This window comes from Scomber japonicus, chromosome 18 (assembly GCF_027409825.1).
Source record: "Scomber japonicus isolate fScoJap1 chromosome 18, fScoJap1.pri, whole genome shotgun sequence".
Taxonomy (NCBI): domain Eukaryota; kingdom Metazoa; phylum Chordata; class Actinopteri; order Scombriformes; family Scombridae; genus Scomber; species Scomber japonicus.
In genome coordinates this window covers 14,932,202-15,076,380 of record NC_070595.1, presented here as the reverse complement: position 1 = coordinate 15,076,380, position 144,179 = coordinate 14,932,202, and the positions used below count along the sequence as shown (strand labels likewise).

The window sequence follows — 144,179 nt, the reverse complement described above, 5'->3', positions numbered from 1 at the left end:
TCTCCTAAACACACAGGTTGTGTATGTTAAAGGCATTAGCTAAGATCAGTGCTTTGCTGTCTATGCAAGTAGTTTCATAACCGGGAGCGTACCTATGTTCCCCGGGTCCTATGTTTCCCGATCGCGGCTAACTCGGTTGCTAGCTCAGCGGCTAACTCCGCTGTTAGCTCGGCGGCTAACTCGGCTGCTAGCTCGACGGCTAACTCGGTTGCTAGCTCGGCGGCTAACTCATCTGCTAACTCGGCGGCTAACTCAGCTAACTGGCTAACTGTAGACGGGATCATCCCTATGTTCGCCGGTCACATACAAAGCGGGGAACATAGGACCCGGGGAACATAGGGATGATCCCTCATAACCTATCAGATGAAGCTACCATTCCATCCTACAGAGCCTACAAAACTGGTGCTCAGCTCTGCTGGAAAACTACAGGTAAGTACCCAACTTTACTTGCCCTGTGTCCATGCTTTGCTAACTTTCCAGCTTAGTGCCACCACCACTCATTGCAGGTGAATTGCTATCTATTTTGTGCTGTATTAGCTTGTGGGTTTTACACTCGACAGAGCAGTCTTGCCTTGTTACAACGGCTGTGTTGACAGGAACTGTAGTGGAGAGTGTTTGGCTCCACTCTTTGGCTGCTTACTTAATGCTGTTAATGGTAATTACAAGTTACACCTATCAGGGTGACCTGTGTGAATTGCTGGCAACAGTAGCACAGTCTGGAAGTGTAGCTGAGTGTTTCTTGCTTTTGTTCTACATCACTAGTCTTATGGCACTATAGGTGCTAGTTTATTTGGACTTATAGTCAGGTGTTTTTCATTCTACTACATCACTAGCCTTACGACAATATAGGTGCTGGATTCATTGAATTTGTAGCAAAGCGTTTTCCCACTCTACTGTGACATTGCTAGCCTTTTTTAAGCACATCCCAAAACCATCTGCCTTCAGTGTTCCACTCTCTGAGCCATACATTGATGATCTTCATCAGTGCTGGCCAGACATCAAGATGTTCCTCCACCTACTGAGCAACTGCAGGGCTTTGGCTGCCATGAAGGAGTCCACCCTATGTGGTCGATGAGATGATCGTATCTCCACATTAAATCCTTAGAACAGATGCCTGTTATCAATGCCCACAGTGTAGAATAACTGATGGCCTCCTTACCAGGAGCTCAGATGGAGTGTACTGGAAACTGGTTCTGGCTTTATTACAGACTCTCCAGAGTGCCAGAGTTGATGCTTGGCTTTCCCAGTCCCCCTTGTCAGAGGGATGGAGGAATACATTTTGCATGCTGCCTGTTATTCCAGGCCAGATGTTTGACTCCACAGCCTTTCCAACAACAAGGGATAGGGCACTTACTCATGGGGTCCCCTTCCAACTAACCCCTGAATCTCCCCAAAGATCATAGGAGTCGAGCCTGACTCCAAAACATCCAGGCACCAGCCATTTCTCACCAATACTTACAGATGTTGCTGGATAGGGTATTTTAGTGGGGTCTCATTCTCTGTTGTGCAATTTTCTGAAAGGTGCCCTCCATTTTGATCTGACAATTTAGTGTACAGATGCCTTCATGAGATTTCCCTGTGGTATTAGAATCTCTGTGTTCCCCTCCATTTTAGCCCCTGGAGAGGGCTGACCTCAAATGGCTGTCTGGTAAAACAGAGTCACCTAGGTCACACGTATGACTTTGTTGATATTGTGTCTCAACCACCTGCGCATGCTTGCAGTTCATATAAAGGTATTTCATACTGTCTGTGCTAGTCATCCAGAGTTCACAGAACCTCTCATTTTATGGTATTTATACCATTGACTGTATATACAAAGTACATGTCAAATAAATGTTTCTCAAAGACAGTTCAGGTTCTTATCATGCTGAAGATTGTCCAAGTGCTTATGTTTCTGACTAGTTTGTTTAAATTAGTTATTTGAAAATATAAAAAGGATGTGAGATCATAACTTCTGACATTATGTGACAGTTGCTCTCAAACCTCCCACAGGCAGCGGGATGGCTGAGGGGGCATGACTTGTGGGCCGTCATCCTGCTGCCCAACTTTAAGCCACAGATTCTGGCTCCAAATGACATCACACAAGATGGTAGCTCCCTGAAAGAAACTATTTTGGCTTCGCTTTTGCATAGCTGCAAGAAGTAGAGACATGTCATATCTATTTATATACAGTCAGTGATTTGTACTCTGACCTAACTCTGACCTTGATGCCAAAAACATTTGTAAATCAATAGTTTCCAATATTTCAGTTGAAACAAACAAGGCATGATAGAACATTTGTGTGTTTTGCATTGATCTACACATGCTACAACAGCCATGCTGCATGGTATATTTGACATCTCTTTACCTGTTACTTTACTTGGCTGTTTCAAAGAGAGATGTTCCTGCAGGATGTCAAAGAGTAAAACAACTGATAGAATATAAACTGGCCTTCAGGCCCAGCCTGTGTGAAGCCGCAGGGTATGGACATGTGAACGATGAATATATATTCTGTGCATTGGAAAATAACTTGCATACAACTTGAATACCAAATGTAACAATATTCTTTTTTTCATCCAGAACCAATTTGCTTCCTGGTTTTTACTCTGATTATTTAGATGTCTTGAGATGTTTTTTAAAATTTCTGCAGTGACTCAACACATCCATGTAAATGCAAACAGCCGCACAAATAACAGCAGGGATCCAGTAAATGTTGCATGTTGAATGAAATTAGTCTTACATTTATGTACACATTAACATATTAGTTTGCATAATATACAGAATATTCCTGCTGGGTGCTGCAGCAGATACTATAAAAGGCAAAAAAAATAATAACACCAAGCAATTCCTTCGCCACATTCCATGAAACCGTGAAGGCAGTTTAGTAAATTATATGAAGTTTTAACAATCCTTTGCAAATGTACAAATGTACACTTTCATCAATTCTAACTTTGCAATTTCATGTTGTCTCTTATTATTAATACTCAAATTGGAGTGTTCATGAACCAACAAGATACTCAAGCAGCATCCTGTTTGTTTATTTGTAGCCTCACCCTCTTGAAGTGCTACTAAAACACTCTTTGCACTCTGTTTCAAGGATGCAGTTGCAGCAAGGGGGCTCAAATATTGACAACGGTAGTCAATGATCTACTTGAGTGATCATTCTACCTCTTCTTTTTACTGCTATGAGAATGATCATAATAAGAATCATTTACTGACACTGTATCCTCTCCTTCTCACAGCTGCTCCATTTAATCTATTTCTTATGTCAGATTTCATTTAAACACCTGAAGGGAGTATTTCATAGTAATTTAATGTCTGCTTAAAATTTTAAACATCACCATCTCCTCATAACTGCAGTAGTGCATTAAAATGCCACAGTACTCTGAAGCAGCATCCAGTGTTGTAATGTTTTATCAAACTGTTAAGCAGTGATGATTATGCACTTAGTAATTCTCTTCACTCCTCAGACATTCTCCCACACACTTTTCCTCCCGGTAACCTGACACACATGCTGAATTCACAAAACACCTCTTCATTACAGAAACCGAAGCTGCTGTCCAATTACAGAGAGACAAAACAACAGCAAGTATTCAAATTAATTTAGACACACAGATGGATTGATAGACCGATCATTCCTTCCTTCGAGCATTTCACACAAGTACTCTCCACTCGTTTATAAGAATTAGGTCATGGTCTGCTGAATCTAGGCTGTACAAATTTAGAGCCTTTTGATACTATTGCATACAAAATATTGTATTGAATGACCAATATATCACACTTCATAAATCATTATGTTTTTTCTCCACTTGGTAGCTGAGCTTGTATATTCAGATCCTTCAGCAAAATGGCTATATGGGAAAACTGTTGGACACTGTGACATATCAGTTGCTATACCTTTATTGTGAGAATGGTGAGTAGTTACAAAGGAACGAGTGAGGAATCAATCACTAACAACTTGACACTTGATGAATTGTTAATCCTCAGTAACCCAGAAGTGAGCCCTTTATAATAGATAATGAACAGGCTGGGTAATAGTGAATGATTAAGTAATGAATACTTCATAAATATCTGTGAATCAACATGCGGCACAAAACACTCATTAATTACTGATTACTTAGCCATTAGTTTCTCTTTTTGTGCATCCTCAAGTTAAGTGGTGGCTGAGTAGTTACTGTGTTTTCAGTGGGGAGAAGAAAGCTCACCATCAGTATGTTAGTTCACAGATAATGACAGTATGAACCAATAACTGCATTATGTGTAATTCATGTATCTCCCAGATAAAGATGAGTTCAGCATCTCTTAATTAATTAACTACCCACAATTTTGTATACTGTATTTAAATTATTTAAAATTCTAGTAAGTATATAAGTTGTGGTAGGTATTTGTGCTTTTAGGTGCATCAGTATACTTTAAATATGCCTTTCAAATGATAATAAAACTGTCCATCATTTTGCATCAGTAGAGATTAGTTAATGTTGACATCTTGGGACAAGATACCAATTTGATTCTGGAGAGGCTCCATAAAGGCTCTACAGAAAATGTGATCTACTGTGGATTCCATGCCTTATGTGAATCATTGTGCTCTTTCCAGGGGGGTTATAAGCATAGGTTATAGAGGTTTGCAGAGTTGACGACATGCACACCTCCCACATAGCAACATGTTGTGTGGTCAAGCAAGCCTCTTCTTGTCAGGAGGAGGGTTCAAAACAGAGAAGGACATGTACAGTACCTGTAAACCATCACTGGCAGTCATATCTCAGTCATCATCAACAGGCATCAGAGAGGTCATTAATACGTTAATACTAAACAGACTACAAATCACACAAAAGTAATTAGATTACTTTAATTCTGTATGCTGCAGAAACAACTGCAGTTTAAAGTGCATGAAGTGCATAGACTCACTGCACATTCAGTTTTTATTAATGCTAGTTTGTGTGAGAAATGATGTATGCTTGTTTTTGTGTGTAAGCACAGTATATACCTCTGGCTTCCAATTAAACTTGAAATATTGAATGGTTTGCTTGTTCAGCTTAGTTTGTCTGCCTCCTTGTGTGTTTGACCCTGTGTTTGATTGTAATGCCAACTTGAAGTTTATGTGAGTAACCATATTGCAGCCTGTAAGGGATTATTTTATATATATAGCACAGAGCAGGTCAGATACCATATTCTTTATTTTCCAGAGTTCAAACATCCACCCATGAGCAGCACTTGGTTACAACAGCAAGGAAACATTTCCCTTTTATAGGAAGAAACTTCAAGCAGATCTGGGCTCTAGGTGGGAAGCCAACTGTCTTGACTGGTTGGGTTGAGAGAGAAAAAAGGAGAGGGACAGACATTTGAACATTGTCTTTGTTAAGTTGGTCATGGGACTAATACAGGAAGTTAAGTTTTGTTATTTTTTGTGTTTATTTTGGAACCCTTACTAAAAACTAAAAACTCTTTGAGGTCTACTTCCTGGTAGGCGTGTTTTCATGGGGTGCACACCTGAGAATGCAGCCACAGGGCTCCAGCTGCTGTCAGTTAATTGCTGTACTAAGAAATCAGAGGAGAGGGAGGGGAGCAGGGGAAGTTTGGTCTTTGTTTGTATTAGTTCAGTTTATTATGCTTGTAATTTAATCTGTATTCATCAGTCCTTTGTATTCCATGTATTATGTATTTTATTAAGGTTAATTTCCCAGGCCAGTAAGGGCGCTTAAATGCTAATAGAAGAGGGTGGAAGAGTAGTAGTAGTAGTTGTGTGTAAAAAGAGTGGTTAGGTTTTGTACCACCTCTGTTACAGAAACATGCTGAACCTGCAAGTCCATTTTTTTGTCCAGATCTTTGAAAAAATCCCTCCAACTGATTCCCCTAATTTTTCCACCATCTCAATACTGTTGGCTTTCGTCCTGTTTGTAAGGGTCCACCATCCGAAAAACCTTACACAGCCCCAGCAATTATAGTATAATATAGCAAGTAAATGAAAATATTCCACATAATGGACCTTTGGCACTAAAGTTCGCCGCTGTTATAAAACTGGAGAAGCACCATATTCTCTCCATCTTTTGAGGTTTTTGGATGCCATCCTCTGTGAGATTTCTGGAACCAATTTTCTTTGTTCTATAAAGAGGAAGCTGTTTTTGTGCCTTTTAAAAGATGGTTTGATAGCCTCCCCGAGAGCACAATACAAAAACACATTTATTTTTTATGGTTTTTTGCCAGTGCCAACTTTCTTACACTGCTGTGAGCCTTCCTCTAGACAGCACTTGAATCTGACACCGAGAGAGGGAAGGTTGGATGGCAAGGGGTGGATGGATGAGCTGATGGATGGATGTCTGTGATGTGTGGAGTGAAAGTATTTCCCCTGTATCCCTCTGACAGCTGCAGCTCGCTGTCAGCCTGCAGCGCAACGGCGAGGAGGTGATGAAACTCTACTAAGTCTTAATAAAAATCACCTCGCAGAACTTTTGTTTATGGGCAAAAAGTGACACTCTTATGTGTGACTCATACAGGACCATATATAAATATCCACTGAGTAAAATACAACTTTATAAAAACTGCAGTGCTGCTGTAGTTTAGTGTCTCCTTTGTCTTTTGTTCAATTTAGAGTTTTAAAAGACTCCCACTTAAGGTCCAATAGACTGATGCTTTGTGATATACAGCAGCAATAAAACTTCCCGATTCATTGCAGACCAACACTGAGCAATCATGTTGAAAGCAAGATGAGGTGTAAATGTGAATGAACATAGATTAAAGGTTCAAGATATCAATTTTTTGATTGAGGAAACTAAATCTTTTTTATTGGAAATCATACTCAATACTGCACTCGGGGGAAATAAAGAGGAATTAGCTTCAAGAGTTATTGTTTGCGCCCTATGTGGATGAAGATTATGGGCCAGTGGGATAGTGCCCCTGAGGTGAGTCTGGAGGTGGGATGTTGAGCTGGAAAAGAAGGAAGTAAACTGGGTCAGAGAACAAAGGCATGGAAGGTGTTGAGGTATTATGAAAGTTGCAAATGTGGCTCATCCGCTGCCAGGGTTGTACTGTAAGATATTGAAGATCTGCTATGTTCTGAAATCTTCTGTATTTAATATAACTCCAATTAGGACATAATCATTTGCTTGCATGGCTGGGGAGATACTTCACACAAAACCAGAAAACAACCCAGTTGCCATCACGTATAATTTTCCACCCTACGAATCATTTTTCAGTGTAATAGATCAATAGAGCTTGCACTGTATCTCAGCCTGTGCCCTATTTTCAGTCTTGTGCCTCAAGCCTGATATCCTAATGCTTGCTGTATCCAGATTGGAGATAACCAGGGACAACTCTCATCTGCACTACTCCAGCCTACTCACGATACATTAATCTCACTTTGTCCTGTTACAGCGTGCTTTGTTTCCAATCTGTTCATGATAGAATAAGTAAGTGCACAAGGAGGAGAGAGAGAGAGAGAGATAGCAAGAGAGAGAGAGAGCTGCAAAAGAACAAACAACCATATAAGACCAGATATGAAAAGTTCAGGTACAGTTTTAGAGTTTGTTCAGCACACTGCTGAGATTTATGAATAATTTACTGGGTGCTTAAATAGCTTCTTGCTTCAGGTACTGTGATTTGGGATGGCATACACTGCAAGGCTTGCTGATCGGGCACAGACAGAGGCACTCATGGAGAGAGAGTTGGGAGTTGGTTTAATTAGTTGAACGAGCTCAAATGAGATTATTCTACTTTTTAGATATTAATCTAAATCTATTACTTTCTCCCTTGTTTTTAATGTCAGTCATTTTTGGTTACTTTTTCTTTTTTATTATTGTTTTTTTCCTGCTTCTTTCTTGTTTTCTCTCATGCCATTGCTTTCTCCTACTTGCTCCTTCTTTTATTTTCTCCACGTTTCTTCCCTTAAGCTAGCCCTATCTGGTCTCTATGTGTATATTAATAATGCAATAAAGCTTGTATTCTTGGGAGCTAATTTTAAAGTGTTTATTTTTGCACAGACGTCCGAATTTCAAGCGCTCCTTAGGAGAGATTCTAGAATAATGTGCCACTGTTGATAGTACTTAACTGCAAAGACTACAACTTACCTTGAAGTTACCGTTAGCTTTGGGCTCTTCCTGTAATAACTCTAGTCTAACAGTTGAATTTAAAGGACGGCTTTTCTGCTTTAATGGCAAATGTATTTGGAAAATATTAGATGAGGAGCCTTGGGGTCTACCAGCTGCAGGCTTTTACTGTACAACTATTATTTACACAGAAAAGGGGAGGAGTGGATTTCAAATTTGCATGTGTGCATATTACATTGCAAGGTGTCACAAATGCATTTTTTTTAATAACATAGAAAGTGATGTCTAGACCAGGACCCACTTATTTAAGTTAATAACATCCTCAATATTCACTTGAAATCCACTTTTGATTATTCATGCAAAGCTTTCTCAGTACTAAATAATGAATATGCATAATTTGGCTGAGAAACCACTCGTTAAACTGGCCCATGGAAGACATTCCTGCTTTTTACCTGGTCATCACATATCATGTCATACTGACCTGGCAATGTAACCATGAAAACCTACTTTACAGCAGTCTTTGTATCAATGCTGTGATAATTGAACTGATGCCTGATATTCTTGCTTGGCTCTATTTATATGGGCAGTTTTAATAATTTCACAAATGAATGAAGCACTACCCGATTTAATCACCCACTGCGGTAACTGTTGACATAATAAAATAATGTGGAAAATGACTAGATTTGAATACAATGCATTAAAAAAACAGCAAAGATAAAGGAAAATCTAAAGGAACAACCAGGTAATATGAAGCTATGGAGCCCTCCAACAGGTAAAAGCTATGTAGAACTATGTGGGAAAATGAGTACACACTGCTTAAAAATGAATAAAATAAACATGTTATTGTACCAGAGGCAGTGTGCTACAGAGGTGCAAGCTTGTGGGTTTGTTTTTTAACTTAAAATAAATAAGTGTTTATCCATAGTTATGTAGTTAAAACAATAAAATTAATCATTTCAGTACCAGTTAATATAGCCACTGCTTCCAAACCCTGCATAACCAACTGCATTGTCACTTGGAAAAACTCAATATGACTGATGTATTTCAGCCATAATAGTAATACATGAGTCATTGTTAGTATTATTACAGTAGTAACACCTGTGCTTTTCCTACTGAGAAGTCAAAATGTCAATAAGTTCTCCATATTGGATGACGAAATGAGCTTTTCCTGATCTGATGTCTCTTTTGTTAGTTGTTAGCAGGAAAACTTAATTTGTCTGTTATTCAAAAATGTTACAACTCACTGTTGGATAATAAATACATTATGTTTGGTTAAGTGTAGCCACAAAAATGGCTTGGTTAGGCTGAAGGAAACATTGTGGTTTGGATTAAAATGACTACTTCTTTAAGATTAGGGGACCTTCATTGTCTTGGTTATTTATGTAAGAAGATTAGAGCCATGTGAAAAATGCATGTGAATTCTTTTATATCTGGCCCTCATCATTTTGTGTAGTTATTACAGGACCATGGTTACCACAAAAAACATTAACTCGATCCATTCATGTGCCACAAACATAATATTCTTGTGTTGCACTTGCTGAAACAATGATTCTGTTATTTTTCTGTCTCAATAATAGATGTGAAAAGGTCTGTCGCTATACTCTATCATACAGATGGATACAACAATTTACTTTCCAGTTTTACCCCTCCTTAAACTGTAAACTGTAAACAGTTTCAGGCAAAAGTCAATTTAACAACATAGTAACTACCTTAGTGTGAAACATTCATCCAGTAATGGTTTTTTAATTGTCTCTGAATCTTCTCTCTCTCCAGCCTCATTGCTGCATCCTCATGATAATCTATTGCAGGAGGCATCCTGTAAATCATCAGCTCTGTCTTTACTGCATCAGCAACATTTCACTTTTTTTTTTTTTTTACGACCCTCTCTGGACAGATGCGTTGTCCTTTACCTACCTGGTGGGTGGAGTTGGGTCACCAGAGAAATTGAGCTCACCTGGACTGACAGGCTTCTATATAACTGGCAGCCAGTGACTTGCACTGTCTCCTCTGGCTTCCACTACATTTGTGTTTTAATTTTATTTGTTTGTTTCATTTATCTTTTAGTTTTGTACAATAAATGTATTTTTAGTTACATCTCGTGTGGTCACCCCTCCTTTGTCAAGCCTTGACCTGGGATGTGACGTGGGCTTGTGTTAGTATACTGTCTACTGCAGTCACACAAAAACTGAAGATACCTTTGTACTTAAATTTTTACTAACTTTTATCTGTAAGGAAAAACTTTACAGTGAACTTTGCAGTTAAACTACTTACTTATCTCTACCTCAGGCTTCTGCCATGAGGGATTTGGGTTTTTTTCAGGTCTTGTGCACCTGTTCATTTGTGTTGGTATGAACTGTTTCTGTTTACATGAGTGGGAGGAGGTAACTGAATCTGTCTACTGGGTGCAAATGTGATTGTGGCAGCAGTTATGTATTCTCACTATGGTCATCTACTTCTCCTCCCTCTCTTATATCTGGTAGTAATATTGTGATTTCAATATTGAGATTTTCATGTGGGGACACAGATGGAGTTTAAGACATATTTTCAGATAGAAGCCTGACACAAATCTCAGTTGCTTTCAAAAGACAATCAGCTATAAATCTTTTCTCAAACTCACTTATTCTCTCTTGCACGCACACACAGTATGAGAGAGGGATAGAGCAGAGAGTGTCCTCTTAGATCATCCAAACATCAATGGCTTGTCATACAGCAGTCCCTCCTGTCAGCCCACAGTGGAGGGGGAGCCACAGAAGTCTTTCCAGCAGAAGTCGAAGACAATGATACCCATCCGTCCTCACAGAGAGCAAGAAGATCAAACACACATGTATGCACGTACACACGCTCAATACACACAAACACAGTGAATCAGTGTGTTAAGTTACAGATTTTACTTCACACACACACAAACAGAGCTAGGTGCAGAAGAAGGTCTCCCTTTAAGTTCACACGTCAAGCTACACGGTACACACCACGTTACCCAGTAAGGAATACAGGAATAACACACTGAAGAGCAAGTATGGGCCCACAGAGGAAACAGATATTGTTTTACATAAAGCGAAAGTAGCAGTGAGTTCCCAAAAAACTTCTCCATCCTCACAAGTATTTGATAACCTGATTTTTAGGATATATATATGCCTTATTTATATTCAAGGTTAACTTTATCCAAAACACTAAAACCCACAAAATCATGTACATGAATACTAAACAAAATAAGTTTTATACATTATATAAGAATTTGCCACAACACTGGACTATGGCAAACACAGAAAAATCTATATTCCATGAAGGAGGCATCCTATGAACATTTTGCATCAGGTGACTGACAGAGCATTTCCAATGATTGAATAGACATAAAATTATCTTGTTAAATGATTACTAGAAGCAATGAGCTTTGAAAATGCATGTTTCAATCATGTATCTTTCCTGTAGTATAATTAGTAAGACCAGTAATAAGGACAATATTGGGCAGATCTGGTATCCACATTAAATACAGTTTGACTGTGATACAAACATAGAATTTTAAATGACCACGAAGTCCACAGCAGTCCTTGGCTTTATTTAATTGTGTATGTAAATAGAGATACACAGACTTTATATTTGGTAAAAGAGAGCATGTATTGAATTGGAAGTTCAAATTGGCAGAAACTTTGAATTCATGTATGAAATCTGGAAAATTAAGATTAAAGCACTCCAAATATTCTCCCTAATTTTTATGTATGAAAACACTTTTAACATGAACATTCCAGAAACAAAGATAATTGCTTTGAGATCAAGTTATCTTGCCCCATAATAATCTCAGGCCACTGGCAAGAGATATTCTTGTTTAAACAACAACAAAATTGTCTGTGTGTTTTTACCTGTCTGACAGCAGTGACTCAGTGATTAGTACCGCTGCCTCACCACAAGAGATCATGTATTCCTTCCAGCAGCTTCACCATATGTGTCACTCAGGCTCCGTCACCCAGAAGAAAGTCTCATCATGGGGTTCAAACAGGTGTGAGTTATAAACAGACGAAACAAACCCGACAGTACTGTGTTTTGTGTGGTGAAAACGTGGTGAATGAAGAAGCAGTGACAGTTAGACTGTGTGAACTGCATGTACAACTGTGGGTAAAATTAGGAATTAGAGCAGGGTAGAGAGGAGAATGTCTGCAGTCAGTGTGGGTCAGTGCTCAGTGTGCAGCCTCCCTCCCCATTTCCCTCCGAGACTGCTATAAAAGAATATCTGATGTGGACACAGAGGGTGAGGAAGAGGCTGAAAGGACAAAAAGAATGCTATATCACTGTTGCCTTCAGAGCCACTGGGTTGTATTTTATGCCAGGCGCGTAGCAGTAATGGGCCTTGGCAGCACTGGCCCACCCACCTGACTCACTGGCCCACCCAGTTTAATCAAAATGCATTTTGTAACAACACACATTTCATGTATATATTAGGGTTATCAAAGTAAACACGTTAATAACGCGTTAATGCAAATTCATTTTAACTGCATTCATTTTTTAAATGTGCATTAAAACAGCAGAGTCTCAAAAACCATACATATAGCTGATACAGAGAGGCGTCGTCAAAGGTGTGTTTGTGAGCGTGCTGTGCTGTGCATGTCTGTTTGTGTGTGAGAGAGAGTGTGTGTATGTGTGTGTGTGTGTGTGTGTGTGTGTGTGTGTGTGTGAGTGAGTGAGTGAGTGAGTGAGTGAGAGAGAGAGAGAGAGAGAGAGAGAGAGAGAGAATGGGTGTGTTAATGGGTGAGTGAATGTAACTAATTGGTATCATACCTGACAGCAGATTTTTGGAGCATGCAGTATTTCATTGTTCTGGATTATTTCAATAATAATAAAAAAACATTTGCATAAAGCAAGCATATGTGTTCAAGCCACTGCTGCACATAAAGACAGTGGAGAAAAGAACCATGAAACATGTGGCTCACAGACCTGGATGACACATGTTCGTTAGAATTTTCTCCAGTATTCTGTCTACTAAAACCTGTGATTATCAATTTGACAGGACATAGGAAACTCTGCAGAGGAAACAGAATTAAACTTTTAGCTTCTGAAATAAATTTTTTAGACAATTCTGATGGAGCTCAGGATTTATCAGGAGGGCGGCTGCTTTATGCCAAACAATTTCACTGTATGAATCTGTACTGTTTGTGTGACCTTTTGGATGTGTAGAAGAACACAGAACATTAATTGCCATTAGATCCTGACTGATCCTGACCATGTATCGGGAGATTAAAATAATCAGTGGGGAGATGTTCTTTTCTGCTACAGTGAGATCACACAATATTTTTTTGGGAGGAGGTCACCACCACTGCAACCCCAACTGAAATCCTGTTGCTGTGGTTATTGGTTCACTTGCCAATTTATGAACCACATTCGCAACAAAATTTGTATGTATTTCCCTACACAGTCAGGAGTGGAAAATCAAGGTGCTTCTCACCCAAGAGGATAGTATGGACAGTTTTCATGATGGAACTGAGTGTAATGATGCAAGTTTCTGCAAAATGTGCAAATTTGGTTTTTCACAAGCTGAACCAATACATGACCGCAGGCTACAATACATGTATGAGAGATATGTTATATGTGAGATTTCTGTGTAAGTTAACACCTTCTCTGCTGTCTGGATTTACGTTTTATTTTGTGTACAATCTTTATAGTCTGATGCTCTGTTGGTTGAGCGTGTTGGATAGGCAGTGTTTTGTTATTGCCTTTGTGATGCAGAACGTTGCAAATTAAACTGGCCAATCCTTTTTCAGTTTCTCTTCCTTCTTCTAAAATTTCATAAGTCTGTTTTTCTGAGAAGAAATGGCCCAACCACTTTTATATTGACCGAAAATACAATTTCTGCCTAAGCAACTGCTTCATGCAAACAATTGCCAACAATATCACATACATGTACCTGCACATTCACAAGTGAGAGAGAGAAAGTCAAAAAGAGAAAGAGCAAGAAACATTTAACTTGTATAGGCAAAATGTGTTGTTTGTTCTGCAGACAAGAAGATGTTTGATTCTTAATAATTTACATTCTGTGTAAAGACATCTGGCCTTAGCTTTTATGGGTTTTGGTCACTGACTTGGGCACATTGAGGAATGCAAGAGAGTAAGAATAAGAGAATAAGAGTGTCCTGCTAAACAAAAAGGTGTTTAGTAGGTCAAAATTACTGTTGGACAAAATAGCGGAGCAAGAAAAACATACAAGGGACAACGACTCAAAATATAACAGAAAACAGCTCAAAGTAAATAACTGTGTTATTTGTGTAACTACATTATTTTAACCTCAATTAACTGTATGGTCTATAAAAATTGTAAAATATATCCATTGCAATTTTTAAAACCCAATTTCTGTAAAAAAAAAAAAATATTTTCACCTGACTAACAAGTGTGTTCAGCTTTGATGGAGATAAGACAAAGATAAGCAACAAATCCTCACAAGAGAAGCTGAAACTGAGGTAAATTTGGCAATTATGCTTGAAAAATGAATTAAATAATAATTAATTGTGCTTCAACTGTTTGACTAATTGACTAATCATTTCAGCTCTAGTTTGACTTGAGCCGAAGCTTATCCACCAGCCACACTCCACTCTGACTGAGGCATAGCCAGAACAGTTCTTCCAGACGATCTCAAGCTCTCTGGCTCATGTAGGATTAAATTATCATTTGTGTAATTAAGCCCAAAACCTAGATGAGCTTTAAATGTCATCAAAATCCAAAGAAACAGACTACCAGTGAAGTAAAACTAAGATGTGTGTAATTATAGGGTATCCCTGCTTATTTTTTCAATATACTGGTGACTGCTTTCTGTCGGTGAGAAAACAGATACTCATGGATTACCTTCTCCATGTTGGCAAAATTTGACTTTGATTTTGGATGTATTTGTCAGTTCTCAGAAACAGAAATTATTAATTCACTTGCATATCAAAGGTGAAGTTGCTGTGAGGCTCAGGCATGGTTCAGAATTTCTGATCAGAAATGTTGTCATAGCTCAAAAATACAACTACCGAGATGAAATAAGTTTCTCTAATGTTTTTGAAAAGGAATGGCAGCTTTGAAATAGGACTGTAGTTTAAGGCACTGTGATCTGCTGCTTTGTCACTGGTCGTTTTGTATTGTGTGTGTATTCATATGGCATTTTAAAATGGAGGGGTATACTTGGTGAACTTGCACAAAGACTTATATTCACTTATTCCCTATTGTGAATGAATTTCAAGGCTCTCTTTAAAAAGTGTTTAAAGTTTGTAAAATTGAGAAAATATGACACCTTAAAAGTTTTGAAAAGTGAGTTGATGGCATCTTTTTGCAACTGATTTCCTAGTGAATGTGGAGATACTGGGATTTGGGTTGCCTGTAATTGTGTAACAAAGACACTTTTAGCCAACTATGATCTCTTGATATTTTTATTATCATTCAAAGCACAAATCTACACCACAACTCCACCACTAATACAATGCTCCTTCATATCAGATGTATTTAAGTAGCATCAAGTAATGGTCATTATATCTGCCCAGCTTCTGGCGTATATCTGCTCAAACAAACTAACAAGTGCAGACACATCTGTGTCACAGTATTATCATCTGATGTCTGGGATACATTCCGCTCTATTTATCTCACATGGCACAGCTGTCTTAAATCCGGGTGTCGCCAAATCCTCTCCTGGCCAGAGAAATACTGTGGCTCAAGGATGAAAAGGGACAGGAAAAAGTAAAAGGTAGTAGGGTTGCATGACAGGAAGAGAAGTGGTTGAGTCAACATGAAGGACACACAGAAGCGGCGTGAGGCCTTCAGGGGACAAAAGTGGCTGTGACAACTTTCAGAGCAGCATCACACTAATTATGACTACTTACTGTGATGCGACAGGGCAATTTGGGAACTCCCGTGGAGGAGAAGTGGAAGTACTCTGTTGTGTCCTAGGAAGAAGTTTGGAACTAAATGATTCACTGCTAAGTTTGTCACCACAACGCCTGAGCTGTCGACCATCCAGTGCCATCTTCTCAATTTTTGAACTGCAGTGTCTATTGGGTGACTTAAAGGGCTGGCAAGAGAGAGAAGGGGGGGGCTTTATATACCAGCAGAAACATGTTATTTGAATATACTGTAGCGATAACATCAATTTATTACTCCACTTGGATATTTGAGTAGATAAATGTGAAAATCAAAACATCCTTTTACTATATTTAATGTTCCTTAAATGACATGGCAGCACTCGTTGTTTGAAACCATATTTACCAAATTATTTAATGAGGCTAAACTAAAGTTTGTCAGTAAGGCACTGATGACACACAGTTACTCTCAACATATTATCAGTGAATATGATAACTAGTCAAATTCAAATTAGGCTTCTGAAGTTTATAAAACAAAGCTCAAAAGTCATTTCTTAAAAAGATGTAAGACTACCTCATTTAATTAAGCTTTTCCTCACAAAATAATGCAATCACACACCATCAATATCCATCTGTTTCTGAAGAGCAAGAAATAATAGGAATCATTTAATTTTACCACATTGTAAATGTATAAGAGGTCTGCTATATGAGTGAATAACATACAGAAAAACACAAACTCCAGCTTCTCCAGTGTCCATCTTATCTCAATATGTTTCTCAGAGTTGGATATTTTCTGAAATATGGATCAAACACAAAGAACCACAACATCAGCCATGTAAGTTGCACACAGAGAGCTCTGGGGGCCAACACAGTGGAGACAATAATCCAATGAAATTCATCCACACAAACATTATGCACATTCATTTAAACATTATGAGATGGCTGTGTTGTGTTTCACCCATGAGCATACAGGTACGCTTCAAGACGGAATATAATGAGTAAAATTAAATCAACTGCAAGGTACCATCAAAGCAGACAGAAACTTGCTCTATACATACCAGTGAATCACCATGCATGTGTTGGCGAGTCTCTTTGATATATCACAACCACATGCTGCATTTTCTATCCAAATCCATCAGTCTGGCACTTCCACTGAGCCTGCATTAAGAGTTAGAGTCAGAGTTACTGGCACCTGAAAGTCACACACTAAATCTACACACAGACCACCGATCAACAATTTATCAGAGAGCCTGACAAACTGTTGCACTTATTGCTCTTTAAACCAGCAAACATTAACATGTGGCAACAGACACCCCTTTTCCACCGAGCTGGAGCCAGTGCTGGTTCGGAGTAGGGCTGGGCGATATGGCCTTTTACTAATATCCCGATATTTTTAAGCCATGTCACGATACACGATATATATCTCGATATTTTGCCTTAGCCTTGAATTAACACTTTGATGCATACAATCATGCCAGTATGATGATTCTACATTAAAACATTGTTCATACTACATTAATATATGCTGATTTTAAACATTCATGCCAAAAGCGTAAATCACAACTAAACAAATTCATCAAAACTGTATTTATTAAACAGTTATTAAGCAGTGGCACAAACATGTCATTTCAAAACAAATAAAGTGTCTTTTATGCATGATGTAACTAATATGACATATCAAAATAACACTAAATTAAAGTGCACATTTTGTGCATAATGCCACAAAGATATTTTAAAAGAAAAATATGCACTTTTGCGCAGGGTGTCACTGAGATGACATTTCAAAACAACACTAAATTAAAGTGCACATTTTGTGCATAATGCCACAAAGATATTTTAAAAGAAAAATATGCATTTTTGCGCAGGGTGTCACTGAGATGACATTTCAAAACAACACTAAATTAAAGTGCACTTTTTTTACATAATGCCAGTACAATATTTAAACAAATGAATACAATAAAGTGCCTTTTTCTGCATCATGTCACTATTAAACATTTCAAACAACACTAAATTAAAGTGCACATTTTGTGCATAATGCCACTAGGATATAAAGGTAGAGCTGTCTCTGCTAGGTAGATTATATCTTGGATCAAGTGTGTCGATGATCTTTCTGAATCCGGGCTTTTCAACCACACTCACTGGGGCCATGTCTATCTCTGTGTGGTGTGTTACTGCGGACGTTAGCTCCTGCTGTTTTTGACTGTTTTAATCGTATTGCTGTTCTGGAAAAAGAAGACGCCAGACTCAGTTGCGTCAGTGCTGGTTGCTTCGGCACTTTCTTCAATATGTCACTGGCCGGAGATGTGCTCTTGCAGAGTTTCAAGCACACATGGTGATATAACTTTGTTGTACTACCAGCTTTTGTGGTGACGTTTTTATGGCGTACTTTACATATTACGGTTTGTTGTTCAACGTCCTCCCTCTTGTACCCAAACCACCGCCAGATGATGGATCCTGAATTGTTTTTTTGGGAATTAATCTCCCTCCTCCACTTGTCCATATCACCTGCTGCTCCCGCGACCTGAGATCGCTGCTACTGCTGCTACATGCTACCGGGCATATGACGTTGCACGCACAACAGAATGTGATGTACGTACCTAGGTGCGCTTGTTTTATCTCTCTGTACGGAGAGATGAGAGAGTGAGAGAAACCTGTAGTTCAACGGGCCGCGACTAAAAACAAACTGCGTGTAAATTGAATGTATACTCGAGTATTCACGATATAGTCATTTTCTACATCCCACAGAGAACAAGCCGCGATACATCGAGTATACTCGATATATCGCCCAGCCCTAGTTCGGAGCTAGTGCTAGAGCCAGTGCTCAGTTGGTGCTAATCCAAGAACCTCTTACAAACTTGTTGCTTTTCCACCGGCAAGGAGCCACGCGATTACGTCACTGTATAACGTAGCCAACGCACGCTTTTGAAGCACTTCCATGATTCACCAGTGAGAGGCAGCAACATGGCGCAAGGCATCTAGCCTGCTGGAAACAAAGAAGAAGAAAAAAAGAAGAAGACGACAGCTCTGGCAAAAAAAAAGATAAAAATAGTACTTTAAATCAACAAATCTTTATCCTTCTGTAAATGCCACGCTAGTCAGCTAATGAACATTAACCCTGCTAGTCTGCTAATAAACGTTAGCCCCGCTAGCCGGCTAATAAACGTTAGTCCCACTAGCCCCGCCCCCAGTCTGCTGAGGTAATCGGTTGTCGCTTTAGACCAGCAAAGAGTTGGGGCTCGCTCTGGCTCCCGTTCTGATCTTTTGGAGCTTTGGCAGTGGAAAAGCAAAGAACCGGTGCTTAGTCAGGCTCTGGCTCCGAACCAGCACCAGCTCTAGCTCGGTGGAAAAGGAGTAAGAGAGAGATGTCTTACCTCAAACAAGTTGTGTTTTCTTTTTCTTCCTTTGTGGAGAAGCACAATAAGATATGTGTGGGACTGTCTCATTTACTACCTAAACACCCAGTCCCGGTTGGTTCCGATCAGCCATTTGGTGCCGTTTGCGTTAAACCAATACGGCATCTAATTTCTGTGACGATGACAAGCGCATATCAAACATATCAGGCACCCAATGAACTGCTCAGCAAAGTTGATTATGTTATGGTAAACCTCAAATCTAAACCTCCAGACCCAAACTCAAACCCATAGTTAAATATTGTGTTGAATAGCAAAAAATAATCAAATTGTTTGATGTGCAGGGCTATAAGTCTTACAGCTATGAGGGCATTTCAAAACCAGTGTGGTCCAGCTGAGTGCGCACATTTAGGCCAAAATCTATAGTTACAGCTGCATGACTGGGACACGTTTTATTGGTGTCATTTCATTTGCTTCTTATTATTTGCTGACATGTCTTCTCATTGTAGAGCCACAATTGGTCTCGTAAAGGCTTTGCAGATGTGATTATGTATGGTATGGATACATTTTTATGACATATCTTTAGATACTACTCAAGGATAATGCAGGTGTTTTGGATAAAGCATTATGCAATAATCAAATATTTATTATAGGTCCACAGTAATTGGAGCTCCTCAGTTTAAATTCATATTCATGCCCAACCCCTTATCACCCCTTGTCTTGTATTTCAATTTCAGGAAAGTGGCATATAGTGACAAATATAAGTAAACAATTTTGGCACAAGACAGCTTGAATATTACACTGAGCCAATCTGCACCAATACAAAATCTGTTTTCTCTGAAACATTGCAACCTTATGTAACAACCCATCTTCCTGAATTTCATATTTAAGCCTTTGCAGGTGCTGTTTACATGAATCTCAGACAATCACTTGGCTGTTGGACTAATCCCAAATCAATGAAAACACTAGAAATGGCAAATGAATCAAAAGAAAGTATGAACTTTGATGTGATATACGCATGCAAAGATACATGAACTTGAGCTCACATGCATGAGTACCCGCAATACACACAGGCATACCTTCATAAATTTTTAAATGCAAAGGGCCAGTTGATGCTTACTTAAGTGTAAACAATTTCCGGTGGTATTTTTCTTAGTTTTCCTCTCTCATCTGGTTTGACCCTCAGCAGCTTGGCTGAGGCATGAGGAGAAAACAAATGAATACAGTAGTGTATTCAAACATATTCCTATTGAACATAATCTGCTGTTATTTGGACACCTTCAAATCTACTTGCTGAAAAATACACTGACTATATCTGTGATATCATGTGCAGATGACACTGATTCCCTTGTAACCTTTTGTAGAAATGAACCAAGTCTCACTAAAATTGTTTTTTAAGGGTGACTCAACAGATAGACATCCTGCTCACATGTATTTACAGGGTCACTTACATGTAAGAAATGACATGAAGTCATTCAATGTAGCTGAATTAGCTACATTAGCACATGAGCTTCACAAATCACTATACACACAATCAAATAAAAATATAGTTTTATTGCTGCAGCCCTATGTTCCCATACATTGCTTCATCAGTGTATTTCAGCTCATATAAATAATGCTATCTTATGTAACACAAAAATGTGTTACCATCCATATGGACCTTCATACTTTCTGAATCCACTGTCTTAAAGGTTTTACAGAAGATAATTATTTTTCAGTAAACACAGAAAACAAGAACCCAAGAATATGAGAAGCTACAATTCTTTCAAAAACATTATTATTTCTTTTGGTCTAACAGTCTATGTAGGTGTGGGAGCACACACACACTCAGACCCAACGACCCATGACCTCTGAAAGGCCTGGAGGATGTCAGGAAAAGACACGGAATAAAACTAAAAACCCAGACTTTTTCCAGCCACAAAAATGGACAAGAGAAATTAACAGCTTTGTTTTTACTTCCAGATACAGACTGTCTTAACCTGGATGAACCTTATTAGTCATTCATTTTGGAAGAAGTTCACAATCCTTTCTGAGCATGTCCCTCTCTTATTCTCCTCTTTTTATTCACAAGTACCTAAGATTGTCAAAATGTTACTAAAATGGGTAAAATTATATTTTTTGACTTGTCTAACCAATGTTTACTTTTATTATGCTCCAGAACAATTTAATTGTTTTGATATTATGAGAAATTAAAACTCTGCTTCAAAATATGTAATCTTTTCCACTATTTTTCATGAGATGTCAACATTGACAGCAGAAATGGAGGAGTATCCAATTGCAAGTGCGTGTAAGGCCATTTCTCCCTTTAACATAATGGTATTAATTAGTAATCCGAGGCATTCTCTTAAATGAGCATTAAGAATTACATTCCTAAACTTTTGTTTGGTGCACACTGGCCCCTGCTACTGCTTCTGCCTTTTTTCTCTTGCCTTTGTTGTGATGACCCGTTCATTGCGTTTCAGGCATTGTCCCTTTTTATTCTGGCTGACAGTGTCAAAGTCACAGACCAAGTATTATTAGCAATTGCAGACTTTAGAGCGTCTGAGACTGTATGGTTTTGGATTTACTCCCCTGGGAAGCCTTTCGCCAAAGTGCTCCAATAAGCCACAGCTGTTCTCATCTAACTGTCAACCCCCCGACCCCATTTCCATGTTACACTCTCCGTGGAGTTTGTGTGATCATCAGCCCTACGTCAAGAGATAGTAAGAACTATCCATCTTCTATGCTTTCTGTTTGAAAGTTGATACAAAGCTAGACAAGAGCTATTCAAAATTAAAATTTTATTGGCTTTAGTGAGTCCTGGCTCCCTGAGTCTGCTTTTGACTCATTTTTGATAACATGCATTCTGTTGGCACTTTGTTAATTTAACTTACCCATTCATTCATTCATTCATGCATTCATTTGTTGTAGTTGTACATATATGTCATCCATTCTCCTTGGTAGTTCAATCAGTATCTTATGATTTGATTTTCTTGATTTATTGCAAAGTCATTGTATTTGTGTATTCCTTTAATAGAGATGAAGATCCTTGTATTCAGAGTTCATAACTTAGATATAAGACATAGGCCTATTCATTTTGATGTAAATAATTTCCTCCTATTTAATTGATTAATATATTGGTGGTGCCCCTCTAATCTTCACAGTGCATAATATTAATTTACACATGTACTGCAATGACATGACTGACAATCACATTATTGAACCTAAACTGCACACATTAGGTACATCTGTACACACAAACCAACATAAAATAAAGTAGATATTCAAGAGTGGAAGAGGTGGGAGACGTTATGTCCACAAAGTAGAAAATTAGCTTCAGTTTCACCACACATCACTGAAAAAAACCCAACACAAAATAGGGTAATTGACAATTGAGGACACCACATTAATAAAAGTTATTTAAAATATATAAAGACATTAACGTACTAAATACAAGATGAAATGTTGGGTCAGCAGCAAAACCTCGTCCCCTGTCACTGACACCGATCTCTAGACAAAACTACACATAATTCCTCTAAAGATTTAGTTCTGTACATTATGTACATTTGGAGAGAAACTGTGGTAACTGCAACTGTGAGTCTGAAGTCTGCAAACCTCTCTGTCAATATTATCACAGTAACATGATGATGTCTTGTGGTACGATATTGACCTTTTACGGTGCGATCCAAGATCACAGTTTGCTTTGACATGACGTGGCACTTACAGCCCTTATGTGACTCCAGAGTTGTGTGGTGAGAATATAATTTATTTTCAAGCACAGTTACAGTTAAGTCTGGTGTAGCTGTATAAGTATTTTGTGAATTTGGACTGAAAGACTGAGGCAGTGTGAGTTGGAGTATAATGCACAACTACACTATATGATTAGAGAGGAAAAGGGTAAATAAACATTCCCAAATGTATTGGGCCCTGTGGTGAGCAAACCCAAACCTCATAAACTTAGACAGCTGAAAGTCCAGCAAATTGAGCCTGCTGGATACCATGACAAAGACACAGCTGTTGCTTTTCTCTTGGCTAGTGTATGCTGGGCCAGGTGGCTTTACATTTGGTCCAGACTACATCTGGCAACCTTACACATCCAGAAGGTTCTGTTTCAATCTGTGTGCCCTGGGTGTGGACATTGCCAAGCCCCCACCCCTTGTCCTCCACATCCCAAACCCAGCCATGACCTGCTGCAGCTGGACTTTGGCGCGCTGTGTCCCTTGTGTCCCTCTTCTAATCAAAAACAGCCACAGTTGGCAGACAGTACCCGCAGTTATGATATTATGAGATGGCAGCAGACCTTTAGAGATCCAGTTGCACAGAGTTATTTGGGGTGAGTCCCAGAGCTCGGCTAAGAATTTGAATGACTCTTTTCATAAACGTCACTGCTATTGTCAATACAGGTACACACCTTTGGTTATTTTACTTACATCTCAGTGGATTACACTGAATCTGAAGCAATATTGATGCTTTCTTACACCATACCTCCCCTATAACCTTCTCAAAAAGTGTACAAATTTGAAACTTAGCAAAGTAGCTAAAATATTCAATCTGTGTCAAAAGACATGAGTACTACAAATGAAAGACATGAGTAAAGTGTTGCTTGTTTGATTGAGAAATCAATACAATGTATGATAATACATGGGTGATATCTGTGTATAACACGACAACGTGTGTAAAGGCACATGTCAGTAAAACTCAAGTGTTACAAATGTATGTTGTGATTTTAATATACAGTAAATTCTTCAAAAATTACAAATCATAGAAATTCCCTTATCAGAAAAACAGAACAGACAGTTAATATAACATGATATGGTGATTACCATACCAAACCACTAATAATTTGATTTGATTGCCAGCTAAGGACAGCCACAGAAACATCACTCAGCAGACTTGTAAACACAGTATCTTAATAGAAACTACACAATTATAGCCTCAAACCAGCTATTAAAAGTGTATTACGATTATAATTATAATATATCTTCACACAGGCACACAAGTATCTGGTGACTGCACATCTATGTTAGGTGATAAAATACACACCAGGAACCCATTAACAACTCAAACTGTAGCTGTATCACCTTCTGATGAGGCAGACTGCATTATCTTGAGGTTAATTGATTTTCATTTGCTTAATTTAAAGTGGGAGTTTGCTTTTCTGATCACAAAGCTGAAAGAGGAGACCAGCAGATCTCTCGAGGATGTGCTGCACATTCTTCCTAAAAACCCCAAACACTGGACAGTTATTAAAATATAGAGAGATAAAAACTCTCTCATAGCAGTTAATTTATATCCATCATTGTTGTGCTAAGGGACCTGCCTTTGAGATCTGTGAGCATATTACTCCGCCTCACTAGAAGATTAAGTGAGCATTTCAATCACATCAAGTTAAAGCTATTTAATTGATTTCCGTCTGAAATCTTTTTTTTCTCTTTTTTTTGCAATTATCCACAAGAACTTTTACAGCAGAGCATACACTCATGCACACGAGCATGCACACACACACACACACACAAACGCTGACTCACTCCCAGTCTTATGGCCAGGCACTGACGGCGGCCCATGTGGTGTTTGTGGGCGGTCATTCCCTATGGCAGCATGTGAATTACATAATGCCAACCTGTGAGCCACCCTGTTTGTTTTCATTTACAGACAAGTCATTAAGAGCCATGTGTTAGGCCAGAGGCTGTGAAATAAACCTTATTGCCCTTCTAGATGATGCAGGGTCCACAGCCTTGAGAGCAACGTAGCATATTACTCTGAACAAAGACTGAGCTGTTTGAAAAGTAAATAATGAAACTTTTGAATAAGACTGCACTTCTTGAGGTATATTCATAATAATTTACCGGATAGTTGTTCAATGAATTAAATGCTGAAGGAGCATGAAAGCTCTGTCTGAATGACAAGTGGATGGGAGAAAAATTAAGTAAAAATGCATATTTCTGAGTGAAAAAAAGAAATGTTCCTATGCGGCCTGCCACCTTAGATATCTTATGACACTGATTGAGTCTTGTGTCATGTGGCCCTGTGCCATTGTTAAACACAAGAAAACCTCAACATGTCTCCAATAATCTTTTCTTCCCATGTTCCTACCCACTTCCTCCAAGGTGAGTTCTCTAAGAGTCTGATAACATTTCCAAGAAAGACATGGATTAAGTTCTTTTCAATTTGAACAGGATGATTCTCTTGACTGTTTCTGTTCAATGCCACACTCGACATCAAAGGAATTGGCAGGCTTTTGAACCAAGTCAATCAGTCCTTTGTGTTTTTTTGGGGGGAGGCAGCTGTCCCACATCCAGCATGATAGCTGCATAAAATGCCAATAACGATGCACATGCTGAGAAATAATTATCCAATTTTACTTGGATGTGTCAGCCAGCACTGAAAATTGAAAATTGTCAATGCCATGTCGTCTTCCACCAGTTCATTTCAACAAGTTAATCATGAGTTTGGTGCACATCTGTGTTACAAAATGTTACTTCAGTAAGAGTTAAAACACTACACTATATGAGTTTCCTGTAAATTCTATTGCCTAAAATGAGATTTGGGAATAACAACAAACCCCCCTTTCAAGAATGGCTGCTATATGGAATGAACAGTGTGTGGGCTGCCAGCAAAAACAAACAAAAACAAAAGAAAGAAAGATATGGTCATTCCCCTGCTAAGCAACTCAGACTCTAAGGTGCATATAGCATATTCTATTCTTTTTTTTTAATTATTGCTTATTTACTTACCTTTCCTCAACAAAGCACCTTAAACCTCTGAGGGGAAAATGCCAGCTAGCAAAAGGATATTTACAAAAAGCCAATATACGTTATCACTGCAAAACAACCTAGGATAAAGTACACTGCACTGCCAAACAAGATTCACCAAGAAAAAACCTCATCCACGATGAGTAATTAATTCACACTTAATACCAATACAAATACATAGGCTATTGCAGCACCATAAGCAGAGATTACCAACCGGCAGATGCCAAGTCATTGCCTACAAGCAGATCTGCAGCAGACCAATAAAGCAGCCAATAGCATATTGCCAACTACATAAACAAAGACATCAGCTCACTACATTCTCTTGGCTTGTAGTGGTGTTGGAGGCTGACAGCTCATATGAGAAATGGAAGGAGGCACTGAATGGCGGCGGCAGCAGCGGTGAGTATGTCGCAAACAGGATTATTCCCCCACAAACTCATCCTGAAGCAACATTACTGTTGGCAAGAGGGCTTGTTCATGAAATGCCACATGAGCAGCATTGCCAGTGTTTGTAGCAGTGGTGTAGTTAGTACAAGAGCCCTGCAGCACTACAACACAGAGGGCAAGGAATTTACAGTTTAAATAGACCGCCTTTTTGCAAAGAGTGCGTTCAATATACTTTTTGTGTACAGCTGAGTTGTCTACCTGAACTCACACATTTTCATCACAGACTTTCTTCAAAGCTCATATTAATGATAACCTGCATGTTCTCGAGAACTTTCAAGAACAGCAATGCTCTATTTCTGTTTTTCTTTTCATTCATAATATCCTTCACTATATCACAGATTTTACTTGTCTAAAGCACACATCACCATAACAAGCTATTATGAAGGGAGTTTTTTTGTTGTTTTGCAAATACTGTAAATATATTTTTCCTAGTCTGTGCATGTGTCAGGGTATTTGAACATGTACGTTTAAGAATGTGTGTTTCTACTGTGATTTTATTTGATAATTTGTTCTTATGTTGTGTTTATATGTGAGTGTGTATGTGTGTGCATGCAAACATCATCCAGAAACGTGACTGCAGTGTGTGATAGCCTGCATTACAAAATCTGTCTCACATATTTCACATTAATGACGTGCTACAGTGTAATCTTGTCTCAGTCTTGCATTCTCTTTTGCATTCATGGTTTCATGTGTATTGTTTTGTGTGTGGCCATGTGTAAAAAGCGTGTGTAGTGTCCTCGCTTGTGTGGGAGTTGTTCAGACCATTGGCAGCTTTGCTGGACTGTGATTCACAGGAATGATGGCCACAAGCATGCTGCTGATCAGGTAGTCAGCAGCAGCTGGCATGGATGGAGGGATGGAAAGATGGTGAAAGAACAAGAGATGCTCAGTGTTTTATACACTCTGACTAGCTGAGTGATCAAACCATGGGACTGTTCATGCGGGGTGAGTATGACTCCACTGAGAGAACCTGATGTTCAGCACAGTGGAGTATCTGCTGCACAATCATCACTCATAACAAATGGAACATAACTCATATGGCGTTTAATTGTTCTCAAAACCTGCACACATAAAAACCAGGAGCATCACCCTCCATGTGAACAAATGCAGTCCCATGAGCACAGGGCTGTGACGAGCACACAACACTGGCATTGCCAAGTTGACTTATGTCTCATAAGTAAACCTGGAAGCAGAGATGGAATAGACAGTCCACTTCTGTGATTGATGACTTAGAATACTGACCATGAGCTTTGATTGGCTGAGACAGTTGAAGACAAGCCTAAGAAAAAATGGAAACACACTGTAAATGATAATAACTGATTCTCAATTTTTTATCAAAAAGTGTAAGTGGTAAGTTATCATAGCAAAAGCCTGTTTAAATTTACTTTCAGATTTGCGAAATATTTATAATAATAATAATAACTGAAAAAATGGCAATTTCATTGATATTACTCCATCCAAGTCTAGATCAAACACCACCAACGCCTACTTAGACTTGTCCAATGTGGACTATATTAACAAGGAGACTCCAGAGAGTCATTAAAACACAGTTTCAGATTTGTGAAACCGTTATTCTATTTGTGAAACTGAAAAAAGTGACTTGAAAAAATAAAATGTTTCACAAATCTGAAAGTGGGTTTAAACTGTGTTAAAGCTTTTGCTATGATGTCTAGTGAAGTCTAGCATAAGTGGTTTAAAAAAAAGGAGAATCAGCCACTATGGTTATTTCTGTTTCCTTTTGTTCTTTCAGGCAACTGCCTGTCACCAACTGTGTCAGTGATCAAACTAAACGGCCAATCAAATGTCATGGTCAATTCAAAGTGATCAATCAAAGGAGCAGATTATCTATTCCATACCCACCTCCAAAGTCTCAAAAGTCAACTTGATGAGTGAGCAAGTGTTGTTCCGTGTGAGTAGGGATCATCAAGCTTGCGCTTTATAACCCCCAGTCCTCTAAGGACCACATTTGTGCATGTAGAGCAAAACTGCTCTCTGGTAAGGATGCTTTTCCACACACAGATACTGTTCTGTGTGCTCATAACACGTGCACACTCACGAAACTCATGAATTGCCACAATGGTGAAGGAAATGTACACAGAATAATCTGGGGATAAGAAACAACTGATTTTAGGTGTAAATGTTTATCATTAGTTACTGACTACGTCACTTGAGCTTGTTGAAAAGCATTGACTGAAAGCACTGTTAGTAGTAGCTGAAGATGAGAGCTGCAAGAGCCCTGATGGTGACATCACATTATCAATAATCCTAAAATCCATGAAGGTATATGAATGAATTCATAATTGTATTTCAAATGTGTTCTCTCATATGCATTTAAATGTGAATCCAAATAGTTGTAAAGTTTCATCATACTAAGGTCATCAAATCTATATTTTCCCTTTACTGCTTGATGAGTTTAGGCACGTAGCTGATGGGTCATATATTGTACACACTGTACTCACTGTACAGTGAAGTAATCAGCATATTGAATGTTCACATGTAATTTATAGTACAAATGGTAACACTAGGTCAGAAAGTTTTGTTCCAATTCTGGTAAATTGTCAGGCTGTAGTTTGTGTTGTTGTATCAGGTTGCATTATATTGAGAAAAATCTCAATAATGTTCCTTCTCCTCTGAGAACATGTCAGTATAATGCAGTGAAATAAAACTGTACCATAAAGTAGATCCTAAGTGGTTTTGCTATTGTTTTATCTCAACAATACCCAAACATTTTAGGAAATGTATTTATTTCAATGCTACTGTATTATATCTGATCAAACCATACAGCTGGTTTTATGATATATATATTTTGTGTGGACATAAATCCTGATTACCTTGTGTGATGTGGCAAGCAACACAACCTACTTCTGAAATGTATTCATTTAGATGGGAAACTCAACTAAGGATAAGAGCTCAATCCCCACTGACTTCTTAACCCTTGCGGAAAGCGCTTAAAAAAGTAAAGTTGCTTCACCCCAGCACTCACCAGTTGCAACATGAAAGGGAAATAACTTTATCCCATCAACTTTGAAGTGAAAGTTGTCATCTCTGCTCCGTCAGTACTCCCACTTCACCTCTTCCAGCTCCTCGCTCACTGAGGTGGGGGTGGGGGTGGAGGATCAGGGAGGAGATAAAGTTGCCATGGTGATTGTCTGTCCCTCTTCTCCCAGGAGACCCGTCATATTAGAAACTGCCTTCCATAGCAGTGACTTTTCTGGCCATTCGCTGTCAGTCTCAGCACTGTGCGTCCGTTGTACACTGAGTGTACATTAATGCCGGCTGACATTTAACTCTCAGGCCCTGATAACAGATAGGAGATGATGGCTGTGATGGGAAACATGGTAATACTCAATACCACATTATGGGGCATCCCATATGAGCTATCAATGTCCCACTGCTTCAGATTATAAACTAAATATCTTAATAGCTGAGGCAGTGTTGGAGAAAGATGCCTCAGTGCTTAAAAGCCGTGCTGAGCTCAGTTCATAATCTGAACTGAGCAAATGTCTGGCTTTGAAGTTTTTCATTTTCTACAATTCTTAGCAGGTATCTGACAGATGCCTGCTCCCTTGTCTTAGTTTGACAAAACATGAAGAGAGCGCCAAACAAAACCTGCTGTGATACTCTTCACTGTCTGTCATTGTGAAAGAGGCTAATGGCTTCATCTGCCACCAAGCTTTTGCCTGCAGATTTCTAAATATATAGAAACAATAACATCAGTTCATGTGCCATGTATCTGCAACAGCATAGCACTGCAATATACTTGTGGATCAAAGATTTCTCTCTTTTTTCCAAATATTGTTCTCGTTTTTTGGGTTATTTTGAGATCATAGTTTTCTTCGAAGGTTTGACATGTTTCCACTTGAAATGGGATATAAGGGTTATGTCAGGGTGGATTGAATATTAGGAAATGTTGTCACATTATAGTCTGAAGTTACATACTTGTTTTCCTCTTAGGATGGACACATTTGTCCCACTTGGACTTAGGGCTGGGCGATAAACCGAAAATTTATCGATACCGAAATTTACGACCATAACCGACGTCATTTTGCCCATGTCGGTATATTCGGTTTTTAACCTCTTAACGTACGCTGTTCCACCCAGGGGACGGGACGGATGTTAGGAGGTAGCCACACGTTCTTCTGGATGTTTTAAACACCAACCCTTAAACATATATACTCATGCCGTACATTGTTGGAAAGCTTAGATTCTCCTGATTCATTCAAGACCACTCACGACTTATATGGTTGCTCACAGCCGTAATAGTATTAGCGATTAGCGCGGCTAGCCACTCAGCTAAAGTAAGAAAAGCTATAATGCCTACATACCTTCAATGTCTTCCCTTTATCCACAACGATCATCTTATGACTCAGGACTTTCTGTACAGCTCGCCAAGTATCCATTCTTGTGAAATATGAAATCCGTTTCCATAAAACCGAAATACTTTCCTCAATATGTCCATGTATTTAGTCCAACACGTAATGTAATAACACAAATAACAAACCATATGCGGTCCGTTTACGTCATTTCCTGACCTGCACGGCCATCTCAGAGTACACGTGACTAGATGTTTATGACCGTGAGCCTCTCCTGCTTCTGACGACACCACACACCAGCCAATCGGTGTTTAGGATTAGGCAGCAAGTGTCTCCAAGTGAGGACATGTGACCGACGACAACCACAACGTGGGTTTGATTGACAGCTGTTCCAGCCAATGGGAGTATTCGGTGAAATGAAGTTGATAACCTTTTAGCCAATAGTCTGAGGTTTCCAACGGTGTATGACATTAAGCTATTAGGTTTGGCTGTCCATAAACAAACTCCAAGCGTAACTGGCGTACGCCCGGTGCGTAAAAGAGTTGAACCATATATCATTACGCACTCGGCATTTTGTTACACGGTTGGTTCTTCTTCGACTTGACATATGACTTATAGCAAAATAAACAGATAGATAGGTAGATAGATGGAGGACAGTTCAAACGTCGAAGCGGCAGCTGCAGCGCCGGCGGCGGAGGTACACCTGGTGGAGGAGGAGGAAGAGCAGCAGCTTGTTCCCAAGAAAAACGCGTCTTCAATCGTGTGGCAACATTTTTGTTTCAAAAGGGAAGATACTGCTCAGAAAGATGTAAAATGTAAGTTATGCAAAAAGACTGTCGTCACCAGCGAGGGCAACACATCTAACCTTGGAGTGGAGCAATTATGCTGCCACAGCCCCATCTAGTGGCCAAACTTTTTTTAGCGCACGGGGTGGCGGTAGTCAGAGCGATAGATATAACATATGTTATATCTATCGCTCTGGTGGTAGTTATCGTCCATTTATCGTTATCGAGGTGAACTGCTCAATATATCGTGATATTGATTTTAGGCCATATAGCCCAGCCCTACTTGGACTGTAACCAGCACTTTGAGAAATTAAAACAGACAGAACACAAATTGGGCATGCCATTTTTTCCACTTGTTGTTCATGTAAAAACTGTTATCTAATAGTTATAGACTAACCTCCTCTCAATCAGATTAAAACAAACACCAAGGATTATTTTTAGTACTCTTTGGCCCAGTCACAACCATGAAAGTATTATATTGGCCACAAGCACACAGAAACTGAGCCACAAATAATCAGGAACAAGATATCCTGTAAGCCTTTGCAGGCTTTATAATTTTCAGTGGTGATTTCAAATAAAATAATTACAGCAGCACTGCTTCCTTATGAACAGTAGCCTAATGTTCCCCATCAGCCAGATATAATGAAAATCTGTCATTGACTGGGCCTTTAAGAAAAATGTGTTAAAATAGTTTTTAAAAAAGCATGAAAAAAATAAAGACACTATCCAAAAGAGTAACCTGCACCAAAGACTGGTGGCCTCCATAAACTTTACATTCATACATTCTGTCATGCTTTATTATTTTTTATCAGGATGAAACGTTTATAGCAACCCAACCTATAACTATATTCAGCACGACCTAGAAAATAATAATCTAAGCAATAATCATCACAGTTTTACAGCGAGATGTGACCTTAATACATTACCAGTCTAAATAATATCTTTGAGTACACAAATCTTATTAAATAATGTGAAGAGAAAAGAATGCCATTTAAAGCACCAAGAGTTTAAGCCAAGAAGCATGCTGTGTTTAAAATTGAAATATTCTCCTTATTCAGATCAGTGTGTGTAAATGAAACAAAGCCTGGGGAACTGGTTAATTCAAGTCACACCATCAACTTCTCATTTGAACTGTGGATTTAAACTGGATTTACTCATCCTTAAAGTTTGACCTTAGATCAAGCGTGTCCTGTGGGGGTGTGGGGGGGCATCCAGACTGAGGAGTAGGGCCTATAGACGGTGCAACATTTCCCCAGTGCAGGATCCAGACAGCTGTTAAGTTTAGTACCAGAATATTACATTGTTAAATGCTATCATTCTCACTAGAAAATGCCGTAAAGATCGTATATAGCCCATCAGAGACCAATATTAATATCAAAATAAGAAACAACTGAAAAAAACATATTCTGGGGCTCTCACCCGTAGTGTTTCTTTTTGACATACTTGACATCTTTAAGCATCAGCGCATTTCATCTGGTCCAAAAAAAAAAAAGTCAATGAGACATACCCATGGCTTGACTTGGATCCACTGGGACACAGTGATGACGTACACTGAAGCTGAATAACCGGAGCTCACAGATGATGAGCGGAAGCGCCAGTGCGCAACTCCCCATAATAATCTGGCTGAGCAGCGTCGCTGTCTTTTCAGCACCACTCACTGACAATCCAACCAAGCGGAGAGGCAAGACAGGCAAGTTATCTGCAACATTACTGTGGATTTTTTTTCCTCAACATAAGAAATCATTACAACTTTTTTTCAGTGAAGGAGATAACAGAGTCAGAATTCAATCTGCCGAATTTATGCCTACCGAAAGTAAGAATTTAAGATTTATTGGTGGTATTCTTTTACGCAGGACCGACCATGTGGTTGGTGGATGTATGATTTACGATTTTTCACTGCGGATTCTGATTTGATTTTTCTCATGTTTTTAGAGACAACACAGCAGACTTTGTTTGGCCTTTTGTTACACTTTGGAAGTCCACAAAATGTCCACAAACACTTGAATTAACGAGTTTTGTGTTGAAAGAAGTTTATTTGATCATTTTACCGGAGACTTCAAACATTCAGTCTGCCTCTTAGGATTGGTTTGTTTTCCTTCAAAACGTGGGATTTGTATATCTAGTCGGGATGCTGACTTTAGTAGTTGGACTGTTATACCTGGTCAGTGGACGCACAGTGCGAACCCAGGATGCTACAGGTAGCCGCTTCGTGTGTAACGCCATTCCCCCGGGCGCAGAGCCGGGCTGCGGGTATGGTCCGTCTGGGAACCGTGTCCAGAGCAGCAGCTCTGTGGAGGACGAGCTGCGGAACACGATCATCCAGCTCCGGGAGACCATCCTGCAGCAGAAGGAGACTATAGTGAGCCAGCAGGGAACCATTAAAGAGCTCAACTCCAAACTGGCGCGCTGCGAGGCGGCAGCCGACGAGTCCTCGCAGGGCAAGTCCCGGGGTCAGGGCTCCAGACGGAAGGAGTACGGCAAAAACACAATGGGGGACCTGCCCCGGGACCCCGGGGAGACTATAGACCAGCTGGGCAAAACGATGCAAAGTCTCAAAGGTCGGCTGGAGAACTTGGAGGTAAGGTGGCACAAACATGCATCTCCTGCGTAACGGAAAATCACTTTTTTCCCTTCTGGCGTGTTATAACTGTCAATCAACACAATCACTTAAGTATATTTATGTTATAAAGCTCCTCAGCCTTAGTGGTATGTTTCTGCCTTTTCACATTGCCACCTCAGAGCAATACAAACACGTCTGAGGACACTGTGAGCTCAAATGGGGAGCCGTGAGATCCAAAGGTCACGTAATCTATACGTTATCAATCAAATATGACTCTGATGGTGAAACAAGCATCAATAAGACGTGCAACAAAAAAAATCGTGTCAAAGGTGTAATCATGCATGTAGTGCAGGGGTTTGCAATGCAACCCTGAATAATTTATTAGGTACTGTGTGTGTGTGTGTGTGTGTGTGTGTGTGTGTGTGTGTGTGTGTGTGTTCTACATAATGTTTTATTTGCAGTCATGTGACTAATTATTCATATAGCAGCTGACTAAATTAATTCCAGCAAATTTCACCTGCATCAGAGCATTGAAATTGTAAAGGATATCTAATGCTTTTGATGTAGACGTTCATATTCCTGTTGACATGAGAGCTTTGCATCACAAATAGCTCTTTGTTGAACACCTCACTTCTGCTGTGTGCATTAATTTCACAAGGCTCAAGGATCATTTAACTGATATTGAGGTCACTTATAGTGAAGTTCTTTACAGAAGAAGGTGGGTATAAACCTTGGCTTTATCTCTTATCTCGTAACAACAATATAGAGCATTTTTCACCATCTGACACCCCTGATACCATAAAGAATCACAGTATTATTTATTTGAATTCAAGGTTATTTCTATATACAGTAGGCAATGCTGCATTGCCGATCCATCCATCCCTTTATCCTCCTTCTCTCTCCCTTCCCCTCTCTCCTTGATTAGAAGCTTTAATACCCTGATCAAATCAAGGATATACTACAGCTGTGAGGTTACATATTATATTGCATTTTAATCACATATCTATTGATCTGCATCTGCTTAACATAATGATTATTGCAAGGCTGCTGTTGCTGATAACATATGGCTCCCTGGAGCAGGACTTCTCTCACTAATCAAAGTCATGTGCATATATTAACAATATTATATTCAAGACTTTGCAATTGCTTGCTTCAGTGCCAGGGAAACTCTCATTTGAGCCTTTCAGATGGTTCCATTGTATCAGAAAGGATTAATCAAACTCAGTGAATGTGCCACAGTGTCTGGATCCCAAAGTGAACCAGACAGCAGGGCAGCACATTAGCACAGCTTTAGAAATGAACATCTGAGGGCATTTTTCAGCACAGTGAATGCAGCACAGCTTGGGCCTGTGCAGTTGTTGTCCCCCTTTTTGAAAACCATCTGTGATCACACCCAATGTGAAGTCTGGGTGACGTCACATGTGGCGCCTACCTTTAATACCCGACCCAGCCACTGGGGTTTGGCAGGTCACCAATCAAAGTCCACCATATCTTCATTTTGATATTGCTGTGTAAAAAACAATGTTGCTCACAGGATAACAGACCTCAAATGTAGATAGGACATCAGGGATCTACTGCAAATGTAGGTCTTGATGGAGATTTAATGCCTGTTGAAATGAAACCTGCACAATTACCTGAATTAATTGTGTCATTGTTGTGTTGTTCCACTGCGCCCCTGCATCTATCAATCTATCATCCATCCACCTGCCTGTCTGGTGTTCCTTGCAATATTTCCGACTCTGCCTCCCAGCAGCAGAGTTTGCGTCTCCCTAGCACAAATGTGTCAGCTGGAACTGTCTCGGCCCTGGCTCCCCTACCACCAGAGCTGCGGGAGCTGCTGCGGCAGCGTCTGGGGGCACTGGAGACCCAGCTCCTCCGGAAGGTGGCCGAGCTGGAGGAGGAAAAGAGCCAGCTCTACAATGAAACAGCGGCCCACCGCCAACGCACAGAGAGTGCTCTCAATTCCCTCCTGGAGAGGATCACCGAGCTTGAGAAAAGTAAGTGATACAATGGGTGATGTGAAATGTTGGCCATGTTTAACACCAGACTTTTTCTGTTTTTTGTTTTTTTTTTGTCAGCTAGATTTAGCACTAATTAGTCAATCCCTGTGCAAATTTCTGACGATGCAAGTAAAAATCTCACAACATAGTTTTTCTCAGAGCCATTCTCATCGTTGCTCCTGGTCTTGAAAATGAGGCTTGGAATGCAACACTGAATGCTTAATTAGTTTAAGCAATATTGGAGAGATGTCCACACTCGAGGGTATCACTTTGATGGTAGATATCAAAATCACATCTCTGCCTAAAGGAAAAATATTTTAGAAGATTATTTTATCACTCACTGGACATTTCTTGTAGCCCTATGCCCCTTGAGGCTCAGGTGATTCACTCAGTGGCTGTTTGCAGATATGTTTGGGTTAACCAAAGTTAAAGGAAGTGGGCACAACAACATTACCACCTAGAGCCAATACCACAACCCTGCAATAAATAATATCTTTGTGAGCCTTCTTAAGTTCGACTTATGTCAAGAAGGTGTCAGAGAGGTGTTGATTCAGTGATTATTGAGGCTGTAGTTTGCAGTGTTGTTTTGTCAGCTGGGAATTTGAGGCTTTTTGTACTATTTTGTGTACTTGTTGTAACCCTTATACTGACTTGCAGATTGTCAACGTGACTGTTATATATGCATCATGGTATACATGTGTCATATAGCCAGAGAAATGGCAGTATTCATGCATAATTGCTGTTAATAGTGGAGAGAGTAGCTAATACTACTTTCAACACAGAGACAAAACTGTGGCTCAGTCCTATTACAGTTGCCCTAGTGCGAACCACAGTGCAAAGTAGTGCATTTGTGAGGTTTTCTCTTTTTTCACCTGTGTTATTCTCATTGTCTCTTTAATTTTTTATTCAGCTTCTCTCTCTCACTCACTGCGTGCCTGTCTATCTTGATCAGACATGATCTTGCATTTATATTTACTCTAGTTTCTTGTTTATTCCTGTGTTTTCTTGTTTATTTTAAATGTTTAAACTCTTGTAATCTTTTACTGACCAACATCCGCATACAGTATAATCCACAAGCTGTGATCCATTTGGCTCCAACTGACCGTAGAGAGGACAGGTCATGCTTATTGTGATTTTCTGTTATTTTTATACTGTTATTATGTCAGCTGTCTGTTGAACATAGTCAAAGCTCCAAAACCTGAGGTGGACTTAAGTAAAAATGCTCCCTAATGAAATGCTTACACTTTGTTTGCAGTGTTACCTCTACATACCTCTGTTAGCAACATGTTATAAGAGTAACATATTGCTTACACACCAATGCTTCAGTATTTATAATCTAATGAGTGGCTGTTCTGTATTGGGAGCAAATACCAAATTGTTGGGTTTTTTCACCTTCATTAAACGGCAACTCATTACATGAGCACAACTTGAACACGCTATCAAATGCTGAGAGATTTTACAGGTTCACATTTGTTTATTAAGTTAATATTACATGCCAAGTTTTATCCTGTTTTGCCTGCCTTTGTGTCTGCAAGCTCTTTGATTCAGTTGATGGCTTATAGAGTCCCAGAACTTCAGCTGATTCAAAGTTTGGACATGTCTGTTGTTGCTTTTAGTTAGCCGTACTAGCCAGCTGTAGCAACAGTCAAGACACCAAACCCAGACTCATGATACCATTGGTCAGGATGGTTATTTCTGATTGTCTGGTGTTAAATCAGAGCTAAGAGCCATGGAATGTTTGATCAATGAACCCCTGCAGTGGCAAGCTCAATTCAGCTCACCTCACAGCTGGCTGTATTGAAACCTGGCCTCATTCCAGGTGTTTCCCTGGTCCTTTTGCCTGATGAAAATAAATGTAATGTTAGTTAGGCCTCCTGGGCGACTGTTTTCAGACTCTCTCCCTCTCTTTGACCTGATGAGCAACAAGAATTACCTTGTGCTGTCAAACTCTTTTGCGCCACCGGTATATCTGACAGATGCTGGACCATCTTTTCTCTGGGGCTGCCCCAGGAGAACAGCTTGAGGGGTCAAGAAACGGGGTATCTCTCCCTGCTCCTCAACATCTCTCCTGCAACATCTCCAGCGGTCCTGTGTCATGGCTTCCCCTGCTGCTGAGTGGCACCCGCTGCAGCAACAGTTTGCACAACCTCTGGACACGGCTGCGTTGGTTCACATGTACAACATCAACTACAGAGACCCTTAGTTCTCTTAATTTGAGATTCAATAATCAGGTTTATGGAAGAGAAGAAGGAGAATTACCTGCCGTTTTTCTGTTTTTAAGACATTGGATATTGTGGAAAACATCCTTCCTGTCCTAGACCATCATCCCATTGTGTCTTGGACAGGAAGGACAGCAGACCTACAACATACACTCAAAAATAATAGAAAATCTGAGTAAACAGTGTATCCTTTCTGTTCCAATGCCCACACTGGGCTTTTAGTCGTCTTTATGATGTTGACTAGTAACCACAGTTTTTTTATTGCCACTGGTTACAGCTTCATTAGTCATCCTCAGAAATGGTAACCTTTACCCCAAAGCAGGGGCACAAGCCTAACTGAAACAACCCTAACCCTAACCCTAACCCTCATCTCACACATTTGTAGTCTATCAACAGATGAAGTGAATTGTTCAGTCATGCTTTCTCCAACTTTATAATGTATCCACTAAGAATCTGGAAACTGTCATCCATGCTTTTCAAACATCCCACTTTAATTAATGTAACTTGCTACATTTCTGTCACCCTCAAAACAACCTCTCCAAACTTCAACTAGTTGAAAATTCGGCAGCAAGACTTCTCACAGAATCCAGATTATATCACTGATTTACTAACCTCTTACAAGCCTGAATGCATCCTACCACTGTTTCTGAGCTACACACAAACTAACCAACCCAAACAGAGTGTGAACACCCATGTGAAAAGCCTGATGAGAATAATAATAATAACAATGAGTACTGTATTTTTGTGTCCTGGGACTCCATATGGCACATTGTCTTTTAATTGCAGCCAACAGACTGGTTTGCAGAATGACTTATGAATCCCACCGCCAAAGTGATGTCTTATTAGAAGTAGCTGGCAATCCATGACCAACACTAGAACCTTCATTTTGCATCTTTCCCAGTGATCTTCGTCCTTGTCATCCTCCTCCTGATTGTTGATGATTTTTGCAATAATTGTGATCACCATTCTCAGACACTTCTACTAAAATTATCATCAGAACAGGACAAAAAAGATTACTTTGATGTCATAACACAACAAAGATTACTTTAAACATATAACCACATTGCCATTATCTATCAACAGGTAACAATGCCTTTAAGTCACCTGAGGATTTCAAGGTGTCCCTCCCTCTGCGCACTAACTACCTGTATGGACGCATCAAGAAGAGCCTCCCAGAAATGTACGCCTTCACCGTGTGTATGTGGCTCAAGTCCAGCGCCAGCCCCGGCATAGGAACCCCGTTCTCATATGGTGTGCCAGGACAAGCCAACGAGATAGTCCTCATTGAATGGGGGAACAACCCCATTGAGCTTCTGGTCAATGATAAGGTAGGTCCATATTACCTTGTATCACACTGTGGTTAAGGTCTGGTTAGGTTTAGGCACAAAAACACTTGGTTAGGGTTATGAAAAGATCGTTTTAGATTAAAGTGATCACTCAAAACGTGGTGTGGGATAAGGTTACTTCCTTATAGTTACACAACATCATTGTCATAGCAACAGCAAACACTACAACAATTATAGTTACTGACATTCACATTTGTAAGTGGAAAGCAAACACCAGTCACCTGTAGCTGTAGCCTGCCACCTCCAAATAAGGATATTTATCTTATATCGACGTCATCTGAACTACGTCACTTCTCCGGATCATAATTACAACAGCCACTAGATGGAGTTGTTGGCACTGAGTATACATGCATGTATTTTTCACGCCTATCCTAGTGGACCCGTGGGTATATTACACACTTTGGCGGGATATTGGGCCGGTCCATAATGAGAATGGTGTTCTTTCAGGATTTGTGGAAGGAGAGGAGAGCACGACTGATACTTTTATTCTGCCCTAATTTCAGAAGCTCAGAATCATTTATTATTTGCAACACTGCTGGCTGAAGCAGCAAACGTGGATCGGCAGTGACTCTAATAAGTGCAAAGAACACATGTATACATTCTCTTTGTGGTGTGAAACCAGCAGCTAGTTACAGCATGTACATATGAGCACAATAACGATACAGCTGAGTTTCACTGACCATCAGCTCTGAATATTTAATTTTGTACCTTATAAACATTTAATATCATTGACCTACATTCCACACACCCCCAAGAATAACAGTAATTCATTAGAGAACTTAAGCTGCCATGTGTGCTCATTTGAAGGCCTCATCTTCTTTCCTCTCTGTAGACATTGTATTGTAGCTACACGGTCATATGCTGCAAGCTCCTAGTCAATGGGACTTCAATTAGCACAACAGAAAACAAAGTGGTAGAAACATACATGAATATTTTATTACATTTAGTCTTAAAAGGGAAAGAATTGTAATTGTTAAGTTAGTGTAAGCTGTAAAAACAGATTTTTCTGTTTGCTGATGGCACAGTTCCTTCTGCAGCAGTGTAACAATGGATTTGGGGGGATTTTTTTGGTAGAATTTTCCCACACTGGAGAGGATTTTTTTTTCCCACTGTCTTGTTTACGTTGGGCGTTATTGGCACAGGCAGGTCTCCTCGCAGCTTCCCCTTCACCATGCATTATACATGTGTTCAAGTCAGACAGATGAGAAAAAGATAGTGGGAGAAAGGGATGAGAGTATGTGTGCGAGAACGAGCAAAAGGGGTAGGAAACAGAAAAGCTGCAGAGCTTTGGGCATGATGGAGTGCTGAGAAGAGAGGGGGAAAGAGTGAAAGATCAGAAGATGCCAGGAAAAAGGAAGTCATAATGTGCTGGAAACTAGAAAAGAAAGCAACAGAACGAAAGCAAGATGGAGGAGGGCAAGACAAGACTAGTGAATATGATTACCACATGTGCAGCAGCACATCCATGTGTTGAACTTGTTCACAGTGATAACAGGGTCCACTGGGGAACATTATTTATGCTTTCATTTGACTGCACACGGAGAAGGAAGGAAGGAATTAAGAAGTGCAAAGTCTTCTGTATTTGGGGGTAGCTATGCGGAGGGGGACCCTATATTGTTAAAGTGATAACCTCATTAAGATTCTCTCATAATTTGCTTTCTGAGTTAAACTCCAAGTTCAATAAAATATGCGTATGGCATCTCCATTTTCTTGTCAAATATGACTGCCAGGAGTTTAATCTGTAATGAGTTCAACCAGTCTTGTACAACATTATCTCTGTGTTCCTTCGGCAAGTGTTCATGTGTAATCTGATGCTCTCAGCTTTATGAACTCGGTGTTATCTGGAATAGAAATTCAAATTTTACAGAGACTTCAAGTAATTAAATGCAGATGATTACAGATTTGTATTATTACCGTTCAAAATTAATATGTTTAACGTGCTTGATTTTTACTGGGAGAGCTCATTCTTTACAATGAATCCACATTAAGAGACATAATTTGTATCACCCTTGCTTGGAGGCAGAAAATGTATTGACTTGTTCTCCTTTAACATGACAGTCTAAAAACTGTTTAGGACCCATTCTGCACTCTTTGTGGATTTGAGGAATAAAATATCCTTTGAACCATAAATATAAGGCATTAGGTGTTCTTTTCCACAGCAGATATTTTGACATGTCCTTATGGAAGAAGCATAGATGTAGCTTTTCAGTCTTTTAGATTTACCAGCTCTAGGATTCTGCTGCTATTGCACATGTTGGCTCACTGGGACATAGAACAAAATGGCACCTTTGCTTATCCTGAAGTCAAAGTATCTACTCTGGAAAAAGCCTATTACTTAGTAGAAAAAAATCCTTCTATGTAATAACTGTAAAATTGTGCCTTTTATGTTTTGAGATGAGACCACTTGTAGTCATTTAAATGAAAATGAGTGAGTCATGTATTCATAGCCATGTATGCCCTGTGGATACAGTGTTTCAATATTAAGCTCTTTGTGTACCAAGCATCACAGCTGTAATGTATTAAATGCTGCAGAATATTTGACAAGACTTTATTTTTCATTTTAAATCTTTAAACAGTCAGTGAAGCACAGAATACTCTGACTCAGTGAGACTTTATAATTATGCCACTAGTGTTCACTATAGCCCCAGCAGCTTCAAAATGCCACACGGCTTCCTTAACCAGGTCAATTGCTTCTGTAATTGCAAGTGACTTGAATTTTATTTTCAGTGACTCTTCCCATCTTTTCAGGTTTATTTGTTTCTTGAGCTGCAACTAAACAGTATTACAGATGGGTGTGGAGGTCTTCAGGCTCCAAAGAAAAAGCCTAATGAGTTAGTGACACGTTCACAATCTCATGTGTTGCACTATCCTCAGTGGACTGTGATGTCATTGCATTGGGTTGGTAAAATAACCAGTTACTTTTCTTTGATCTCTGAACAAAGCACAAACGCATAAGAGGACACTGTTTTGCTGTTAGCTACCCGACTGCTTTGAAGGATGCTCTATCCCTTGATGTCACCTGGGTAATCTAAATTTTATATGTCGCACTGGCTCATCTGGAGAATTCTCTGCACAGGGCTGTCTCTTTGAAGCCGTAACCCTTCTAATTACTGTCCTTGTTTCTAACATGCTGCAATTAATCTTAAACCTCTCTTGACTCATCTTGCCCCCTCATATTCCCCTTCCTCTCCCTGCTCTCATGTCACTCACCCTTTGCCTGAAACTCTGCACCAGGTGGCCCAGCTTCCTCTGTCTGTGAGTGATGGGCGCTGGCACCACATCTGCATCACCTGGACAACCAGAGACGGTTTCTGGGAGGCTTACCAGGATGGCGAGCGCCTAGGCACTGGGGACAACCTGGCCCCCTGGCACCCAATTAAACCTGGAGGGGTGATCATCCTGGGCCAGGAGCAGGTGAGAGCAGTAGAGAAGCTTAGAACAGGTGTGTGCCTGTATGAGTGTGTGAGTGTGTGTTTTTCCTTGTGTTGGTAAGATATCTGTGTATTCTCCCCTGAGCTCATTGCCGGAGGCACAGAGCAGGGAGTAGGGGAAAAGAGACAGAGAAGCTCTTCTCACGCTATTGTGGCCCTTTCAGTAATACCTCATTCATCTATTTCTAAACTGCAACATTATGCCCTTGGGAGCCACGTTAGCAGGTCATTTAAGCAGTTGTCTTCATGACAGCGACCATGTATATATTTTAAAAATGTACAGTGACGTCTGAATAATGTCCACAGAGAGAATACTGCATTAATTTGGAGCTTAAGGAGAGTTGTGTTGCTTTATCTTTCAGTCATACTTACAAGGTGAGATTGCTGCAGATTGCACAATGGTAGAGATTTCATAACACTTTTAAAGTGGCAGCATACTTAAAAATATCCAGCGTCATATTGCAGTTTAATGAAAATCAAACAGAATTCATCAATTTTAATTAAAGTCTGTTTACATTTTCCTCCGAAGGAAACTTGTATCATAAACTCTGATCCTCTGCTTTTTTATGAAGGACATAGTCGGAGGCCGTTTTGATGCCACCCAGGCCTTTGTGGGAGAGCTGAGCCAGTTCAACATGTGGGACCGAGTGCTGCGACCAGTGGACATCATGGGCCTGGCCAACTGCTCAGCTTACATGCCCGGCAATGTGGTTCCATGGATTGATGCAAACGTGGAAGTGTTTGGTGGTGCTAGTAAAGCTGCTCTGGAGATCTGTGAAGATCGCGCTTTTGATTCCTAAAGGATGTGATGTAAGGGATCCAGTATGGCCACTGGGATCGAGAAGCTAAGTATTCTGACTGTTTGTGGCTTCTGTCAAATCCCAAAGGAAAGAGTTTTTGCATATTTATAGGGTCTGGTTATGTAGTCTCAAAGACTCCATATTCACTGGATTCAGACTGTGTTGATGCGTCCATTTAATTTCAACCCTGAAGATGTCACAGGGAGACTTAAAATTCATCTCCTCATCTGAAGAAGTGCTGTTGCATCAGTCAACAGTAATGATATGACCTACTGTCATTCTGTGTTTTCTATTCTGCTTTCATTTGACTCCTCTTTGAAAAACAGCTCTTTTCGGTTGCATTCCTTATATTGACAATGCTGTGCTATATTTGTAGTGAATGTGAGCTCAAACAGGCTTTGATGTGTTGTGGAACACTATTCCTGACTTACATGGTAGAGTGCTACATGCTGTGAGCCTCCCCGCTGTTTGAAGAGCAATGAGGTACCGAACCAGAGGCCAGCTGAAATGGGGTGGATGCTCATGAGTTCAAAGTGGATGAGAACCACCCTCGCTGTTGATTATTTTATGTGTCCCAACATGGCTGATTGTCTAAATGTTATGCATGAGCCCAAACAGGGGATGGAAGTCAGTTAAGAAGTGACAGTGCATGCCTTCTGTCAGCACATAGAGAGTATGTCCAAATAAGCCAACGCAGTGTGCTGACAAAAATTACGTAAGAGTGTGTGTGTCTGTGTATGTTTATGTGCGTATGGCTTGTCTTGCGTGTTAAAAGACCAGAGATTATGAGAGAGGGAGGACATTTTCATTCTTGTAAATCTACGCTTAATACCTCTCTGCCCCTTGAGCAGCTGCCATATCCCAAACAGCTTTATGGATACGGCTCTGCTCAGGTTAATAGCGATGTCGGAAAGCTGCCCAGGACTGGCGTATCAACAGAGCTGTGGACGCCAGATCAGTGCCCAGTGACGGCAGGGACTGGGCTTGACCTTCAAGGACAATCCTTAAATCCTCATCTGGGTTGTAATTATGTGTGTTTATGAATGAGTGAGGGGTTGAGCAGCCACTGGTTTGCTGGTGTTTCTCAAAGTCTGTCACAATCAATAAAATGTAGTGATTTGAAGGGGTGTCTTATGAGAGCAGACATGATGTGTTCTGCAATGTTAGTGAACAAGAAGAAAAGTTTTGATCCATTAATATGCTTTATCTAAAAAAAATCAAACATTAAATCAACAGTGGATTTAAGGATCAAAGGCACTGCTTAGTGGATAAAATTGATGCTTTTTGCAGCTTAATTTATGTTAGTCCTTAATGTTGTGGTGGACATTTGTTCAATCCTGTTTGTTTTTGATGAAGCAATGTAAAAGAGGCAACAAAGACTTAACTTTGGTATCACTTCCAGAGTTTCTGCTTTCCTCTTTAGACACAAAATAAAAGCCATTAAAAAGCTTGGTATCCACTTAAAAAAAGAAGACGATATGATGCAGTAGGTTACTGGACAGCGCAGAATGTTGATAAAATGAGGGTGCACACTCAACATTATTAGGACTTGTTGAATATGTCACCAACATGTTGTGATTGTTCCTCTTTTGAGTGTCTTTGTTAACAATGCTTCAATGTAAAAGTTTCTTTCCTGTAGAAAGTGTATCTTTCCTGCTTTTTCTGCTCATGATTTTTGTTCATTAGCAACACATTATGGAGAGAAAAAAAGCAGTATTACTTATAAAAAAAGAATTTGTTTTTCAATTGTGAATGGCCTTTGTGACAACCATATGTGCTTTTGCTTGTGGACAATTCAAACCTTTTTTTCAGCTTTTTAAACCACAAACGGCACACTAGTAGTGCAGACAACAACGAACACAAGAAAACGAGACATTTGTTTGCTATCTTTGTTTTCACCTTCATGTGCAGTGCCCATTTAAGTTTTGCACCTTTCTGCAATGTGGTTGAATGTCCTTTTGCACCCAATAAAAGAGTGAGCAAGTTTCAGAGGTGTGACAATTAAAGCGGCGACTCAATAATGTGACAGAATAACTGAACAGCTGTTTGAATATATTATTAAAATCATTCACTGTATTAGTGATGAAGTCAGAGGGGAGTGTAACCCCACCAAGGTTGTGCACCACTCTTCATTTATTTTTCTTAGTAAGGAAACCTACTTTAATGTTTGAAGAAGATTAACAAAGTTCATTATTTTGTCCTTTTTTTATCACAAGACAGAGATTCAGATGTTTGCCCAGTTCGTAGCTATATCATTTATGGCACTAACCATAATATCCATAGAAGGATACGTCCTCTCATCTGGGCAGGGGAATATTGTCAACAGTGGAGAAATCCTCTGGATTTGGCAGGCTTCCAGGTGGAAATGAAAAAATGTGCCCATGCGGATTATGGGAGCTGCTACAATGTAGGACACTGTGAGCCTTCTCTTCATTTTACTCAATGCTGTGTGTTGATGCTACTGCCAGTGTGTTGGTGGTGATACACCAGGGGGTCCCTTTATTTTAATATAACAACACTTTGAGGCATCAAACAATATGAAATATGTGTATGTGTGTACCTCTCTTTTTCATTGCACTGCTACTGTAACATTCACTGCACATCCTGATGTTCTCAAATGTTAAGTACAAATTAATTATTAAAGAAAACATTCCAACTTGCAGATAAATAAATGATAAATATATTAGTTTGTGTAAAACAAGCATTGTAGATTCTTTTCTGAAGTTTGAAGAAAAAAAAGACTACTACATAAATAATGACTATGGGTAATGTGTGGCTCCTCAGTGCTCAGTTCCTTTCAGAATCAGATAAAATCTTTTTCAGATTTTCATTTTTGCTACAAACAGACCACTCTCGAGGTTTCTACTGCTAAGTTGTTGTCAAACTGCACACAATGCCTGTGTTTGATTCCCAAACCAGTTCAACCTCCATCATGTGTATTGGAGAATGAGGTGGGTGTGTGTCTGTCTGTAATGAGTGACAAAAATTTGTGTCAGGGCTTATGCTCACATTGTTGCAGTAATATCTTTTGTTTTAAAGCAACACTATGTAACATCTACTGAGGGGCAGCAACAGCGGCCTCTGCTGCCACAAGTGGATTTAGAATACACTTACAGATGTTTGTACTTTCCTGTTTGCATTTTTAGTACTTTTTGTACTGTTTCCTGATTACTTTCAGCTGTTTTGGAGCTGTGTTGTTAATGCTGATGAAAACATTTCTATGAGTACATTTGCCTGATGAGCTATCCAGTGCATTAGAGTCACTTGTTATCTCACCAATATGTAACCATATGATCAACAGAACTAAGACATATGCTAGCAACCATCAGGCTGTATTTTCTGCAGTGTTGGAAGATGATGTGGATCATAACGTAAGTCAGTCAGAGGAATGCCAGCTGCTGAATTGTAGCACACACCTGCTGTTCAGATCTTGACGAAAATAAGATCAGCCAGAAGTACAGCAAAGGATGTCACAACAGTCATCCATCCATCCTTTTTCTTTACCGCTCATCCTCTAGAGGGTTACAGGGCAGCTGGAGCCAATCTAAGATCACACCCTCCAGGGCAATTTCACAGCTACAGGGCAATTTAGATTCACAAATTAACCTAACTTACATGTTTTGGGAGTAACACAACAGTAACTATTGACTTTACAACAGTGCAGCACCCTCACTGCAAGGTAAAATACGTTTTTTGGGAGATGTGTTTACCGAAAAATACAATAAAAGCGTGTCATATGCAGCTCTTCATCAAACATTTAACCTTCTATGTTTCTGCTTGTACCCTACTCTCAATGGGATAGCTCCAAATATCTCCAATTTGTCGTGCATCAACTTGTTTTTATTGAAGAATATCACTGCTAACAAAGCTGAGTAATTACACAATTAATTTCCTTCTTTCAATCAAAGCTCTCCATTATTTTGTCAATGGAAAACTTTCAATGTGAAGCAGAAAGAAATGGAAACTATTTGTCGCTGCTGATCGTACCTGCACAACCCAAGTTAAATAGTGCAAGGACAAGCGTTCAGGGCACAGAGCGGAAATTAAAGAAACACCATTCTCCCTATTACAAGTCTTTGTCCAATCAAAATCATTTTGAAGCTGTTATTTTAATGTAGTTAGTTGCACAACAAAGCAATAATAATAGTAATAATAATAATAATAATAATCATTTCAACTACTCACCCTCAGGTTTGTTGAATATTGAGTATAAGACAAATGATCTTGCTGAAGGTGTTGCACAGCACTAATGAAATCCCACTGATGGGGGAATTGGGCTGAAAAGCATCATCTTTGAGTGTTACAGATATCATCTGTCTCTCTGACAGTGGTATGATTCAACAGGAGAAACTGTGTGTGTGTGTGTGTGTGTGTGTGTGTGTGTGTGTGTGTGTGTGTGTGTGTGTGTGTGTGTGTGTGTGTGTGTGTGTGTGTGTGTGTGCGTGCGTGTGTGTGTGTGTGTGTGTGTGTGTGTGTGAACAGAAAGCAACACTTTGTGTATTGGGTCTGAAGACTAGATTTGTTCCAGTTATTGAGTTTTCCTTCCCACTGAGGAAGAGTTTGAAAGGGAGATTTCTAACCAGTAAAATCCTGGAGGGTTAGTGAAGAAATGATCCCAGCAGCTGCTCCACATGTAATGATAACAGTACATCACTAAAAACAAATTACCAATTCATGGGTTGTTGCTCACTTGTCTATTTATCCGTATCCTCACAATACAGGAAACAGTGTCATGGAATAATCATTTGGCGTTTAGTTTATTAAACCTTTCTATACACTCTTCTCTCAGTGTGCAAGATCATCTTGCTTTGCCCAAGGTTGTGTTGAAGTGTGTGAAAATCCTATAATTAAAATCAAATCACACCGAATGTATTTGATTGCTAGATCTGCAAGGGGGGTGGAGGAGGTGGGTGTGGGGAACGGGGTAGAATTAAAGTGCCATTCTGCTCCTAGCACCCTCTCATGCGGACAAGTCCCTGTGGAGCCCCAAAGAAGGAGCGCTGTAAAGACTGTGAGAAAAACAAGTTTCTGAATTGAAACTAAAAGTCCTTTGGCTCGGTAATTAAAGCCTGATGGAAGAAAAGCCTCTGCAGAAGATGAGGCTCTCCAAGGCATTTGAAAACTGTGTTTTCTTGGATGTCACAGACTATTAGTGAGACCCAAAAACCCCCTTCAGCCTGTATCACTGCCTCTGTAAAATTATGCATCAAAAACGTTATATTCTGTTCCCATCTTTGGTTCTGTCTGGCAGCCATTTTTAAATTAGGCACAGAAGTACCCACACTTTTTTCGTCTCTGGTTACTCAACACAATATGTTGCCTTCTTAAAAAATACAGTGTTTATTATTATTGACCCCGATTAGTATTATTCACTCATTTTAAGGTGGCAGACAGCATACAGATTTTCTTTAGTTGAGGAGGTTAATCATTTTTGCTCTACCTTTTCACACCGTTTTACTTATTCATATTCAGTAGGCCAAGGAACATAAATGTTGTTTTTGGAGGACTGCGAACAAAAAGAAGTGGAGGAAGAGATGACGTGAGGGAGGGATGAACAAATTAATCAGCACTGGAGAGGAAACAGCTGCTGTATGACAGTTTGTAACGCCACCTCTCTGAAGATCAAAGAGTCTGCGGATGATAGATGAAGATATTCATTCATCTTTATTCTGTAAAGCAATAGACTGTATTTTCAAGCATGGTAAAAAAAAATATTTTAAAAACAACTGACATTTCTTCATGCTCAGATTACAAAGCTCTGCAGAATGACTGTCAGGATATAAAGTGCTTAACCAGCAGAGTCTATTCTTAATGTCTTGTCTAATGTCACACTTTGTTCTCTATTTCATCAGGGGCTGAGGATATAACGAATTCCCTCAGAGACCATTTACATTTGTAACAATATCTAGGATTTCTGAAGACGAAACTTCAATAATAAATCTGTAAGATAGGCTGTAATATATCATTTTCTGCCCGCAAAGACGAGAGTTTAAATCTCTTGCTTAGTCTCTTTGAATCATGATTTCAGGCACCTGTGTGGACTGCAAATGTATCACTCATCTCTCTGTCTTGTACAGGCAGTAAATCTCTGCAGCTACAAAACTCACTGAAGGTACTTTATCATTTTCTCCAAAACATCTGTGTTCCTGTGCAACAAATAACTTTGACTGTAAAATGGCAAAATGTGTCTGTCTCACCTTATTTTCCTGTAACAGAATTTACAATTTAATACTTGAACCTTTTATGACACCTACAGACTGTGAGATTTCAGAAATCTTGTAAGTTTATTGAAAGCCACTCTGTGTAATATGGATCTAACAAACTTGAACAATACATGAGCTTTGATGTATGTAGACTGTACAATGCTCACACCTACTGAATCGTGGACTGTGATGTAAGCGAACATACAAGAAAGTGTCATCAGTGTGTGTCTATCTGTGCTGCTATTGTGGCAAACAAAGAAGCTAAGCATGAATCGTGGCTCCATTCAACATCCTTCTTGACATCAGCTGGAAACACATCATACAAACAAGGCTTCGGGTGCCACAACTCAACAAGATTTTCATCTATGATGGAATCCAAATCATTTTGCTTGTTTAACCTTCATCATTGGGGTTTAGTGCCAGTGTTGAACTGATCACTGCATCATTTCATGCGACATTCCTGTTGGTAGGTTAGTAGATGTAGGTCATAGCAGCGGTCACATTGTGAAATGTCCTAAATATCTGATATTGTCAGAATTTTGTCTCAGGCTATCTTTGGTTGTGAGACTGTATTGTGGTCATAAAAAATAATTGAAATGGAGTTGTAAAGTAAATTCGTCCACCTAAAAAGAAAACTGCACTGAAAAATATATAAATAGCACTACAGCAACTTCTAACTTGTTGTGGTGGAGAAAAAACAAAACAAGTTGTTATTTGACTTGAACAGCTATGAAAATAAAAGTCACCTCATTTCCAGTTCAGTCACTTGAGATATAAAAAATATGAGTACCATAAACAAATCTGTGCTTCTTGACTGAAGATTAAATACAGTTAGTCATCACTTTATTATCTGATGTTGATTCATGGGATAGACTCCCAAAGTCACCCAGTAATAAACTAGACATGTGATTCTTCATGATCCTTTTATCTTTGTGGAATCTAATCAGATGTCGGTGGCTTGCCTTAACCCAGAGGGGCTGTGGATAAGTGTATTATCTAGATCATTCCACTGCTGCTAACGAAATTGCCACAAGCCAACGTTTTCTACCCAAGAGGTGAACCCATCCTCCATTCAACCAGCTCACAGAGCATGTACGCACACACACTTGCTGGTGTGATTAAGCCCTGCTCTCTACTGACATTAGCAGATCATGTGATTTTCATCAGGAAAGGGATCTGGGGACATAAAACCTTTTTTTTTTTTTTTTTTTGTGGACACATAAATCCATGCAGTCTCTATTTATAGAGCCTGTGTGACTTACTATTTATGAATGTGAACTTCCTGTTCCCAGGGGCTGAAAATAAGTCCATCCTGCTTTGGATTAAGCAACAAATGATAGTTTATTACTTTATTCTTTAAACAAAAGACAGACAACAGGCGACAATTTGATGAGACATATGGGAGAACATGGCTGAGCATATTTCAGTGGTTGGTGAGGAAAAAAAATACAACAGTTTCAGCTCCCTGTCTGAGCTTTTGACAATGAGGGACAGAGCAAGCACAGGATGAACAGAGTAATAAGCATGAAAAACAAGCATCTGTATGTCTGAGAGTAGTGTGAGAGGAAACGTTATGATACAATAAGAGAGTTGTACCCGTGATCAACAGCCTTTCATCCAAGGTCAGCATCGTCACATTACCCATATGTTCCACCCATATGATGCCACGTGTCTTGGAGGATGCTGAAACAGATGTACGAGGTCGTCATGTGTACTTAAAAGAGGAAGAGTGGGCAGTTTATTATAGAGATGTGTATATAGAGATGCTTTTTAAAAACAGTGTACCTAGTTAGTGACTGGATGGAGAAGATTAGTGATTTTTTGTGAAAAAATGTTTGTTACTCTGGGGGCTTTCAGACATGCAGAGACTCTGTAATTGTTCAAACTAAACTTTGAGCCACACACAGATGTACGGCTAATGAGAGTTTTCTGCACACAAGCATGCATAGCAAAATGAGACACATAAAACAAGTGCATGAGGCAATATACTGAATCAAAGGAGAAAAATTACAGATGTGACACAGTTCAGTTCTTGATCATGAATAGCAGATGACGGGATTAAATAATAGGCAGTTACATATTCTGTATGGATGACAATAAAACTGTATTGATATTCACAGTTGGAGGAGATTTAGTACCAGGTTCTTTTAAGCATGCTTGGTTTGTGCCAAGAAGCCCATCGTTCACCTGAGTTACAGTGGCCATGATTGATCGCAACATGAGTTTAGACTGACTCATTGTTCCAAAACCTTACAAGAGTTTCAAGGTTGTTCACATCAATGGCAGTAAATTTTGCATAATTGATAGCTGGCTTCAACTAAAAGTCATATCTCACAAGGGTAGGGACAACTAAAGCCACCCTTTTCCTCACTAATAGTCTTTTCAGCTACGGATGTCTTCCAGCTGGATATGAATATGGACATGGGGTTTATGAATGAAACTGCTCTGACACAGCTGGAATGAAAGTCGAATATACTGTAACTCAGAAATTATTGATTGCGCAAATTAAGTTTCTGTTACAAACAATCATGTCTCAGTGCCATCTTTCATACACTCTCATGGGATTTAAAGACAATAGGCACATGGTTGGAGGAAAATTATGTCCACTGTATCCACACAGTGCTAAACAGTGTCCTTTGAGGAAAGTTTCCATCCAGGTGAAAGCTTGTGTAAATGTGTACCCACTCAAGGATAAGTTATTCATCCTTGTTTAAGCAAGTACATAAAAACACACAGTCACATCCACAAATAAGCCTTTAAACATCCTTTAGCTTATGTGAACAAAATGCACAATTGTTCCCTTCCTGATTCTGTATTCTGTCTCTGTAGGATGCTGCTGCTGAACAATCGTGGCCCCTTTCTTAGCTGAGGTTTCTCATGCAGTGGGAGCAGCACAGGTTATACCCCAGCGACACACATGGCTAACTTATCTCTACTTAAATAAATAAAAGAATTCTGTGCTGCAGAAACTGACTCATAGTCACACATAAATGGTAAACACAAGCATGAGCTGTTCATTTCATTTTGCTATCTATATCCTGCAGTATGTGCTGTATTTGCAGAAGGGAGAATGCAACACATCTAATGGCAGGCTGGTAATATTACCTAAACATTGCAAAGCTTCTCTTGTCTGTCATAAAACAGATTTGAAGCGCGCTGTAGATTCAGAGGGATTAGGAAGGCGTAATTAACCCAGAAACAAACCTTGAGTATTTAGGGAAGACATCGTGATGACAGAGACAGCAATTAGTGCATGTATGTGTGTTTGCATGTGTGTGTGTGTGTGTGTGTGTGAGGTGCTTTCAAACTCCTTGAAACAAGGTCCCTGAGCACAGAGCTTTGTTGCTAAAAATGACAGCTCTTGTCTCATTCCGACAAGATTCGTGGGCGAGATGTCTCAGTGCCACATTACGAGTGTTCTCAGCTTTGAGATGTTTGGTGTGTGATCAAAAGTGTCTTGGTTCCACACAGGGTTCTGCATGAACACAATGATTATGGGATCAATGTTCATGTTAATGCGTGCTGCCACCAAGCAATGAGGTGTGTTTCAAAATAGTGAACTGTGTGTGAGTAAAAATGTGGATCTGCACCCAGCGTAGGGATCCAGGCAGCCGTGCAGAGCATCACATTTGGGTCCTTTTCATCTCTTGTTTCTTTGGGAGGGGAAGAAGTTCATCTGTGATCTGTGGCATTTTCAAAATTGCACTGATAAGTCCAAGAAGGTTGTTACAACAAAAGGTCAAGATCATTTTTTTCCCCCCTCACACAAAGGGGACTATATTGTTCTTGGCTACATGGTCTGTTTGCTGTCAAGTTGTGCTTTATTCTTTGTGACTAATCAGTGTATTTCATCCATGACTTTCACAGAGATGTCTAGCTACAGTATAAATCACAGATCACCAGTTCAAATATTCAGTGGCTTTTAAAGAGAGTGTATAAAACCAGTCAACTGCTGGGTAAAAAAAGACCAGTTATTTTTAATATATGGATCATGGCAACTCTGTTTACTGTTATTCATGTTTTTGTGGTGTCAGTGAAGCATAGAGAGCTCATACATGGTGGGGGACCACAGTTTTCCTCGACACGGCTGATCCAGTGAGACGTGGCACTCAACATCTACTCTGTTATTAAATTTTCACACACTGCTGACCACAATATCACCAGGAGCAAACACTGTTGATGCTGTGTACCCTGTGTTTGAGCTGGTCCAGGGTTGGATGATTCAATGATGATGTGAAATACATTTTAGAGGCATTTTCACCTCCAATACTCGGGTCATATTACATATTTTCTTGATTTATACCATTTAAAGCTTCTGGTACTGAGAATAATTACTCATCAAATGTGTGTAACTGGGCAGGAGTGGAAAATAAAATGGTATAAAGTATGAAATGTGACTTGCCCCCTCTTACTTATTCGCTCTTTATAAGCATGCTGTAAATCAAATCAGCCTCTGCTCAGTATAAGATTACCTGAACAGATGACTCAGCGATTCAGCAGGTTTCACCTCATAAGAATACAAAACCAGATCTTTGTTCTACCCACTTCAGCATAACAATTAGTTCAGAAGTGTGCTTCGACCCATGAGGTATCACAAAATGGACATTTTTTCTGCAGCCCTTTAAATATGAAGCATGGATCCAGAGTAAGAACATTTTGACCCTCTATAAACTACTCATTTAAAATTCTGTTTTCACATATGAAGTTTTTCTCTCAAGTACTACAAGCCTCCTTCAGGCTTCAGCACGTTATATATTCAAGTTTTATTTTAGACTGAGGCATATGTCTGCCTCATCTTGCAAAATGTTTCTGCAGAGCAACGCAGAAGCTGATAACCCAGCTTCTGTATCAATCACAATGAGACTGTCAAAGCTCAGCTCATGCTGTTTACTCATGTTCTGTGCCATAGAGGCTGTAATGCTGAAGAAGACTGCTTATGTAATGGATATTTTGTGGCAACTGTGTCATTTAAGCTCTTTGATATATATTCTTTTCTGCTAAATTCACTGTGACGTTCACTATCTGTCTCACTGCTGATGAAGTTGTTCTATGAACCACCGCTTTGCATACCAGGAGACTGTTGTGTATTTTTAACTTCCCGGTCAAGCTGTTACTTCAAAACAGTGTTGTTTACAAGAAATAGCTGTCTAGCTTTAGGTCTTCAGTTTGCCCAACAGATTAAGGCTAGATTTATGATCTTGCTTGGTGAAAGTAATGAGCTCCAGCACTGCATCCCAGTCAGGAAAAAAAACGGTCCTCTTACATGCTCGGGTGTTGGTCAAAGATGAGTTTAATGAGAAGTTTTCTTTATCTTTCTTGGGTTTATTCCATAATTGCACCATTTTTGGCAACAGAGTGGATGACATCAATCAAAAATTTGACTTGAAATAAAGTGCTTCTGAGAATGAGGGTTAGTTAAATCAAATACATTCTCAGAATATTATTTCACATAGCTACTGCTGATTAGATTTTAAACTGCAAAATCATGTACCATTTTCAAGGGTGAAAAGCAAATTCTTAAGCCGTCTCCATTGTCTACCCATTGCTTCTGTGAAGCCCTGCCGGCAAAATATGTCATGTCTGAAAAGGAGGTGGCCTTGCTTGTGCAGCGAAAGGAGGGTGTCTATTGAATGCTTTGGTGCACTTTGCAAATCTGTCACAATGGACAGGGAGCTGTCCTTGAGAGGACACACACACAACAGACACAATGAATGAGAGGTCACAAACAGCCTACATGAGAGCACAGCACATGCAGAACTCAGGGAACTGTAGTTTCATGCAGATGCAATGTCTGTCTGAATATTGCAACAGAAATGTTATTTATTTGTTGAGTTATAACACAGTATGACAAGACTGTACCATTTTACTCAAAGGTGAAGTAACATAGTTTACAATGTTTCAACATATCTTTTTTTTATTCTTTACCCTTTCTTGCCCCCAGCTGGTGCTAATAAAATCAATTTCTTGACATGTTGACAGGATTTATGATTGGTTGACTCCTTTATATGATCACTGATGAAGTAAAAGGGGTAATGATAACAGGCAAGGGTTTTAATAAATCTATATCTATATCTTCGTTCAACTCTCAAGCACACATAAGTTAGTCAGAGCTTATAATCACATTTCCGCCTTTGGAAATGTGATTGGTTATAATTAACCTGCATGTTGCTTTATTTAGCATGATATTCCTCTTGTATTGATTAGTGCCTAGGGGAAGATAACTCAGTGGGAGGCTGTCAGGACAGTCATGATGCAGGAGATAACAGCAAGAGAGAGAAAAATAGAATATCACTTGTTAAATGGCTTTGGAGACTAATTACATTGTATGTGTCATCGTACAGCATTTTGAGGGCTGAACGCAGTGGCATGTGTTTAAAGCCTGAGGGCACAATGTCATTTCACATTCAAATGCTTTTGTAGATCCCAATGGCTGCAGGGAATTATCCATAGTTTTAACATCAAATGACATTTACAAAGCAAAGGCTCCACATATTTGCTCTTGCATCTGATACTCCTGATATTTGCCATTGCTTTTTTGTTTTTTTTGTTTTTTGACTTTGTTAGCAAGATGTCCTCACATGACAGTATGCCTGGGATCAATATCTGAGGTTATTTTGTGTCAACTTTTCATTAAATGTAAAAGAGTTAAAAAAAAAACAAAAAAACAACAACCTCGAAATATATGTGTTCATGTACATGTTGATTTTCTGTTATGATTTTATGAGGCTTCTCTCAGTCTTGGAGAAAACCAGCTGACCATGAGGGACATCTAGTGGTAAATCATGAAACCTACTCAAATAAGTGATGTGCCACTCAAAGAAGGATAAGTGGGCACTTGTCACTTTTAATGTCAGAAATACAACAATTGGTTTGTATGCTATTTGTTGGTAATAAAGATGGAAATTTACCCAAAGTATTTATATGAGTTACTTTTTAATATAGATGAAAATGAGCAACAGGTCACTGATTGTGAACATATGCCAGTTTATCAGAAGTTGGGTTATTTTATTGAAATAAGGTTAAGGTGTAGCCTTAAGTTTTGAAATAGTCGTTGCCTGTAATGTTCAAAGCTATTTTAAATGTACGTTAACACACTTTTATAAAGGATGGTTTAAAAGATAGAGAGCAAACAAGGAAAGAATGAACTGATAAAAGGAAAAGAACGAGTAAAGAGAAACATAAATACTGCTCGTATTAAACAAACACTCAGGTATAACTGGAAGTCACAATTTTCTAAATATCTTGCATTCGTGTTTTTGACTATTCTGAACTTTACCTCAGTACAGCAACACTTTTAAAAGTGTGTTCAGCAGGTGTGATGAGTGTTTTCATTGTGTGTTGGATTAGTTGCCTCCAGGGAGCGCCCGTCTTCAGTATTTAGTCTATTGTCCACCTTCAGTACCTGCCTGCAGCGGTTGTCAAGTTACTGAAAAACACCCGGGAAAATACTGAAACACGGCCTTCAAAATAAAAGCGTAAAACGACTGGTCAGTTTTCATCAGAGCCAGGAATTAAATCTTAAGTGGAGAGAAAACATGTAAGTCCTGCTGCAAAGGTGACAACTACAGATATGTAGGGACATACAGAGGTGACTGAAAGAAATAATTACACAAGCAGTAAATAGTTGGAGTGTGTCTTATTTAAGAGGTTTTAATGCTTATATTTGCAGTTTGAAATTTAAATATTAAAAAAAAAACAAAAAACAGATGAATATCAGTCAAACTCTTGCCAAACAAGTTAACACAATGCTGATTAATAACAACCTGATAATTCTCACATTTCACAATATACTGAGTTTTTAATCTGCTGTTGGGTTTGACATTCCTGCACCAGCTAGATGACTACTAAACACATCTGCCAGCCAAGCCTGCTAACTTCTGGTTAGCTTTCTACTAACTTGAATGGAAATAAAATAATTAAATTGTGCCACTCTTCTAGACTTTCTAAATGTTATTGGACTGGACTGATCAAATTCTGATAGTGAAACAATCCATTTTGTGGGGGTTGTGTGATGCTCACTACAATGTATTTGCCATTTTAAAGCCACAATGTTGAAGTAGGCTATGGAGTCTGTGACATAAGCACGTGACAACAGTGTTTTTGTAATTACTCTCACTACCAGAAGGGGGAGACAAAAGCCCTGCACTCCAGCTTTAATGGTGGTGGTGGGGACATTATTTGTAAAAGTTTCGATTTGTTGCTTAGGAGATAAAACAAATCACAATATGTCAACTAATTTATGCATTTTGTTGAATGTTATACCCAGTGATGGGAATAACAGCGTTATAAATAAACAGCGTTACTAACGGCGTTACTTTTTTAAGTAACGAGTAATCAAGTTAATTACTGTTTCTCCCGTTACAATGCTGTTACCGTTACTGGCAAAAAAAATGCAGCGTTACTACTTCTTCAGACCTCTCTCTCTCTCTCTCTCTCTCTCTCTCTCTCTCTCTCTCTCTCTCTCTCTCTCTCTCTCTCTCTGTCTCCCTGCCAAAGAGTGGCTGCACTTAGGGGCATAACCAAAGACAGAGTAGTAAAGGAGACACAATCTCCCAGGATCTGGAGCGAGCAAGCAGAGAGTGACTGCGCGTGTCCTAATAGCTCTGTGTTGCTACTTATTAGACCAATCATATTCATTTCCAGTACAATTTTTCATTGTTATATTAAGAGAAGTTTATATTATTATTGCTTTTTGAGGAATAAAATTCAATCACTGCACATCTGCTACACTTTTCAGTACATTTCTTACGCATAATTTAATTTTGAACGTGTTTTGGGCCAGTTGTTGTTGATTGGGGCAGCCAAGTAATTTGACATATTTGAACAATTTTTTAAAAAGTAACGTAATATTTACTTTTCCTGGTAATTAATTACTTGACATTACATCATGACATTGATGTAAGTCAGTTTCTAACTCAGTTACTTTTTGGGAGAAGTAATGAGTAACTATAATAAATTACTTTTTCAAAGTAACGTGCCCAACACTGGTTATACCTTCCTCTGGAAGTGTTATGGGCACATTTGATGTGGTAGGAGAGCCCAGGCCAAACCCAGGACACACTGGAAGTATTACACATCTCTCTTTTGGAGCTCCCCAGAAGGCGCTCCAGGGCGTTGCCAAGGTGAAGGGTGCCTGACTCAATCCCAAATAAGCGGCAGGAAATGGATGGATGGATACATTAAGATGGCCATAGGAGTTGTCATAAGATCTCTTTAAAAGGTTACAACCTACTGTGGTCACGTGACAAGCGGTTTAATAAGTCCAAGAAAGACGTTTAATTTGAAATAGCCGACCGGAAAAAGAAGTTAATTATTTCAAATCCGGTCTACTTGACACCTTACCACCTTTTCTTATCTCACTACCTCCACAGGCCTCCTCCCCTCTTGTGAACTAACCACCTACAACAAGTTTGACAGCTCAGCTTTTTTAGTGCTCACACACGGAGCGCAGCAGCAGCAGCAGCAGCAGACAGCTCAACTCTCCTCCACTGGGCTCATTTTTCTTTTATTCCTCTCTCTCTCTCCCTCTCTCTCTCTCTATCTCAGTTTGATCATTTTTAGTTGGTAGGTGTTCGTGTTGCGTCTCCTGCGGGCTATGAGGAATTCATTGTGTCCTTAGGTTTGGGTTACTTTTCCCCCCTCTGGCTCTTGGGGAGTGGACACTGTTTTTTCGTTCCCTGTCGTTGTTGTTGTTGTTGTTTTTTCCCCCTTTTTTTCTTTTTTGTCGGACGTCGCGAAGGATCTAACTTAAACATGTCGCGGGGCGCGGAGGAGGTGAACAAGCTCACTGAAAGTACATACAAGGTGGGTTACTGGTGTGTAGGGAGTCTGTGAACACAACAGGTGCGCCCACCACAAAGGGGAAAATCCATGTGTCTACTATTTAACAACCTGTTGTAGTTCAACTTTCCCGGTTTAATCTCATTATGTTTTTAATTAAAACTCATTAAGTGTGTGTGTGTGTGTGTGTGTGTGTGTGTGTGTGTTGTAGCTAGATTTATTCAATAATAAGGCAGACAAAGATGGAGTGGAGGGCAAACACACCTGGACTCAATTCACCTTCCTTTAAGGCTGATTAAAAGTAGCAGAATATATATTATGATGATAATGTAATTAGGAAGGAGGGTCTTGTGCATCTGGGAAGAACCACCTACAATACCTTCTTTCTATATACTTCTATGCCTGTGCATCAGTAACATTTCAAATCTACAGTGTGGAAATAAGTTGATCAACAGTTTGTTCTTTCTGATAATCAGAAAAGGAAACAGTCCCAGGGTAGGGCTATTTTTCCCAGGGTAGGTAGGGCTCTTTATTTGATCAGCATCATCTGAACTGCTTGGTGGTTTACTTTGGCATCTGTGCCATGTATTTTTTTTCTGTAAATATAACTGGGCGCTTTTGAAAGTGAATTGCTGTCCTCCAAAATAATTCTAATGTGATTGCTTCACATTGAGTGCAGTTATTTCATTTGGGTTAAACTGTGTTAGCCAGGTCTGCATGCTTCACTCTACAGGTGGCATAGTGAAGGCTGAGTGTGAATACTCAGACTCAGTTGCTTTTTCTCACCCTCTTTTAGGCATTTAGCCTCTTTGAATAGCTTTTTATCCATCGGCCTCCTCTTGGGACAGCCCCCACAGCTCCTTGGTGTGATGAAATGCACGAAAAAAGACTCCAGGTTTAATAATTTAGCTGGCTGTGTGTGTTGTGTGGTAAGATTATACAGCAAGCTCCTCGGCAGCCATCACCTCTGCTGCTATAATCAACAGTAGCCTGTGGTTCCCAGAATACTGTGTGTTTGCATGAGCAGTGCAGCAAATAAGGGCAGTGTTTTATTGTCTGAGGATGTCTGAGGATGCCTGAGGATGTTTGTAAGGGGAATGAGTTCACAGTTATTACATCTTTTATTTATTCTGATCTACAACAGTATGGCAAGTTCTACATATGCCTGGAATTATAAAACTGTGAAGTGTTATTAGTATCAAGAGAAAGAAGGCTACCAATGGAGTCTGAATTCATACATGCTCTGATATAGCTGGATATAGCTTATTCATAATAGTAAACCTCATCAGTTACAAGATGCAAGGTGTCATTTCTTATGTATGCTGTCATCAGAGTGGTAGTATCAGTAGGCTGAATGTCATTTATTGACGGGGGTCTGAATCAGGAATGGATGATCATTACAAGGCTTTTCAAATGTTGTTTGTCATGCAACTTAAAGTGGATTACTGATGTTTTATCTGTTCTTGCATTCTGAGCTTGGGTGTGCTCCTAAGCTAAGTCCTTATTCTCTCAGATACTCGTCACAACTATGATAGTCACATGCAAGAGAATGAATAGCTCTAACTTCTTACATTACAGAAATACGTGTTCAGTCTCAGACATGATTATTAATGATAGTTCCACTCTGTGGCATTGAACAGGGAGTTTCATTGAACTTATTGAATTTTAAAATCCACAATCATATCTTAAAAATGTCTGTTTCTTTTTGTGTTACCACATTAAACTATTTTGTGTCTTTTAGAGCTCGATCGATATATCAGTCAGCTGATATTATGGGCTGATATTAGCCTGTTAGCATATATGTTGTTTGATATGCACCAATATGTTTTAACTTAAATAAGCAGCTTTTTACATATATTTGATCATTTTTCATCAGTTCAAGTTCAATATATTCATTGTTCTATACATTATTTATAGTTACTTATAACTATTAAATTCCCAGTTAAGTTGAGTGTACTGTCATTTCATACAATAGTTTATTGTTTTTGTCACAAGAGGGATCATTGCAATAAATACACATCTTTGTATATACTCTGCATATATAAGAATTTCAGCTGATATATCAATTTTGAAAGTTAAAGGTACAGTTACATCAGTATGGCATCTGTCCCAAAACTCCAGTATCAGTCGGACCTAAGCGTCTTTCTATGACATCCTTTTGTAAGGCAAATCAGGACAGCTGGCAAGGTGGATTTGTGCCTAAGGGGTCATAGGTCAAAGCTCCTGTTAATGAATAGTCAGCAAGATTTGCCTTATTCCTATATTATACCTTATTTACCTTATGTGATGTCACTCAGTCAGATCATTAATACCTCAAATAACAAAATAACCAAGTCTCTCTACTTTCATCTCCACCCACCCAGAATGTGATGGAACAGTTCAACCCAGGACTGAGGAACCTGGTCAACCTCGGCAAGAACTATGAGAAATCAGTGGCTGGTGAGCATTTTGACTCTCTTAATAAACATTCACAGTAACTTAGAGTTTAGAGAGATACATGCTCGTAACAAAAAAGTTAAAGATTGGCTGGGAGGGTAAAGGTCTTCACCACTGAGCTGATCTTCTTGCTCATTTACATTAAAGTGGGAAAAAAAGGATTTGAGACGACAGCACAGATTTGAGCACTGTTTTAGAGAATATTTGCTATAGGTCATTGTTCAACAGTCCTCCACACACCGTAGGGAACCTATATTTCTCCCGCATTATTTTGATAAACATTAATAATCATTTTATCATTTTCCCAGCAATGACCCTGGCGGGAAAGTTGTATTTTGATGCAATGTCTAAGATTGGGGAGAATGCTGCAGTGTCTCCTGTCTCCAGAGAATTAGGTAAGTTTCCATGTTGCCCTCTCCTCTGGCTCTCTGCTGGGGATAAACTAGGAACATCTGCAGACTGTTGAGCTATAGGTCCTCCCTCTCCAAAATAGTTGCTCTTTAAAGTTCATGTATGCAATGTACCTGTACTGGTTGAATAATATATACTGTACAACAGACATGAACTGTTTCTTTTAAGTTGCCATTTATATGAATGCTGTTCTAAATACAACATTAATGATAGTTTTGTTTTTTAAGAAGTGCTTCATAATCAATGAAAATACAACTGACACAAATGGTACATTTATTTGTAGATCCCCTCCAGACATGTATTAAGACATATAAATATACATACATTCCCCGATTCCCTGATGAAAAATTTCAAAATCTATAAATATTGTTAGCTTCAACCAACAAGGGATATTTAGATGTCTATGTAGGAGGAAGGATTATTTGAGACAGGGAATATAATATTTATCTTCCTTTATGGTGGAGGATGGGACCAATTTTACAGTCAATTATCTGTAAATATCTATACGTGACTGACATACTAAATAACATTGGACATTGGAACAATAATAGTATCACCACTACAACATGCAAATACTTCATCTCAGAAGTTTAAGTGCTAGACACAAGATGTGTCCTGGTTGACTTCATTCCTAAGTTCATTCTCAGTGTTTATGCACTGAATGACCCAAGTTTCCACATCACACTTGTGTTGCACACTGGACCACAATTGTCCAGGATTGTCTTCTAAACTAGTTGTGATGTCACAAATCATGCTTGCAAGCTAACCTCTTAAATTTGATTTTCAATGAGAACAGGGAAACTTTCCACTTTTAGCAGATGAATGTGAAAACAAACTCTGCACATGCATCATTCTGCACAGTGAAGCTCAAACATCCAACTATAGGAACAAGAAGAAAAGCATATCTTTGAGTGGAGGGGGTCTTTAAGCTAAAGATCAAGGAGCCAAAGAGTAACAAACACAAGATAAAGCAAGATAACAAAAATAGCCATGGTCATAAGTCCATTTCCGTAAGCCCTGATAGCCAAAGCTTGCTCACCTTGAAGCCATCCTCATAAAGATTCAAAGGCTGGTAAATACGTCAAGAAGACCGTCCATGCAAACCCTTAAATATCATCTACAAAATATATGAATATATGAAAAGTGTGGTAGGAGACCACCCCCCTGTGCAGACATGGCCATGGCTCTGCTAAATTTTGAGCAAATTGTTTTTGTAGGAAGAAAGCAAACAAATGAAGTTAAATTGTATTCTGTCTAATGTTCTCCTTTATCACTGAGATATACAAACCAGGAGAGCTGCAGCATGACCACAGAAGCTGCTACACTTTGATTACTGCTAGTGTGATGCTTGCGATGGAAGTACTACATTATATGTGATAAGCTTAGAGATACACTCCAGGGTATGTTTGGTCCTTTGTTTGTTTCTAGCCAACTCCCAAGGCTTCAGCTCCCACAAGCTAATTTGCAGTCCAAAGATATATGGTGTCTTAACTCATTGCCACTAGAGGCACACTTTGATTTAACCACTGTATGTCTCTAAACTCCCCTGGCGATTAACAGAACAACTGCTAATTAAATTCAGCAGCACAGTTGGAAGTGCCACCTGGTGTTGTACTGGTGTCAGTCTGATGGCACACTTGAAGTGATACTCCTCCCCAAATAATGTAACATTCACTGTGTAAACTTGTGTTTGTAAAAAGTGTGTTTACTCTTTAATAAAGAACTGTAGCTGCAGTCAGCTTCAACTCATATTAGTTACAATGGCTTCTAGTGGTGGTAACTTTATATGTTTCTAAGCAGTTTTGCTACTTTAACAGTTATGTATAAATGTACAGGTTGTTGATTGGGGTTCATGTTTTGGATGGTTTATCACTTTAAAGTTGTGCACATGTTGTGTATTTTCCACATTGTCCAGAGTGAATAATAACATGGCACTGGTAATTTGCCATCTGGAGGTTATAAAATACTCCCTGAGTGTACAGTTGAGGCAATTCCTCTATCAGGCTTGGAAAAACAGAAAGACACACCATGACGTCGTGCATTGTTTGAAAAGTAATGAAAAGGCTCAACACTGTTGGATAGTGGATATTGGAAGTCCCCAAATCACTTAAAGGAGGCAGATCAGTTTGAACTTTTTTTCACTTCTTTTTATAGTGAAGAAACCAACATCTTTTTATGCATGCGGATATAAAAAGATGTTGGTTTGTGTCGTAAGAGGATCATAATAAGAGCAGTTTACAGTAATCCAGGTCCTTTTGTGGTCAGTACAGCTTGGAATATGCTTCCTGTTATAGGAAGTGAAGAGGAAACGAGGGGAGGGGTGCAAACAAATTGCTGACTATTATCATAGTCCATCTAAGTAATTAATAAAACAAACTATGAAGTGCTGTGCTATAAATTGTGCTGTTTTTGTTTTTTTAAATAACCAGAGAATTCCCCCAATAATTATTTTCCCAATAAAAAATAAATTATTTGTAGGGTGAAGTCATGTCCAGACTGAGTCACCCCTGACCTGTGGACACACTCCACTATCTACTAATCCCAGTATGACCGAGACAGACAGAGAAAAAGAGAGAGAGGCACTGTGGTCTCATGACAGAGCAGTTTAGTCATTATGGGAGATTATGTGGAGCAGGAGGTGATTAAATACACACCCCAAACAGTCTCATCTTATCTAATGATCTAGGCCAGTAAACTTAAATGAACTACAACTACATTATGCAATACATAGAATCAAGCAGGATGTCTTGACACTGAATGCTGACAGACTTTACTTTAAGAATGATCATGAAGAAAAATGTCTTCAAAGAACAGGAATTCATCTTGCTTCTGAACCGGATCGTGGACATAGTGAAGCTGCCCTCTCAGAAACCTGAGCTCCAGCAACACATAGCCAACCAGAAACAAGATACCCTTGAGAGGCATTGGAGGACCGGTGCACCTCATCCTTCTACCATCTTCCTTTGATTCCTTTAGTCTCCTCCTCCTCCTCCACCTCCTCCCTCTGCCAGAGTTCAAATGTCAGCAGTTCTTTCATTCAAGTGCCTGGGTATCTGACTGGGTTTCCTCCTCCTCTTGTCAGACAAAGAATAAGAATCAAGATCTAAAAGGACCAAAATATAATGTTGTTTTTTTTGACAAAGACCCCACAGCTGTTATGAGCCTGAAAGACACTCTGACCGTGCAGCATTTTGTTGTAAACAGGGAATTTAATCTCATCCACTCTTGTCCTTTTACAGCAGAAAGGGCTTTGCTAGACGCTCCATAGACACAAACACACATTCACATACACAAAAACAACACACATACACTGTCCTTTTGATATATCCTGGCCTGTTCAAATGGCATCAGGCCCACTTTACATAATCCAAGCATGTTTGCATGACGCGTCAGGTGGCTCTCACCGATGCCAGGATTATAGTGCCCACAGTCAAAAACAGAGGAAAAACTGTGGGCCGCTTTGCATGCTACCAGCAAAATGTTGTTTTCAAAAATCAGCTCAAAGGGAGGGAGGTTTTTTTTTTCCCTTTTCTATATTTTGAAAACATTCAGTGCTATCTATTTCACTCTCATATCACGTCCTCCTACAGTGTTCAACTTTATGTCTTCATTTTTATCTCTGCTGCATAATAGCCACAGAGCTCATGGCTCAAGAATGGAGCTTGATAACATCTTTTTATGTTCAATAAGTTGCAATTAAGTGATCATTGTTTCTATAATTCAGTAAAATGATGAGGCTGAGTCTCCTTTCATACAGACTGTACACCATAGATTATGAAAGAAAATAAAGAATAATGGCATTTTTCCCTTTATTTGTTGCACTTGCCATTCTATAGGATGGCGTAGGAGAACATGACATGTTGGCTTGCATGATTTACACCTCAGCAGAGGAAAAGGAGATCTGATTTATATCTCTTGGCTGTATTGTTCAAATAGGATATACTGAGACTGTGACATGAACTATAGATCCCTAAACAAGCCTGTTCTTAGTGTAGGTGTTGTGCCATCTTTCACCATTATATTGACAGTATGTTAAACTAAATGTGTGATCATAAACATCTTTGATCTTTGAAGCTTCATATTTGTGTCTGGCTCTATTGCTGAAAAGAGATACTTTGCTGGTTTGCTGCCATATGCTGTTTTTTGTGTTAAGGTAACAGTTACTCTGTTCTAGCGAATGCAAAACTGCTCCACACTGCTCCAGCTTAGTGTGTCACTAGCCACGACTCCAGACTCATTTACTGCCTGGGTAAACAGCGCTGAAGGCAGCTTGTCCTCATTGTGTGGGTTTATCTACCATAGGTTTGGTTTTGTTAGCTAATGGCGGTGGATTGCTTCTGGTGTAATATCCACATCATGACACACTTTTGCCCTCACAACTAGCTCAATTGTGCACACCTGTTGCCCGGCAACGCATTGTACGAAGTGTGACAACAATAAACAAATGAGGGTGAAACTCTGGAAAAAAGACGGTGATGTCACTGTAGCCAAGACATTTGTGTACAAATCAGTAAAATGTAATGACATCACATTTACAGTGATTTTATTAGTCAGGTCCAGTTACATTAATGATTATCATTTTTATGTCCTACAGACAAACAAGCTTGTCAGGTATTTGGCTCTGTACCACACCTGCTGACGTTTTTAAGATTACTTTGTTATTTTTGTGAGATAAAAGAGGACTTTAAGGTCAGATGTGGAAGGCATTCAGTCCTGCGCAGGTCTTTTTAGTGGGTGTTTACTTTTACGCTTTTGTCTTTCTGACTAATGTGCTGGACCCTTCTTACCCTCTGCCATCATGTGACCTTTTTTTCCCTCTCAAATCCTCATTCTCTCTCTCTCCCATATATCTGTCTCTTGCCATATCTAGCACTAAAACACACTCTGCATCTTTCTCATCCTAGCCTTTGCCTTGCCCTACCCCCACCCTCATTTTCATTCCTTTTGCTCTTTCTTAGATGGTTTTTATCTTACAAACTGTTTCAATTGCACTGGGTGAAAGAGCCAGTCTTGCCACAGGGTGAGGTGGGGCAGGCAAGGTATTGAAAGACAGAGTGGGGAGGGGCTGTTTACATACTGATGAATGCGCAGGTCATAGTAATACGTCAGACGGACAGCCTGTTGAACAGCTGTCACGGGTTTGTGTAGTAAATTTATGTATGTCAGCACACTATTCAATAAAAGGATGTTTTCCACTGGAGGTGCCTCACCAGTGATGCAATTATCCTATTGAATTTGCAAATTTCACACTGAAGACAGATATGTACTGTCATGGCACAAGAACAGGTGTTGCCTTTCATTTATTTTTAGAGAGGTTTGTGTAGATGCCTCCCTTTTACACAAGTTCACTCATTTTAGTGTACAGCAACCATAAACCTTTATAAATATGAAAATATTTAATGACTCTTTGTTCACTGAGGGATGGCCCAAGTCCTCAATGTGTATCACATTAGATGTTCATGTTGGCCATGTTAGATTTTACACTGCAATGTACTGTGTGCTTGAAAAACTTCTCAAGGTTAAGTCATGATCAACTCTGCTGTGTTCAGTGAAGCTGTAGTTGTTGGCTGCTGAAGAGTTTTTAGTGTTGTGACATTTCATCACTGCACATGGAAAATAAATACCTATGGGAAAAGCCCAACATGGGACAAAGTCATAACATGCGGTCTCAAATTTCCACTTTTTTTGCATCCTGCTTTCATATCAGATGACACATGATCCCTTGGTAGACAGATTAGTCTTCAATCTGTTGTGCATCCTGTATGTGTACTACACATACAGTAAAGATAACCAACATACTGTAGACACATTGCGTAATGTTAATTACAGCAAGATTTATTTTGCACTCCTTTCAAATGTCAGTCTCCTAAATTATTTGCTTCAAAAGATTGAAAGCAAAATGTAATTCCAATTTACACCATTTATCAGAACCATTGGTCCGCACTAATTGTTTATACACACACACACACACACACACACACACACACACACACACACACACACACACACACACACACAAACACAAACACAAACACAAACACAAACAAACACACAAACAAACACACAAATTGTCCCTCTGTGACCACCAGTCATCTGAGGGGTGTTAAAAATGGTGTTTGTCTAGGGGTCGCACCAGCCAAACAGGCACATTCAAGTGTGTAAATACAAACATTCAGAGGCATTTACAATCTGTGAGCACTATCCAGGCCCCAGACAGTATGTTGGAAACAGATACAAGTTGGCTTGAAGGCCATCTGCTTGAGATCTGTTGTTTTTTAGTATTTCATAATGCTGCAGTTCCTTGAAGCATGGGTTTATTGTTTGATATTAGCACCTAAACATTTTACTTTTTTGTTCTTCATAGCAAGTCATATAGGTTTGTTTGTCTGTTCTTCATTTCATGTGCTTGTTATACGTTTCTTTTAATGAAAGACCCTTAAAATAATTCCAAATTACTGTGATCATTTTTATGCTGTCTTTTAAATAACTGAGGTCAATAGGAAATTTAATTACAATTTTCAGTTAATGATTGTGCCTCATAATCCTAATTTGATTGCTTTTGGTAAGCAACATGCAAAGACAGAAGGCTATAATATGTGGCTGCCTGCCATCTGAGCTGTTTTTGATTAGCTAAGCAGTAGGTGGCCCAGTTTTTCTGGTCCAGGCATGTGTTTTTAGTTGTTTCCTTCATCTCAACGAAGGAAATCCTTTGTAACATAGTATGTTGTCAGTGACATTTAATGGTTTTTGGGGTTTGCAGATGACGTGCATCATTTTGCAGCAGTGCATTGATTCCTTCCAGTTGTGTGCTCACTGTGATTGGACACTGTTGTTAGTACTGCGAAAGATCTTTTTAGATAAGATTCTGTTTTGTTAAGCAAAGACAATAATAAAACCCAACAAATGGATTAATGCTGGTCTGTTTTTCATCAGACATTAACCAGTACATTGTTCCTCTTCCTTCCTCTCTTGTTTTCTCTATCCGGCAGGTGTAGTGCTGATGGGGATCTCAGAAGTCCACAGGAACGTTCATCTTGAGCTTGAGGAAAATGTGAGACCAAGATATGTTTTTTTCCACTTATGTTTTGCACGTACATGCTTCATGAAAATTCCTAACCCTAACTTAATTGCTTCCAAATTGCATTGCCTCACTCAAATGCACTTCATCTGACACTCTTACTCCCTAAACCTGTTACTCCATATATTTCCAGATAACCACAAGCTCAGCCTCAATTCACAAAACACTCACAGACTCTCTCTCTCCTCCCCCCATACATTCACTACTGTAACATCATTAAGAGGCTGGATGACGAAGGGAAACAACAGGTTTGAGTATTAGGTGCACCTGTTTCCACTGAGAGCAGGGGGCAGGCCTCAACATGCCCTGAGAAAACACCAGCTGCAGGTGTTACAAGTTTTTTGCATTCAGAAAGCTTACTGTATGCTAATGCTAACACCATAGCAAGGTTGCAAATCATGATTATTTTTATTTATTGATTAGTCAATTCACTGATTAAGTTTAGTCTTTAAAATACCAAGTCCAATGTGTTAATAGTTGGACAGGTGGTGAAGCTACGTCCATTAGGAAAAGGGATGTTCTGTTTGCTTATGGCTCCAGGTGCTAATTTATGGATTGTGTAAACAGGGCAAAATACTTAATGACTGACTAATTCTCAAATTACCACCACTATAGCACATGTTCTATGTATTGCACTCTCACTATTTTATCTTATTTCTGTTTAGGTTATCAAATGGGTTTCATTTTACTATTTATTTGTACTACTATTGTACTTATTATTTTATTTGTGATTACATGAGATAGAAAAATACCATGAATTCTCACACTGGAGGATTAGAGGATTTCCATCAGATAAAATAATTAACAGATTATTGAAATTGTTGTTGATAAATATTCTTTCCAACCACTACTTGATTAGATCGTTTTGGCTGTGTACTTTTAGTAAATCTTTACATGGTAGCAAGTAGACTCTTTTAATAAAGTGCACAAGCTTGATAGGCCTACTCAAGAAAATAATTAATACCACAGTCTGAAAATAACCTGTTAAATTGGAACCTTGGGGCAGGAAAGTTGTGATCTAGTCCTCTGAGACATTGTTGCGAACAGCATCAGTGGGTGGGTTGACTTATTAATGGACTCCAGTTGGTGAGTCACAGCTTCAATACGAGTCATAAAAAAAATGATGGAAGAGAACTTTACGTCGACACCAATGGGGGTTTGTTATGTGTGTGACAGGGTCTCCATGGTCCTCTCTGTGTGTGTTTTTTAATGTGGCCTTCCAGTCCATTGATCTACCCCATGTGGGCGCCGGCACTGTGTGGCAAAAAGGCTGTGGTGATGGGTGCTTCGACACCCTCACACTAATGAGAGAGAACTGAAAGAGAAAGGGAAGAACTGAGAGAAGTCTGTGGGCATTCCCACGCTTTGTTTCTGACTCATTCATAAACGCAACCTTGGACTCGGCTGTCAGCCCCGCACACACGCACTGATACTCTAAATGGTCATTCTCTGTTTCTCTCTATGAGACTTACAGTATTTTCTCTGTTTGCCACTGACAAACTGTAGCACTCTATCCTCCCGCCAAGTTTATAATCACCAATGTTTCTTCTTCCCATCTCCTCTCTCTTGTCCTCCTCCTCCCCACTTGAAGTTTAAGAGGTTCCACAGGGAGATCATAACTGAGCTGGAGAGAAAGACTGAGATGGATGTCAAATACATGACAGTGAGTAGTGTGTGTGTGTGTGTGTGTGTGTGCTTCTGTAGCAACCCTTTGTGAAAGAACACACTTCCATAAGTATGTTTTGTCATGTTGTTTGTTATCATCATTGGCTTGTTGCCTAGTATATTTTACCACAGGGAATCACAGGGAATCACAGGGAAGCACAAATACATAATTAAAGGCCTTTGTGTAAAATAGTTAATGATTGATGATTGTGATCATCATGCACAGGATGAACAGGTACAGTATGAAAATTGGATGGAAAACTCTGAATGACATTGGTGATTTAATTTACACTCAAACACTTGATCCATAATCTAATCCAGTGCTGCAGTTCACTGCTGTAATTGTCTGCCATTATGATTTTACTCATGGTAATTAATGTATTTTGTAAACGGGTGTCATTGCTGCAACAACAACACAGAAGAAGAAATAGACAGTTTCGTTTTCCAGAAGCAGCATTCATCAAAGTGGTACATCAAGCATGTTTGCTTTTATGTTTGTAGTTGGTAGTTTATGCTCTGCCTCACAGAGTGCAAGTGTGTTACAGATGCAAATGTGGATAAAATTAGCAGGAAATACTGTATGTGTAATTTAAACTTTAATGTTTTATTATAATTAATCATTAGAAATATAGGTCTTACTATCTAATGTCAAATTTTAATCTTCTGTAAAATGTGCAGGCACTAAGCAGTATGCACCAATACACTACAGAATAAATATATTTATAAAATGGCAACATCAAATAGAATAAGTAAATATTCTGTACAACCTGACAGCATACTTGTTTCATTGCCATTTCTATTCTATTCTAGTGTACAAACTGAGGTGTCATGAGTCCAAACCCCTTAAATGTAACATATAACTTTTTGGGAAAAAAAAAAAAATCATTCATCAATCTTTATACCACTCCACTGAAATTGCACAACTACATTGTGCCAGTCATTTTGAAAGTACAGACTCAGCCTCGATTTCTGCTTGTTATTGGCCAAGGAGAATGAAAGTATGTTAAAAAATACACCTTCTGATGCATGATGCCACCTTGATTGTGAGGAAACTGTCCTCTGTGGATAGTCTTTAAGATATTATCACTAATACTCTACACCCATAAATGGTCATACTCAATGCATCTACCAAATGGAATTAGTCTGTTGGTTTGTTATTCTACAAACGGGGAAACACAGTTGCCCCTTCTGTGGGGTTAGAGAGTCAGACAGTCATATCCTCTGACCTCTGCTGTGCCACCATTGACTTCTGCCATCCCCAAAACACCACAGACAGCTGCCTTCACCGTCTCAAGGAGAGAAACCATATGTGTCAGTATGTCTCTATGCCAAGATGATAGTATTGCCTTTACTGTGACATCAAGGTCCATGCTTGACCCTAAATATGGAAAATTCACTAACACTGCCATGTGACAAGATCTGTACTCATAGTGATCTTTCCTCTGCTTCAGGCTACATTTAAGAGGTACCAGGTGGAGCACAAGATGAAGCAGGACTCTCTTGAGAGGTCCCAGTCAGAGCTGAAGAAGCTGAGACGAAAGAGCCAAGGCAAGAACGCCAACAAGTATGAAAACAAGGAGAGTGAGGTGAGATGGATGCACGCACATTTACTGACATGTGACTGACACACACACACGCACACACACACACAGGTACATTCATATGTGCATGGACATAATTACACAGACACATATTCATTGACAAACCTCGACACCTGAGAAGCACCATGTCAAAGCCGGTGTAACAGTAGTTGGGGACAATGTTTGAAGTGTCTGGTTTGTGCAGTCATGCAGGAGACAATCTATTCTTGTCTCTGCTCCACGAACACACCCGCATGCAATTCACCCCCATGCACTCCCTTGCTCCACCTGCATGTGCACTGATAAAAGTGGACATACACATGCATAAATAAGCAAGCAAACAAGGAAGAACGCTGACTAGACTTGCTAGATATAATCTGTACCATCTATACAAATCTGCATAGATACAAGAGCTGCACCCTCTCCACGCTGCCAGTCATCTGATCCTGGATATCTGGACAACCGAAAAAAAAAAGCGGAAAGCAACACCTCACATTAAACACAGAAGGAGGAACACAGAAATCCATAGAGGCCTTTTAATGTTTACAAAGCAAACAGAAGGATAGAGTGATGTTGAACTGGCCAATTATTCATTTCTAGTTATATGTCTGCACTGGATTTAAGTGTTTGAACTTAAACTTGTTTACATAGGCCATGAGGCACAAAGAAAGTAAACCTTTTGTCAGATTTTAGTCTTCTTAATTGTTCCAGTGCTGCCCATGAGTTATTTGGCAGTAAACATCATGCGTTGTTCATTTCGGCTCTACTTATATTGTCACTGTTACCATTGGTGGTTTACTTCAGTGTACAATGAGTCATTGTGGAGAGTGAAGTCATTATAGCTACTTTAACTTGTCATTACATGTCGCTGCCACACCCCAACAGTGACTGCGCTGAATGAAAATTACAGTTGAGTTTAATCTCGCAAAAATGATGGAAGAGAATTTAACGCTGACACTAATGTGGGTTTGTTATGTGTGCGACAAGGTCTCCAAGGTCCTCTCTCTCTCTCTCTCTCGCAACAACCTCAGATCTTACATAACCTGTCGACCATCGATCCAGTTAGGTAGCCTGGTAGCCGAGGTGTGTGTTTGTGTGTGTCTGTGAAAGTTTTAGGACTTGTGTATTCTGTCAACACTAGCCTAGTGTGGCAGAGGGAACAGCCCCACTGACACCGAGTGAGGGCTTTGAGACTTGAGACTATAATGAAATGATAATGAGTGTATTATCAACATTTCATAAGATTTGTTGCAGCTTTAACCTTCTACATATAGTTTGATTTAATATTACACAGAAACAATGCTGTACAGTAACAAAAGTAGTGGCAAAAATGTTCTTAATTTCACATTCCTTATGAAATTTCAAATTCCCTATGATGTGCATGTCAGTTCCTAACTTTTTTTATTCTGTCATCTGCTTCCTCTCTTTTGTTTAGTCTTTCCCTCACATTTTTTGACACTTGTACCCCACTTCCCCCTCTTCTGTTTCCCGTCTCCTCATCACCCCTCTCTCTCCTCCCTCACTTCCCCACCCGAGAATGACTCAGAGTTGTTGGTCGCTGCTGTGCTCGCATGTCTGATTTAAGACCAGGTATTAGAATTTAGACACTCGACAGACACATAAGATGGGCCAGCACCCAGACAGACAGGGTGTCACGGCTTAGAGTCAGGAGCTTACAGTGGCAGATGATTCACCAGACAACAAAGACCCTTCAAAGCCAGGGAACGATCCATTAGAAAGTAGGGACGGAAAAAGGGAGTGGAAGAACTGTTGCAACTGTGAAAGTGAAGCGCTAGATTTACTCTCACTGCACAAGATTATAAAGATTGAGATGTATATCAACACTTTTTCATGTCAAAGCAGGACGAGTGTGGTTTTGTTTTTTAAGAGGTGCATTTTTCAGTTTATGTCTTATCTTTTCGTTGCCATCCATTTTTCTTTCCTACCTATAGCTCTTTGGATAAACACAGTGATGTGATGAATACTTATTTGGTGGTCTTACATTTTTGATAACATCTGTAATGGTGAATTTATGACTGGAAAAATGCAAAGGCGGGAAAACAAAAATAGATGGAGAGCAGACGGGGCAGTAACAAGAAGAATTCTATTTCTGTTGTTATTTGGGTATGTGTGTGTGCATGTTGCTTTACAAATTTGCATCTGTTTATTTTTTTACATGTAGTCACAAAGATAAGCCTGTTTTCACATCAGATACAGGAGTGAAAATAGTCTAAATAGACGGGTTCATTTAGGGACTGTCTGGCATCAGAGAAACAAGATTCTTCCTTTATGAGACAGACAGGCAGTGTTGTTGTTTGAATATGGCTGCTTTCTCTGCCAAAAGTTACTTTTTACACTGGAAACACAAACACAGGTGTAAATCACAGCAGTGTCAGATTACTGACATTTTTGCTTACTGATCACAGATAAACTTCCTATAATCACACCCATATTATACATTTTGAAAAATCATATCATTATTTCACTTATTTGCTGTCATCTCTGGTCCTTTCTGACTGTTTTTATAGAAATGATTCACATTATTGTTTTCTGTGTATGAGATATGAGGACATGTTTACTGTGGATATTATACAAGAGGTTCAGTTCAATCATTTCCCATATTTTTACACATTTTGTGACACTGACAGATTTCCATGCACAATATGTTTCTCTTCCATAAATGCATCAGCTCCTTTGTAAATAAAGCTCTAAGACAGTTGAGGCTTTATCAGAGAGGACGGTTATAAGAGCTGAAAAGAGAGGGTGTGTACTATTGTATTGACAGCCATTACAGGAGAGCCAATTCCAGCCAGTTAGAAGAGGATGACGGTGTGGAGCGACCATGTAGCTGTGATGAGGATTTAGGCAGAAAAGATAGTTTTTGGAAAAGAACCCAACATATGTTACGTGTGGTTAGAATATTATACAAATGAATAGCATGAACCAGAATTCAAATACAACCATTAATGTAAAGTGGTAACATCAGAAAACATTAGTGCCATGGTTTTATAACAAAATAATCCTTACATTATAGTAAATGCTTATAGTAATTGCTTTTTCTGAAATCATTCTTCTCAGTTTATATCACTGATATCTACATTTACTGCTGTCACTTTGGAAATTAATCTGTATGAAGCGTTTTAAATTCAACAGTAACCACTTTACTGTGTCTGTTTTGTTCATAAAAGAAATATCAAATAAATTATGCTGAAATAAATTATCCAAGCTGAAGATTAAGTGATGTGTGCGCGCTGTGTGCATGCACTTACACATAAACAAGGACAAACACCACTAGTATAAAATCCTCTGAGTAGCCTTCTGACCTTTTATAATCCCAGGCTGTTGGTGTAGATAAGACAGATCTTCCCTCCAACTGTTCCCTTTCTCCTCCTCCCTCTGCTGCTCTGTCCGTTCACTAAACACTGAATGCTACCAAATCTGTCAATACAGTAAACTCTCGACTTTTATACCTGTTCCCCTGCAAGAGAGAGATTAGGATACCCTTTGTTGGTTTGTCTATAGATCAGCAGTGAAAGGGACTAGATGGCTTCAAACCATGTGGACGGGAAGATAAGACAACATGATTATACATTCAACATGGTTGCAAGACAGTGCATAACAAAAACCTGCTGATCTATACATTCAGACTGACTTCTTATATTTGCTTTTGCACCCATATATATAGAACTTGCTGACACACCTGTATGTGTGTATGTTTACGTTATCAGTGCCTGGAAACGTTGACGAGCCGTCAGATGGAGATGCAGTTGTTCATCGCAGACGGTTGCAAGGAAGCTCTGCTGGAGGAGAAGAGACGCTTCTGTTTCCTGGTGGACAAACACTGCATGTTTTCCTACCAGTTTGCAAACTTCCATGACAAGGTACAAGACTGCTCCTCCTCATGTTGGAATCAATCAGCAGATTTTACTTTCACTTGACCTAACTGGCTATGTTTGTGATGAGTCATTTTAATTTTCGACTTAGAGTCCAAAATTATAACTGTTGTGTTCTGATTGGAAGTACATCACATACCTCCGACAGCTTTAAATCTAACCACATCACCAATGATCTCAGTACCCGCAATGCATCATGTTACCATAGTGATGAAAATGTGTGCACTGTTTCTTCTGATTACTCATGTCTTTTTTTATGTTAATATCTCTTCTTATGTCCATGCCTGCTGGACAGGCCAGAGACATGCTGACGGAAAAGCTAAGCAGCTGGCAGGACCAGTGCAGTGATGCCTCCAACATGCCCGAGACCATCTTGTCCATGATCGAGGGACTGCGCACGCCAGTTTCCATAACACCGTTGCCCTCTCCTTCTCCCTCACGACACAGCGTGGTATGATGGGAGGGATGAGGGTACAAATAAAGACGTGTACTCGTGCTGCTGCCTTGTTTCGCAGTACATTTTCTATATTAAGCACACATTGTAGTAGACCATCTCAAGATTGATGCAGCAGAGTAGACCATGTGATTAGATGTCATAGCACCTTACTTACTGATTTGCGTATTGATCAGCAGAAAATTGTGTTCTTCAAGATTTGAAGTTGATCAAAAATACCACATTTGATCTGTAAAGAAATATTTAGATATACCGAATACAATGAATCAAATTCTAGTAGATCTAGAGAAGATATAATGTATGTATTGATTACATTTATTAAGCAGGACGTAGCTTAATGTTCACATGAACGTAACCCATTATTTTTAATGTGTAAGATATGAATGAGCTAAACTGACTTTTGTTTAGATCTTAAATTATGTTGGATTTCACTAGATTGTGAATTCATGCATCTTGCTATATATGCTTATTAGGTTGATGTTGAGCTTTTGATGCTGTGAGGCTGCTATGGTGTTGTGATAGAGATTCAGTCTAATATAGTTAAATAGCAGCACATGCACAATTGCCATCATGCTAACATTATCATATATGATCATACATATATATCTTTTTTTTCTGTGGCAGAACATGTCTGCACCTCCAGCTCCACTTCTAAAGGCCCAGACCAGCCCACTGGTTAACATGTTCACCCAGGAGAACAACACCAGTGCAGCCAGCACAACTCACAACAGTACAGGTATTAAGAATATGGCAATGGTTTTCAATTCACACCTCCCTCTGTGCTGGCATGGCTTCAAGCGTGCATGAGAGAACCGTCTGTTCTTTCCTGAACTGTGAATGGCCTTTATCCTGTGTAGAACAATGGTATTTTCTTCATCTGGGTTTTGGATTTAGTATATCACTTTGCAAAATCTATTTCAGGATAGTGATTTTGCATTACAGGATCAAATGTATCAAATAAATAAATAATTCAATTTCTTCCTCCCAGACCATGGGAACAGTGAGGAGGGCAGTCTGGCCAGATCTGTGTCTGTCGCCACGGGTCTAAACAACATAGTGAAGAGGCCACGTGTGCGCACAATCTTCCCCCACACAGCCGGGAACAACAACACACTGCTCAGCTTTGACGAGGGAGAAGTCATCGTCTTGCTCATCCCGGACGAGAAAGACGGGTGGATGTATGGCGAACTGGAGAAGAATGGAAAGTGAGTTCGACCACATGTGCTACATTTGTTGTCATATAAAGACTATAATCACACAGATATGCACATATATGTAGAGGAAAGTAGAGACATGATTGCATTAGAAATGTAAAATATATCTGCCCATACTCACAAGATACATCAGCTACCCTATATATATATATAATCCTTTGAATGATAACAAGAAATGAATCCATCTTACTGCCATTTCAAATCAAATCAAATCAAACTTTATTGTCATTAAGTTGCACATTACAGCAGTAGTGCGCACAAAACAAGACAGCATTTCTCTCTTGGGGTCCTATACAAGTTAAAATGCAGATATGCATCACACATTTACACCCCCCCCTCTTGCGCACACACATCCCAAAGACATTAGGCAGGGCTGTATAATAAATACGTGTAATAAATAACTGGCAATAATAATAACATTTTTTGGACCACATCACGGCCTATTCATGAATTGTGTAAAACTTGCTTGCCGTTTTTTGTGCCACCCTCCTACCAGTCAGGTGATTGATATGAGTATGGTCCTAACTAGACAGGTGGTCCCTGGCCTGATTGTCATGCTGGCCATGTGCAAGCATTCACAAAGCTCAGGGCTCCACAAATGCTGTCTAAGCTGGAACACTCACTGATAAGAAAATCAAAGTAAAGTATGGCCTGAGGGTGGGATGTATGATGGTGGACTGGAGCGAGGCAGAGAGGGAAGTTCAGAGTACCACCTGCTCTACCACACGAACAGGCACCAAGTGAGCCTGCTCTCTCCAGGTCTCTGAAGTCTGACTTTTTTTTAAACAGGGATTTGATCTAAAGCCCTTGAAAGTGTGTTTTTGAATTTTAATCATTCATCAGGTTTGATCTTTGTCACTATCAAGGGAAATTACCTGGCGAATGTGCCCAAACAACAGATCAAGGATAGAAAGGAATCATTTGTGAGCTGCTTTCAAAAGTGAGGCTGCCACAGAGTAAAACTTTGGTCTTGCTCTCTCTCCACTGAAAGGAGAAAGAGTGGGGAGGGGTTAAAAGAAAATGCCCAAAGGTTAACATCCACCAAAAAGTGTACATCATCAAGTATATCAGAGCACAGAATCTGACGAGTTAGGCTTCTTGTCCCGCAGGTGGGTTTTGCTTTGATGTATTTGGATTTTTCGCTAGGTTTCTCTCTTTGTCTTATATCAGCTTTGATAGTGTATCCTGGCAACTCACCTGGCAACACCCAGACTGATTCAGATACCCACGCAAACTATTGATGGACTGAAGAATGAACATCAGCAAGACAGAGATGCATTTGAATCACAGTGAATGAAAAATGTACTTGTAATATGCAGCATTGGACAACATGACATCTGACTTGTGGCTACGCATGTTTTTATCATGCTCACTTTGACTTTGGGTGTAGCTGCATACACACAGCTGACCACCTGAGCCAATGAGATGTCCTTGAGCAAGATTTTTATTAATCCACAGTTGTTTCAGTAGAGCTGCTCAGTGACCAGCAGTACCAACAGTGCTGGGAACACAGAATGTTTTGAGTGGAAAACCCTTCTCTAAATAAACACACCCATCCTATTATTAATATTAGTATGATAGATGAAGGTGTATTTTCCAGTGAGACTCGAGAGTCTTTTTATCTCAGGTACACGAAGGGAACACCGTCTTTCCAAGCCACATGTGCAAATATTAACATTTAACCACATGGAGGGAGAGGCTGATTGGCTACACGCTGATTATGAAATGGTGAACAATCTTGTACTGTAACAGCACAATGACACACAGTCCTTGGACTGAGCTTGTGACTCGGACTAGTTCTCACTCGTTTTTTGACCCTGAAGCTTTTTGTACTGTCATGTGAAGTCTTTTAAATGTGCTTTTAAATCTGATATAAACCATTTATATCAGATCAAGGTGAGAAATTGTTGGAGCAAAGTCACCTTAAGTCTATTGAATCATTCAAATTGCTTCATCACGTTGTTCTCATTATGTCACTCAACTTCTCTTTAATGTTTTGATCCCTTTAGCACACCATAATGAAGTTTATTTTCGGGTGTGTGTGTGGGCAGGAACAAATTGCTGCATGATTTCTCTAACTGCAGCCACTAAAAACCTCAGGTCTCTGATATCTGACTGAAACATTGACACATTTATTAAACAAGCATAAAGATTCATTCAAGTTTACACTAGATAAATTGTGTTAGCTCTGCAGGTTGGGCATAAGAGGTAAGACCTTGATACATTCATTGATTTTCTTTGCACCATATAACAGATACATTCAGTCTCCAACCAACACGGAGGATGTGTTGTTAAGACTGATCAAATCCATCAAAACACAGCAGAAAAACATTTATCATACTACCCTACAGTGATTATATGAAAAAAACATCCCTTCACCATGATGTTTTCTCTGACCAATCGCAGATTTCTGCAACCATAGTTACCTAGGTATGCATCCACACAGTATACAACAATAGAGAGGGCTATAATAGCTCTATAATATCTTGCTGATTCTCAGTGAGGGGGAAAAAGAAGCCTGTCTGCCTGTATGTCTCTGTAACTGCCTCTGTTTACCTTCTCTGTCTTTATCTTCTGATTAAAGATTGAGAAAGCCATTGGGTAAAGGTTAGAGCAGCAAACCGCTTCACCACTGTCCTGCAATCATTTAGAGAAAATTTCTATGCAATGAAAGCTAACCGAGAGGCTGGCAGTAGGATAGACTACAGATATAATCATGTCTAACCTGGCTTCTCTCTGTGACTCTTGTCTTTTCAGGAGGGGCTGGTTCCCTTCATCATACTGCCGTGCATTCTCTGAGCCACTCGTGAATAACAACAGGTAAGGAGACTCCACGTTCCAGCTTACAGACAAACACGCACACACACAGGCAGGTTTCATGTTACAGCCAGCTGTATTGTTGGCAGTGTTTCCTCTACTTACTCCTGTTAGAGTGATGACCATTCTAATCCTATAAGGGACTCTCCCCTTCCTGCACCTTTGATTCCTGTTGTCCGATGTTCAACCTTCAAGTGGTCAATTTTTTCTCCGTATGAAAGCTTTCTTTTTTAATGTATTTCCTTTGGATTCATAGGTGTCAGTAAAACTGACTGAAGTGTCCTTTGCTCATATAAAGACTGCAAGCCTGAATTCTATGTAATTAAAATGAATCCTAAATTGGACTTTTCACACAAGCCCAGCAAAATATCAGGAAACAGGATGTTGGGTGCTGATGAATACATTTTGCTGCTGATGAGAGAAAGAGAGAGAGAAGGTTCACAGAGTCGACTCCAGGCTTTTCTTCAAAGAGACTAATCCCTGTCGGTTTAATTTATTAGATCTTAATATGCTGCACCTCCCACAGAGAGGCTGCCAGCCAACTGCTACCAGTCACAGAGAGAGAAAGTTTAAATCATAACCAGCGCCGGGGGACATAACAACACACATACACAGCCTTGTGTATCCTGTCCTTATCAGGACCCTCCTCTGACCACATGTAGAAACCTATATTTGTCTATGTGGTATTAAAATAAGGCCCAAAAATGTGTACCCCATAACCCCTATCTTAACATCATCCCTATAAGTCTAACATCAATTTTTACTTTAATATTAATCTAAATATAATTCTAAAACAAAGCAGCCCTTGTAGATAGAAGCAGCAGAAGCAGACATACACACATACACACACAGTCTGGAGGAATTAGTTTGATTAAGTGGCCTTTTTATTCCTTTCTCTTACTGTCTTCTCCCTTCCTCACTCCCCACTCAATCTTTTATCTTTTCAAACCCTTCATCTCTCTCTACTCTATTTCTGTCTTTTCACTCTATTCCCTCTTTTGTCATACCATTCCTCCTGCTCTTCATCTACAGTGTGTCTGCCGCTCCGTACCGCAGTAGGAGTGTGGTCAACCTTCACCACCAGGACACAGAGACAGACGAGGCTACCATGGTCCTTCCTCCAGCGGATTACTGTGACAGCCCGCAGCGCAACCCCACCAAGAACAGCAACATCACCACAATTAACAACCATCAGCACTCCCCCACACCCTCTGCAGCGTCCTCCTGCTCGTCTGATCAGACCACGGTCAGTCAGTGGGCTTAGATCTTATTTTAAAGCAATAATTGACCTACTGTCCTCTGTCAGATTTTTCTCTCGGCTGGTACAGTCCTGCTATAGCTCCACCTGACACCTACTGTACCCTCAACTGTGCAGCCTTATCTTGACTTCTGATGGCAGTGTGTATGTGTTGTTGGTGTCAGATGAGCTTTTTGTGTCTGCTTCAGAAACCTGAGCACACTCTCATACACTCTCAGTGTCAGCTGACATACAGTATAAACATCAGTTATTGGAACTCAGGGACAGTTTAACATTGAGTTTGCTTTGGGTATATTCAATATGATGAGTTTGTTTTGGGTATATTCAATATGATGAGGTTGTCATGTAAAAAAATACACAAACCACAAACACAGACATTCTAGATGAAGAAAAGAAACTTACTATGTCTACTTGAAAAAATAAAATACTAAATAATATCATTAATTTTAAGCATACCAAGACAATCATTGGATCAAGGATGAAAACAGATGCTGATTAGCTATAAGGAAGATCACCTTTGTTACAAATCTCCCATTTGTGATTGTAATAGGTCCCCTGGAGACTCTAAGAATCAGTTAGACTGGGATGGAGATGAGAACACGGTCTGTGTGACTGAAGTCGCTAACAGGGCGTGCACATACACCACCCATCCATTGAAGTATGAATGTGAACCATCCTGCATGTCAGAATTGGTTTCAAAGTATGAGACTCATCCATCCTAACAAATGTGAACATACAGTTATTATATAATATTCATGCATCCCTCATTCCAACATTGCTGTAGTTTACTTTACAAATTTCATCTATTTGCATTTCATGCAAAGCGTCAGCCAAGGTTGTGGTTTCCTCTGTGAAAGCTTTTGTAGTTCCCCAGGCTGTGCTGGGTAAATGTAAATGCAGTAGCTCAGGGTCAAATGCACCTGCTCTGTTTGCACAATCACCTACACATTGTCTGGGCTACATCACACTGACAGCGCTCGTCTAATGTCCAGACATTAGCTGTGTAATTGGCCACATCAAGTTAATCATACACACTCACAAGTACAGTCATTGAATCCTTACTCATGCCTAACAAATGGAAGATTTAGGTGATAGACTGGACATACAACTCAATTACATTAGTGAAGTTCACTGTAATCTTAATTTATATGGACATATCATACAGACTGGAACTGATGTAGAATACAATAGAAAGCTTTATTGTCATTATATTTTACATATAATGAGATTACAGGTGCCACTCCATTTGTGCTTTAAAGACAAACAAAAACATGACAACCAGATAAAAACAAGACACACACAGATAGAAAAGATCAGGTCAGTATACTGTAAATCACTGTTGTAAAATGTATTTATCATTGCACCTTTCTTTATTTAAATATATACATGGAAGATGTAATCAGAGACCCTGTCAGCCAAAAACAAAACACACACAAACACACTCACAGCCAATGTGGCTATTCTGGTAGGCTATGATGTTTGACTCGGACAGAGATTCAGTGGTTCAGATAGCATTATTATTTACTACTAATTTGGTCCACAGCCAAATGCAGTCAACAATTAGCATACGCGTGGGTGTGTTTGTGCGCCCGTGTGCGTGCTTGTGTGCGTGTTCTTCTCTACTGTCAGGCCTGTTGGTCTACATCCGGCTTGCATGTCTCCTCCACTGACTCAGCGTTACATTGGAATTTTACTCCGGGTGAACTCGATACCCGCGTTCCCTCTTTGTCACCTTCTCTTCATTCTTTCATTTTCTTGTTGTTGCTTGTCTGTTTATCTCAACATCTGAACACTCCTTCTTCCTTAGCATGGCTCTCATTCTGTCTCTTTCCTTCCTCTCTGTCCCTCACTCTATTTCCACAGTAAATAAGCATCACTTATGAGTAAAGTTTACCTTCCATTCATTCCTTGTGACTCACAAATCTTCAAACTCTAATTAAAACTGAAACACACACATACAAATCCCAGACCCACTTGTGGGAAAAAGTTGTGCAGTGCTACAGTAGACTAATACTCTGGGTTATGTTTAGCTCAGTGTATGAGTGGGCAGCAGCTAAGGTTGTGTGTTGCTGTGTGCATATGTTAGTGCTTGTGTGTTTTATAAGTAAGCAACTTGTGGGTGCAACTTTCATGAACATTATTTATTTTTAATCTATCACTCTGTTATCTTCAGGTAATTAGCTCTGGATAAATGTAGGCAAGTGGAAAACTGTACGGTTCATCTGTACTGATAGATGTAAGTGAGTGTGCGGAAGAGCGAGCTTAGTCCACAAAGGAGAGGAAAGAGGAGAATGAAGGGCTGCTGGAGGTGGGGTTACCCTGGAATGCACTGTCACCATGACAAAAAATGTACCCTCACTGGTTTGGTGTTTTGTGTTGAGAAACAGATAAGGACTTAACAGGCATTAAGAGAAAGTTATCTATGAGATTGAGATCAACAAAGAAATTTAAAAGGGCAGAGGTGTTTTTTGACCTCAAGTTATGTACCGGTGAAAGAGAAAGAAAGTACACTCCTGTCTGTCGATACTTAAAGATTAACAGAGCAAAACAAACACAGTTGAAGACTCTCTTGCTTCCTTGATTGAGGTTTGGGTTAGCATGTTGTCTGTATACCACTGTATGTTAAACTGCAGTCCAAAGTAGAGAGACAGTAAGTGTTATTTGGAGCTCATTTGAATAAGGAAACATGCCTATTAAAAGTCAAGATTATTGCTATGTGATATGTAATGCAAACATCTGTAGAAGGGGGACAGATATGAGACTATGTGTGGCGTGTGGGAAAATAACAGTGGTAGCAGTGAGTAGTCTTGTGCCAAGGCTGAAACAATGTGGACAGCTTCAGCAGTCACTCTATCTACTCCTGACCTCTAGTGGATTGTACACAGTATTGCAGGTTGGCTCCTAGAAAACAGGTTCAGCTGCTAGGTAGATCCTACTGTATAGTATGAAGTTGTCATACATGTCTTTTTCAATAAAATGTGTCTGAAATGCTTTGGTCAAAATACCACAAGGATCAGGCACCAGAATGGCCAGTTTAAGCTCAATAAATTAAATAATACCTAAATACTTTTGAAATGCTTATTTTTTTGAATGGAGTTCAGATCAATCAGAGCTCCATCCACACTCAAAATAACATCTTCAAAAGGCATGAACACAGCAGCAATGATATTGGTTATACACAGATATATCTACATACTATGCTCACTTATACTGACAAACTGGTTACACTTTACAATATTGAAATCACTGCCAATTTCACTTATTCACTACACCCTGTATGATAGACATCTCATTTTATTGCTCACTATTCAGAGTCTGACACTTCATTGTCATTGTCACTGTTTTCATTCACAAATGTGGTGTTGCATGACTAGTCCAGAAAAATTCATGTTCAAGTTTCCTCATCAAATTTGTGTAAACTTTCGTTCATTATTAGATAAAAGTGAAAACAGCCTTCTGGTGTCAAACTCAGGAACAAAAAGAAAAAAGCGTTTTTTGAGCAGCGAAGGACTTAAAAGTATAAATGTCATACATATTTTAATAGAATTGGAATAGAATTTTAGAATTGGTTATGCTGAAATATGTAAAACCACTTGTTCGGTTCAAAATTCAAATTTTGTAAAAAAAAAAAAAAAAAAGCTTTTAAATTCAGCACTTAATGTTGACATTGTCAGTGCCACACCTTGCCCTGCATGTTGTGTCTGTATTCAGATACAGTGCCACTGACTTTGGCTCTTCATCGGAAAACATATGCAATGTATTGAGACTTGCATTTCCAGAAGGTTCAGATTCCACACGCTGTCTCGTGATGTGATACAGCATGTTGGTATTTCCCACGCTGTGTTCAATCCTTCAGCAACCGTGTGTGTGTGTGTGTGTGTGTCTTCGTTTCTATGTTTGAGAGAACCAATTTCAATAGAAAACCAGCTTTATGAGGACATTTGTGTTTGTTTAAGGACATTTTGGTTGGCCTTCACAACTTCAAAGCGCAATTCGAGGATTAAGATTTGGTTTTAAGGTTAAAGTTAGACCTGGGTTTACGTTCAGTTTAGGGTAAGGGTTGGGTTGAGGCATTGTGATGGTTAGAGGAATGTATTATGTCAATAAGTTTGTTCTTTATATCCTCACAAGTATATAAAGACAAACAAATGTGTGTGTTGGGTTATACTTTACAAAAGGATGGTGATTGAGGTATTGATAGTGCTAATGTGTCATGGTTATGTACTGTGTGACATATTGTATTACAGTTGAGTGTTGGCCTTGTGACTCAGACGTAATGGCCTATCTGTGTTTTCTCCTCAGACAATCCAGTCTAATGGCATCTCAAGACCTCCGCCTGCTTTCCTCGCGTAAGTCACATAAGAACATGAACAAGATGATCTGCCTTTCTCTCACTCAGACATGCACTCACTACTCTATCTCTGCTGTGTATTCACAGGGGAGGAAACCCATTCGCCACAGTCAGGCTACGTCCAACTGTCACCAATGACCGCTCTGCACCCGTCATTTGATCTGTCCACTTTTCCACCCACCCTCGATTCCTACCACCCCTCGTCATCCTTCCTGTGTCGTCTACCCAGGACATGCAGCTCGGCCCCTGCCTCTACTTTTCAGCAGCTTATTTGGATCTGTGTGGAACTAGACAAAAACTTGGCCAGCACTGAGAGGAGAAAAAAATGCCATTTGAAGTTGGGATCCACTTTAGAGTCGCAAACTCTCACGTGGAAGTATTTTGGGACCATTTTATTTACAGAACAGATGCTCATATATTTAAAATATATATATTTTCTATGTCTATTTCTGTCTGTTTGTGGTGGTGAAATTTAAATGACCACATTCTTACCTGCACTTGAGAAAGAGATGAATAAAAATGGTCAGAGAAAATATTGCAATGTATTTATGCTGTTGATGTTGCTTGTTTGTCTTCAAAATGACTGTTTGAACTCTTGTCTGTTGCCATAGGACAGTCAAAGAATGTACTGTTGAGGACCTCTGCATTTCACCTTCAAGTCCTTATGAAAATGTTGCTACTCAGTGTTGATACTGACTAAAAATGATGTTGCTGGCCCGTGAGCAGAGGCAGTTAGAAATGATTAAAAGAGATGCATCACAAAAAGGCACCACAAATTATCTTTATCCTTAAAAAACTTCTTGTCACATTTGTAGAACAGATGTAATGAATACTGTCTTTTGTAGAGCTAGATGATTATGGAGATAGGACTTTGCCTTAATGACACACACACATACCTGCTGTAAAAAAAATCTCATTCACCTGTTGCTTTCTTCAAATTGTGGACATGAGTTGTGACAATCACCTCATCTTCACATAGACAGTGCAATCATTTCCGCTTTAGTCATTCCACATGACATTTTGAGAACGCAGTGTGTATACTTTGTTTGGTCTTTGACCCTCATTACACCCTTAATAAAATTCAATTTGCTGTATGGAAAAATAAAGATTTATTTCTTCAATTTGCTGTTTAATTTCTTATACACAATGAATCTACACAGTGTAATCTCATTATGCGTTAATCTATGTGAAGAATTACAGCAGGCTGTCAGTGTACAACACAAAAGTCAATCAAATCAAGCAGACAGTCAAACTTGAGTAGCATTCATTTTTTAATTACAGTAACTCATATATAAAAAGTAAGAACCTCAATCATAAGAGCGTGCGTAGTGTGTTTCCTAAAGCAAGGCGTTTTTAAAATCCCTCCCACCCGCTTATATCTCTTTTTCTTCTGCCATGGACAATTATATAACATCTTGCTGTGATGGAAGACGAAGACATGGAGATACTGCAGAAACAGGGACGAAGACATTCTCTATTGATTGTCTGGCTGGGAGGAATGGGGCTGGGCGACTTGTCACACAGTAGCGTACTAAGGTAAAAATCCAGAGATTATACACATTATTGAGAGATTTCTGAGGTTTTATACTCTCAGCATGCGTCCTTGAAGTGACACTCGTTGAAGGAGAAGTCCACGCTTCAACACGAGAGTCCTCTTAAAGTCCTTAGTCAAACAGTGATTGAGGTTGTAAAGTCGAGGGCATTTCAGATTGTATGTACCTGAGGTCTGCATTGGCCCTGGAAAAACACAACCTAGCAGAATAATCAAACAAACAGTCAGTGCAAATATGGCCCCTAGAAATAATACCAACAAAAATAGACAAAATGCTGCAGGCTTTCTGTCAAACAGAAGTCCATTGTTTCAGCTGGGACAGTTTACATCCAAGGATCTTTACACACCTTCTTAAACTGGTTGTGTTATTCCATGTGACACACTGAGCCAAAATAGAACAAAACATTTCAAAATAGGGATGCATTTCCTTGAAAAGCTAATATATCAGTGATCTACACAGATGCTGTGGTGAGTACAATGTTACTAAGCACAATGTTAACCCAAAATATGTGTGCAGTGTGTCAGCAAAGACAAAAAACAAAAAACAAAAAAAAAAGACGCCTGGGTTAATTCTGGCTTGACAGAACATGAGGGAATCTGCTCAGATCCACGGAGAACTGAGCTAAACATCTACAGAAGAAATGACTGATGGAATCTTTGATGATCACTCAGCATGTAGTGAAGGCACTAACAACAGCTGGACACTAAAATATGCTAGAATATATCCTCCACTAGCAGATGAAAAGATTTTTTGTTGGGTTTTTTTTGTTTTTTTACACGTGCCTCTAATAAAAATTTAATTCATAGTAATATCATCTTGATCATTTGTTGTACACAACAAGAATGGCAACAGCAATGTGCAATATTAAGAGAGGATAACAAAATGAAAGACACAGAAATTCTTGATTTTGTGTGTGTGTGTGTGTGTGTGTGTGTGTGTGTGTGTGTGTGTGTGTGTGTGTGTGTGTGTGTGTGTGTGTGTGTGTGTGTGTGTGTGTGTGTGTGTGTGTGTGTGTGTGTGTATATATATATGTTTGTATCTCTGTCTATGTGTGTCTGTAGGCATGGGAGCACGAGCGTGTGCATGGCTGTGGGTTGGTCCCTCTATCCGAAGGTGGCGCCACAGTTGGGGCACCTTCTCTGACGCAGTGCAAAGCAGAAGAGGATACCCAGCGGGAAGAAAAAGATGGCACACAGGATCCCCAGGCAAGTGAAGTCATCCTCCAGGACACCAACTCTGCAACACACAGACACCAGCAAGGATAATTATGGAAGACTGAACAGAATTGGATTATTTTTCATTTCAGTTTTATGTCTGCTTATCTGACAGTGATCACATATTCCTAACAACAGTTTATGAATATCTGTCTGCTGTCAGTCTCTATTGTCTCCAATCTGATGTCCTGACATTTCACACTCATCAACCAGAAGATGCTGCTCAGTTGCACTCATTCTAAAAGAACACAAAGTTCAATTTACAACATCTTTACTTGTCCAAATTAAAATCAGCTGTGTCTGTAGTGTGTAAAAATGTGCTGCTATTTTCCCATTACCTCACTGCAAAGAAGAGGGACAGAAAGAGATCTTTAAACAATCTCAGTTATCCTTTAATCGCTTTAAAGTCAGAAACAAAGAACCAATAAGATAAAAGCAGTCAGATATTTGTACTTTAAATACATTTATAATTTCTTGATTTCCACATCAGAACACAAGCTGTAAAGGTTACTCAGCATTTGGCTTTTGTAGCTTTAATGTCTCTCTCTCTCTTTAATGTTTCATTGCAAAAAGATTAAAACGTCTGTAGAAAGAAAGAGAAGTTGCAGCCTAAGAAAAAGTTTTTGCACTGTGTGACAAATATCTGGTGATAAAAATAACCAACCCATCACAACATGAAGCAATTTGTCTTGAAGGCTATGAACTTGAGCAGCTTTAATCCAGAGTCACGGTAAACAAAGTGCTAACCGTGGTCTCATGACTGCACCACGGCAACCAGAGAGGCCAGTAAATCTGCTGAAGACCCGACAACGTGTCAACCTCGGCCTCAGTGAGAAACGAGAAATGAAAAAGCTGCTTTGGAAAACACTTAATGATGATAACACTATGGAAGAGTGTGACAGAGCAATGGATAATTAGAGGATAGATGGAATAATCATAATGCCTTAATTACACTGATAATATTAGATTGTGCATCAGTGACAAAGTGGATAAACCCTATTAACATATATAATGAATTCATATTCCTACCACTCTATGTGTTGCTGTGTTTGTATACTGGGTGCTGGGAACTGTGGCTCTCTTTGACACAAACAACATGACCATGATGCAAATGCTTACTTAAAACTGCACTGGCCTCTGATAAAAGTTTTACATACAGTAGACATACAATACTGCACTTTAAGAAACATGGGACCATTAAAAAAGTGCTTAGTGGAGCAAATAAAGCCAGATAAGAAACAATGAATAAGAGAAACATCAGTGCCTTAGTCAACAGGAGAGCGGACAATACTTCTATTTAGGAGAAAAGTGTATCAGTACTGCTTTGCATCCATTTTTAAATGTGTGTCATCACTTACTGCTTCAGAAATATTGCTACTGCTGATCTGTATGTTGTAATTGTAGAAATACCCAGGCCTTCATTACAGCTCTATCAATCTACAAACCTGTTTCAGGCTGATGGATTTCCCTTCTTTTGTAACTAGAGTTGCAACAATGAGTCTATTCATTGACAGAAAATGAATCCACAAGTGTTGTGATTATCAAATGGATTGTTTCAGTGATTTTTAGGTAAAAATTCCAAAAAGAAAATTGGTGGTTACAGCGTCTCAAATGTTAAGATTTCAAGCTCGTCTGTGTCCTTACGTGATTGTAAACTGAATGTCTTGAAATTTTGGACAGTTGATAAAAAAAGACATCTGAAGAGGTCACCAGTGAACTCATTTTCAGTATTTTCTGACAGCTGTATTTGTAACTATATCATTTCATATTTCAGTACATTTCAGAGACAGTTACCAAACACATAAAGAAGCACCTAAACTTTCAGATTCAAGTGAAACCAACCTCCACATGATCATGTGATTATTAGTGATCTATAAACCTACACAATCTGGTTTCTCAACTTCCTGGAAAATTCAACTATTGCTCAAAAGCTGAGTCTGATTCCCATTTAAATTACAGTATGTCCTTAAGCCACCTTTGGCCTTGTGCGGCCTGGCTAACCCTGTCACATGTTTGAGGCTAAAATCATCTGACTGACAGGATGTTGAGTCAGGAACAGTGAAACCAAAGAAAAACTTCTTTTTTTTTCTTTTTTTTTTTAAACTGAAAGTCACATCCGCTTAACATTGGGTTACACTGCAGTTCTGACACATACAAGAGGAACAGTGAAAATACACATACAGATGGTACAGATATATAAAATAAAACCACAAAAACAGATGATGGTAGCTTCAAATGGATATAAGCTCAGAAACCTGGTTAGTCACAGTGAGCATGGGACACTCATGTTAACCACATGATGAAGCAGTCAATGGTCTTCATCACTGGACGAGTTAAGTGCTTTACTGTTCTTATCCTGGGCGTGTAGAATTGTGAACATTGCCCGGTACGTCACATCCTTGTCATTCATGCATGAACTGTAACTGTGCATGTTTATCTGTGTTCTGACATATGTAGGACACATTCATTTTTACACAATACTGTTTGTGTGTGTGTGCTCACCTGCAGGCAGGGCAGCCTCCCACCACCACTACAGACGGTTGAATGATGGTGTAAGTTCCACCGTAGGGCTGCTGGGATACAGCAGGGGCCATTTGGGCTGAGGGGTACCCTGTGTTTAAAAAGAGTATAATGTGAACATGTTCTGGAAATAATTATGTCATTTTGAATAATTAAAGAGATCACCATATGTTTTGATTTTTAATTTTAACTCTAGGGATTATCAGTATGAATGTGATTGCTTTAGATGGACCATGTACTCAGCACTGACACATATTCACAGTCAGAGGCTGATAGTTCATTACTGTAAACAGGTTCAGCAACACAGATAGGACTGAAGTGGGCAGTTCCAGAGCAAGATGTAGGCTACTAATAAACTAAAGCACCAGTATGATAAAAGTGGCAGTCTTATCAGTTGGTTTTTGCCATGGTCAGTCCAGTATGATCTGGAATTGATCCTTTGATATAGTTTGTGCAAATGTTATAGAGTGCTAATGGAGTAACAGAGAATCAAAGAGTGTGAGAATGTACTTTGTGTTTTCTCTCCTGCACATTCAGGATAACATAATGTATTGGGATAAAAGAAAATGGAATAATAGGAACCATAAGGGGTTAAAAACAGCTCAAGCCTTCAAACATTACACCTGGTTAATATCAGCTGGCTGGAGATAGTCAGAAAAAAAGCTTTTGAGAGAATAAGAGGTGATCGCTGGTGATTCAGTGGTAAATTCACTGACTCTCTGGGACCATATTGACTTTTTTGACAGCACGTGTACATGTGCAGGGATATTAGTGTGAGCCAATGAACTTTGATACCATAACCACACTTGCATTCCCCGTTTGTCAACACACTTTTTTATCAGATAACTCCCCCCAGTGCACTTGCATAGGTATAACTACACCGTTTACAGCCACAGTTTCGTTTCCAGAGAAAGCAGAAAAAATGTGTTGCTGAAGCGAACCAGAGATTATAGAAGACTGCTTAATTTTAGAGGCAGCATAACTTCCTTAACTGAGGATGGACCTTTGTACCACTAATAGGCACCAAAACTTTAACATTTAGATGTCTATATATACCGATCTGTAGCTATATTTACACCCAGGCTATGTTTATTTTTCATTTCTGGTTTATTGCTCCCTGCCCTTAAAAGGCGAATATTTTCTCATTTATGCAAAGACATTGAAATAGAATAACACCATACTGCGCATGCGCAACAAAAGCACCAGAACAACAAAAACTATTAAGCTACTCTTTCACCATATTTGACCATTAAGTCTCTGACACCTCTTGAAAATCCTTTGAGCCAACACAAGGCGAGCAACAAGCTCTAGTTTAAGCGAAGACGGAAGTGGGCAGGAGTGACCCCTCTCTTCTCATCTGGGTACTTTACTTTCTGGCAGACGTGAGGATCATGGTGGTGGAAGTGTGCGACATTAAACGAGCTACTTGCCTGGGCCGGAGGGGTAGGGGTAGGGCGGCGGGGCAGCAGGGGGGATTGCCCCATAGCTATGCTGCTGCTGCGGGCCGTACTCATATGCCCCGGGGACGGTGTTGTAGGCGGGAGGTCTGTCCTGAAGAAGAGGTTTGCTGTCCACCATCTCACCCGACGTAGTGCGTCCTCAACTTGTCTCGTTTCTCTGCCTTCAACTCAATGCGTCAGCGACGGACAAAAATGTCAAAACTGCACTCGGGCTACTTGTCTGTTGTTGCCTGAAAAGCAGTGTGACGCTGGTTGACACGTAGAGGCGAAAAAAACAAAAGAAAGAAAGAAAAGACGCTGCGCAAAAATGAAACTTCGTCCCTCTCCATGCGCCAACTTTGTCCCTGGCGGCGCAACAACCCCAAATATTTACCAAATGTCCGCTTTAAAGACAGGAATGATCTGAGGCAGACAGGTAATGATTAACTTAACTCCATTTCCCTCCGTGCGGTTGGTCCGTTGATACCAGAACAACAGTCTTCTCTGTCATCTCAGCGCCTTATAACTCAGCTGGAACTCAGAAAGGCTTTTCCTTTCTGTCTGGATTGTCACAAGAGAAGAATCATGTGATGAGTCGTTGAAGCGCCTCTGCGCACAGAAAGGCTTCTTAAAGAGACAGTTCACGGAAATAAAAGGCTGTAATGCTGCATGCAGTACACTGCAGAGCCACAGCGAGGGCTTTTAAAGTACACCAACAAAACATCCCAAACAGCTGATTATGATAACACATCTGCCCATAATAGGAATATCTACAATTTGATCAGGTTATTAATTTGCTGCGTCAGAGTTAAGAGTAGACTAGATGTGTGATATGTAGGCAAACATCTGACATATATTTTGTGAGTGGGGGTCTCTCACTTACTGAGTGAATAATAAATCAATATGTCAATTTAAAAAAGGTGAATATTTGCTGAACCCAATCATACAAACGTAAGTAAAAAAGTATAAAAACTGGCAAAGGTGTCACAACTATGGATAATAATACACATAGAAAAACAAAAGTATGCGAAAACAGGGGAAAATACTTTTATTTGAATTCTATTACTAAGCCAGGTCATTATTAGATGTTAAAATGAAAAACAAAGAACTAAATGTGTTATTTGAAGTTTAAAACTATTTATAAATTAAAATGACATTGTAACACTTTAACCTTAATCCTACCTACGGAGCTAAAAGAAGAGGGTTTTTTTCATAAAAAGGGAAGATTAGACAAAAGTCAAAAAATGTATGGAGCAAAACTTTGTATTTTTTTTCCTACCCCACAGATAATTGCAGGACCCCTCAGATTTGTCATTTGACCCTTTACAGGAGACCTGAACCTTAGGTTGGGAACCACTGGATTAAGATACCTAATTTAAATGTAAAACTTGATGAGCTCCAGCAGTATGCATGGATGCATCAATATTTACAATCTTATAATATAACAATCACAAGAGCCATTTCCTGCAGTAGCCTACTCCTTGCCCATAACAGCTGCACTTTTACCACTGTAAGCTAATTTCAAGTAAACGTTTAAATACAGGATCTTTTTTTGTACTGGTACTTAAGAAAACGATCTGAATTCTTCTTTCACCACTGCCAGTAGATCAATCCGTCTAGGGGAGTATACCAATAGGCTTTCATTCACCTGCTGAGGTGATGTAATGCAAACCTGTAGACTTTGGCTCACCCTGGCACATGTTTGACACCCCTGGTCTACAGCATCCTCTTACAGCTCAGGTGGATCATTTTGCACCAAAGTGTGTCATCACCGCTGTCCAGGGTGCTGATCCTGGGACCCCTGAGGGATGAGGGAGTTGTCCGATGTGCTCGTTGTTGTTTTACCAAATAAATAAAGCCATTTAGGAAAGTTGACAATAAATTATGCTCCAAGTGTCTATGCACCACTCTGACATTTTACTTCCACCTTCCTCATCGATATTCTGGGCTGTGTCTGTGCAGCTGCAGCATCTCGGACTTTTTCTGCTTTAAATACATTTCTTAGCTTCACGTTGGCTTGTTATGAAATGCTCCTAAACAAGTAACACCAACCCTGAGCTTCAATTATTAATCTGGCGCTGAATAAATTATTGAAATATGCGCGTCAATCAGCAGCCATAGGAAAGAAAAAATGTCAGGGGCTCCCTAATGTGACCAATAGGACAGAGGGATCCCGCACTTCTGGCGAGCTTCAACCAATCAGAGCGATTCTTTCCTCCATTTCCTGTTGCGGACCAGGAGTTGGACAGAGCATTCCTCTGCTTCCAGAATGGGAATTAAATACCACAGTGGGAATGTGCATGAATGACTTTTTAACTCCAAAGGTGTTGCGCGTGACAAAGCATCATACGTAAGTGACTGCAATGCTTTTGAATATATTAAGAGGTTTGTCTGCGTGCTGTCTGCCTCCCTCTTGGACATGTAAACAGCTTATAGCCGACTTTGCGTAGTCAATATCAGCCATCTGTGTAATCACGCCGCATCGCATACATAAATCTCCCTCTGTGGTTATTTAACGCATATTTTGAATGTGTCTCCCACTATAGCATATGGGCCTTGGAGACGGCAGGTATCAGCTGTTGCACCTGATGTCATGACGCGTCTATTGATACTCCCTTGACAACCGCGGATCGGATACCAATATTCAGGTAGGCTGCTGTGTTTGAGCCCCCCTCACTGTTTTCCATGCAGGATTTACTTTGGCGCTTGTGTGCGTGTTAAAGCTCCTCTGCAGCCTGCAAGGTAAGTTAACTCTACAGTATTGCAGCCTTACAATAACTATGTAATGTGATATGACTCCAGGGTCCTCTCTCTTTATTTACAGCCACTGGTTCAGCCTATTAGTGTTTTGAGAATGAAGTTCATGCAACTGGTTTGGATCCGTTACATATTCAGTGAGATAATAAGAAGAATAAGAATAAAGGCCTGTTTGGATGGATAGCAGCAGCCGAGGCATTGGGGCAGCCAGGCAATAGGTACTACAGCGGATTAGTATCAGTCGATAAAGCAAGTGTCAAGCCAATCGGCTAGAGTACAACTGCAACTTCCGGTCATACATTTCAAATTAAAACCCATGGAGCTACTTTCTAATTGTAACGTGAAATGACAGGTTCAGACATTTCCAAGTCCGTCTTAAAATAATAATCAGCTTCCCATATGGACACTGGAAAAGGTTGTGCTCATTCCTTGGGTTCATACTGAGTCACTTTATAAGTTAACTTGGTCACTTTTAACTTTCAGCACTTCTCTTTTTATCTAGCTTAATTTTATTCTTTGTAGTTGATATGTTTTATTCCCATCTATTATTGTTGTTTGGTTCTTTTTGTCATGTGTTATTGTTGTGTGTAAGGATGAGCAGCAAAGTAAGGATTTCATTGCAATGTCTGAACCACTGTGTTTTTACTATACATATATATGACAAAAAAACTTCTTGAATCAATACTGGCTTTTTCAACGTCACTTCCTTCTTACTGCACTTTCAATGTCAGTGATGATAGACACTTTTACACTAAATTGTAATTAAAGGTTTATCTGAAGCTAATATGAGGCTTTGTCAGTCTGAGTTAATCAATCAAGTGGATATATTTCAAAGTTGCCATCTTTTTAGTTTCCATACTGTGCCCAGAATGAAGATATCAACTTGACTGATTTAGATTGCAGGAAACCTCATAAATCTTGGAATACATTTTACAGAAAACAAGGACTGTATTTTTAGTGCCCCATCTTTTACATTTGTGCACGAGGAAGGGATCATATGTGCATTGACCATTGTTTAGGACAGACTTTAAAAATTGGGAACCTAACCTAACCTAAATCTTGAATGTGGGAAGACTATTTTAAGAATAAAGTTAGAAACCTGAGAATAAAATCAGAATTTTAAGACAGGAGGTCTGAGAATGAATTAGAATAAACTAAACTATTCAGATTCAATTCTTCTTCTCAGTTTAATGACAGACTTCTGAAAATAAAATTCTGAATCTTGAGTGTAACCACAGAATTTTCATTGCCCTACTCTTAGCAGCCTCTTTTGAAGGATGAATCATAATGCAAATGTAGTCTTCACTTTGGGCCTTACCTCCTCAGAATATCAATAAGGCTGAAGTACACAGAGTCATAATATACTAAAGGGGTTTGACAGATGAGTGCTATCTTCTCTGCTCAGGGGACACCATGCCCATCACGCTGCTGTGGGCCGTGGATGTGTACGGCAGGGTGTACAGCGTTTCCACAGCCTGCCAGAGTTGGGTACGGGCCGACGACTTGTTGCTCGAGCTCAAGCGCGTCACTGCGGGGAAAGGGCGCTGCTGGGGCATCGGCTGTGACCACCATGTTTACCTTAACATGATGCCCAGTGAGACTCCCATCCGCTACCGGGAGGAGACCTATGAAAACCAGGTAGGCCTAAGCTGTATGTTGTCACTCTTAAAATGATAAACAACTGCAACACTTATGTTTCAAAAGTCCTGTTTCTTTGTATGTGTTTGTTTTCAGAGGTGGAACCCAGTGGACGGCTTTACTGACACGCTGCTGCCCACTGACCGCTGGCCATGGAGTGACGTGACGGGGATGAATCCCCAACCGCTCCACAGCTTTGAGCTGCCCTCCCGCAGCTGGGAGTGGGAGGGTGACTGGTATGTGGATCAGACTTGTGGAGGAGAACCCAGCCAGACCGGGGTGAGAACCAACATATGTCATCACGAATACACGCATGCTCCTTATTTCTTTATAACTGTCCTTCTTTTTGTTTCTGCTATTTATTGATGGATTAAATATTTTATAGCAGCTTTTCCGCACTATTGAGGATCTGTCTGTTTCTCTTCAGGGCTGGGAGTATGCAGTCGACTTCCCAGCGAACTTCTCCCCAGATAAGAAGTGGAACTCATGTGTTCGTCGTAGGCGCTGGATCCGCTACAGAAGATACATAGCACAAGGCACCTGGGCAAAGGTTTGGACACTTACTTACTTCTTGTGAGTTCGGATTAGATTGAAGACTCATGTTAAGTTTCTGTCCTTCTGCAGATCCCCTTGGACAATCCCAAGAAACCCCCACTGCCACTTTGTGATATCAGCTGTGGTGGCTGGGAGATGAGTGACCAATCTGGAAGGTACCCCTACCTCTGGGGTGTGTCCCAGCAAGGACAGGTCAGTCAGCTTCACCAGTAGCTGGACCATATGACTTATCCTTTTCTTTTTTCAATTTGATGTGATGTTCATGCCCCACTGTGGTTTTGAGAATTTGCAACAATAATTACATAAATTAAATAAAAAGATTGAATGATTGTAAAAGTTCCTGAAATGTTGTTACAGCAGTGAATATATCTACTTTCATTCACAAGTGTGTTTTCCCCTTCAATGACCTCTATACAGTATTGTTGCACACTCAATTTATATATTTACCAACACCTGCCACAAAGTCTAATCTGTCTTAATCAAAAACTTTGTTGATTGAGTAACGTTTTTTAATTTTATGAGATCAAATGCTGCAAACATGGTTCATAGTCAGATACTTTGAACAGGTTACAGATACAAAACCCTGATTTCAGGCACACTTTATTGAATTATATAATATTACAGAGATACTGTAGCAACAGGCTTTTTGCAGTTGCAGCTCACTTATAATCTTTGGCCACAAGGGAGCAGCATGACATCACACACACACACACACACACACACACACACACACACGCACACACGCACACACACACACACACACACACACACACACAGACACACACACAGACACACACAAACACACACACACACAGAGCCTTTGTAATATTAACAGCCTCTAACCCGCTTCCGCTTCCTATAAATATATGTATAGTCAAATATTAAAGATCCTTTTGAGCCCTGAAATTATAACACAACTGTGTTAAATAATATGGTGCTATACAAATAAAAAAATATATATATTTTTATGCCTTTATTCAGACAATAGTTGGCAGAGAGGCCAACAGGAAACAGGATAGAGCAAGAGGGGAATGACCTGCAGCATAGGTCCCTGGCTGGATTTGAACCAGGGACGCTGCAACTGTACAAATAATTCTATTATGGTCCATGAAATTGGCAGTGAAATTTATCTTGTCATGGCTGTATTTTATGCTAAGGAGTATGCCATACCTTATCCTACCAAGTCCAGTCCTATGATTTTATCTTTACTCTGCAGGTGTGGTTCAGGGAGGGCATCCACCCTCGGGTCCCAGAGGGCTCCAGCTGGGAAGAGGTAGAAGTGCCCAAAGAGGTGGCTCAGATATCAGTTGGTCCCAAAGACCTGCTTTGGGCTTTACTCTGGGATGGGAACCTGCTGGTCCGTACTGGCCTCACCCTGGACAGTCCTACTGGTCAGTCTCCACTGTAGTTCACATTTCATTTCTCACCTCAGCTCTTCTTCAGACCAGACACATACTACCCTCAATAGATAAACAACAGCAACACATATTTTTCAAAAGTCAAATATGGTATAATTATAAATGTAATTTGAACCAAAGGTGTTATGTAATCAGCTTCAGTTTTGTTGGACACCACATTTTACAAAACACAACTTAAAACACTACAGTAGTTTGCTTAGATGAGTGCATGATGTGATTTTGTGTCAATACAGTGTTTTTTCCTTCTATCAGGCACATTGTGGGAAGAGGTGAAATCACCAGGAAAGGATGTTGAAACACTTCATGTGGCTGTTGGAGTCAGTGTGGTCTGGGTGGTCACTAAAGACTACAAGGTGAGTCAGAACTCGTCACATGAATTATACTAAAAATATCTGTGGTTCATTGTGGGAGTAACATATCTGACTTGTGTGTACATGTATCCAGGTATGGTTCAGGCGTGGTGTGAATTCCCACAACCCCTGTGGCTCAGGATGGATCAGCATCGGAGGGGAGATGATGATGTTGGATGTGGGACTCAATGACCAGGTTAAATGACCAGAACTGAATGATTTTCCCATTTTAGATTTAATGCAAGAGTCTATTGGTAAACAGCAAAGTCAACTTTACATTGAAATTATGTTTATATGACGTCGGCACGTAAATCAAGATAGGACAGATTATAAATGTATTTATTTTGCATATATCTTTACTTTAACACTCTAGCCTTTTTGATTTCTTTTAACTAAACCAGCTTTCATCTAAGCCAGCCTCTTTATTCTAGCTGCTTTCCCTCTGACCGTTTCATTTTACCCTCACTGGTTTCTGGTTTCAGGACAAGCCAGATCAGGGCTGGGGTCAGGGCACAGAGGGCTTCACTCTATATCACACTGCTGAGGACTTTGCTAGCACTGCAAACCCACATCTCACACCTCCTCCCCTTCTAACTCTCACCCCTCGCCCCCTCCCCCAGCCCCTCTACCTCCAGCATCAAGTCCTTCCCCTGCGGCTGCCCTGTAACACGAGTATAGCCGACCGTTCCAGCCAATGTACCAGCAGTAGCACCTCAGGACCAGCCTTATATATCCCATGACTATGTTCCTACTGGCTTGACATATGGGAGACTCCCTAATTAGAAGCTGGCCAAGCCTTCGTCATCATATCCCATATTTCATGTTTCAGGGCTGGATGTGGCTTGTGTGAGGTGGCAGGTGACAGTGTTACACTATATGACCTTATAAAGTAACAGTAGCCTGTGTCCAACTAGTGACTTTGATGTGTCTTTGAGGGGTGAATAAAAGTTGTATTTTATTTGACATGTATGTATCTATTTTTACTTTATTTTTACGTTTAGATGTTCCAACAGGTGTGTGCCTGTGATCATTATGTTTCACCTTTTTGTGTCAGGTCTGGGCAGTCGGTGAGGACCGCGGCCTGTATTTCAGAATGGGTGTTACCCCGTCTGAACCAAGCGGGAATGGCTGGATCCCTGTTTCTGCCCAGTGGGGCAATAACAAAGAGCGTTTTCCAGCTAGGTCTATACACATAATTGAGTTGAATATTTGAATTGACAAATGATGTTTTGTGTATATGTAGTGAAATGTAATCTTTTTGACCCACTTTCATCTATTTTCTCTTTTCTATATGATGTTTCAAAGGGATGATGGTGAGTTCAGTGGACAGCTGACAGAGGCCTCTCAAGGCTCAGTTTTGAGCTGCACTGACTCAGACTCAGAGTTGGGCCCTGCTGACCCACAAAACAGCACTAATGACACCCCAGTCCTGGAGGCAGCAGACTCCTCTGTAGTCCCCTTAGGGGTAGCCGACACAACTGCACATCCCCTGGAGACAGAAGAAACTCCCTTAGCCGCCCAACAGGATGCCCCCAAGACCTTCATCCCTGCCAGTGACAGTTTCATTAACAGTCTGGTCTCAGACCGTGATAAAATGTCCACACCCCAACCGTCCATCGCAGAGATACCACAGGAAGAGGTTGAGGAGATCTCACTAGCCCCGATACTTCCAACCCCTGAGGCCACAGGACACAATGTCCCCTGGAGTAATGTGGATCTGGAAGGGGCAGAGGCAGCTCGAAGTGCACAGGCAGTGGGTGGTGGCAGTGCTGGGGCTACCTACGCCCTGGGTTTGGAGACCGCTCAGGGTGTCGGCGAAGAGGATGGGCCAGCATGGGCCTGGATCTCCGGTGGAGGCTGCGATGTAGATGCAAACTCACAGATCAGCTGGCTTAGTCCTATAGGTATATGAATAACTAGTATGCAGAAGTTTATTTACTCAAAATGTTATAAAACACAAGTTAGATTAATAAAAAAGAGTCATTCATTTGTGTCATATAAAGTTAAATGCCAGTTTATATCTGCATATCTGTGTTGTTTGAATGTTGTAAATTGTACGTCTATGGTGTGTTTTGATTGTTGCATGAGTATAGACACACTGTATGTGTCATCTCTATGGTTGTTTGTCTGTATGACTGTCTGACTTGTGTGTCTGTCTGTCAGGTCCTCTCACCAGCTCCCTGTCACTGACGCCAGTCCAATCAGCAGCGTGGAGTGAGCAGCAGCAGCAGGAGCACAGAGAGGAGATCAGCAAGAAACCTCTGGAGAGGAGCAGTGTAAGATGAATTGTTTTTACTTTTAAGTGACATTGGTTTCACACATTATGATGTCTCTGTGTAGATATTTGGTCACATCTCCCTTCCTTTCCCCTCATCAGTCGGCGTGGGTGCGTAAAGGTACACTGCGCTGGTGGAGAGACTGGAAGCCTCAGCGCTGGGTGGATGTGGGCGTTGCTCTGGAGCAGTCGACCAAGTCTGATGGCCGGAAGGACAGCATTTTCTTTGTCTACTATACACAATATGATGAGAAAAAGGTAGGTTTTACTGTTTTGCAGTCATTGCCATTTAAATTCACATAGGAGGTCAAATTTTAAGTTTACTACATCAAAATGAGGCATTGGTAACAGATGTACAGGCTAGCATTACTTCATGTATTTTATCAATTAGACAGGTGACTATCCTGTGAACAACCATGTGACCTGTCAAAAGTGTGCTTCAGCTTTCTCTTTTTCATTCTCGTTCTCTGTGTTTTTCAGTACCTCCATGTGTTTATAAATGAGGTGACGGCACTGGTTCCGGTGCTCAGGGACTGCCACTACGCCTTTGCTGTGTACACAGTTCAAAGGACTAAAGAGAGGTGGCCTCTGGTGCTGGCGGCGCAAACTGAAAAAGACATGAATGATTGGGTAAGAATTACACATCAACACAAACATTATGCATGCACATGACAAGGGTGTTCATTAGATTTTTACAGTTTCTCATCTTTTACGTTTCTCTGATTATTTACTTGTGAAAACCTGTTGCTGATCACATTTGTTTCTGGGTTTTTGCTGTGTTCAGTTGTGCCTGTTGTCTGACTGTTGCTGTGAGTGTCGAGGGATCACAGGCCCCCCGTCCAGACATGCCCTGTGGTCCACAACCTCGAAAGGAGACATTATGGTCCATGAGCCGTCCTTCTCCCTGGAGGCCCCTGCACACACACTGGCCTGTGACCTCATGTGAGATTGATATTAGATGGTGTCTTTTTTGCTTTATGTCTCTGTTTTGGTCTGTGGTTTCCCATCACATCTTTGTGTCTTCATTTTCTTCTGGTACCCGCAAGTTACATGTCACTAACATGCAAACACACTGTGCTGCCTGGTGAAAGTGGGGATTAGTTCTGTTGCTAATGCGCCAATCTCTTACACAGTGTGTGTATGTAGTAGCATTTTGTCTTCTTGTGCTAAAATGTGTGCTTGCTATACTGGTGCTAACGCTGGGTGCTTCCACTGTATGGTGCTACAGGTTCTGGCGGCATGTCCCAGGTCACCTGCGTTGTGTAGAGTCTAACAGTCTTGGGCTGGTGTGGGGCATCGGGTGGGACGGCACCACCTGGGTCTACTGTGGGCGCTATGGGCAACCGCCCAACCCTGGTAAACATGCCCCTGTAGACATAGGAATAGTTCACTGGAGAATGAAAATTCAGTCACATACATATGTAGATACCTTTTGAAATACTTTTTTAAAAATCAAGGTAGTAGTCTTCTTCTCAGTTTATGTATTAATACAAGTAAACATTTGCAAGGCAGCTGGATATGCAACATCACAATATCACAAGATCAACCGAGAATCCATCTAGTTAGGCTTCAAGTTATGTGCTTGTGTCTGAACCATGGTGGTTCAGACCAGTCAGTGTCCTACAAGGATTCTTATGTGATCTCGTGAATCCAGTTGCCTTGCAAGGTAATGCAGTGATAGACAGATGGTTCATCCAATCCCTAACCCTAACCACATGGCACGTCTATGTGACATACCAAATATTTGCCAGTTAGAGCATCTCAAGCTCAGCTTCTTTTAACAGACAAATTATTTTAAGACATCATTTTCACATTAAAACATTATATTTATGAATATTCCATTATAATACATGATAATTAATGTCATATCTTTGTCACAGTTTATTACGGGAATTAACTAGCACACATGCAGAGAGAATCAGCTCACTTCTTGCTAACAGCTTCTAGTTTGGTGTGCAGTTGATCAAGCATGACTTTCTCATCTGTTGCAGCTGTACAGACTTGCTTACACAAACACAAACAAAAAATATACAGACATATAGCTGTACTATAACTTTTCCTACGTTACATTTTTGTCAATGTCTGATTGTTGCAGGAGATGCAGTTCAGATGCACCAGCAGACCGATATCAGGAATGTGCATGTGTACGAGAATCAAAGATGGAACCCTATGACTGGATATACTGATAAGTAGGAGCATTTCATCTTTTACACTGTTTAATAAAGTTGTTTTTATAATCATTCTTTATATATGCACTTGTGCTTGTTGAAGCTGCTAAAACATTTTGGCTCACTCCTTCAGGGGACTTCCTACCGACCGTCCTATGTGGAGTGATGAGAGTGGATTGAAGGAGTGCACTAAAGGCAACACACGACCACCCTCCCCTCAGTGGTCTTGGGTAGGTGATATCTTTAGAATCAATCCCTCCAAAATCCCTGAAATATACACATTTTGTTTCTTTATTCACCTTGTAATTCTTCACCACCAATCTGTGTTGTAGGTGTCAGAGTGGGCTGTCGACTTCAATGTTCCAGGAGGGGCAGACAAAGAAGGATGGCAGTATGCTGCAGACTTCCCCACGTATGTAACAACTGTTCTCTCAGTATGTGGTCTCAAAAACAAAATAACACTGTAAGAAAGAAATTTGTGCCATGCATTTGACTTATCCTTTTCCTACAGGACATTTCATGGACACAAAACCATGAAAGATTTTGTTCGTCGCAGAAGATGGACAAGGTAAACTGCATGCTCACCTATATTTATCATTAGGTTTTTTCACAGCATCAGAATGATCACATGTTCTGCATACAGGAAGTGTAAGATCACATTGAGAGGTCCATGGGAGCAGGTCCCACCCATCCCTTTGAGTGACATCTCGTTGATGCCATGCCTGGCCCAGAGCAAGATGGAGCAGATCCCCGTCTGGGCCCTCAGTGAAAAGGGAGATGTCCTGTGTCGGCTGGGAGTCAGCCCCCAAAACCCTGCAGTGAGGAACACCAATTTTCTGAGTGTATACATGTACAGTTGCTCTTTGCTCTCAACTACAAGAGACTTGCAGTGTGTCCAACAGGAAAAGTAATATTAAAACTATAGTACTTTTATTTTAATTTAAGTTGAACCTCTCTGCAAACATTGTTGCTAAAAACAACACTACTCTCTAACTTTAGTGCATCCCATTTCACAGGGAAGCTCCTGGCTACATGTAGGCACAGACCAGCCCTTTAAGTCCATCTCCATCGGCGGAGCCAATCAGGTGTGGGCCATCGCCAAGGATGGAGCTGTGTTCTACAGAGGATCTGTGTCCCCGCAGAACCCTGCAGGTCAGTTTAGGATGTAAAACTCACAGATAATGTTACAGCAAATTAAATTTGTAAGACAAAAACTTGAGATGTTGAAACAGAAATTTTTGATGCACCCATATAAGATCTTATCCCTCTACAGGAGAATGCTGGTACCACATCCCTTCTCCTTCAAAGCAGACCCTTAAGCAGCTGTCTGTGGGCCGGACCTCTGTCTTTGCTGTGGATGAAAACAGTGAGTAGGATTGACACATATATTTAAAAAAATATATTTTTACAATAATTTAAACCCTTTAAAAATGGTCACTATGACTCAAATGGCAATCAACTGTGGCCCTGTGTAGGTAACCTGTGGTACAGACAGGGCCTCACCCCAAGCTACCCTCAGGGCTCCGCCTGGGAACTTATTTCTAACAACGTCACCAAGGTTTCTGTGGGACCACTGGACCAGGTCGGTATTTCTATAGCCTACCATACTATGGTGTAGACAGGAAGTGCAGTCTGGAAATTAGTTGTGCAGACTGTATTTAAAATAAACATTAAAATTTGATCAGCTCTAAAAGCTAAATGACAGTGAGGATGGTGTTACTTGATTTATTCATTTGGTGTTTGGCTCACTGATGTCTTCCTCCTCTCCAGGTGTGGATCATAGCAGATGGGGTTCCAGGCTTCCCTGCTGAGGCTCCTGGAGCTGTCTGCCACAGACTGGGGTTGGGACCCATGCAACCCAAAGGCCAGTCCTGGGACTATGGTCTAGGGGTGAGTCCATGATCATTATGTCACATACCCTACTATGCACATTTTATCACCAAAAAGAACAAAGAACTCCATACTAACATGCTAGTTAGTTTAGTCGTAAATATCCCACAATGCTATAAAGTAGTGACGATGACAACAACATATGAGACAATGGCAGATGTGACTCAATGTCAGTAACACTTCAATTTAAGTGAGGTTTCACTTTGCTGGGTGTAATTATTTTTTAAATCAATTCAGACTTTATGGATGGCACCAGCTCCCATGGTTACATGTCTCCAAAAGGCAACAACCCCATTAAAAGACCAAAACCAGCAACATGTTAGTCCAGCTTTGTTTGCAGGTCCTCATCAGAATGTCTGTGCATTAAGGCTGCAAATGGCTCAAGACTGGCAAATGCAGGGTTATATGTAACAGTCATTTATGTATCTTTGACATCCAGGGAGGATGGGAGCACATCAGTGTGAGGGGGAACTCAGTTGAGGCTCCTCGCGCCCCTCACCCTCCGCCTGCTGGCTCCTCGCGCAGCCCAGTCCCCCCACAGCCTCCGACACAAGTGAACGGGAATGCTGTGGGTGTGTAGCATCCTTCCATCTCCTCTCCTCTACCCCAGCTCTGTCTGTGCCTGGATCCACGTTTGTCTAATTGGACCCATTCCTCAATGCCCTTATCCCTTCGTGTAAAGGGAATGCACAATCATACCACTGAGTTTATAGTTTATATTTTGGTTGGATTTGACACTCGATCGATGGCTGAATGTTACTTCCTGGCTTGTTTCCATGGCAGAAATCATGTCAGTATGTGGTGATGACAAAGAGAAAAAGCAAGCATAAAAGGGTTCAAGTAAAATGGATCTTGATGTCTGGTAGGATAAGATTTTAAAAAGTGAGTGCATGTGTTTGCTCTTACTAGGCTTTGACTACTGGGTGTTTTGGGATCTAGCAATAGCTTTTATTTATTCTTATATATACAATATCCTGTGAAAACCTAAGAGGGTGGGACTTTGATAAAGGGCTAAGGATTGGGTTCCAAATTTGTTTTCTTACACACAATCCGACTGTAGCCTGAATTGTCTTGGTTTCTAGAATATTGTGGTTTTGTTTGATTTTCTTGTCATTCTTTTGCATGTGATTTGAATATGGATTTATGCATTTGATTGATTGATGCATTTGACTTTGTTTCTCCATGTTTTGACCTATTATATGGAGTGTTCTTGCCCCATATTGCTACAAAAAGCCCTCTTAATATTAGCCCTGGTAATTTTACGGGGCCCATTGCCTCGATGGGTCCTATCTGAGTCTTACTCTGCTATGGAAACACAACAGCTGAGAGGACCGAGTGAGAGGACATTCCTGTAAAGGTCATGCCTCAAAACTTCCTGAAGTTCCTGCAGTGGAAACGGGGCTATAGAGGACTTTTTCAAAAGGACTGACAAATTTGAGATATTCAGTATACAGTATGAAAATATATTTGCTCTTTAATTACAGGTGGCTACAGAGATTAGATATATTTAAAAAAACTGCAGTTCAGCCTACATCACCAGATGATACCTCCTGGCTTCTACAATAAAGAAAGTTCTTCCTGTTAGTATTATATCAATCCACATACTGTAACTGCTATGACCATGACTGTTGAATCTGCACAGCAGGTCTGAATGTCGCCATGACTAGACATTCATCTTACAAGGGCATTAAAATGTGAAATAAAAGTCTAAAAATACTGTTGTATGTTCTGATATCATTTCAGTGTACATTTAATAATAATACATTTAATTTGTACCATACTTTTTATTCATTGTGAAACTCACATCACAATGCTACAGTATTAATAACATAAAACACACAACATAAATAAATTAAAAGTCAAGTCCTGAATAGAAGGATGAGACTAGTTTCTGTAGGCAGTCCCACAAGCGTGGTGCAAAGCTTAGTACCAGGGGCTGGAGGAGCAAGCCACTGGCAGATCTGAGGGTGCTGATGGAAGTTAGTGGTATGAGCACTTATTATAGGTAGAGGGGACTTTGTAGTCAATCCTAAAGGAGACAGGAATCCAATGCAATGAAAACAGGATTTGTGTGACATGTTGGCATGTTTGCAAATTTGATCAGTATTCCTGCAGCACTATTCTGAATGTACTGCAGCCTCTGGATGCTCCTGCTAAAGGCCCCTGAGAAGAACACGTTGCAGTAGTCCAGTCTCAAGGCATGGACAGATTTTTGACAGGGTTAGAGAGAACTGGAGTTTAGAGATGTTATTGAGATGGTAGAAAGAGGTTTTGCATAGATGTCTTATATAGACATCAAAAGTCAGTTGAGGGTCAAACCTAACATCTAGATTAGTGACTGAGGGGGAAAAGGGGATTTCTTGGCCTTCAAAAAGGTGAGATGAGGTATGAAACTGGTGGGGGGTGCAAATGGGGAGAGCTTCAGTTTTCCTGCCGTTTAACTAGAGGAAATGTGTGCTCATGTAGTCCAGACATGACATGGCTGCAGAAGTTCTTGGGGCAGTTGTGATATACAGCTAGGTATCATCATAGCAATGAAAAGCCATCCCATGTCTGCCGATGATACATCGACCCTGAAAGGACAGCTTACTGGAGGACAGTACAGTTGTGTTGGTATGTAATTAAATCACGGGAGCGCATAATACAGTGTGCGGGTGTCTTCCTTTTTATTACAGCTGCAATTATTTTCACCCAGCACCTGTTAAATTAAGTTTAGATGTGCGTGCATGTTCAGTTTTTGTAAACTCTGCACATAAGTCGTGTTAAGATTTTTGTAAGTACATCCTAGACTGGATACTCAGAGCTGCTGTGTAGAGACATCAACATTCAGAACCTTTAATTCAACATTTGATACAAACCTCAATTAGAAGTTCATTTGCATTTATTTTCATATTAAACAGTGTAATTATAAACATTTCATTCAATTACACTAAGCATGATCAATATGAAGTAAAAATATTACCATTTTTAAAATCTACAAGTTTAAAGGACAGAATGGATTCACATCTGCTTCTGTGTCTTAAGTTAACTGCTTTTAGCCCATGACGGTGATATGTTCCTCTGATCAACTCAGCTTTAAGTTACAAAATGAAACCTCATATCTATAACTCAGTTACATCATTTCCCATTTACAGACAAAAAAATTAACATTTATATACATCAGTACAGTTCAACATTAAGTTACATTTGTCAAATGTGCAAGATTAAGCAAATGTATACTGTAGTGAAACAAAACAAGATTTCCTTAAATAAACGTTCAAGTTTAACTGAAAGCACAGGCTGCTGGTTAACATTGTCTAAGTTACAGTGCCTTCTGAATGGGGGGTATGGACATCTATCTACTACAAGTGAAGTATAATTGTTCATTTGTTGACAAAATCTTTAAGCTACTTGAGTCATTAAAAGGAAAAACTGTATAACCCACAGTCTCAGACTGTTTTTATAGCTGTACATGATAACCTTGAGGGGGGAGGGGAGGGGGCATAATCATTTGCTTTCTTCTTCTATACAGAAACTGATCATGGTCATGACACACATACATCCCAAACAACTGTGTAGAGCCACAGAGACAATGTATGGCGAATGATATGATAATAAATGCTCAAAATTGCAACTGGGCAAGGGCCCGTTTAGGAGGAAAATGCCATCTGAACAGGTTCATTGGGACACAATAAAACAAAGAAAAAGGCAAAATAGACGATCTCTGTTCATGAAACTGAAATTGATCAAAGCAGCAGTGATTTTTTTGTTCTAGTAGTGTGTTCTTAAGAAGCTTAAAGTCCCTGCACATTAGCGAAGATACGCTGCCCTTCACATGGTCGTCCTATAAACTTGTACATAAATTTGAACTAATTCATGAAAATTCATTGCACATTTGTTTACAAACACCTCAATACAATTTTTCATTCTGACATTTAAAAATAAAATCAGCCACTTTTTGCACACCGTTATATGTGTGATTTCAAATTTTGTACTCGTAGTGAATGGAGAAGTGCAGCTGTCTTTACAGCATAACAGGCACTGTAATGAGACCCAGTGATAAGTAATTGAAACAAAAGCCATCAGAGAAACTTCCTGCACAGTTCAAAACATAAAATGAAGCATTACAAAATTAATTAACTGTTCTTCTTCTCACTCAGTTTTCAGTTGGATCACCCCATGTAAGGATTTTTGACAATCCTCTTTCAGTAGAACCCTCAAGAATATTTATACCACTTACTGTGTATGTTCCTTTGCAGCATAAATAACAGAATATACAATATGTCACCTCTGCTGATGAGGGATTTTTTGTTAAGGTAGTTATCCAATTATGGATGGCGCTTCCTAAATTTCAACCCTTCTTATTCAAAAGATGCTACAGAAGGATACCGTCAATAGTTTCTCTCCAATTAAGAGATTGTGACAACACCAAACAAGAGGTTCTAAAAATATACCAAAAAAAAAAAAACTCTTGCAAAAAGGCAACCACTGAAATAAATGCACGACACGAAGGAGCAAAATTAACAATGATACAGAAAAAGCTTGGATTTTCGGTTGTAGGTCTGAGAGCTTATTCCTATTTGGCTGTAGTATTACATTAGCCAGCCCAGTGTGTTGAGTTCATTGAGTCAGAGCATAAAAAGTCTTTTTTTCTTTTCTTATTTTTTTGGTGATGCAAAAGTTCTGGAAAAGGGAGTGCACTTCAACACACAACGAAAAGCAGCAGCCAAACACCTGGAATGCGCTCGATGAGTTCTTAAAGCAAACATTTAGAAGCTAGGCCCGTTTTCAGTTTTTGTTTTTTTCCCAAAGTGGAATTGCACTGAACTGAAATCACACACATGTAGCTGGAGAGGTGATGGCTCAGACTGGGACTGGGCCTTGTCTGTCTTATTTGTTGAATATCAGTTTATAGCCATTGTTTTCATGGCCATCTCCATGAAGGTAAAGAGCAGTTCTGCCTGAGAATAGCATCCACAGTTTGCCTCACAAACCATGTCATCTGTCCTTTTTCAGCCATTCTGCATTCCTGAAAGTGCGAGTAGAGGTTCATTTTTCAATAGTGTGATGATAATCAGTGCATTCATCTATCACACTAGTCTTTTTCTCCATCTTCACTGCTTCCTGAGGTGGACAAAAAAAGAAATGTTATCAACTGATTAATGAATAATACTCAAACATGACTATTTCATAGTGTTTCAAGACCCAGAGGGTGTAGTAGGGCTACATGTAAAATCTGTTAATAGTAGTTTAATTAGAAGTGTAGTAGTAGCACCAACAAGAAATTTGAATAGTAAAATTAACAGATTTTAATCTACTCAACATATGCATCGCTTAGTGCAAATGTTTTAAAGACTTAAGTGAAAACCTGTTTTTAATTTGTGTACGTGGTGTGACCGCATTCTCAACTTGCCTCCTTGCTCGATGTCAGAGTCAGTAAGATGTGTAAGGGAAAAGGTTGCGATGCTGGCCGGTGAGATGGAGAAACGGGAGTAGTTTGAGGAACTGGTCCAACTGGGTTCCAGCACGCGTCCCACTGCAGGGGGCGGAGAGGAGAAGCGAGATGCTGCAGATGTGGACATGACCTTTGATACGGGGTCTTTATTTGTCTTGGACAGGAAAGTAGATGCAGGAGAGGAGAAGTCATCGTCCCACTCAAAACCACCACCTGTGGGGATTGGAGAAATACATGAAAAGATGTAGTGCTGAAGTTCAGCAGCTGCGTACATATGTTGGGTTTTGGTATTACCTTCTTCGTCAGTGGAGCTTTCAGAGTTGGTGAACCGGTTCAGGTAGCTGGCAGTGGGCGCTGAGCTGCTGAACTCTGGTACATGACTGTTTGAGCCTGAGGAGTGGTCACCCAGTTCCTTGGTGGGTGTTTCCTAAATAAGAATACATCGGACTTTAATTAGAATGGCCACACAAACACTTATTATCACAGTAGTTGCACCAAAATATCTCAAATACACAACAATATAAAAAATATTTTACCTGGTCAAACAGGTAGACAGTGACATCATCGAAGAAGGACACAGCTCTTCTGGAATTGTCTGCGTTGGCCCTCGCAGAAAACGGGGAAGGTGATGCCTCAATGTTCAGGCTGCTGGGTTTTAACAAGCTCTTCAGGTTCTTGGAACTACTGTCATCTGAGACAATAAGTGGCACAGTATGCACAGTGTCATCCTCACTGTCTGAGCTGGAGCTGTGAAGATGGTACGCACGAATGTCATCATCAGAGTCATCGCTGTTCTCATCCTCCTCATCGGCATCCACACCATCTTCCTGCACATCTAAACCTGAGCCATCCCGCCTCCCCAGGTAACGTCCCTCCATGTCCGGCTCTTTTATTTTATGAATATCACTGGCGTAGGTCCTAGTGAGTTTAGCATGAACTGCATTCTCAAGCACCAGCTTTGATGACGTACCAGTAGGAGGTGGAGTTGAGGGTTGGAGATCTTCTGATGGGCCTGGCTCAGGAGATGTTGCATCCTTTTCACTGTGGCTGCTGAAAGACCCCTCACATTTTTCTGTGATATCTGAATGTGCCTCTGGTGATTTGCCTCCAACAAGAGGATCAGCGGTTTCTCCAACATCTTCCTGTGCTTCAGCAGCTATGGAAGAGTCTTGTTGAGAAAATAAAGAGTCGACATCTCTCTCCGTGCCATCTGGTGCTGAACCCGCAGCAGCGTCACTGACCTCGTCAGTAGAGTTCCTCCGCCACGAGACCTCAACAGAACCCCCTGCAGTTTCTTCAGACTTCTTCTCAGGTTCTGATTCATTGTCTGAGAAGTAAGCAGAGTCTCTGTAATTGCTGCCCATCAGTGGTTCCTCAGCAGGGACTACATGATCCGGCTGCAGATCCTCATTTGGATTCTCAATATGAGCATCCAACACACCCTCGACTTCAGAGATGATGATTTCTGGTGGAACCAGATTGGTTGCTGCTGTGGGTTCTTCAGTCTCTTCTTCTATGGCAACACTGGTGCCATTTTTTACAGGGGAGTGGTCTTTGACATTAGGCTGAGAATTCCACTCTGGAGACTCCAGATTCTCAGTCTCATACCCACTGTCAGCTATTTTATAAGGAGGATGGAGTTTGTGTTGGGATATCTGAATGTTCAGCTCTTCTCCCTGTTCTGCTAGCCTGTGAATGTCAAGGGAGTCTAATGAGTCTGGTGTCTCAGCTGAATTTTCTACAGTTGGTAGAGTGGTGGACATACTGTCTTCCAGTAAGCTGTCCTGGCTAATTTGGTCCAAAGATGGCCCAGAGACCAACAGGGAGGATCTGACAAGAGGACGCTCATTAGTATCCATAAAGGATTCTTCATGGTCAGATAGAGTAGTTTCCAGTTCTATATCTGCATCCTCTATTAGTTCACTCAACAGATCATTGCTTGTTAGGTCTTCACCGTGTCCATTGTCTGATGACAACGTTTGGACATGCAGGTTTTCAGGGATTTGACCTTCTATAGGCTGAACACTATCCTTTGAGATTCCAAGGTCATCTTCAAGGCTGGGAATTTTGGCATCTGTGCACAATGAGTCCATAGTGGCACTTTCAGAAAATGAATTGGTGTGGCCATCAGTTTCACTAATGATAATCTCAACCCTCTCTGAGGTAGAATCAAAACCAGAGTCTATACCTCTATCTGAGGATAGGAGCAGACCAAGGTCCTCTGTGGAAGAACTATTTTCAACTGGCAGGTGGTTGCTTGTGTTATCTTCTGGGACCACTGTAATGGAAGGCACCAGTGTTTCATTTTCTACCAGGGATTGACATATCTCCCCAAAGCTGGAACTTGAAGAGTCTAAAATTCCTGGTCTTGATGATGTGCTACTGGGTGTGGGTTTTAAATAAGTGTCCGATGTGTTTAAGCTGCCCAAATTTTCGAGGTTGTCCCAAGAACTCATTCTGAATTTTTCCTCTGGTTCATGCACCATACCAGGTAAGAGAAAATTCTGTTGTGGACTTAAGAAACTAGATCCTTCTTTCATCAGGTTCTGGTCTTTGAGAAACATAAAGTTTTCTGATAGTTTTTCAGTGTTCAGAAGCCTCTTCATGTCTGTGTTCTCCACCTCCACAGACTCCGCCAGGTGAGTGGCTTCTGGACCTTCCCCTAAAAAAGAATCCCTGTAGCTTTTATCTGTATCTACTTCCCGGACTTCTAAAGGAGCACCTTCATGCATACGGTTCCCATTGCGCTCTGGAAGCTCCATAAAATTCTGTGTCCAGGAAGGAGAGTCCTCTTGCTTTGACCCTCCCTCTGTGAAAATGTTGGTGTGGTATGGGCTGTCATTTTCAAGAGATGACCAGATGTGACTGTCTTGTAAATAGGAATCCTTGGAGTCAATACTTTGGTGGAAAAAATCTGCATCAGTACTAGATTCATCCAGGCGAACATCCTGAAGAACGACAAAATCTTGCCGGCCTGAACTTAAGTCCATGTCTTGCCCTCTATTCTCATTTTCCTCAACAGTGCTCTCTCCTTGTTCCTCTAGCTGTATGTAATATTCATTACCATTGGATGGCTTCTGCGCATCAAACACTGGTACAATCCCAGGTATTCCTGAAGGAGTATTACCACTTTCTGTGCCTGGTGCTCTGGCTACAGGATCAGGGAAATGGGCCTGGATGTCCTCACTGGAAACAGGGAAGAACATGCTGTGGTAGTTCAATGTTGTTTCCATGCCTGAACGCCCATGGTTGCCTTCATAGTGATCATGCTTCGCTGCCTCCCAGACATACTCAAAGCTGAGACCTTTGCTAGTTTCGGTTACGGTAAGAACTTCGTCAATCTCTTGACGTAGGGCATCATCTGCAAACTGTTCCAAGATTGGGAAGGAGGAGTGGCTAACAGTGGTCTGTCGTGTGGAAGGGTTAGGCTTGAGAGCATCCCAGCGTTGCTCAAAATCTTCTTCTATGTCTTTCTGGCCTTGCATGCGCAAGTAGATGAGCAAACGATGCACTTCCTCTGCTGTGGCCCGCTTGTCTGGGGACAGCCAGCAGAACTGCAAAACCTCATACCTGCAATTAGAGGGAAAATGGTCATTTTTGAATGGCCTCATGACCTAAACGTCTTAACACCTGATTTGAGAAACACTATCAACATATTTCTCATTTTTATAGAAGTATTATTTTTATCTATTTAATTATTTTTATACAATTTGTTCTAAAAACACATATTCAATGACAGATATTCTAAGCACTCACCATCTGTCAGAATAAGGAAGCTCCAGCTGTGGTTTAAATAGCTTGACTTGTTGCTCCTTGATCACATGATTGAGAACCTCCCGGTCAGATAGATGTGGGTACGGCTGGCCAGCATTCTCAAAGAGCTCCCACAATGTGACCCCCAAGGCCCTGCAAACAAGTGAGGATAAAATAGCTGTTGGAATTTACTGCACAACAAGAGCTATGTTGCATGCTACAATTTCAGCTAACGACCTTAACCTCTGGCCTCAAACAATGAAACTTAATCAAGTGAGCTGTTATAAATATACAAAGTAACCAGTACTGTTAAATTTACTTAGTGATTTGGCCATATTTAAACACCAATGAAAAGCAAGTTATCTCAATATATTGTTCCGAGGGCAAATCCAGCACTTGTAACTAGAATTATATTACATAACTCTGCAACATTTGGCCAAGTTGTAAGGGCAGGGGAAGGGCTGAAAAGACTAAACAGTGTGGAAAGATGCTTAGGTGGTGCAGTGTCAGTGTCCCTTCCCCTGTTTTGGATATTAGCCAGATTGTCTGGGATTGACAGACTCAGGTATTAGCAGAAATGACTTGGCATCTTCTCAGCAATGAGCTAAAAATATTCTACAGAGCAATTTACTGTGACAGTTTGTGTCTTATACCAAATCTACTGCATTTTTACAGTATATTAAATATGTACTCCAGTTGCAATATCAAATATCTCTGTAATGAGGCAGTGTACATGTTAATAGGTTTTGAAAGTTAAAATAGGGATATTCAATGTCTGACTGAAATAATTCCTGTCTGTCAAATCTAAAATGAGGTCATTTTAAAATATATTTGGATTGGATTCAACCTCATTATGAGTTATGGGTTATGTGTCAGTGAAGAGCTGTAATCTGGTACCTACCACACATTACTGGGCTTGGTCTGCTCCATAGTAATCACACCCCCATGGCGCTCACCCACCAGCTCAGGAGCCAACCAGCGGAGGGGTGCAAATACATCATCCTCTGTTATGATGTAATCCTCCTATAGTAACATGGTATGGGATACTACAGTCAGACATGGTATTGCTGCTATTGAACAGTGCAACTTCATAAAAACACTGTAAATTATTGCTTAAACGCCAACTCATTAAAAAGCTCACAGCAACAGGAGAAATGTGGTTGTTTATTAGCCTGCAAAAATCATTTATGCTCTAATAAAGGCTCTTACTTTGCCTCTCCCTTCCTTTCCACAAATAGATTCATGGGGTGACCTTATCTTACTCGTATTAAATTCAGACAGAACAAACTGACAGATCAGCAGTATTTAAGGAATGCAGCAGACAGAGTTGCCTGAGCACATATGCAGTGGGTCAAGTTACACGAGAGTACGATCTTAATTCTTCAGTGATATATGTAATTGATCTAAGGCAAACAACTGCACACACTCCCATGAAAATGATTTATTTTCTGTCAGGTCATTTGGGGCTGGCAGAATAAAGATAGACTTTGTCTATGACTTAAGATCACCAAATAGCAGGACAGATAGTTATCTTAAGATCATTGGCTGAACAATGTGTAGTAGTTCTTGATTATCTTTAAGACAATGATTTGCTTAGTTTGGTAAATTAAGACTCTTTTCATATAAAAGAAAACAGACCAGACTGCCCATCCTCAAACTACTGGACATGTTAATTTCATTCACATGTGCCTTATGGAGGACTTTTATAGCTACAAGAATGCTTTGCAAAATGTTTAGTGCAGGAACTAAAACTGGGTATATAATGTTACTCTTCCCTTCAAACTGCTTGCTTTTTTAGTATTTATGAGACATAACTTCATCATCTCTTTTTATCCAACTGTTCTTACTAGTAAAACCCAGGTCGTTGTTCAGAGATAGTCAGGGACAGGGTGGCTAACTTTCACTGCTTAAAATTAGTCTAAGAATAGAGATGCTCCACTCACTCCACTGACCCTTGTCAGGAGATAGTCAGTCTGATGTATCTTTGTGTAAACAGCTCCTTGTGCTGACACAAGAATACAGATTCATACAGTAATGATTCAATGACCAAATCTCTAGACAAAAGAAATCTGAAATTGAGAAAGGTTTCTGCTTACTTTGTATCTGTAGGGTCCAATTCCATAGTCTCCAACTTTGACAGTAAGGTCTGCAGTCAGGTAGCAGTTCCTCAGAGCCAAATCACTGAGCACAGAGGAGAAACATCAGCATGACAAATAGGAATCAACTATATACTTACAAAGCAGCTTTACTAAATTATTCACTGATTATGAGGCTTGTCGGCACATTTACGGAATGAAAACCTTCAGCTGGCACTTGTTCTTTCTAGGCAGGCAGTTGTGTATAGCATGTGCGTTTTCACTTGTGTGTAAAAAGCAAAGTTAAAGCAAAGACCAGGGTTAAGTGAATATAAAATCCATCTTTTCGAGATCGTCATATTTTCTCAACCTCAAAGGGAAGGATCACCATGCAAAAATCAAGGAAAAGGGACTTTGGCAAGGATCACAAATGGCTTTGGCAACTATTGGAAATTAGCACAAGGGCATCTATCATTTGCCTCAGCTCTTCACCCTGCAACAAGACTCATACAGAGGCTATTCCTGACTCGAACATACAGCACAAGGATTTCATTTCTTGAGGGAAACACAGATACTGCAAACTTTTTGTGGGGCTGCCAGGAGAGGGCGCATGATGTTCTGAGGCTCACTCTGCACATTAAGTTTCCCTTTATTGCCAGTGCACAAGTTCCAAGTCCCTTTACCCGCCTAATGACAAACACTGCTGACACTAGTGTTCTTGCACACACACTGCCCAGCTACTGTCAGACCCCCTGAAACCTCTGTAAGATAAATGGGTATTTATTTTAAACTCTCCAGTTCACTATCCTCTGTATCCTCAACATACAGTAACACAGCAGTGAGTAAGTGGGTCGAACATCTTAACCCTACAAGGCTAATGAGTGGCATGAACAACATAAAACAGCTACTCATTTAATTTGTGATCACAAACATTATTTCATTGACCAAAAACTGTTAATAATAACCATATTTAAAAACAATTATATTTTTCTCCACGTTGATTTTTTTTTTTTTTTTTTTTTTTTTTAAATATGAGTGAGAATTTGAAAAACTCACAACTTCTGAATATGGTCTTCATGCATAATTTGGTAAGATACCAAAAAAACCAAACAACTAGTGTTACCATACTCCTGTCCATACAAGAAAAGTCAAATAACTTCAAATAATATTTTGAAGGCTAGAACTGCTGAGTTTAAAGTTTAAGATTGAAACATGTTTTTGAGGAGACAATGAATAAAACCTCCTGTCAAACATAGTGATGTTAAGTCAGGGTGTGGGATTAATTAGGGCACCGAATGAACTACGTCTTAACAAGAGATGTACAACTCAGTTCTGCAGAAGCACGTCATCCTCACTTGTTGTGATGACGAAGATTTATTTTTTCAGCAGAACAAGGACACTAAATGTTCATCAATGCTGAGACAGGTCTATTTAAAGATCAAAGAAAGGAAAGAGTGCAAACTCTCATAATTTTCCCTTCAGTTATTTTCTGCCCATACAAACATTTACAGAGAGGGAACATCACGTAATACTCAGAGAGTGCTGGAATATTGTGGAGAAAACATGGAAGGTGTGATTCAGTCTTGATAGATATCTTTCCCTTACATTAGGCAGAAAGCATAATTGTGTATATCATTTGACCCTAACCCTAAACATGAGGAAATATGAGCTTTCTGGTGAAATTGGACTAAAACCCTGTCAACACTTACAACATGACTCACGTTGATTGATGATCCAAACTCCAAATAGAATATTAAAAAACTCTAACAAGGCTAAATGTATTGTATGTGCTTGAACTGAAAATACATGTGGAGCCATCACTGACGCGTACTTGCCAAATAATCCATGATGTAGTACAGTATGCGTTTTGTGCATTTACAGAACCATTCTCACCCTTGCACTGCAAAGCTGAGGTTACAATTTTGGACATCAGCCCACACAGCACTTGTCCTGAGGGTTTTGTCTGTGGCGCTGCATCATCAACAGCCTCTCATTCAGTCCTGCCAGCATGTAGTATTCAGTTTGGCATCTTTTTTTTTTAAACTTTTACTGGCATCTGAACAAAAAGTGCTACAGAAATATTTTTACAATTATAAATAAAATAAGTTTACATGAAAGTAAGTGTGTAGAACTCCATTTGAGTTGTTAAAAGGATTAAAACACAACGCCCAATATGAGGCTATCCTTTTACATGCAAAGAGCAGAATCATCATATCCCTGTGGCAGAGGACAGCTGACACGGAGGCAATGCATGGGAGCTGTGTAATTGGAACCCTCTGAGCTTATTCTGAGCATGTAAAATAGAGCTGATGAGCAGAGCATCGTATGTTACCCCCAAGCCACACGTTCCCAACACCCCCCAAACCCTGCTGATTGCTAGTCGCCAGACATCCAGCTCTCAGTGGGGTAAAAATGAAAATGAAACACTGCCTCTCCTCTAAACACACCTTTTTTGGAAAAAACTGGTACTCCTTAGACTGGTTGGACAGTAAGGACTAAAGTAAAACTAATTGTTGACCTCTTTACAATCACTTCATACAGGCTTTATGAGTATTTACTTACTATTTGTCATTTGATACCCAGTAAGATTGTCCATGATACTATCATGAAAGTATGTTGTACCATAATACTATGACAGCAATGTTGACGTGCATGTTATTTGATTGTACAACATGTTATTTTCGGTCAAATCTTATGACGAAAGCGAACACAAATTACTAACATTGCCAACTATCTTTTTTTTTTCCTGATGAATATGTAAAGACAACTACTTAGACAACTACTGAGTCATTTAATTAATAATATTCGCTCAGAGGAAAATGTAGAGGGTAGATAGTGTTATTAAAATATGTCATCACACTGTGTTTGTGTCTAGCTGCTAGTGAGAGAGTGAGCATTACCATCAACAGCAGCTAAATTCTCCTCTGACAGACAGAGGTGATATAAAAAACACAATGCTGAGCTTAGTGGGCTGAAAAGCTGTGAGCTGGCTTTAGTGTTGCATTTCTGAAGTGCTACCTGTGCAGGAAGTTGTGTTTGTGAAGGTGAGTGACGCCAGCAGCGATTTCACAGGCCATCCTTTGCAGCTGCAGCAACTCAGCATTTCTGAACATCCAATCCTGCTGAGACAGATAGCCCCGCAAATCACCCTGCAAACACACACACACACACACACACACAAACTGTTTTATTATCTCATCAAAATCAAACATAATAAGTATTAAACAAATCTGGAACAACTGTATTTGTATGATGGCAACATAAAGACATTTACATTTAGTTCTAGTTAAGTGCATTACACAGAGACTGCCACACGGGGGCAGTAGACACTCCTTTTCCTGTCTTCTCAGCACTTCTCACTGCCCAGTGTGAGAGGACCAAATAAGGGTAACCTGTTTAATGGACATCTATGCTGTGTCACAGAGATTTATAAATAAAAGAGTACAGCTCAGGTCAGTGAAATAAACTGTGCCTGGGTCAAGTAAGGTTTTGGGGGCTCATGAGGAGGGAAGAAAAGGGGGGGCATCAGACAAGACACTTTGAGACAAAATAAACATAGGCATATAGACATGGCTATAAAGTAATGTTTAGTCGAATTTTAACAAGATTCACTTCTGTTCAGAGTCCTGAGTGACTGTAAATCTGAATTATAACAGTGTCTCAGCTGTGTGTACTTTCAACAGTACAGGTTGAGAATGTCTGCAGACACCTGTGGTTGTCATTCACAAACATGTAACAGAGTACATAACAGTTGACAAATTGCCATTGCAGTATCAGCTACTTACTCCTTCCTGACACTTCACAACAATGAGTATAAAAAAGACAACATGCATTATAAACAGTTTTTGCAATAAGTTGTTGGATTGAGAATGCACACATTTTAGTAAAGAGTTTATTTAATGCCGACTTCCTAAATGTGTAAGAAAACAACCATTTAAGCTATGTGTGCTTCTGAGATCATGTGCCCCACACTAAGACGGGAGGAGACTCACAATTAGCTCCCCTGAGGAATAAGCTACTAAGAATATATTGTACACACACCAGAGTCACGTAATATATGAGGTGCTTTTGTTAAAAATGTCAAGTCACATGCTGTTACCAAGCTTGCAAGTTTGTGTTTGGGTACTCTGTGTGAGTGTGTGTGTTTACGACAGCTTTAATTTTCTGTGAGCTATCTCACAGCCAGCAGCTTAGATCAGTCATCTTAAGAGCCAAGGTTTGCTACAACCACATTTGCCCCCACGTACACACATATATAACAGATAACAGATGTACACAAAAACACATAGCTCTGGGAAGAGGTCTTCACAGAAGAGCTATATTGAATGTATGGTAAGTGATACGCTGTGCCTGTCTGCATTTGTGAAGCCTCCGCAGCAGGTGATTAGTTCAGGTTCCAGCGAGAGGATCCAACACTGTTAATGAAACATTCACAGTGAAGGCCAAAACAAATAAGAGCTGTGAATAAACAAGAATGTACGGAGTTCCCAGTGCACAGAACCACGTCTTGTTCAGTCACCACATGATCGAGTTATGTAAAAAAAACATTTTCAAGCTATTTTAAGTGGCTGTCTTCCATGCTACTAATGAATACTAGAAGCAGGCTATAATCTGATTAAGGTTAGCATATTTACTAGTAAACTGCTAAACAGAGAAGGTGGGCAATTTATAGAAAACTTAAAACCAGGGTAAAACCCTCAAAAAGGTGCACGTTGTACTATAAAAATTGTTTTTCAAAGCCGCCAAGGCAATGAGTGCAACCACCAAATGTCTTTGTTAAATTGACTCTAATTTCATATGCAAATTAGCATCAATAAAACCAGTTCTCAAAGGGCTAATTAGCCTACACAAGTCAAAAAGAACACCAAGCCCATTAGGACAACTGTGCCCACAAGGTGAATTATGGTGCTCAATATGCCAATGTGCAGAGCATCGTCAGTAATGTATAACCTAATAAATAACATGATGACAATAACATAAAGAGTACTTCCAAGAATTGTGGCTTTTAACAACGGTAATAAACGAAGGGGATCAACGTCTTTCGAAAGCCAAAATCAGCTGGCCCATGTCCAACACCCTGAACCAGAGAAGGGGGTCTGACGAATGTCTTGGCCAGGCACCAGGGAGGATATCCATGCATTAGAAGCTGTCACTCACACTATGGTATGTGACATTCCGTGGCCCCGCACCAGTTGCTTGATGTATTTTGATGTCTAAAATGCTTTGAGTCAGGGTTACCCGGCACGGGTGATACAGGAAAAAAACACCATCAATCACCAGGTTGTCAGAGCAAACGTCACACTATATTGGCTTTTTGGGATTCGCCTTGTCTACTGCGCAGCTGCAGTGTCATATTTTTAAATATGGAAAAAAATGAAATGTGTATTGTGTAAGACAAGATCCCACTTGGATCCAGCGAGGAATGACAAGCATAGACATCACTCAGTCGTGCTACCCTCACACATTATCACTTTCAACATACAGGACCTGCTCTTCATCACGCCATCTTTCCTAATGACTCACACACAGTTGTGATAAGTCAGTCACCTTGACTCATTCCCATCTCCTGTCACGGACATTGCCAGAGTTGGCTGGGAAAGACCACAATACCAGGACAACAGCCAGGTCTGGGCATCAGACAAAACCCCTCCCCAACAAAGTTATGCAATGTCTGGCAAGATGGGCTAAACTGGACCTCATGGACAATTACATGGCCAGATTACCTAAACAGCAGACATACAAATAAAGTGAGGCTGAGCAGCCAGGGAGCAGGATGAAAATATTTCATGTCACCAGGCTGTAGCCTGCTCATTCGCACATGTGCAACTAATACATTACATAAAACAAGATTTGGAACCCACCAGATGAATGCTGCCCTCTAAGACAACTGTGAAGTCACACGTACTGGCACAAGTTGTGCAGACTCATTCATGGTTACCATAAAAAAGGGCATCCGGTAACTCTGACACACCTGGGACTGATGCACTCGCGCACACACACACCAGATAATTTATGGCTGCCAGAAAAGGACAAGGGTCATCTGATTCAACAAGACACTCGGGTAGAGATGAAAAGTAAAGACTGAACGCTGAGTAAGTGGCTGTTGACAAGTGAGTTTATTCATCCGTATGATTATTTTTGATGTTACTCAATTAAAACACTTGTTTTTTTAATTATAAGTTCAATACTTAAATACTTGGTGTTATTGCATGTTGGTTAGTCAAATTAAAACATCAGCTGTGTTTGAATTAGTCATCTTTTTATAGAGTCAATAATGAATCCATTTTTAAGACATTTAATCATAATGCCTATAATCACTAGCTGCAGCTCCACTCTGATGTTGATCTCTTCTAACAGATTAGTTAGTTAGTACAGGAGTTAAATGTTTCTTATAAACATGCAGTAAGTGTCCACAGACAATCACACAACTTCTAACCAATAATTATAACAAACTCCTGGGATTGGAACATGGACACAGAAAGAGCAGAATAATAAAAACATGGTATTATTTTGTAAAATACATTATATTTAAAATGTTTTAAAATATTTTTTTCAATTTAATTTTTTCTAAAAAGTCATACTTACTTGTTCAGTGACCATTACACATGGCTAAAAATACCCAATATTCTGCATTTCTTCCAAGGTTTTCCTATTATGGTAAATCAGAATGACACCAAGGTGGTGTATATTTATAGGTGATAGTTTTGGGTTTTTGCAGTGGTCAGTGGGGACCCCTTAGGTTTCTTTGGGAACAGGGTTAGTTTACTTTAAACTAAAATCAGTCTCCAACTTACACAAGGTGTTACTCATAAAAATTCACAAACACAGCAACTGGTGGAGCTGACACTAGAGGAGTGTAAATGGAGCCTGTTGCTTTACTGGGTGAGGTGGGAATTTGAGAAGTCCCAGGCTTAGACGAGTTATGCCACTTGGGCAGGAGGAGGGGCGCAGAGGGGAGGGGAGGGAGCTCCCCGAAGACAAGGAAAGAGAAACAGTGATAAATCAACTGCCTTGATGGAGTCTGAGCCACCTCAATGAATGGAAGGGCTAATTTGGGATTGAGACAGTAGGATTTGAGTCCAGATGGTCAAAAGGCCAAGTCAGCTAAGCATGCTTGCTGCACAGTATTTAAAGGGGGTCTTGCCCTATGAATTTGTGAGCTTAACAGACTGATGAGAGCCAATTCTGAGTCACGTAGTAAACAAACAATATCTCAATCCTTGGACACAAGTACACAGTGTCTGCAAGCTAAATGGGTCAAAACCTGCACAACACTGCAGATTTATAGTAGATTAGTTTCATTCTCATGAACACAATGTAATTAATTGAGGATGTTATTCAAATTTCTTCAATTTATTTACAATAGATAACCTTTTGTAAATTAAAAAGTGGTTGGTGGTGCACATAAGTCACATTAATCAGAACATGAGGTCACTCACCATTTCACAGTACTCAAAGATGAGTAGAAAGGGAATAGCCTCAACACACTGTCCGACGCACTGGAGGAGGTTCGGGTGCTGCAGCACCCTGTGATGACACAATAACAAGACATGCTGTTGATATTTATGTTTATTATCATGACAAAAAGCTTTAAAATAGCTCTGCTTGTGTAACAGGAAATGTAGAGGGCACTGCTAATATTACACTGATCTCGTAGCTAATTTTAGCAGCATTCACTATGTGCATGTCATTCTACACACTCATATTTACAATGTAGTTGAAGTAAATATTAATGTCCATAATTGATCAAATAAATATAAAATGTCTAAATTATAGATCAGATGATTAAACATTTTTGGAAAATAATAAATAGCCCAGAGTCAAGGAGGTGTTCAAAGAAAAAAAAACAAAAAAAAACAACACTATTCACCTGTACGGATCCCCCTGCTGCAGGAAGTCATTCTGCTCCTTGGCACTTGCATTAGCTTTTAACTCCTTCACCACCACTCTGGCTCCACCTGGATCTGTGTAGATTTCACTCAGAAGGACCTGGTGGTGCATGACAACACTTTAGACCAAACAAAACATAAAGCAGAAGTCCATGCAGCATATGTCTACAAGTAACTCTTTAAAAGAGGCCAAATGATGACAACTACAAATCATCCAATAACAAATTTGATACGGAATATCTGAAGATGCTCCAGTTGAGAGACACCATTTTTCTTTGGATGTCAGTTTTTGAGCCATAACAAAAGCCAAAAGGTGGTCTGCAATGGTCTTGGTAAACCTTGTTTTTAACCTAGCCAATTGCCAGAAATGCTTTTAGCTATGTTGTAACGCATATCATTCAATATTCATTTCAATATTTATTTGAATTCACAACACAACCTGCTCTCAAGATACCAAAATTTGGCACCGATTGATTTCACATGACAACAGGGCGTGATTGGTTGTCCCTACAGGAAATAAGATTCCAAACTGAAGTAGTTAATGATCACTTCAGAGTAAGGAGTCAGCAGTGAATGGTATAATAATTATATTTTTTATTGTGAATCACTGCGAACACAAGGTCATTTAGCATTCAGTCACAAATGTGCACACAAAATAATTGGCTGATGGATCCAATAGTATGCGAGATTAGCTACAGACAGATAAACACACGGACACACACACACACACAAAACCAAACACATGATCCCCCCCCAGACCTACGCCTGGTAGAGATAAAAAGGGGGAAATGATGGGTAAAATAGTAATAATATTTAGATTATGTAAAACATGTAAAAACAAATCTTACCTGGCCGAACCAGCCATTGCCGATCTCCTGGATGTAACTCAGACTGTGGCGTGCTACCTGGAAGCCTGCAGATCCCTCTGAAATCAACCACAAAACAAAGGGTCTTTAATTTCATTTTGAATTTTGGAAAAGTTACATCTGCTGCTCACAGCCATGGAGAGTTTTAAGATCTACTTAGTTGAATGAAATATTACAATTATTTGGATGGGACTTCCTGACTATGGACCTGTCACATTGAGTCAGGCACAACACAAAATGAAACAAAAACTGTGTACGTCTGTTGAATAGTTTACAATAAACATGAAAATTATAAGTAATAACAGTATGTCTGTTGTTGTGGCTTTAGTAGTGAAGCTGGCTTCCATGCTTGAAAAAACAGACATGGGAATTTAGACATGGTCAATCCAAAGGGATTATTTAAAAAACTGAGGTATCTGAAACCATGCCAGAAAATCTCTTGTTGTGTGTTTCTGCTTGACATTTGCTGGCTTTGCCCTCATGTTTAGCATCCTAGAAACTAGACAACTTCCACTGGATATTCACATGACATTTCTGGCTGTTTTTACCTCTGTGTTGTTGTATGTGAACATACTATGTATATGTGCACATGTGTAAATATTGACAATATAAATGTGTGAGTCTGCATATGTCTAACCTGTGATGCGGGCAGGAGGTTGGAGGTGTGGGGGTCCAGGCAGGGCCACAGGGGACACAGCGAGGGTGTACACCTCAGCTGGGGACTGCATAGACGGCGTGTCCTCTGCCGGCGGAGTAAAGTCAATCTCATCATCAAAGTGGTCTTCAAACTCCTGCAACAACAAAAGTCAACAGTGGAATATTATTCCAATAAAATCAGACGTGTGTGACATACATTTAACAACAGAACCCACATTTACAGACACAGTCCATTACAATTCATGTCCACTCTGTGATCATTATGTTGAGCCTGCATGGGAGCAGGTGGAGACCTGTCTGTCTGACTACCTGCCTGCCAGGACTCACCTTGAAGTTGATTTCCCTTTCCTTACAGCAGGTCACACAGTTCACCAGCAGCACCACCAAGGCCACAAGGGCCGTCAGTGACACTACCAGGGACAGGTAGAGAGACACGGACAACGGGTCTCCTGTGCTTCCACCTGAAAAGAAGAAAACATACATGAGTTCAGCTCTGCCACAGATACTATGCTGAATCATTCACACTTAGAGCTGTGCTTAAAAAAAATAATTTAAATAATAGATAAAGGAGAGCATCTGACACTGTTGTTGAGTTACAAGAATAAACATAAGTGTGTTTGACAGTAATACAGCACACTGCGGGTGTACTGGCTCTTTTTCTAAATCCACCCACAACAAAGACACATTTAAGCTCGACAATAAAAATAAACCGCACAGTGCTCTTAGAATTCAACTTCTTAAGCTTAATGCTGCATTTCAACTCCACTGCAGAAGGAAGAAACACAAAGCATGCACACTTTGCAAGACACAATCATTTTTATTGTATAAACATGAAAACAGTGATTTGTTTATGTTTACAGCGCCTGCAAACATGATGTGAAAATAATTGTGCCTCTTCAGACCAGTCCACCCAACCTCTACTCTTCATCATCATCATCATCATCATCATCATCTTCATCAGAGAGACAGTTGTGGGGGTTTCTCCCAGCTTATAAGCAGCTGATGTTGCAACAGTAGTGACAGCAGGTATGGATGGGTCTGTGCTGGAGAGGATGCTGCTGGCCCAGCAGTTCCAGTGTCAGAGCTGACAACAGCCCTGCGACCCTGCAACCCACCCACTGTGTTGCTCAGCTGCTACTCTCTGACTACACCGATGCCAACTAACATTAACACGGCCGCTGCTGATACAACAGATTTCCAATTGAGTTCAACGTCTTTGTGCTACAACAGAAAATAACAACAGGCTTTATTAAGTAACTCTGCTGGAATCCCTTTTCATGCCAGACTTTGACTCGAAACAAGTGAAATAAGACTAAAAGGTCTACAACGACAGCAGGCTCAGTAAATCCTGGTGATAGCCTTCTCTAAAATATGTTCCCTCTGCAATGACAGCTCACATTGATGGTTAAATGTAAGCACTAAGTATTGTAAAGACTGCATGTGTATTGTAATTCTGACAAAATCTCCACCTTTTGTTGGCAGTGAGTGTAAGCCTGTCACCGTGCTCTTTCACCACATGTCCACCTCGTCTCCTCATCTCCCAAATGTCACTGCTCATCACACTGCTCTTTGAAAAAGGTATGACTACTGGTCACTCGCATGTCTTCTAGTCTCTGATGTGGTGACTGACCAGTCAGAAGAGGTTAAAGTCAATCCCTGCTACTCGCAGCTCGCATTTATTTTTGTGCACATCACTTCTGATCTCAGTGTCAGTCAGGAGAGGTGCTGCATGCAATTTGTTTGACTTGTAATTTTCACTACATCGTATTGTAATAAATGTAATCTCAACATATACATATACATAACGTGTGATTAAGAGAAGGTGCTGAAAGAATAGTAAGCATTTGAGAGAGACACTTCCCCCCAGTACCCCCCTGTTGTTTATTCTGTCTCCCACCAGTAGTAGCATGTCACATACTTCCTGTCTGCTTGAGGGAGAATCAACACCTACTGAGTCTCCTTCTGCTGAGCTACAAAATCCTAACTGATAAAAGTGTGTGCTGAATAAGTCCAGTGTACAGGCATTCTTCGAGTTGTGTCATGTTTTCACATCAGCGCTTGAAGAAGAAAGACAACAGACTTGAATATGGCTGCAACACAAATAGTCTGAGCCCTTGAGAACAAAGGAGAGACTAGACTAAAGTCAATATGTCTCAACTAGACTGGCTAAATTTGAAAAAATATAATAATTTACTTTGAGCACTACATATCTAACCACAAAAGACAAGAGGCATCGTCACTAATCTGCATGTGAGTTAACATTTGATCAGATATGATTTTATCTCAATATAGCAGCACAGCAATGATTGTAATCCTTTGCTTCTCTCTTTGATAAATCTATTTTATACTCACAGAGACATCTGACAAATAAAACTGAACCGTTTATGTTTTATTGAAACGTGGAGCAGAAGGCGAGAGAGATTTAAACTGCTACACAAAGCAGAGAAATTGTGACAGAGACCTTGACAGATGATGGCTGTAATGAATAATTCTGCAGTTTGCTAACGAAAAGATGAGATTAAAAAAAAATGTGTTCAGGTTCGTCTGTGCAGACGCAGCTGAAACTCGTGGCCATATCATTTTTATGGGTGTCATCTTCGACCAAACCCGAGCCTCTGTACCAAACCTGGCACAGAGTCTTGTCTCCTAAATGGTTCATAAATATAACACCAATTTGAAATCAACCTGACGCAAGATCGTCCAAGGCTGAGTGGGAGGCCTATGGCAGGTTGAGCTGTGAGGTTACTACCAGTCAGGTCTGGTCAGATGCAGCCATGTACTGAGATCCTTCAGTTCATCAGAGAGCAGCAATCATTTTAACACCCCGGGGGGCGTCAGATATGATCCAAAGTGTCAGCCATTTGATTGAGATTCATTTCATGTCTGCCACAGTACACCAAGTCATCACTGACGAAAATAGACGGGACTGCTTAACATGGTCTCTTTAATTAAAATCAAAATCAAATTCTTACAAGCAGTCTGCCTCTTTCCTCCTGCTACACTGAAAACATATTTAACAATGATCTGAAGACTGGTGTAAGCAACAACCTGTGAAATTTGATTCAGCTTTCCATGAGATTAGTGTGCAATCACAACCCTAGACCACAAAGTCAAACCACAAAGTCAGTCAGTCAAAGATACCACAGTCAACTTCACCTTTAGCAAAAGTTAAATTAGATATATTGTGGTGCTTATTACAGAAAAATACTGATATTTGACGTATTCCTAAATGAAATCTCCTTGACTCCAGAGCCCTTCTGATGTCAAACGTTCCTGTAAATTATTACACACATGATTCTGTGGACATGAATAATCCAATTTGAACAAATCTAAGCTTGTTGGGGTTTCATTAAATTAAGTTATTCCACTGCTGTGTGCGCAAATATGAGCCCTGGCATCGTGGGTTCATGGCACACTGAAAAAAAAACCCTAAGGGAAACACTGCAATGCGTCCATAGTTTGTAGCTCTAAATGTGCAACTTAAAGTCTTTTCTTGCAGTTTATCATCAGGAGGGGGGGGATGATGTGCTTTGCTTATACGGGTTGCTGAAGGTTATACACAATTCTTTCGTGGTACAGATGTAAGTGGAAGAAGCACAGAAGGAGAATTGATGCAAACAGAATGCGCTTAACATGCAATCAGTCAAAATCACTGAGTGCACTAAACCCTAACCCTAAAACTAATGTCTAATCGTTAACGTGCGTGAGCAAAAATTCAGACTGCACAATATTTTTAATTATTTTAGATGATGTCTGACTACACGATCAGCGCTTCATTTGTTTACCATTTTCTCTGAAGCCCAATTTAGCATATGACACATCCACAGCATAGGAAAAGGAAAAGGGGTGGAGGGTAGCAATCCAGAGAAATTAACATTAAAAGAAAGGGAGGAAGCCTAAGATGCCCCAGCACTGGCCTGGCCCTCCTTCCTGATGAATATTAACTGAATATTACCTGCTGTATTAAGAGTTTACTGTAAGCAAGTGCAGTAAAAGCTTCCCAGTGAAGAGAAATTAGTAAAAATTGTCAGTGATAGTCACAGACAGAATCTTAGCATATATACAAACCAAAGTTAATGGTCTAAATCTATATTTCGATATTTTAATATATCAGTGCATCAACTGCTGAGGTACAAAGGTGCAGGTACTCTAAAATTCAAGCACACATCAAAACCATATAAATTGATAACAAGCAACAACAGCTACTGCATGTATTCCTGTATTGTTGCTATGTCAGCAAACTGCCCCCGCCGCCCCACCGCTACATTCAGGTAGTTACAACCACCGCCTCACACTGAGAGAGGGAAACCCCTGAACGCTGACAAGGAACCTCTTTCCCAAAAGCCTAATTTATTATTACAAAATCACACACAACTACCGGATCAAGCAGGCAACACTGATATAATGTTGCCTGAATTTGGTGTAATGCCATCCTGTTATACAACCCGTGTTTCATAACAAGCACTAGTAAAAAAAAATGTCCAGCATCACGAAACCAGGAGCAAGCTAATCATAAACCAAAATAGCCCTGTTCCAATAAGCTCCAAAATATGTCACCAGTGGCTATTTTTCACTAAACACTTCCTCAGTCTACAGTAACCTATTAAATTATATTGGAGTATATAGTGCCTGTCATTGACAAGGACAAAGGTTCAAAGGAGTATTACAACTGGCTTTAAAAGTCAAAGCTTAACCTCAAGACAATCCTGTGAAAAACATCTTTTCGATATCAACATCCCCTGTCTGTTTGAGTGGAGCAACAGGGTTTCAGGCAGTGCAGGACTCCCAGAGAGTCCGCAACAGCAGCAGCATTATAGGAAAGGGAAAAAAACGGAGCTGGGTCACGGCAGCTCTACATGGGATCAGTTCTCCTCGGTAAGGCCTTATCTGAGTCATGGGTTCAAATTATGACTTGGCAGGCCCCACCAAATGACTCAACTGGTTTTTGGGACCGACACGGCAGGGAGCTGCCAGGTCTTATTTTGGTTCCACTGCATATTTTAGTAGGCATTCACGCAGAGGAGGAGTTGACCCATTTTTGCAGATTTCACCCACCAGTGTTTACAACAGTGGATGTCTGCACTTCCAGTTACATAAAGGATGGAGGACAGCATTGTTGGGCTGACATCTTTGGGTTGTGCTGAGATTTTTCCATCTGCTCAGAGAGGAAGCAACAAGCCTCATCGCATGAAGAGCCCAGGTATCTGAAGCAGCCGGTGTGAGGATCTATATTTACGAGATGGTTTCATTTTCAATTACAAATCACCATCTTTCCACTATTAAAACAGCAGAACACAATATAAACCAGTCAAATCCCCACCACCTCATGGTCTGCATTTGTTGTGACACAATGTAAAACAAAGCAGAATGTACTTGTTTGGATTCTGAAGCAGCCAAATGGACCAATCCTTGAACTTTGACAATATAGGTTGGGTCTGGATTGGTAGTCACTAAATCAATAGGCAACGCAGTGGAAGGTTAAGACCAATGTCCAACCTGTCTAACAGAGTAGACACACCGCTATCACCTGTCTTTTACTACAGCTAAAACATTGACACTACTGTTAAAGCTCACCTACCAACATTTACTCATGTTTAATGAGCAGGTTACTAGCCCACATCTCTTAACCTAAATCTAAACTTTATAACATCAAGTATTAGTGTACCACATCTGTAGACACTGATAAATGACTCCAAAGTAAAGACTGGGGAAGTGTGTCAAGGTACAGGTTGTAATAAAAACATAAAAGGCTAGCTAATATTCTCTTTCCTCGTATGTTGTATTGTAATTAAGCAAACATGACTGTTGCCAATCATTGACAGGAGCTGATAAGATTGGAATGTGTTATAGTTACACATTATTGACGCTAAGTTACACAATATACACTTCTGCGTTTATTCATTTCTTGTAAGAAAGCAGGCTGCAGCAGGAGAGACCACACTGATGGAGCATTTTGCTGTGACAAGCTGTAAAAACATAGAGCAAACTGAAATCATTTCCTTCACTCTCAGTGGATTTAAGGCACCCATAAACAAGTAAATTGCTTGATGTGCAGACTTTTTTTTTCATTAATCTAAAAAGTTAAATAAAATGCTGAAATTCCTAATTTGATCTCGTGTTCAGCTGGTATGCAAGTATGCAATTTATAATGGGGTGAAATTGAGCAAAGCGTGCAAATGTTGGTATTTGAGAAGCTGTAACCACTAAATGTACTTGATAAGGGAATACATTTGCCAATTGATTGTCAATATGGCCTTAAATTAGTGTTCTGCCTATCATTAACCAGTTACACAGCAATACTCTCACATTAGTATGCCATGGAAGAACTGCTGGATATGAATTGTTTTCATACAATCAGTTCCTTCCTGTTTCTGACGTATTTACCTGATGGAGAGTCAACACATCAACAGGGATCATTTAGACATACTGTATGTATCACTTATATTAAAATGTAAGAAAGCAGTCTAATTTGATAACTAAGAGTGAATACCTACTAACACTGTGTGTATATAACCAAATGTTTTCTTCCAGGAATATCTTTTCACTCATCCTGAAAATGATCAAACTCATGACAATACCTGTGATGTAGGCAGTGTGAGGACACTGTGATCAACATAAAAGAGGTTTTTCAAGGTGCACAAAAAAAAACAATACAAGAGGAAGTCATATTTCCATGCTGGTAGGCCAACAACTAGTGTATTGTCCCATAAACTTGGTTATACGTCAATTGAAAAGTTATTATGCATGTACCCGCAGTTACAATAACCTTTTTATAACCTACATAAACAGTCACACTGCTAGCTGGGAGATGACTTGTGTGAGTAAATCATCAATCAGAATTAAACTGGAATAGATTACAGAGTAGCTTTCATTTAGAGCACTGAAGGAAAATAAGTCTAATGTATGCTTACCGCTCTTTCACTGAGTCGTGACGATGACATTCTGCCATTATTATTATAACACACGACACACTACAAGTATGCATAACATTACAGTGACAACAGTGTTCATTGGTGAGCAGGAAATACAGCCAAGCTTGTGTTGTTTGCTTGTAGCTGTTACGCGAGCCAGTAAACATTAGCTCGCGTTAGTAGACAGGAATCATAGTAAACAAACAAACAGTCAGCTATGTATCAGATAGCAGTCAGCTGTCTCACCTGATCTGTGATGATACTGGAGAGGGGCACCTTCAGACAGCCAAAACACCGAACCAAAAATCGCACTGGCCAGCAACAAAACACATCCATGACGGCTCTCCATCCTCCTAGCTTAGCTAACAAACTGTTAGCTAAATGGGAATCGTCGTCCTAAACAACAAATGGCTGATATGGTGCTAAATAATGCGTTTTAATCATTGATAAGTAGTTTAACGTCAGTGTAGGCTACATAGACGAGCATATTTTCTTAATGTTTAGCGACTTACTGTTAGCCAGCTAGCTAGCTAACTAGCTTCAGCTAGCATATCAAGGATAACAGTTTCAGCTGACGACAGCAAACACCACTATGTAATTTAATGGTCCGTTGTCCATACAGACAAAAGCAGCGATCACCTTTCACGACCTATCATATTCGGTTCATGTGCCTTGACGTTATTTCACTCACGGCAAAAAGAAATAAATCAAAAGCCCTGGCTATCATGAAACACATCTCCTCCAAAGCGCCATGTTCCTGTACAACGACACGTCACGGAATGAGGCGTTGAATTGAATGATTGATAGGCACTACAGCCAATCACAACGAAGTATAGCCTCATGTTAAACACACACAGCCAATCACCATTGAGCTTTATTATCAGTCGTGTAAATCCAGTGCTTTGTATCACAGCTTTTTCTTTTTTCTTTTTTTTTTTACATCAGTCACTTGCCAACCATGTGAGACACGCAACACTGATTTGGAAAGATGACCCGACGCGTCTTAAATGTTTATTCTTGGCTTTATGACCAATCATAAACCACCAAGCAGTCTCATTTTAGAAGTGGATGGGGTAATTTGACAGGTGCACTGACGCTGTCTTGAGCATCGAGATCTATTTGTTATGGATCTGTGTTCATGTTCTGTAGGGGAACTCGATTCAATAATTGTGGCAAAAATAAAACACACAGTTTTGATCACAATACCCCCAAATGAAGGAATGATTATTTAGAAGTCAAGATGCAATATGTTGTTGATCCTATGAAGGTAGCCATGCCTCTATACACTGTAAACCTGAGAGTGTTAGACAGCATAGACAGACATGTTTCTTTAACACCTGACAATATAATTTTGGGAGGCTGACTGCATGGGGTTGTGACTCCCTGTGTGCTTCTTAATATTACCAAACAAAAATAACAATTAAAGATAATGATTACATTTATTTATATGTTTCTCAGTTCTGGAGTAACTAAAATATGTTGTCTTTTATATTCTATATTATTCTTTCTAATAATAAGGAGTAAAAGTAATAGCAGTAATGGTGATGGTAGTTGTAGCAGAAATAATAAAATAAACATTTAACAGTATATTTATATTTATGATTATCAGGTTGGAATGTTATAATGTTTGTGCATTTTCTATGCCTGTAAATTTGTAAAAAAAAAATAATAATGACAAAATTATTTGCTCTGATTAACTGATGAAGGAGGAGGAGGCTTTCTGTGGCGTGGGGGAAATCTCCCTGGGTTTGAGGACAGATACGTCAGGAGGCTTTCTGTGGCGTGGGGGAAATCTCCCTGGGTTTGAGGACAGATACGTCAGGTTGCTTCTTGCACTCTGGATCACGGAGCTGCAAGAGAGTGTCGGTGGCTTATACTGTAGGCACAAAGCAAGAGAGGCAGAGATCTGCACATCACAGGCTCAAAGAGCAAAAACCTCACCCGAAGCACAGTGAGTATCAGCCTTTAATTTTAATTTGTGTGCATGGCAATGTTTGTATGTTGGTGACTGGCAGTTTTGTTTGTGCTTTGGTGCATTAAAGTTCTTTTGCTATATAGAGGGGAAATAAATGTTTTCATGTAGGGGGAAAAATAGGATGCTCAACATTGATTTTGCTCCTTTAAGTTGCAACAACTTTCTCTCAGGAGAAAAAAATTATTTTATTTTGTGAAACAAAGCATCATCATCTCATGTAATTGAATGCATGCTTGATGAAATCTCTCCCTCCTTCTCTATGAGAAAACAATAGACTTATAATTTTGTTAATGCAGTTTTACTTTATTGTTAAAATGGTACAGCCCTACTGACAAAAGGCACAACTCGGCACCTTGTTTTTTTTGGCAGTACTGATGTACCTGAGGACTAGTCACACAGGAATGATGAATACTTTATCAGTCTACAAGATCTGGCTGCTCTTATCTGACAGAGACTGTTATCTGACAGCAGAAACACCTGCACCAGTTTCATTTACTGTCACTTCACATCTCTTCCATCTACGTGTGTACGTGTATCCCCCAGGCAGCCACAAAGGACCATGGCATTTGCAGGGATGCTGAGCGACGAGGACATCAAGGCTGCGGTCCAGGCTTGTCAAGGTGAGTCAGACAGTAAAAATGCACTCTTGCACACTGGGAGATACAAACTTTCACACACGAATCATAAACACAGCAGCGCATACTTAATGAATAGACATCCGCACTCATATTGCAGACAAAGCAGGCTCTGATAAGCCCACTCCCCACTCCCAGAGGGGATACCTGCATGATGTGTTGTACACAGTGGGGACAGGGAGCCTGCAGGTAACCAAGCAGCCATATGACAGGAGAGCAGTTATCACCCAGATACCAAAGTGTTTACGTTGAGCATTCACACAGAGAAGACCAAATCACATAAGCTGTACAAGCCCTCACATCCCAAAGCACTTAATTATTTATCTCTAGCAATTATGTCTGCATGACAAAGCAGACACAGCTCAGATGCTTTGATAAAAATCAAATGTCAGTGCTTATATGCCCTTTATTTCAGAAAACAAAGCTTTTAGCAATGTTTCTGGCAAAATAGATTCAAAACTCTCTTAATGCGTGTAGCAATGATGTTTTAAGAAATGATACAAAACTAGACTCTCTAATAAAAGTGGGGGTAGCAACTATGCTTTAATTTCTCATACTGTGACTGCAAACATGTAACAGAAAATCACTTACAATTACTTTAAAGGAGACTCATCCTCAACATTTCCACTCTCAATGGCTTAATAAATGAGGGGCTTTTAACGTTTAGGTTTGCATTAGACCGATGGGCAATAGTCAGTGTGCTTTGACTGTTTCAATGGCATAATGACATAGCCCGTAATGGTATAAGACAGTGATGTGCTACAGGGTGTCTATTGGTAAATGTCAGTTAAAGAATGAAAGTCATCTGAATAAATGCGACATCCCTATTCAGCCCCTTGCAATTATTGCTTTCTTGTCATTCTTTGATTGACCTCCCACTCCCACATCTGTCTACCTTTCTTCTTTTCTTTCCCTATCTTTGCCTATAAAGCTCCAGGCACATTCAACTACAAGTCATTCTTTGCACAAGTCGGACTGACCAGCTCATCTAAAGTCGAGGGGGAAGAAGTGTTCACAGTCTTGGACCAGGACAAGAGTGGATACATTGAGGAGGAGGAGTTAAAGTAAGATTGAAGTGTGTGTGGTGGAGTGTTTGTTACATCTATGTTGTAACTCCCTTGTGACGGCCCTCAGGCAGAAGTCATTGCATTAATATTGCAGAATTCGGTATATATGAATTCAGAGGGGAGGGCTACTGAGTGAGTGATGGATATGAGGGATAAGTATAAGCTCAGACCTTGCAATGGAAAATATGCCATCTGAAAAGATTAATTCTGTGATGATTTGAGTTGGAACTTATTGCAAATACTTTCATCTACAGACGGTTCCTTCAGAATTTCTCTCCAGGGGCGAGGGAGCTGACTGTGGCTGAGACCAAGACTCTGATGGCTGCTGGAGATAAAGATGGCGATGGCAAGATTGGGAAGGAAGGTGGGTGAATCTAAAAAAAGACTATCTGTCAGCAAATGAGAAAATGATGCATCTGTACAGGGGAGCTGTCCACCACTTAGTGCTGAAATTGCAGTCTATGTAAAACAAATTTTAAAAAACTATTTAAGTGTGCGCTTAAACAAGCAAAATTGTTGGGTGTTTAGTCATCTTGCTTGAGCATGTTGTTGAATGACAATGAGTTCTTGGTAGGACAATGCAGTTCTGTTTAATAGGATCACTTACTGTTTTCTTTTTTTTCCTCCTACAGAATTCTGTCAGCTGATAAAATATAGAGAATAAACACACTTGGCCACAGCTGTCTCTCTCTATTTCTAACAATGGATTTCTTTTGGATATCCTGAAATTCCAGACTGTTTGATGCAAAGACCATAAACCTCAGATGTCCTCTACCTGTCTGCTGCTCTCCCTGTTGATGTGATACAATAATGAGTAAGATCTTTGATGGACAGACAGCAAAATCTGAATATTAGTCATGTGTGTTTAATTAATGAGGTACTTGCAAATTAATAAATGTGTTTAAAATGTGATATCAGTGTCTGTTGTCTTGTTTTTTTTTTCATTTGCTTGTTATGGACAATGCATAAAGTGTCTCATTTTGGTCATAATATGAGGATGAAAACAGGGTATATGGGACTTTATATTTTCTAAAAATGTAAACTGCTATATGTGGAGACATCCAAGGTATCCAGGAATTTATATTCACTTAACCCCAGTCATTGCTTAATTTACTGAAACCTGTTTTGCTGAGTGAGCCATTGAAGTGCTTCATTAAAGTGACATTTGGTGATTACTGTTCTCCATGTTCACTAAAAAACACAGCATCAGTAAAGATATAATTAATGGGGCCTTAAATCTTAATAACAAATATGCACTATTTTGTTGTTATAAGGACTATAGTACTGTCTAGATAGATTTTGCATTCCATAAAAACTACACTGGACACGTGCAAATATCCAACATAATAATGAAAAAAAAAAGATTCATAACCAAGATGACTAAGATGAGCTTTGTAAAGAGCAATCAAGTGATAAAACAGTACACAAAAACAGCCTACAGCCTAAACACATTCAGTCACATGGCTGACAAAAACATTTAGAAAAAAATGACTTCATCTTAATTAAGTCTGAATGTCTGCTGCATTGTCAAAGTGTAACGAACATGTCCATGTGTTCACAAATGCAACCACACAGCACACAAAAAATAGTCTGAATGATTAGTGTACTCCCTAATAAGGGCAAGAATTCCAAGGTCTTGACCATATTTGGGCCTTGGGTTCCTCTCATTGCATGTGAAGATCAGATGAACCTCATGGAAGTGTACTGTAGGCTGTATGCCTTAGGTAAGCTAGTTAATGTCAAGCGACAGCACAAAGTATTTCCATATAGAAAGAGGCCATGCATGTCTTGGAGTTATGTTGCTCAAACTTAAATCCTTCAGCTGCAAGAATAGAAATACTGAAAGCCTGACTCCAATGTCTCCAATCATCTATAATGAAGTCATGATAAAACTGAAAAACACTAATTATATAAGAAACATGATGAGATAACCAGGCAAATTAATTATGAACCACGTGACACACAAAGGAGTAGGCTATCAAACGTTATTAAAAAACATAAAAAGTATACCATTAAGTAGGCTATTGAGTTGGACAAATGTACTATAGGTGCATAATGCACAAAATGGGCTATGTGACATCTAGAGAAGGCAGAATTATCACAATATCACAATATATACATCCCAAAAAGCTGTATATCATATAAGTCTATAAGAATATAATAGTGAAAACCAAAAGAAGATTCTAAAAGTTGTTTTTAAGGATGCTATGTCAGCAGTCATTCCTTAACCTGATCTACATCGTCATTTATGTTTTAAGAGGCCACTTCTCATTATAATGAGGTGTGAATGAATCATTTCCTCCTTTAATTAGGACAGTGGGAAGGACTTCAATTCGCTGCGGGTCCTCAAGTGAACATATCATGTGGCCTTTGGCTGAGTTTTTGTAAACACGAAATATGACCTATACCCTATAAGCGCTTTCACACATTTCATACAATTAACGTGGGCTATATTCTCGGGTGAAAATTGCAACATCAAAATCAGCGTTTTAAAAATGTTGGCTGTAAATCATTTGAGGGTAACATGTCCTGTGAAGTCAGTGCACTCGGGTTTCCACACGTCTAGCTATAGGCCGCAGCGCACACGGCGGCATCCTCATTTGTTCACCTAAAAATAGGATAAGACTAGTAGACACATTTTTTCGAAACTCATGCATCTTGGTACCCGATACTGAGACTCAAAGCTCTGTAAATGGTGTTGCTCAAGCATATATAAGAGAGAGGGAAAGGAGCTTCAGACATCAGTCGACCTTGGTTTTCACTCGCCTCAACGCAACTCAAAGGTGAGTGGGAAGCTGGCTGCACAAACCCAAAGCTGACTTCTGAATTGGGCAGACTTCACTGGGGAAGAAAGGGCTTCAGACAAGGAGTTTTCCATGGACTATAACTGTAGGGAGAAATGGAAACAACCTAGCCAACAAGGCGGACCATAGGACGATTCAATCAGTGCGAGAGGAGGTCAAATGTGGCCACTTGGTTTCAGAGGATCAACATTTTGTGGATGATAATTACGCTATTTTACAATACTTATACTTTTTAATCGGATAACAGAAATAAATCACATCTAAAGCTATCGACGACATCACTGCTCCCTCCACCCCCAGATGCATTGCACTGCAGTGTTTGGTGGTACTGTGGTTTGGCCTCTCAGAGGGAGCATCATCTATTTAGTGTCATAGCAGCGTAACGCGTTGGGATAAACAAAGTCTGGCCTGCGCTGAGATCAGATATCCGGAGGCTCATAAAAAACAGAAGTGGAGACGATGTGTGCTAGCCATAGATAATTAAATCAGCAATTTGTTTAACCATGACCAAAATACACAAGTGGAATTGAAACATGGCTAAAAATAATGACATGTATAGCCTAGATGCTTTGCAATACAGTGTTAATCATGAGTGAACTTTTGTTAACTTGTATAACTAGAGACGATGAATAGAAAGAATAGAATCATGAATTGACTTTGATGATAATGACTGTCCACTGTTGACCCTTTGTTTGATGACTTAAAACACCGGTAACTGCAGATAAGAGCATCAAATCCTCTGAAGACCACTCTCACTCCATCTTAGACCTTCTAGATGCAAAGTGCCAGTGATTCAAACAGCTTGCTTTGAAGAGGGCTATAGTTGCAATGTACCAATATGACCTCTGTATAAGATTTGTAATGTTGATAATAACCCTGAGTCTTGTTTTCTCTCCTCTCATAGAATAAAAAATGGCCTTTGCTGGTGTTCTCAGTGATGCTGAAATGAAAGCAGCTCTGGATGGCTGCGCAGGTTAGACTTACCTTCTCTTGATACAGTAAATGACATGTCAGAACTAGGGTTTGATATATTCTACCAACTTCTGTTTTCTTCATAGTTATTTTGATTTTTAAGAAATGTCTGAAATGCACTAAATTCTCAGTTTCAGAATTTGGCACATACAGTGGCAGCTGCAGTTATGCACAAGTCCTGTGTTGTCATGCATGCAGGGTGCTAATGGTCTTAATGGTCTCTGATATCTGTGTTACAGCTGCTGACTCCTTTGAGTACAAGACATTCTTCAAGGCATGCGGGCTGGCCAGCAAGTCTGCAGATGAAGTCAAGAAAGCTTTCCTGATCATTGACCAGGATAACAGTGGCTTCATTGAGGAGGAGGAACTGAAGTAAGACATTCAAGCAATGGATACTTAAAACTGACACTTAGTGCTTAGGCCTCTAGTCCAAAATATGTACCAGGTCTAATATTACTGCCAGTGTTCCAGCTAGGTCAAACTCAATCATATAATTAGGATTGGATTTTCTGTTTTAGCTTGAAAATCTGGGGGGCAAACAACACACAAACTGCAATAAAGAAGCTCAAGTTTTAAGTTAAAGAAATTTAATGAATATGCTTTTACAACTTTGTACATTTGAAACCTTCTGGACAAGCTTGTCAAATTATACAATTAGAAATAACAAGAACACTTGAAGCCAATACCGCACAGTTCTTTATCACAGACCAATTAATACAAACTGAGATTTACATGATTTTAATTCCTGCTGTTTTGTCTTTCTATTAGGCTGTTCCTGCAGAACTTCTCTGCCACTGCCAGAGCACTCACTGAGAAGGAGACAAAGGCTTTCCTCTCTGCTGGTGACAGTGATGGTGATGGCAAGATCGGAATCGAAGGTAAGATTTCCTTCACTTTCCTGGATATCTTTGAATGCAGCATTACACATAGATGATTGTGTCAGGATTTCATTCTGTAGCTGTTAACAGTGGACTCTAAACTAATCAGCACCAACAAATTATTAACATCCAATCACATACTTCAAAAAGTGAAAATCTGCATATACTTTTGGTCGGACAATGAGTCCAATTAGACTACATCATACCACCGTAATGACATGAGAATCTGAATACATTTTCTTCACTACTAATGCCAGTTGTCTTTTACTTTCACAGAGTTCGCTGCCCTTGTAAAGGCATAAATTTCCATTGACCAAGATCTACTTCTTTTCATGGAACTGTGAGCTCCTTGCAAGATTCTGTAATCATCAGCTGCAAGAATATTTTTTATACCTTATTTATGAGTTGCCTGCGACTGTTTTTCAGCATGGAACACATTTTTTTACTGTTGATGGTATTCAGATGTGTTAAATGTTATGGAAAATGACTTGTGCAAATTGTACAAAACCATCTGCACTTTTGAGGAAGAGTGAAAAACCAGGAATAAATACTCTTTTGGTGTAAAGTGAACTCCTTCCGGTCAGTTGTCTTTGTATTGGTCAGCTATGATACATTGCACAGCCCACAAAGTCACAAAGTGCCTATGTCAACACAGTGGGTTGAGAATGAAACAGTGCACCTACCAGGATTTCTAAATAGCTACTAGAGGGTTGCTGAGATAGTTGAACTAACCTGCCTAGCACTTGTTCTGATAATTGGTTAATGAGAAGGAAAGTTATGCTGGACTCAGGCTAACAGCTGGCAAACACATTGGGAGTGACTGCAGGACTTTGCTCGCATGCTTCCTGCATACAGGGAGGCTTGCAACGGATAGCTGTCACAGATAGTGTAATTAGTTTGCCTGCTCCAAGGTTTTCTTTCCTCCACCAACTGCTGTGTAGTCAATTAGATGATGTGCTGTGGCAACAGGAAGGCTAATAACAGCCACTGTTGCATCAGCAGGATCTCCCAGCAAGTCAAATCTGGTGCAAAGATGCAGATCTTTAATGGTCTGTGGGCTTCTTAACAAATCATTCAATTTTCCTGTAGACAAGTAACTCATCAGTCATATTCAAGTCAAAACAAATCCAGGGGACCTTATGAATGCTAGGGGGCCTGCAAGTCAGCAATATGTAAAACCCCTGTCAAATGACATCCTGGACTTGTTACCATCAGCTGGTGGTCAAAACAAAAAGAGGCAAAGTGATTTGAACACAGTCTGCAGTCTCTACTTTACCGCAAAGAACAGTGCTGCCACCTACTGGTTAAACCTATTCTCTGAGCCTCCCAAGACAAAAAAATTCTGAGTTCCACCATTTTTATACTTTGTTTATAGCATAAAAGTATAAACATTTCCTGGCACTTTTAAGCATAGTAACCTCTTAGTATAAGACAAATGGTATGTGGACTTAGAAAGGGGTTATTTTAAAAAGGCAATTAAAGGGGTTTCTTTTAAATCACTCAGTCTTTAATTAATTTGGACATTAATTATGCTG

The 144,179-nt window shown here is 39.9% G+C and overlaps 6 protein-coding genes across 8 annotated transcripts; 4 read left to right on the top strand and 2 right to left on the bottom strand.

The window, feature by feature from the left end:
• The first annotated feature begins 33,583 nt into the window (after positions 1–33,583).
• On the top strand, positions 33,584–43,811 carry nptx2a (neuronal pentraxin 2a). Its single transcript, XM_053338565.1, has 5 exons — positions 33,584–34,033; positions 35,766–36,012; positions 39,318–39,562; positions 42,815–42,994; positions 43,584–43,811. The coding sequence occupies exons 1-5, from the start codon at positions 33,584–33,586 to the stop codon at positions 43,809–43,811; spliced, it is 1,350 nt and encodes a 449-aa protein (XP_053194540.1).
• A 15,929-nt stretch (positions 43,812–59,740) lies between these two features.
• On the top strand, positions 59,741–87,111 carry LOC128378978 (brain-specific angiogenesis inhibitor 1-associated protein 2-like protein 1). Its single transcript, XM_053338570.1, has 14 exons — positions 59,741–59,818; positions 62,158–62,233; positions 62,539–62,625; positions 69,631–69,692; positions 71,311–71,382; positions 72,836–72,970; positions 76,693–76,845; positions 77,153–77,308; positions 77,936–78,047; positions 78,300–78,516; positions 81,283–81,345; positions 82,375–82,588; positions 86,903–86,949; positions 87,039–87,111. The coding sequence occupies exons 1-14, from the start codon at positions 59,768–59,770 to the stop codon at positions 87,109–87,111; spliced, it is 1,518 nt and encodes a 505-aa protein (XP_053194545.1). The 5' UTR covers positions 59,741–59,767.
• A 1,098-nt stretch (positions 87,112–88,209) lies between these two features.
• Positions 88,210–94,265, bottom strand: bri3 (brain protein I3). The gene is made up of 3 exons (XM_053338432.1): positions 93,669–94,265; positions 92,221–92,329; positions 88,210–89,740 (listed from the first exon to the last, which is right to left on the bottom strand). Exons 1-3 carry the CDS (start codon positions 93,814–93,816, stop codon positions 89,608–89,610), a joined length of 390 nt encoding a protein of 129 aa, XP_053194407.1. The 5' UTR covers positions 93,817–94,265; the 3' UTR covers positions 88,210–89,607.
• Positions 94,266–96,226: 1,961 nt separating this feature from the next.
• tecpr1b (tectonin beta-propeller repeat containing 1b) lies at positions 96,227–107,957 on the top strand. 2 transcript variants are annotated; one of them, XM_053337954.1, is made up of 25 exons: positions 96,227–96,325; positions 97,840–98,072; positions 98,169–98,351; positions 98,500–98,622; positions 98,697–98,819; positions 99,844–100,018; positions 100,298–100,398; positions 100,490–100,591; positions 101,450–101,577; positions 101,701–102,299; positions 102,559–102,671; positions 102,773–102,928; positions 103,151–103,300; positions 103,455–103,612; positions 103,899–104,026; positions 104,766–104,859; positions 104,972–105,068; positions 105,171–105,250; positions 105,350–105,406; positions 105,482–105,656; positions 105,855–105,990; positions 106,112–106,204; positions 106,314–106,420; positions 106,609–106,728; positions 107,168–107,957. In XM_053337954.1, exons 2-25 carry the CDS (start codon positions 97,848–97,850, stop codon positions 107,306–107,308), a joined length of 3,564 nt encoding a protein of 1,187 aa, XP_053193929.1. In that variant the 5' UTR covers positions 96,227–96,325; positions 97,840–97,847; the 3' UTR covers positions 107,309–107,957. The 2 variants fall into 2 exon arrangements, with proteins under 2 accessions (XP_053193929.1, XP_053193930.1); XM_053337955.1 differs by lacking the exon at positions 96,227–96,325 and having other exon boundaries at positions 97,974–98,072; positions 98,171–98,351.
• A 1,640-nt stretch (positions 107,958–109,597) lies between these two features.
• lmtk2 (lemur tyrosine kinase 2) lies at positions 109,598–135,047 on the bottom strand. Its single transcript, XM_053338125.1, has 14 exons — positions 134,560–135,047; positions 127,730–127,863; positions 127,383–127,536; positions 126,728–126,804; positions 125,861–125,979; positions 125,430–125,517; positions 121,009–121,139; positions 118,012–118,096; positions 116,817–116,938; positions 115,919–116,068; positions 112,699–115,732; positions 112,457–112,589; positions 112,117–112,375; positions 109,598–111,827 (listed from the first exon to the last, which is right to left on the bottom strand). Exons 1-14 carry the CDS (start codon positions 134,660–134,662, stop codon positions 111,803–111,805), a joined length of 4,614 nt encoding a protein of 1,537 aa, XP_053194100.1. The 5' UTR covers positions 134,663–135,047; the 3' UTR covers positions 109,598–111,802.
• A 1,122-nt stretch (positions 135,048–136,169) lies between these two features.
• LOC128378286 (parvalbumin beta-like) lies at positions 136,170–142,985 on the top strand. Of its 2 annotated transcripts, XM_053337748.1 has the most exons (5): positions 136,170–136,264; positions 136,832–136,908; positions 142,006–142,138; positions 142,535–142,644; positions 142,921–142,985. In XM_053337748.1, the coding sequence occupies exons 2-5, from the start codon at positions 136,848–136,850 to the stop codon at positions 142,944–142,946; spliced, it is 330 nt and encodes a 109-aa protein (XP_053193723.1). In that variant the 5' UTR covers positions 136,170–136,264; positions 136,832–136,847; the 3' UTR covers positions 142,947–142,985. The 2 variants fall into 2 exon arrangements, with proteins under 2 accessions (XP_053193723.1, XP_053193722.1); XM_053337747.1 differs by lacking the exons at positions 136,170–136,264; positions 136,832–136,908 and adding an exon at positions 141,707–141,767.
• Positions 142,986–144,179: the final 1,194 nt, after the last annotated feature.

Excerpts from the sequence above, each read along its gene's own strand:
- LOC128378978 (XM_053338570.1), top strand. The coding sequence starts at position 59,768 with ATGTCGCGGGGCGCGGAGGAGGTGAACAAGCTCACTGAAAGTACATAC. Across the intron at positions 62,234-62,538 it reads CTATGAGAAATCAGTGGCTG|CAATGACCCTGGCGGGAAAG; the intron begins GTGAGCATTTTG and ends TCATTTTCCCAG. Across the intron at positions 78,048-78,299 it reads CACAACTCACAACAGTACAG|ACCATGGGAACAGTGAGGAG; the intron begins GTATTAAGAATA and ends TCTTCCTCCCAG.
- nptx2a (XM_053338565.1), top strand. The coding sequence starts at position 33,584 with ATGCTGACTTTAGTAGTTGGACTGTTATACCTGGTCAGTGGACGCACA. Across the intron at positions 34,034-35,765 it reads GTCGGCTGGAGAACTTGGAG|CAGCAGAGTTTGCGTCTCCC; the intron begins GTAAGGTGGCAC and ends TCTGCCTCCCAG. Across the intron at positions 42,995-43,583 it reads TCATCCTGGGCCAGGAGCAG|GACATAGTCGGAGGCCGTTT; the intron begins GTGAGAGCAGTA and ends TTTTTTATGAAG.
- bri3 (XM_053338432.1), bottom strand. The coding sequence starts at position 93,816 with ATGGTGGACAGCAAACCTCTTCTTCAGGACAGACCTCCCGCCTACAAC. Across the intron at positions 92,330-93,668 it reads CCCCTACCCCTCCGGCCCAG|GGTACCCCTCAGCCCAAATG; the intron begins GCAAGTAGCTCG and ends TTTTAAACACAG. Across the intron at positions 89,741-92,220 it reads GGAGGCTGCCCTGCCTGCAG|AGTTGGTGTCCTGGAGGATG; the intron begins GTGAGCACACAC and ends TGTGTGTTGCAG.
- lmtk2 (XM_053338125.1), bottom strand. The coding sequence starts at position 134,662 with ATGGAGAGCCGTCATGGATGTGTTTTGTTGCTGGCCAGTGCGATTTTT. Across the intron at positions 127,864-134,559 it reads CCAGTATCATCACAGATCAG|GTGGAAGCACAGGAGACCCG; the intron begins GTGAGACAGCTG and ends TCTTCTTTTCAG. Across the intron at positions 127,537-127,729 it reads AAAGGGAAATCAACTTCAAG|GAGTTTGAAGACCACTTTGA; the intron begins GTGAGTCCTGGC and ends TTGTTGTTGCAG.
- tecpr1b (XM_053337954.1), top strand. The coding sequence starts at position 97,848 with ATGCCCATCACGCTGCTGTGGGCCGTGGATGTGTACGGCAGGGTGTAC. Across the intron at positions 100,399-100,489 it reads TGGTCACTAAAGACTACAAG|GTATGGTTCAGGCGTGGTGT; the intron begins GTGAGTCAGAAC and ends ACATGTATCCAG. Across the intron at positions 105,251-105,349 it reads TATGCTGCAGACTTCCCCAC|GACATTTCATGGACACAAAA; the intron begins GTATGTAACAAC and ends CTTTTCCTACAG.
- LOC128378286 (XM_053337748.1), top strand. The coding sequence starts at position 136,848 with ATGGCATTTGCAGGGATGCTGAGCGACGAGGACATCAAGGCTGCGGTC. Across the intron at positions 142,139-142,534 it reads ATTGAGGAGGAGGAACTGAA|GCTGTTCCTGCAGAACTTCT; the intron begins GTAAGACATTCA and ends TCTTTCTATTAG. Across the intron at positions 142,645-142,920 it reads TGGCAAGATCGGAATCGAAG|AGTTCGCTGCCCTTGTAAAG; the intron begins GTAAGATTTCCT and ends TTACTTTCACAG.